Source organism: Telmatherina bonti (genome assembly GCF_933228915.1).
Source record: "Telmatherina bonti genome assembly, chromosome: 12".
In the NCBI taxonomy this organism is placed as follows: domain Eukaryota; kingdom Metazoa; phylum Chordata; class Actinopteri; order Atheriniformes; family Telmatherinidae; genus Telmatherina; species Telmatherina bonti.
This window is the reverse complement of record NC_136610.1, coordinates 29,929,361-30,073,539: the sequence shown is the minus strand read 5'-3', so window position 1 is coordinate 30,073,539 and position 144,179 is coordinate 29,929,361. Positions and strand designations below refer to the sequence as shown.

At 39.2% G+C, this 144,179-nt stretch overlaps 8 protein-coding genes across 15 annotated transcripts; 3 read left to right on the top strand and 5 right to left on the bottom strand.

The window, feature by feature from the left end:
- Positions 1 to 24,833: 24,833 nt before the first annotated feature.
- neurl1b (neuralized E3 ubiquitin protein ligase 1B) lies at positions 24,834 to 36,972 on the top strand. Its single transcript, XM_079250493.1, has 6 exons — positions 24,834 to 25,154; positions 29,594 to 29,838; positions 29,916 to 30,249; positions 32,825 to 33,559; positions 35,690 to 35,815; positions 36,109 to 36,972. The coding sequence occupies exons 1-6, from the start codon at positions 25,124 to 25,126 to the stop codon at positions 36,354 to 36,356; spliced, it is 1,719 nt and encodes a 572-aa protein (XP_079106619.1). The 5' UTR covers positions 24,834 to 25,123; the 3' UTR covers positions 36,357 to 36,972.
- Positions 36,973 to 46,560: 9,588 nt separating this feature from the next.
- mtnr1c (melatonin receptor 1C) lies at positions 46,561 to 63,095 on the top strand (the record flags this gene model as incomplete). The annotated part of the gene is made up of 2 exons (XM_079249775.1): positions 46,561 to 46,753; positions 62,230 to 63,095. 2 exons carry the CDS (start codon positions 46,561 to 46,563, stop codon positions 63,093 to 63,095), a joined length of 1,059 nt encoding a protein of 352 aa, XP_079105901.1.
- LOC306763088 (gap junction alpha-3 protein-like) lies at positions 46,578 to 97,014 on the bottom strand. Of its 6 annotated transcripts, none has more exons than XR_013771513.1 (5): positions 96,680 to 97,014; positions 95,936 to 96,193; positions 93,604 to 95,801; positions 93,480 to 93,527; positions 46,578 to 46,716 (listed from the first exon to the last, which is right to left on the bottom strand). XR_013771513.1 is itself a non-coding variant. In XM_079249774.1 (2 exons), exon 2 carries the CDS (start codon positions 95,775 to 95,777, stop codon positions 94,692 to 94,694), a length of 1,086 nt encoding a protein of 361 aa, XP_079105900.1. In that variant the 5' UTR covers positions 95,778 to 95,801; positions 96,680 to 97,014; the 3' UTR covers positions 93,540 to 94,691. The 6 variants fall into 6 exon arrangements, 1 of the variants encoding a protein (XP_079105900.1); XR_013771517.1 differs by lacking the exon at positions 95,936 to 96,193 and adding an exon at positions 59,786 to 59,816 and having other exon boundaries at positions 46,652 to 46,716; positions 93,928 to 95,801; XR_013771514.1 differs by lacking the exon at positions 95,936 to 96,193.
- vma21 (vacuolar ATPase assembly factor VMA21) lies at positions 86,047 to 90,199 on the top strand. The gene is made up of 3 exons (XM_079250220.1): positions 86,047 to 86,225; positions 86,488 to 86,597; positions 89,386 to 90,199. Exons 1-3 carry the CDS (start codon positions 86,164 to 86,166, stop codon positions 89,523 to 89,525), a joined length of 312 nt encoding a protein of 103 aa, XP_079106346.1. The 5' UTR covers positions 86,047 to 86,163; the 3' UTR covers positions 89,526 to 90,199.
- Positions 97,015 to 97,521: 507 nt separating the features above from the next.
- Positions 97,522 to 101,462, bottom strand: LOC306763145 (gap junction beta-1 protein-like). Of its 2 annotated transcripts, none has more exons than XM_079249864.1 (2): positions 101,324 to 101,462; positions 97,522 to 100,451 (listed from the first exon to the last, which is right to left on the bottom strand). In XM_079249864.1, exon 2 carries the CDS (start codon positions 100,435 to 100,437, stop codon positions 99,610 to 99,612), a length of 828 nt encoding a protein of 275 aa, XP_079105990.1. In that variant the 5' UTR covers positions 100,438 to 100,451; positions 101,324 to 101,462; the 3' UTR covers positions 97,522 to 99,609. The 2 variants fall into 2 exon arrangements, with proteins under 2 accessions (XP_079105990.1, XP_079105989.1); XM_079249863.1 differs by lacking the exon at positions 101,324 to 101,462 and adding an exon at positions 100,721 to 100,812.
- Positions 101,463 to 120,025: 18,563 nt separating this feature from the next.
- LOC306763462 (transforming growth factor beta activator LRRC32-like) lies at positions 120,026 to 122,121 on the bottom strand (the record flags this gene model as incomplete). Its single annotated transcript, XM_079250276.1, has 2 exons — positions 120,026 to 121,903; positions 122,044 to 122,121. 2 exons carry the CDS (start codon positions 122,119 to 122,121, stop codon positions 120,026 to 120,028), a joined length of 1,956 nt encoding a protein of 651 aa, XP_079106402.1.
- An 862-nt stretch (positions 122,122 to 122,983) lies between these two features.
- LOC306763053 (tumor necrosis factor ligand superfamily member 13B-like) lies at positions 122,984 to 126,174 on the bottom strand (the record flags this gene model as incomplete). Its single annotated transcript, XM_079249729.1, has 6 exons — positions 122,984 to 123,099; positions 125,160 to 125,304; positions 125,395 to 125,507; positions 125,593 to 125,649; positions 125,775 to 125,862; positions 125,989 to 126,174. The coding sequence occupies 6 exons, from the start codon at positions 126,172 to 126,174 to the stop codon at positions 122,984 to 122,986; spliced, it is 705 nt and encodes a 234-aa protein (XP_079105855.1).
- Positions 126,175 to 126,634: 460 nt separating this feature from the next.
- Positions 126,635 to 139,358, bottom strand: eda (ectodysplasin A). 2 transcript variants are annotated; one of them, XM_079250255.1, is made up of 8 exons: positions 138,946 to 139,358; positions 132,713 to 132,812; positions 130,767 to 130,805; positions 130,375 to 130,545; positions 130,024 to 130,058; positions 129,854 to 129,905; positions 129,148 to 129,278; positions 126,635 to 127,633 (listed from the first exon to the last, which is right to left on the bottom strand). In XM_079250255.1, exons 1-8 carry the CDS (start codon positions 139,285 to 139,287, stop codon positions 127,370 to 127,372), a joined length of 1,134 nt encoding a protein of 377 aa, XP_079106381.1. In that variant the 5' UTR covers positions 139,288 to 139,358; the 3' UTR covers positions 126,635 to 127,369. The 2 variants fall into 2 exon arrangements, with proteins under 2 accessions (XP_079106381.1, XP_079106382.1); XM_079250256.1 differs by having other exon boundaries at positions 129,154 to 129,278.
- Between the last annotated feature and the right edge of the window lie 4,821 nt (positions 139,359 to 144,179).

The window sequence follows — 144,179 nt, the reverse complement described above, 5'->3', positions numbered from 1 at the left end:
CATATCTCTGGCAACTAATGTTGCTCTGCCAGTTTCATGTTCCTTCCATGCCATGTCATCCTATCCTGTGAACAATGATGAGGTTTTCTTTTCCATTGAATTTCATCACACAAACCCCTTTTCCACGTCTCTGTTAAGGTGTCGGCACAGATGCTGACTGCAGAAACTCTTGGTTTTATGGTGGACTGTTGTAGATTAATACACATTTTTAGAAAATGTATTGTCAGGTGATTTTCTTTTACTGTTCAATCCACTATGTGATGGCGCATGTCCTTAGCTTTAGCCTAAACGTTTCCACTTTGCTCCACAGATGGTTTCACTTTGAATGCTAAACACACAACAGATTTTTTTCTCCAATCCTACTTCATCAAAGAAAAATGTTTCCTTGTAAAGCTGTAATGTAGCTTTAGGCAGTTCAATTACAGATGTTGCAAGTGGACTGATCATATCATGAAGATATGCAAAAAAAAAAAAAAAGTTTTACTCCACATGTAAACCTTTTATTTCTGTTTTACAAGATGTTAGTTAGTTAGTTCATTTTGTTTTGTTTTGTATAAGTCACAATCAGTTTGTCCATTTTCAAAAAAAACCCCAAAAACAATCAAACAACAAAAACAAAATAGGTGGAAGCAAAGCTTGTATGCCTAATAATGTACACTTACAAGCAGTTACCTGAAAATATACAAATACCAACAAAAACAAGCACTACATAAACAATGTGACTTTTATAAAGAAAAATAATTTATAAAGTTGTATATCTCTCAAAAATAAACTAATAAATCACAACTGTGACTTGTCACAACAGAAAGTGATGGTATTGTGTATATTGATAATAATTTTCTATGGAAAGTAGATGCATCACTAAGCCAAAGCAGTGAGTAAGACTCCACAATACTCTGAAATGATCCACTGACTTTGTCAGCGGAATATATTTTTCACTTTTCTATGTTACGATAAGCCAAAATGTAGGTTTAAAAAAAGGCCTAGAAATCTGCTGCAATGTTAATAATACTAATGCTTCCCATAACGACTATCAAACCCTTTATACACTTGTCAAAACCCCACAAACTCCTGGCTTTAGAGTGCAATGAAAAGGTGTTTAATCTGCATTCAGTTCTGAACTAAAGGGTTCTGCAGAAGTATAGCTATTTATCAGCTCCAGTATCAATCAACCAGGCACCAGACATGTTTACCTTTGAGGTCCATGGATTGCTGTGCATGACGCTGTCAAGTAAATGTATTCATTCATGCTGATGCAAATGCAACACCTTAGTGGACACACTAAATTCAACATGGTACTGAGCTCAGGATTTTCAGAGTGGATGCCTTTCAATTGTTCTTTACAGAAACATGTTTCCCGATCATAACATTTGAAACTGGCAGCAGGAATTACTACATGAACGAGACAGATTAGTTTTACCTGCTTATATGACAGCTGGCAGTTCACTTTCAACAAAACTAACAAATAAATCTAGTTATTTTAGAAAGTCATCATTGTTAAAGCTTATAAAGTTGTCCTCAGGTGGTAGTTTTGAACACTACAGCCCACATTATCCACACTAAACCACATTATCTGCTAATGTTAGGCCACACTTAAGAGTTTTGAGTTTGTACAACCTCAATGACGCTCACATTTAAACAAGCATTTCAAGTTTACTTCTGATCTTAACAGCACAAATTTTTTCCCAATGGTGCATCCTCCATTGCATCTTATTCAAGAAGAAAAAAAAGATATCCATATTTATTCATATTATGGAAACATGATTACATCCATCCAATTCACTGCAAGAGGCAGGTTGCACCCTGAACAGGTTGTCAGTATATTGCAGGGCCAACATACAGAGAAACAAACAAATACTCATGCCCACACTCACTAATGGGGAGAATTCAGTGATAAATTAACCTGCATGTCCTTGGACAGGGATACCATCATTTTATGAATATTTTTGTAAAATAAAAAGAAATAAAAAGTACATAGAAGTGATAATTAAACAAAGGAACACATGTAAATGTATGTAGAAGTAAAACAATGTGTGAATTTTAATCACTCATCCATTAAAGGCTTTAAATTTACACGAGTCATTATTGAAAGCAGAAGAAAGGCCATAACTTTAACTACACAATTTTGCCTGACTCTAGGGTTTATAGCTTAATCCAAAAGTGAATGTAGCCGACGGTCTCCTGCATGTTAGTCACTGGAGGATGCAGAGTAATTACACTACTGACACTTCATCATTACCTTGAAACTGGATTAGGTCTCACATACATACAATATCCCGAGTGAGAGGATTTAGTCCACACATTGATGTCATAGCAGAGTGCGCAGCTAGAGTAAATCTGTAAGAGGATTGTGGCTGTGACAGAGAGGTCTCTGTAACATCCTGAGGCTGAATCATTTCAATGGCTTGGTCTCATCTTTGCATTGTCACTCAGAGGTCATGTGTGTGTTGCTTCACATCTAAAGTAAGCAAAGTGCAACACACTGTCCAACTGCTTCTAAACATTCAGAAGATAAACAAACCTGAATGCTGAAAGGATCAAGACAAAGACAGAGATGGTGATTTGTTTTTAATATCACCTGTATCAACGATATTTTAGACCACCTCTTTAATAAGCCTGATACACTGCAGTTGCGTGACTGGAGCAGAGATAAGAGCAGATCTGTGGACTGATAACCAAACAGTAGCTCCAGGAATGTCAGGACATGACGTATGGCTGCAGCAGTCAAGTGGCTCTTCCTTTAGCAGGTCTCTCTTTTCCTTAACATTCGCGTCTGGAATGTCAGATGATGGTGAAGGAGATTTTGCTCCAAAGGTGAACACTTGTTTTCGATTAATCCTTCACTGTGCCTATGGTGACTCCACCTGTGCTTTTAAGGCAGATGTGCTATACTGTAGTAAAAAAAAAAAGCATTAATTGTGATTTGATCAACTAAAATTATATATATATATATATATATATATATATATATATATATATATGTATATATATATGTATGTATATATATATGGAAAAAAACAGACTTATCAAATAATTAAACTTCAGCAAGAATAAATCACGTCAGTGTTTTCAGAGCTTCATTCACTCCACAAACTCTGACCAGAGCTTGTATTTTTCCACTCGCTGGAGGTACGCGCTTGTGTTCACAAGCAGAAGCAAGATCCTGTGTGGAGTATTCAAGGAATGTCTGGCATCCGGTCTGCTATAATGACCGCACTCTCGTTAGATGATGTCACACCCAAAGAGAAAACATATGTGCAGACATATAGCACAAAGCCGCCTGCAGATATCTTTAGCTGATACAATTCAGATTCCTATTGGATCAGTATGTTTGGTTCGTCTGCACTTTTTAGTTATTAAGAAAGTTTTGAGGGTTTTACAATGGCTGGGAAGCGTCATGAGTCCTATCTGAAAAGCATGATATTGGCTGTGTGAGTGGCAGAACCAAAATGCTTAGAGACTGGCTGAAGTTAGAAGGAAAGCTAATCGTCAAGACTGAAGACTGATTATCTCTTTTGCTCTGGTTAAATACTGTGGTGATATTAAGCACATAAATCATGTATGAGAAAAGTGGTTGCTTTAGGCGAGAGCACGGGTCTTTCTTCTGAATATAAACCCTGACAGACGGGCTTACAAGCTGCAGTGGACCCTCATGATAGAAAAACAATGGTGATGTTGGGACCATCATTGCAGCTGTACATTCTATGTGGGGAAATAAATATCTCTGTTTATCATTTTACATAGTTTTAAAACCAACATCAGGCTTTGACTCAAATGGTAAAGGAGCGATAAAAATCACATGGCATGTTAAAGGTGTTTATTGTTTGAAAATGTGGATCAAATTTTCAGGTGACAAAATATTTCTGTTTTCTTAAAGTCCACTTTAATGTTTAGCAGTGATATATTTTTTAATGTCAATAATTATACTTGAAAATGTTTTGTAATTATTTTTCTTTCTTTCTTTTTTTCTCTTTTATTTTATAAATGAATTTAAATACAAATAACATTGAAACACAATACAATTTGTACAAATGAGACTCCCCAGAAAACTATAGCTTACAAACAGGGGCCCAGATGTCTAATGATTACCATACAAAAAGGAAACAATTCCTAATTTCCTACCAAAACAACCAATCTGGATTCCAACACTTTATCAGATTCCCGAGATAAACACAGAGATAAACACATCGAATACAGGCACAAAAACAAAAAGAAATACATATGGGTACATACATTGATTCAAACATATCCTGAAAGGAGAGTTAAATCACTTGAAATCCTCATCTGTAATCAATATACTGAGTACAAAATAATTTACCATTAGACATAATTTAGCAATAATTCTTGTTTTATCTTCTTTTTAAAAATGTACAGAGATGCAGACTGTTATATTGTACAATCAATACCAGGTTACACTAAAACTTGTACAAATTAGTTTCCTTTTCTTTCACTTTAAAAATGGTTTCCCTCTTGTATTGTGTTCATGAGTGGGAAAACAAATAAGGATGAAATGACTTAGCCTGTCATTGAGTCTCAATCCTACATTGTATATTAATTGTATATTAACCATGGCTGTGACAATATGCTTTTGTCCCAATTCGATTAGATTCAGATGTTTTTGGGTGCCAATTCGATTTAAACTGCGATTCTCACAATTCTTCGATATTGCTGATTTTTGTAGGTTAAAAATGAAAAAAAATGTACAAAACTTTTCTTTCCACTTCATTTTTCATCATTTCAATTAGGAAAAAACAACACAGTCCCAAGACCATCGTTCTGCTGCTATAATGCCCAAGAAGACCGGTAAAAAGATAAATAAAAACAATAAAAATCATAAAAATTTTATATTTGATTATTTTTATTTATTTGAAAAAAAAAAATTTTTTTGACAAAAAAAAAAAAAAATCCATTTTAAAATTGTAAAGGAAAAAAATCCCAATATTCAAATTTTTGATGAAATTTCCCACCCCTAATATTAATGCGAGCATTATGAAAATTGTTCAGAAATGTGTAAGTGTAAACAGAGGGAGCATTAATGTCAGTCCATGATACAACATAAAATAATTTTCTTTTGTAAGATCTGTATTTTCTCTACATACAGGATAAGGATTTTGTTTATAGTCCGAATACGTACTACACCATAAGACATCACAATAATTTAAATGAGACTCAAAAATAGTTTGTCAGAAGTTTCCACAAAATGTTAGTTTGTTGGAAAATAACTGCTAATGTATGCATGACTGTTATGAAAATGACATGAACATTGTGGTGATACCAGTTTTCCCTGCTGTTTGCTCTTATTCACAGATGATCCAACACTGAATCACTGAAGGTCACATGTTGTTAGCATGAAGTGAATCATTATGACTCATTAGCCAGATTGTGCATAGTTTTTTTTGCTTTTGTTGTTTTTGTTTAGTAATAATTATGAACATAGACAACTGTAGAAAACTCAGAGAAACTCCTTCAAATTCACCAAGCATGTATTTTACTTTTGTATAAACAAACAATCTACTCTGTCCGGAGTGGGGGGATGAAGATGTGACTGCAGGCTTTATCCAGATCAGATCCATTGGGTCCTGGATGAGAGCATTTGGATGAATCTGTTTTAAGTAGTTTGACAATATTCTTTTTTTTTATAGAGCCACAAGATTTTCAAAAAGGCAAATATTGTTGCCCACAAATGTATTCATTCCCTTTAATTAAAGAAACGGCTAAATTTACAACAGTCACTCAAATAACTGGAGAGTAAAAAAAAGAACAATAACTAAAAAATTTGCAAAACTATAATTTTGTTATAAAGACAGGGTTTTTCCTTTTGATTAAGTTGAAGAATAAAAATAAAACAAACAACAAATCGGTCCTGGACAAATTAGAGCACTTTTCTGCCAACAGGTGCAGAAGTCTGACTGAGATATAGAAAAGACCTGACTGTAGTGGGAACAGCAAAGAATTGTTCCACAAAATATTATTTTATAAGTGATGTAGCATATATTATCTTATCTCATTTGTTTGCTTTAAAAAAAAAAAAAAAAAAAAAAAAATTAACCAGATTTAGAAAATAATGTAATGATTTTTGCAATTTTTTGTTTATTATTATTTTTGTCAGTTGCAGCTTATTTCACAGGCAGCTGTGTTTTCCTTCTTTAATGGGAGGGTACAAATACATTTGAGGATGAATGTATATCTTAGAGCCAAAAAATAAATAAAAGACATTTTTCATCCAATTTCAATACAGCTGTAGGTCCCCCCTCAAGAAGTGTCATGCTCTTTTCTAGTCTATACCAAGAGGCCTAATTACCTACACATACAAAAACATCTGATTCCCTGTATCCTGTCTTGGCTCAAGTTAATTATGAGTGAGCACCATCTGCTGGAGGATACTCTATGTTTCAGGAAGGAGACGTGTGTGTAGAATAAGTAAATGTAAATTAACAAGTACTGGTGGAAGCATTATTAGCAAAAATCTATGCAAAAAAGTGTTTCATCTTGACTTAATCGCCCTGAGGTGAAAAGAGAGCCGATGTGGTCCAATTCCCCAAGACTGCTCTTGGTGGTGGAGATGCTCTGAAAGTGTGGGTGTCAAAAAATCCTCAGCCTACAGTCAAATGCTTTTCATGAGCCTGGTAAGAGGGATTTTATCATGATCAGATCCCAATGCATCAGTTTTTCATCTATCTGTTCATTTTCTATACCACTTATTCCAATTCAAGGTTGTGGGGAAGCTGGAGCCTAGCCCAGCTATTAGCTGGTGAGAAGCAGACCCAGGATAGGCCACTTGTCTGTCACTGAGCTCATCTACTTTACAGTTAATCACATTTAAACTTCAATTCAGTAAATACCCATAAGTCTGCTTGATGAAAACTGCTGAGACAAGCTGGAAATGTTCATAGATGGGCTGCTATTGGTTGGGTTAGGAGTAATTCAGATTCAAACAGTTGACTTTTGACCATTGTTGGTAATGAGTAACAGTGCTGATGAACGTGGTGGAGAGACCAGCCTCTTCCAGAGGGAAATGTGACAGCTCTGATATGAATTCGCAAAAAGAAATATTGAAGGGGATATCGTGTACCTTTGGACCCAAACATTAGCCTAATGTGAGTAAGTGATGTGAGAGGCCAAAAGTTACACAGTATCCCTTTAAGTTACAAATTAAATTAGATATGATAGTAAAAAGAAGCTTCAAATGCTCAGAAAATGTAACATTAATGCTTTTCTGGATTTACAAATTGTTTGCAGGGATTTTGTAGGAGTCCCAGCAAACAGTGTTGTTTCCTGTTGTGTCATGTATTTGGTTGGTTGGATTTTTCTTTCCATGCAATGTTTGAGACTTGCCACATTTTCATACAGAGGCATGCTGTGAAATCTTCCTACTATAATTGCCAGTTATATTGTATTGTATACATGTCTATGTATATGCATTGTATAAATTTTGTTTAAAACACTCATGTGTTAAAGATCCCTTCAGGATTTTAAAGACTGTAATGGGAAAGAAAGCTAATACATATTCTGTCCCAGACCCCAGTCACCAGGTAGGCTACAGACTGATAGTTTTAAAAGCACAGATGCTACTATAACATTAATAAACAGCTGGTCATTTAGGTTAGCCAGCAGGTAAGGTATACTTAGCAAAGCTTAGATGACTACTCACCAACTGCTAGCACTGCACTTTGCTTCATTCCTTTAACTAAACATTAAATTTAACATACCACCTTAAAGGACAGACTAAAAGACTGTAGTTACGCATTAAATGTTAATATGTTAACATTTTCCAAGTTTATAGTTTATTTTGAACATTGACCTTGAAAGAGAAGGTAACTTTCCTAACGTCCCAGATCGCGCGCTCCCTGGATGGAGCTGTTCGCTTCTCGTGCGCGCCTATTTCACTTACCCTTCCTTTAAAATGACCGCCGGCGTGGGCAGCAGCACATGTCTCGTGCTCAGCTGTCATGTGAATATCTAACGGTCCTCGGTGTTCATTAACAACGTGCACGCACAATCACGCACACACCTTTCCCACGTTCCGACGTTTTTTCCCTGTAAGGTTGGATTTGATTGGACAGCCGGACGCCTTATCTACAACCACGTGTTTATGTTTACATGTCTTCAAATTTCAGGCGGGAGTTAATCTTGTTTATAAAATAACTGCGTAAGAAGCCAGATATGCATACAGCGAACTAGAAGGGACCACACTAACAGAGAAAACATTAATCTTAGTGGGATAACCGTGTATTTTTCCCCAGGAGAAGCCATGGGAAGTTACCAGTCCTCAAACTTGGGCATTTCCACTGCAAGTTGTAGTCTTCATCTTTCCCAAAAAGACAAGAAACTTAACCACCACACAGAGGGTAAGAGTTTCACTTGTCTCACACCTTCCTTTTTTCTAAAATAAATAAATAAAAAAGATTTTGAAAATATTTAATCACAGTGGTGGATGAGATTTCCAGATTCTTTAAACGTACTACTAACATCAAAATAAGACAATAACTTAAAAGTAAATTAACAATAATAATAATTTTGACCAAGGTAAAAGGCTAAGGAAATGACAATCATGGGTTTGACCTCTATAAACAAATGTAATTTAGGTAATAACAATAGAATAGATCAAATTAAAAAAAATTGGTCAGTTTCAACTAAACATGTTTTTGCAATCTGAATGTTTTTGCTATGGCAGCTGGAGACAAAATGAAGTAATAAACTAAGTGTGAGGGCTCATGAAGTGTTTCATTAGTGGTCAAATTGGATAAACAAAGTTCTGGCACACAAATCTGAAATCTGGTCCCAAATATTCTGACTTTCTCTTTTACAGTTAAGTGTGATATTAGATCATTGCAACATTTACTGAATTGAGAAAAAAAAAAAACAACTTTTTGGTGAATCAGCAAACAATTCATTGACATCTGAAATGTGACCCCAAACACATCCTCCCTTATTAAGCCAAAAATGTTGTAACCTGCTGGTTTAATCTTTAACTATGTTACTCGAGTAAATGCACTTAGCCATTGTCCCCACTTCTAAACGTTGTTAAATATTATTCATAGATAAAAGAAAACACTTCTCTGTTCCAAGGCTGAATATTTTTTAATGTACTGTTAGACCATCACAAGAATACTTGAAACAACAAATTCCATTTTATAGTAGCAACCAAAATACTGCAAATTACATTTATGTAATAACTTAGTAACCACTTTAATTTGCTATTATAATGCAAAAAACTACAGAGCAGACTAAAAGGTTGGGACAAATGAATAAATGCAGAATAAAAGGGCCTGTGCACATTTTAGTTCTGCTGCTTTTACTGCGTGCATCTCACATATCTGACCCCGATTCAGAGTATGAGCTGTTTTACCTCGTCTCGCACGAATACAACGTTGTTTTTGCTGTTGTTTGAGGAAATGCCTGTCACTCATAGGTTGCTTTGCTGAGCGCCAGCCATGTGGCCGAGCAAGGGTCACAGAGGCCATGTCATAGCTTTCCCAGACTCTTGTAGGTTGATGAGAAAAAGACAAAACTGTTGTGAGAATAGACAAGGAAGTGACTTGTCAAGAACCAAAATAATCTCGAAGAAAATTAAACAAACAAGCAAAGTATTTTTCAAGCATTTGAAAGTTTCCTTTACTATCCATTTCTACCCCTTTCCTCTGTTTATTTATCCTGCTTTGCGTCTGCGTTGTTGTGATTGTCCATTCTGGTTGTCATTTACTGAGATAGCCAACTTGTGTGTCATAACAAGAAGTCCAGAGCACAGCAGACATTGACTTTAAAATGGTGTGAAGACTTCACTGGAAAGGTTTGTTTGTGATCTTTAATCCCTTATAAAGACCATCGGGAATTATTTTTAACACTAAACCCAGAAAAGACATTGACTGTAGTAAAGTCTCTTTTTTAGACAGTTTAAGGGCACTTGAGTCACACATATTTAGATGATCTCATTGTCACCAATTCATCTGATGCAGTGATGGCAGATATAATGTCTTCATGGGTAATATTTGTCACTAGGTGGCACCACTGTATTATGTTGGAAACATTTAGGGGGCTCGGCACTTCAAGACCTGATTTGGCAAATGTAAAGATGAGTTCACTGGATAATTGGAGCCAAGCTAAGCTGTGTCCTTCATCATTTTATTTCTGTGTATAAGGTCACTGCACAACACAGCCAACATTGTCTTTATTTAAACATCCATTGTCCAAATGTAAACTCCCATACAGTGAGGCAAGGGGATTGTGAAGACTCTGAGGTTTAGTTTACATAGTTGCTCATGTCTTGTTTCTTTCAGCAACAGGTGTGGTTGTGATATCTCTGCTAAAGTCTGTTCCAACATTCAGAGACTGGTAAATGCAAAGAAAAGTTTTAACATGTGTAACATATGAAAAGGATTAACACATGAATCTTAGGGTTACTTTTTGAGTCATTGTGTCCAGAATATCCAGTACCATCAGCCACTCTGACAATTTAATCTCTTATTATCAAGTCCCATCTACACTTGGCAAGTCTAATATTGCACAGATTATCTGTAGTGGACATCTGAATATATTAAGAGTAAATTAAGCAAGCGCCAGATGTGGGTGGGAAAGCCTTTATCATTTCTCTCACGTAAGACAAATAGAGGGAATTAAACATTTAGCTCCATCTTAATAATTTAAGGACGCAAGATGTGAGATAAAGACAAAAGAGAAGGAAAGGACATCATAACTCATCATAGCAAGCCCCGATTATTATTCTTTGTCTTCATTTAGTTACTCAAACCCTGCCCTGTAATTAATATGATGAATTCAGAGAAAACTGCATTTCATTCACCATTTGTTGCAGAAAGAATTTTCAGGGTTCACCCGCCTGATTCAACCTGATAAAATGTTCAGCTCAAAATGCTGGCGGCAAAGTCCAGACCATCCTTTATTGCAATCTCAGTTGTCGGCTATCAGCGTGAGAGCCACATTTACTGTCTTTTGACCTGCGATTCTGACGGTTAAACCTCATAAAAACACCAGAAGCAGCCCAGATGTTTGGCTAATTCTAAGAGAAGAGGAAGCTGTTGGAAGAGGATGCTGGAGTTTTGCTGCTGTATTGCTTCTTGTTGTCAATAATCCTCTGGGATATTAGATATACTTTAGGAAAGGAAGTTCTCATATTTACAAGTTCCTAAAATAGCCCCGTCACCCAGCACTCTCAGTATATCAGTGTCCTGTCTGAAGCAGGGGCCTCGCAGAAGTTTCCCACACGTGTCACAGGCCGATGTCATGACAAGAGAGCCGGGAAGGGAGGAAGAGGGCCAGGGAGTGGGAGGGAGGCAAAGATTAGTTTGAAAGTGGGGGAACAAAATAATGAGCGAAGTTATAAACTCACGATAGAAAGCAATGAGGGGTTATCAAAAAGACTTGGATGGCGTTTGAACCGATGATGACACAGGGATGTGTAGAGCAGGAAAACGAGCCCAGATGGACGGAAGCACTCCGTGATGTAGAAGTGCTAAAGGTGAAGCAAGTGTCTGTGAAAATGACCTTGATATTTCCCTGCGTGAAATCAGCAGTTATGCAATGGAAAGACAAGGCACCTCTGACTTTGTCTTTCATCCCTTTGACAAAACGAGAACTACTACCATAGCCATTATCCCTACCTGTTGCCGTGGCATGGCACTTGTTTACCTGTTTGAACGTACTGGCTGCATACTGTACATTTTGACATGTCACAGGGTTCTGAGCTCAGCTTACAGAGGACCGACTGGCTCATGTCCTTCCACGGTAGTTGCCTTTGATGCCTGATATGCAGTCTGTCTGTGCAGTGAGCGTGCAGATAGTGGATGATGTACAATCCAACACTTTCTCAGTTTGCTGGATTTTGATGATGCAACGTTTAGCAGTTATAATGTCACGTACAGGCGGTCAACCTTATCTATGGCCTTAGATTTAGACAAATAACACATAAACACACAAGTAAAAAAAATTGCTCTAAAATCAACTTAATCCGCAGTCATGAGTCATTAGGCGTTGTATATAATGACATTTGACCTTATTCTCCAAATATTTTAATTTAAAATCCAAGTTTACTTTGAATAACTCGCAATTAGACTGACACATCTGTGTTTTGGTGAACATGATTTATCATTAATCTCCTTTTTAAATCAGAAAAAAACAAGAAAAATTATTAATCTCCGAAGTTTTTTTCTTTTATTTTCTATGCTAAATTTCTATCTAAGAAAATATATTAAAACTACTTTTATTTTAGAGTTGGACTTGACATGGTTTAGCCAAAACAAACTGATCTGAATCATAAGAAAACAAAGGGCGATTGGCCCTTTGCTGCAGATGTGTGTCTGCTGCAGCTGCGCTCACACTGCTGCTGTTTTATTACTGTTTATGAGATTATCAGATGGAAAAGCCGACAATGATCTCCATTTAAAAAGTTTCTTAATAACAGCGACATTAATAACAGATTAAAAAGCCATGGCAACGAGTCTCACTGTGAACTTTTTTAGCTTTGCATTAGTCCTTTAAAATATTCAGGTTTTGCTGCATGTAATGGCTGATGTCGTCTTCTTCTTTATAGACTGTCCAGTATTCTGGTCCTATTAGAATAAGTGACATGATAATAGATGCTGCAGGGATACCTCAGGTAGCAGGGAAGAAGAAATGTGCCCAATGAAGGGCATCCACCCAGAACAGAGTGGTGGTTAGCAGAGGATCCAGTGCACACCTCAGCTTCAAGCTGCTCCATGGGAACTGGAAACAGATGACAGCTGTTTCCCTGGAGACCTGGACTAACAGGTCCTGCTCTCTAATTATCTTCGCCCACCTATCCAAGTCAGGAAGCTAGGCGGGGAGCATGCCTGTGCACAAGACCCTTTGCACAGATAAAAAAAAAAAACAAAAAAAAAACATTTGCTTTTATTACATGCTTTGGTCTGAAATAAATGGTCCATGACTGGTGCATAGGGGTAAAGGCTAACAACTAAAGACATTGAAATTGTGCTTGAAGTGACAGAAACATACAATCAGTTGCTGGCATAAAGATATGATGATATGTAACCTGTGGAAAAGCTGCTGTTTTCTTTTCTTTTTTTAGGACTGATTTTCTGTACTATTCAATAGATCTCAGATTAATAATACAGACTAGCTGGCACTAAATATGTAAGTGGTATTACATCGACTTATTAAGCCAGAGAAAGGCTCCCCTGCTCAAGATTGTCAGCATGCTACATGCAGTGAGGCATCTCTGTTCACTTTCATTAAAGCTTGAACAAAAAGAGCTACAGGCCTTTGAATCGCCCTTGACACCAAAAAGAACAGCACGTTATGACTGTACTGTCTAACCCAGCGCTGCCAGCGGCTTAAATGTCTTTTATGACAGTTGACGTGAGTGACTCATGCACCCTGAGCTCTGGAATGAGAAGTTTGTCTTATGGCCCCCAAGAGTGTCAGTTGTATGTCCTTCATGACACACAGTCCAGTGGAGAACAAAAGCTGCTTTGTGTTGTTGCAGCGCCTGCTTCAGTTTGCTCATACGTTTTTGATCTTGGGATCTTGTTTTTGGAGGCCTGCCATGGACGGAGTACACGGTCTGGGATGTTATCATGAAAATAATAAGCACCTATCATCAGCCACGAGGTGAAATCAAAGGGAGGTATTATTTTGATAATATTAAAGTCAAGTTCTAATAAGTTCAGGCGCCAAAAAGGTCAGCACTGACTGGATGAGCAATGCAACCTCCCTGACTTGTGCAGATGAGTCGTGTTTGTCCAGCCAGAATTTTCTGACTTCACAGGGAAATTTTTCTGCTGAATGACACAATTTTTCTCCTAAACCCAATAGAAGGGCAGAAGTGGGGCAACTGGAGGAAAATTATTTGACAGCTCAGCTAGAGTTACAAGCTGGTCCTCTACATACAACTCGGGCATGGCTTTCTGTCTCTAACTACAAACGCCAAAGGAATGTTAAGACATAAGAACTGGGAGGAAATTTGTTATGTAATGTGGTACCTGGAATTCTCTGCTATCCCTGAATACCCCTCCCTTTTGGACAATAGAAACACACCCCAGCAGTCAGCATACATGTGCATACACAAAATGTTGCACTTGAACTTTTACTGGAAACCCTGGAATCTCAGCCACTTTGTCCACGTCTGAAGGTGGTGTTAAATGTCTTTTTAGCTTACAGAGTGATTGCACGTAATAATAACAAAGGTATCTTGTGTCATGCGTACTTTGGATCTCACTGGGTCATAAAAAAAAGGATATATCACCACATGTTGGTTGTTTCTTGCAGCAAATAAAATTTGATTTTGGAAATTAAAAAATTTAAAAGCTTTAAACTGTCCCCTAAAATATGACATAGTTGGTCATTTTTCCATGCAGGCTAAAATAACCTGATTACACTGTAAGGATATGCAACATCTAGTGGTCGTGAAAACAAATACAACTGTTGCCCAATGCATCAACTCCTCATGCAGTTTAAACCAGTGCTGCTGCCCTTTGGTGCTCCCTAACAGGATGGCCTCATCCATCCTGACTCTTCTAAGAGTTTTTTTTCCAGCTGCCAGCTTCCAGGGAAACACCAGCTTCTAGAGTGTGCATAATGAATGTACGGTATGTGTACCATTAAAACGAGTCAGAAGCACAGAGAAAATGTCGTTGACGTATAAAAACACTGTTGGCATTAACACTTTGAGTGTACAATGAGCGTTGTTAATATCTATTAAAATATTTCAGTTCAGCACTTTTCAGTATAAATAAAACATTTCAATTCTCATGATCTAAAACCGTGTTTCTGTTTTAAGTTCAAGTTTTCAGCATCAACATGATCTGTTAGGGTTCTAGTTGCATACTAGAGCTTTTATCAAACCAAGACAAGACTGCCGTTTTTAAGCTCAGCGGGTTCTCACTTCATACAGAGTTGTTTTTCCATTTGGGGACACTATAGTAAAAATGGTTTTAAAAATATAGGGCTGCCATCCATATTGACCTACAGGAAATAGATATAATCGGATATATAAACAAAAACAAACAAAAAAAAAAAAAAAACCCAGTTATTTCAGTTAAGTTATTAGATACCAAAGGAAAAACATTTTTTAATATTATATTCTTCTGCATTAATTTTATGACTTTTTCTCACTTAAGTTTGGTTCAATGCAAAAAGACAATGACGTGTTTAAACAGAAGTGTTTTAACGGAAGAAAATCTTCCATCCATCCATTCATTTTCTGTTTCTATTTTCTATATCATTGTAATGCAGGGAATTTAAATACAAATGATTTTTTTACTTATATGTGTTAAAACTGTAGAGATCGTATGGTTTGCTAGCTTGTTTGCTCCTTTGCTTGTTAAACATCTTGGTACAATATGCAAGTTGAAATTCAATGCAATTTACAAGAGAAAAATGTAGGAGGGCATAAAGTGTAAAGCTTTTGGAAATTGTATTCTTCTCATCAACTGAATCTCAGAAAACAGAACACCGCCTCTCCTGCTTCCTAATGGGAATTTTGAGGCTTGTTAAAGGAAGCACCTGAAAATTATGTCTGCTAAGGTGCTGAAAATGCTTGTATGAGCTGTAATACTAAGCTTGTAGGAGTGTTTTTTTCAGGACAAAGTTCAAGTGTCATATTTAAGAATATTAACAAATCATTTGGCTGTTTTGACCAAGGAGGGCTTTTAATTGTATACCTCAGCCATGTGAGAAGAAACAAAATTAACTCTACAATTTCTCAAGGTGAAATCCAAGACTAAATACTCAGTTCTAATTTTCAGGAACATTAACTCTAAAAAACTGTTGCTTTAACATTAGCAAGAAATTATATTACGTAATCAACACATGAAAGGGTGGCAACGAAAAAGCAATTTGATTAAAACGGTAAGATGGTTGGAACTGAAAAGCACCAAATCAGGCTGCTCAGCATTTCCCCAAAACCACTTGTATTTCCCTAATGAGATTTTGGATTCTTTTCTCCTGAATATTTGAGAGTAAAGCAATTTAGGGGTTACAATTTGGGAGCCTGAAGGCAAATTCTGACAAGCCTTAAATTGCTTGGGAAGTAATTTCCTTTTGAACTATGTCATAAATTCTAATGATGTTAACAGGCTTAATTGGGATTTTCTTAACTATAGGTTTGTTGTTTAATATATACCACAAGAATTCACTGCTTTCCCGCAGTATGGCTCACAGCATTAATGCGAATATGGCACGAGGCTTTTTACAACTGTGGTGCAGCAGTGAAAAGCTTTGGGTCAATAACATCCATCCTGCCTTCGTCTTATCAACCCATGAAAACATATTTATACTCTTGTACACTCACAAACATCTCATCAGTTTTAATACATATCTTTATTTGGTATGATACACCTCTTGTCTTTATGAGCTTCAGTTTAAGTTTTGCAAAATATTTTAAGAGTGATTAAATATATATAGCCTGACCTTGTAAATTTCAATGCCCAACCAAAATGTCTATTTCAGGAGTGTGCTTGACAGGGTGTCTGAACTGAGTCTACTTCTGTTTATGTAAAGTCAGGTTAAACTTGACAAAGACCTTGACATGGACACCAGTAAACCTTCCTGTTCCTCTTTTGAGACTTTAGACCAGTGAAATTAAGAGTGGAAAGATGAAATTAAGACTGTGAACCATGTTTACGCTGTGAGATCACAATTTTGTTCTGCTTTACCTCGCAGAAGGAAAACTGCAAATAACTCGTGCGGTAGAAGGTATCTTCTTGTGAGTAGCATCTAAAGCTGTGACTGAATCTCAATCTAGCAAAGAAAAGGCTGGAAGAAGTTGGCTGTGTTGTTCTGAGCCAACAGCATTTCCTGCATCTCCTTTGGTGGTGCATCCGCTCCTCATCCCAGAGAACACCGAGACAATAGAACAGATGGAGGAAGAGCACCGTCCGTGCGTCTGGTTAAATACATTGAAGACATTTTTAGCATGTCTCCCACTGACAGAGAGGCCTAAAACAACATTTGAGTGGAGTCGTGCCACTTTTCATGTCCCGTTACCAGAAAGTGAGAATTTATTTCTTTATAGCAAAGTGTAATGATATGTCTCTTTTCAATTTCACCCCTTAGCTCCTCCATTGTTTGAGTAACAGGGGTCATATAGTGTGAGGATCTGGCATGTTACATAATATCATGATTTAATCTCAATGGAAAACCTATCAGGATGTTCCTCACATTACAGTATCTGTACATGAAAGTCACCATTATTTAAAAGAATGGACTAGCTTCTTGTTTACATGATATTGTATGAGGCGCTCTTTATGCTCATCCGTTATCAGTTTATTTTGCTGAAAACTGATGGTATTCAGAATGGTTTTGAGAAGCAAAAACGTTAAAATTGCACTGTTAGCAACTAGCATAACATGGGGCTTTCAGGTCAACTTGTCTAAGTTAATGGCATTAAAATGTCTTAAAACAAATATAGCTATGATAACAGTTTGTAGGCTTAACTATAAATGATTACAACAATGTTTAAACTTATGCTAAATGCTAAAATGGCATGCATTGGCACTCACAAGCTAACCGATCAGGAAAGTTAGCATATCAACAAAAGGTGTTATCTCTCAGGAAAAATAGGTTTTTGACCAAATAATGTGTTGCTTTAGGTTGTAGCTGCAAACTACAGCTGCAGTTCCCCCATCAGTAAGGGTGACTAAAAGGTAAAGTTATGAAAACATTATGAATAAAGACTACACTTAAGCTAAAAGTGATGGGACTTTGCTGCTGACTCTTATTTACAATAGAGATAAGCTTCCCTGCTGGTATTCCTGCAATTTCCCAAACTGGGCAGAGTGCTGACAGCAATCTGGTGCAGAAATTACTCTGATTATAGATAAGTGCTTCACACAAAACCACTGTAAAGAGCCAAACTGTCCCTTTAACATAATGTTGTCAACCTCTTTTCTGTTTGCTTCCAGATGTAGATATCCATCACGTTTGGCAGAAATTGACTTTTTAAACTGCAGCAATAAGAACTGTAAAAACTTATAAAAACTTGGAATTTAATTAGTTGCTTCTGACCTTTTTTTTTTTTTTTAAATAAATGGACAAAAAAGCTGAAAGCTATTGAAGCTTATTATCTAATCTGCATGTTATTTCTATCTCCTTTGTTTTTTGGCACAAGATGTTTAAATTAAGCATTTAGAAAGCAAAATAAAACTACTTATTGATGCTTTTACAAACACTAAGTTACGAAAAGACGCGAGGAAGCATACACAGATTTAGATCTGGCCGTGTTACAGTGCAGTGCTCAGCAGTGCGTTCTTTTCCCAATTTACACCACTTGCCAGTGATTCACTACCTTATGGTGTTTTCAATTTACTCAAATCTGAAATTGCAGAAGTGAAACCGAGCATGCATGCATTTTGTCTGCTTGAAACTGCCACAGCATTTTGTCTTATGATCTTAGGCTTTTGCAAATGAAAACAATCTGTGAGGGCACCAGACACATGGCAAGAACTGCCTCCTAAAATGCCTCCAATTAAACTCAAATGCTGCTGTTGCTTTGATTAAAAACTTTTTCAGCTCAGCATGTTTCATCATCTACAGGGGGTTTATTTATTTTTTCACTGTAACAATGGTTTTGGCAATGGTTGAACCTTTACTTTGTTTTTAAAAAGCAGGTGCTTGACTCCAATGGCCTGTTAAGAGTCAACCTAATGAAAAGACAGGAGCACATATTGAGAGCAGATGTGAATAAACTATAGTAAAAAAAAAAAAAAAAACTTGCATGAACAAAAAGAGGTGACCAGAAAAACATTGTTGTGTGAATGTGGTTCATTGTGCTGGGCCATGTGTGTTTGGTGGAGATGGTTGCGTTCACATTGAAGGTGGGTATGACTCACTTCATCCATTAGATCAGTGGCTGAGGTTTGGACAGCAGCCTTCCCCTGATACCACCGCCACTTACAAACCTTCCCAAACAGCCATCTGCTCAACATTTCTGCCTTTAAATCTTTCTAGAGAATTAAAATACTGCAAATGTAACACATTGCTGTCCAAGGGGCAGTCACTTCACTGCTCTGCATGGCAGCAGTGGGATTGCTGTGGGCCAACTTTCCTTTCGCAAACGAGGCATGTCTGCCCTCCTTCTCTGGAAATAGCTTTATTTGCTGTATTGTCCCTTGCGAGATCACTGCATCACAGATGCCTGATACCCTAAAGGGGGACAGGATGTTATGGGTCATTGTGAAGTGCACAATTTCTGCATTCATTTTAACAAAAAAACAACTTTCATAGAATGTAATGTCCTGGTGCAAATGGTTGGATCACATTCTGAATTATGGATTAAATCATTTTCACACCACATGCACTAAAATCTCACCAGTGTGCATGGCTCTTTACATATGATAGACTGTATATAGCAAAAATATCAGTGTAACCCCTTGCTTGAGTGGACTTTCACCTGTCACTCAATCTCACAGCAGAGGGCTTTCTGCCAACACATGCTCTTAGAAACAAATTTACCCAATTTTGGTTATATGTACATTAATTAAACAGTAATTACTAAGAATTAAGAAAAAAAAGGATATTGGTACATAATATTTTATAAAGTTATTATGGATGTTTGCCAAAAAAAGGTCTGTGTTTAAATAGTAGGGTGTAGGTCTAAATGACTGTTGTTATTGGAGGAAGAAAGTTGTTGTCTGTACAGTTTTTAATTTCAAATGCCATTTATAAATCTGTGATTTATTTTTTGTTATTTTTCAGCACCTAAACCATCTGAGGAGTTGATCCCTGAGGTTCAGGGATGAAATGTAATCAGTTAGGATAAAGAAAGCACCCTGGAATGCAGTGAATTAGAGTCTCTCACCACATCTGAAGCATTTTAGGAATCTCCTTTTACTGGTTCAGTCTTCTCAGGGTGAAATCCTGTCCAGTTTGCAGAAGACACAAATATGCTTTAACTTGTGCATAATAGCAGCTAGTAAATCAAACAATTGCTGTAATCTTTGTTTAGCACCTTTATCATGATTTGTCTTGGAACTACGTACATGAACTGTGCTATTTAATTTTAAGTAGATGTTCACATTGCAAAAAAAAAATCAGTAAATGCCCTAATTATCTCGGAATGAAGTGCAATTGTGAACCTGTGTTTGAAGGAAGAGACATAAAGGACTGGGAGGCTGTAGCGCTTAGAGCACTGATGATAAACTTGCTGCTACATGCAGCGAGAAAGGACTCAATCTTCTTGTCCAGTAGGTGTTTTTATGACTTTTGCTTCCGTTTTATTTCCGTTCCTGAGTTTCGGCTGTCTTTGAGTCTTGTGTGTCTGTTGCTTGTGTTATTTTGTAGTTCCCCCCCTTGTATGTTCTGTTGTCTTTACTTTCTGTTTAGTGCCCACCTGGTCCTACTTTGCTGATTACTCCACTCCTCGTTTAGGTCTCCTCCACTGTGTATGAATACTCATTGGTTTCTTTTGTTTGCTACCAGGTCATCATGATCATTTTTGCTGTCTTCGTAGGTTCCTCAGTCCCATTTGTTTTGTTTATTTGTTGCTTCATTTTGTGCTCCTTTAACCTGCTGTACCAGTGCCGTTTGTTGGGGACTATTAAACTTCCTCTGCCTATCTCCTGCCTGTTCTGTCCCCAAACCCATGCCCCACCATGACCTGCATTTTTTTCTGCAATTCTATAAATTAAAACATGCTATTTCTGCTGTAAAAACTTAATTAAAAGCTCTGAAGTTTGTGTAAATTTCCTTTCAAGTTCTTTTAACTACAGTTCTGAGAAGTAAATTATTCATTTGAATTGCACCACTCAGTCAGAGAAGGTGTCTTGTAATGCCTTTAATAGTATGTAAATCAGTTACTAAAGCTGTTTTCACTTCAAACTCAGGTTCAGACAATTCCCAGCTGTCTTTTTACAACAGTGCATTTTCCACCTACTGGAAATGCTCCGTACTGACACTTGAACACGATGGAATCAACGGTTTTATCCATAGAACATTAGAAATGACAGACTAAAGTTCTGTTTTATATTTGCAACTGTGACCATTTTTACATTAATATAGGGGCTATGTGTGTTTGTGTGTATTCACAATGTCATGGAAGAGTGAAAAGCAACACACAGGCAAACAGAAAAGGGAAAGTGTAAGAGGCAGCAACATGGATCTTCGCTTGGATACTTCAGTCAAGTACAGCTTTTTTTCCACTGCATGGTATGGCTGAACTGAACATCACTTCTCCTTATTTTCTCCACGATCAGCAGGTTTTTATTGCATAAAAGAGAGCAAGCCATAAATCTTACCATGTAAATTGTTTGTTGCAATATCTAAGTTTCTGACCAAGTCTGAGAACTGAGAGGTTGAACCAAGTTTCATCAGAGGACATAAAAATGGGCATAAAAGCTCAATTTTAATTAGCTATAATAAAAAAAAACAAAAAAAAAAACCATGTAAATTTGAGCTACTGGTACATACAGCGCTCTGCTTTAGTGTCAGCCCAGCTTACTTGAAATTAAAAGCAAAATAAACAACAAGAAAAAGAGTTAAATCAAGCCTAGAATACCTCAACATGGAAAAACAGCATAACCTGCTCACATCCTGCCTGAGTCATTTGGACATCTGTGTTTGAATATTCTGTCTGGAGGATGCCTGCAAAATGTTATAGCTGTAGTTCAAATACCTTAAGTAGCAAACCATCCTAACAGAGAGCATTCAGTGATGCAAACAAGAATATAAACGGACACTTTTAACAAAAGATCTACCATTGCTCTTAATTTCAGAGGCCAAGTGGTGGTACGGATCCTGGAGCTTGTTGCTTCTCAGGCTGTTCGTTGTATTTTTCTAGCAAACACAGGAAACGGGAAACAGCACTAGAATACAGCCCAGTGTCGTCAAAATGAACCCATCAGTGCATGCGCAGCTTACTAATTAAACTTTTGTATCTTGTAATCACCTTGATGATGCTAATTGCCAGTGCCATCCAAAGCAAGTATGCATCACAAGGGTTTGTATCGTCTGTTGTTGCTAAAACTGGTTCATCACCAAGATCAAGAAATGAATAGTTGATGTTTTTCAGCTGGAGCCTGATCTTACATAAATTTATAGCAATTATGAAGCCACATTGCGTAGTGGAGGTAGTGTTGATGTGCTGGACCGTGGAAAACGAGAAGCTTCTCCTCTGGTGGATGAGTCCCATCCTACTAAATAATGATGATACCACCAAAGCTTATATTTTAATTTTGTTAAAGAAGCTTAAAGGTTTTTCTTAATCTTTACTGATAAAACCTTTAATAAAAATTCATGTGGTAGTCAAGTAATGGAAATCGTGTTTTTCCTAAACCCACAGAATACTTTGATTACCTAACGCACCAGGCGACAGATCAGTCCTACGTGCCTCCAGACTACTTGTTTGTGGCTAACATAATGGTTGTGAACCAAACTGCATTCTATACTCGCACATATGTGGGCAACCTGTTTTCAATCTCAGTTTATCTCACACTTGGTTAAGCCCTCATAGTTTTAATGCACAGGATAACCACAAAGTGCCATTTTTAAAATGTGGAAGATTTTCTCAGCTGGCAACACAACAGTATCAGGACAAGTCACCTTGGCAACATGGACTATGTTGGGGTAGCATGCACGATTACATTTTATTCTGTTTTTAATGCCTAACTTTTATGTTTCTCTAATGCCTAACCATAACCAGGCACTGGTGAAACATAATGAACTACTACAGTAGTGAAGTGAAGGAGGTCAACATAAAGACAGGAAGTCCCAAAAGTAGGGGAACAAATAGGAAGTAAAAAAAAACAAAACAAACAAACTCCAACTTTCTGACATGTAGCCCATTTGTAAGCGCTGTAGAATTTTTCCGGCCAGTGTTTGTTACTGGCACAGTCAGTGCATCACTTACAGCTGCAGATGGATAACTGGTTATATGCAGCTGTAGAGCAGTTCCCGGTTTGTCAGAAATAATGGCACATGGGCACCATGTCCAATGGAAACTGACACAACGTTTTCTTGACACTGTGTCAGCATATGACAACCGGAGAAGGAAAATGTGTTGAAGTGGGTTATAGGTGTGACAGAATTCATTATTAGTGGTTTCCAGACAGGCTAGAGGTAGATGCATCTGGTCAAACCTGAGGAATAATTCCTTATCTAGCAAGACTGCCTCAAAGTACATCAGATTAAAACTAACTTGAGATTAATTTGATTTAAATTGGCGGAAGATAAAGCGGTAAAACGATATGTTGTATAATGAGGAGAAAAAAAGCTTGTTACTGTTGTGCTGTATAAAGACAAGAACCTCCACCAGTTCTCTTGACTGGTCTTGAAATGGTAATAGGCACATGGTTCGTGTACTTTTTGCAATGCTTTATTTACCTTTTGAAAATAAATGAATGTGACAACCTTTAAAAAAAAAAAAAGCTCATTCTTATTGTTAATATTTGTGTGTTTAAGTTTAAGATACCTCTGTATCTGTCCTCTTGTCAGGTTTTGTTGTTTACCACATTTGTCTGAATCCTATATTTTGATTTCAGTCCAACAAAAAGTGCAAAATAACTTCAATTGTCAGGGTTTCTGTGCTTTTATTTCAAACAAAACACAATGTAAAAGAGGATTTACTTGTTTCATGCAGCTGATATTGTCCCCAAATGTCAACGCTTCTTTAATATTCCTCTGTTGTGTTGGATTCTGCAGAGGATTAAATAATAATAGTGCTGAAAACAATCCAGAAATTACAGCTCCTGAGCTATAGAATAAAAACAGCTCTGCAATCATCACACTTTCATTAACACCCCACAACCCGCACTTAGGCCGTGCGGCGGCGTCAGGGGAAGCAGCACTTGTTACTGTACGTCTGCTGTGTTTACAGGGAAGGCTTGATTGCCGACATCATTGCAGCCTCGTATTGGCTTCCTGTGTTAATCCCCTTGCCGTTGCAGCTCTTTCTCTCGGAGGCTAGGGCGAGGGCGTGGAGGAGATTGTCATTTCTGCATCGCTTCACCCCAAACACCATTCACCCTAGGCTCATGTAAGGAGCCACCATATCCTGCTCAAACAAACAGCACTGAGCCGGCAGAAACAAACGCTTTTGTCTTTGAGTTATATTTAGTTCCAGTCTGCCTTCACCCAAATGCTTTTGCTCAGAGTGCTTGTCTGCCCTGAGTTTGAGTTAGATCATACATGACCATGCTGTTGGCTATACCCAAGCTAGGCTAGCAGCACACTTCCTCAACACAGTCAACCTGCACAGGAAGTTCAGACTTCTGCAGCTTGCCAATTACTCATGACACTGACATCGAGGGAGAACGATTTGAACGCCTACATGCTTTTTTATGCATCTAAATGCCTTCAACATCCGGCTTTGTTCTCTATTTGACACACAGCTGCTGTAACACCTCGGGCCTCCTTGGTTGTCAACTCTGGGAGATATGCCATCCCATCTCTCCTTTCACCAATGCTCTCATTTCTACAAACCCCGCAGGCCATGCGTGGCTCCTCAGAGAGCAGTGTGGTCTAGGAGACAGGAAACAGCTTGAGAGAAGCCCAGCAGTCAAGGCTGTGGGAGGGCAGAAAATAGGGTGGGGGGAGAAAAGGGGGGGGGGGGGGGGGGGGGGGGGATTTCCTCATATGGTGCTTGGACTTTTATCACAAGTGTGAAGTCCTTATCAGTTTGATGACCTCAGATCTCCTTCTTGTCCATGTGGGCAGCATTCTGTCAGGATGACCCTTATATTGCAAATTTCTCCATACTCTGCCTCCCATTAGCCCCCCCCCCTTCCATCATAGTGTCTGTTTTATAGGCTGCACACACACTCTTTTGGGTTCCATTTCAGAGTTGAGTAAATTAGCAGCTGAATTAATTATTTAACGGCCTATTGATGCTTTTTAGGGGGTGATCTTTGCTTACTGTGTCTTTAAAGTCGTGCATCGGGGAGCCTCCACTCCAGAAAGGAGGAGGAGGAGGAAGGGGGTGCTGTGCGCCAGTTGGAGGTGTCTGCATGTCGCAGCGGCTTGGGGCTGACATTAAGAAGAGCGCGTTCATGCTTCAGCTGGGAGGTACATCGCAGTTTGAAGACGCTGGAACTGCAGCCGGTCCAAGCAGAGACTCATCGGATCGAGGATTAATGGATGCGCAGAGAAACACTCCTGTCGGTGTTAAGTTGTCAGCAGATGCGCGGAATTTCTGGATGTAATGGGGAATACGACACCTAAACCTTTGATAGGTGAGACGTGAATTCGTTTCTTCATTGTGAAATGGTATCTGTGGGTCTCGTTGTAACTGCGATCGCTGCGCGTGGAAACGCGCTCCCCATCACGGGGGAGCTGAGCGTGATTCCTCACGGAGAGATTCCAGAGGAGCGCTCCCCAAGAAGCAGCTGCTGCACGTTCAGGCTACTTTTCTTATCACCCATGCGAGATTGCATGTACAGAAAAGCATTAATTGTTTACAAATGAATAACAAAACTCTGATTTCTAAGGGCAGACTACTCTCTCAGTGTGGTGATGAGGAAAATACATGTCATTCCCCCACAGTGGCACTTAATCATCCACTTGGTGCTGCTTTGCATTTCCATTTATACCAAGCAAATGGCAGTTTGCAATGTCTGCTTTCATGTGCCACTTGCCTCTAATGATTCTAGATTTATTCCAGTTTGATTTCTTGTAATCAGCCTTCCTTCATACAGAGATTCAAAATAATGAAAACAAGTAAATTAAGCAAGAACATGAATAAAAACATGACCTGGAAGCTGAACAAGCACTAAAATACTTCTCTAATATTCGACAGCAGCGTTTTCTTGTTCTGCCACTGTATTAAGTTAAATCTGAAGTGATTGCCTGGGATTTATTCCTGGATATGATTTGATTGTCACCCCCAGTTTTTGCATGATTACGAGCTCTCAGAATATAGCTCTCTAAGCCTCTTTGCTATGTCACCTAGAGCCCATTACTTGATAATCAGTTCCCCATATCACTTTGATTTAACTTCTGTCACACTCCCACGCCCCCAACTGGCTCTCCAACCAGCCAGATGATGTGGCTGCTGCCAGTGGAGTTGCAAGTTGGGCTTGGTCTGACAGTCTCACAGGAGTAGGAGATGTGTGGGATCTGCTGCTTGCCTGGATCTATTTAGACTATTTTAAAAAAAATAAAATAAAATGGATTTTAAGACCTGTTTTGTAGATGTAAAATTCCTCTAACAGTCATAGCAGCTATATTATGTTACACCAAAAGAAAGAGACATACCTTTGATGAGAAATCAATCTGTACTGTAAAGACTGATCGACAACTTTGACATATGAGCAAATAAAAAGCCAGATAATGTGGAGACCAAAGACGGTGCTGATGAATGCACATAATGTCTTTTACATTTTGAAAAGCTGTTTGCTAGCACAGCCCTTTTATCATTCCTGTTTCCCAACTGTTTTTCGCCACAAGCGATTGATCCATCACATGCAGCAGCAGATACATGTTGTATGTGATGTGTTGCATTGACAGCATTATTTGGAAATCACTGGCTGAGTTTTGCTTGACCAGCAGTTTCTCATCTGCTGTTTTCTGTTCCCCATCTGCTCTGTTTTTAGTCTGTTTGGTTTTTTTTTTTTTTATCTTGGACTTTTCTCTCCAAAAACTGAATGTGAAACTGAAATAAAATAATCGGCATTGACAAATTTGCTGTACTTTAGATGTCCATTGCTGCATTTGATCATTTTTGCGGACCATCAATTTGTCCATTTTGTGGACTTTTAATGTAGAAAGGTAGCAGTCAGAGTGGTTATTCATTGTTAATACCTTGCAAAGTCATTCAGAATCCTCACAGGTTCTTTTAACTACATGGTATTCTTGCAGTCACACAAAAAATCTCTTAATCTCATGAATGAAATGCAGCTTTTATTTTGTTTGTGAGGATGAAAAATGACATTGCTTTGTGTAGCTCAAAAGTTATAGCAATACTTTTAGACAATAATCAAGTCAGAAAGGATTATCTCTGTAGATAATTATGATTAATTACAACGTCCTTATGTTTGATGTGAAGTGTTCTTGTCAACAAAAACAAAACCTGTATTCATTTTCAGTTTTACAGCCCAGTCCCATGGCAAAATCTGAAGTAAGCACAACATCTAACTGTACTGAAACACTTTTTGGCTGTTGCATTACATTTAACAGGTGACAAAGGTATCATTTTGAAAGATGGAGCTACATACACACAATTTAAAACTTAAGATCCTCTCCCAATCCTTGGAGTTCTGGAACAGCCACGGATCCAGTTGCAGTTTCTTTGCTCTCTTTACAAACAGATTTAGGACTTTCACATTTAAAAATACTTAATAGAAGACACTAATAATTTATCATATCAAAATATATCCTTTTCTTTGTTCACTGATAGCTAAATCCCACCTTCTTGGCTGAATCCGGATCAAACAAATGTCTTAAGTGCATCTTTTTCCTCAAACGTTCAAAAATCAAAACTTTTGCACACTTCGAGGTTCAGTCTAACACTAGAGTTCCTCAGTCTGGTGTCTTTTAGACCCACTACTCTGTAAGTGTTGTTGATGATGTGACTCTGCTCCAAAACATCAGATTCAAATTAAATACTCCCTCAGCAGGTTTGTAATCAAGTTCTTAGCAAAGAGCCATTAAATTCAGCCAGGAACATCTAAAACATGCAGGGCAAAAGATCCTGAGGACTGGGGCTGAGAAAACACCGTTCGAAACCACAGTTAACATTACAGGGATGTGGTTTCATTAGAGCAGCACCTTCTAGTGGTCGCTATGATGCAAATAAAAGTGGTAACGCACTTTAACAGCCACAAAATGTGTTGATTGGAGGGGATAGATAGGCTACTGATACATTTGTTTTCACAATAAAAATCAAACAAACAAAAAAACAGACATTACATGTGAACTCAGATGCAGAAACATGAGCACTACAAGGACGTTGTTTCCTTGTTCAGTTTATTTCCTTAATCCAGATAAACGTTTATGTCTCACCTGTGTGTGCGACAGGTTAAAATGACGACAGTGTAAATGAACGTATAAATAAATGCATGTTAGAAACTGAATTAGGTGTTTGGTTTATATTTTGCAAGCAGATAAGTCATAATCAGATCCTATTGTTCTTTAGGCTCAAGAAAAATGGTTAAAAAATCCCCCACCCCTTTTTGTTGTGCTGAATTAATTAACCCACTCAGGCGCTTAAACGGACCTTTTGGGTTTCTTATGATAAAGCAACAGGATTTATGGCGTGACACTCGGATTTTTAAAGATCAGTGTCCATTTCTTTGCTTCTCTTGCACAAATGCCTGTTTAATCGGCGAGAGGAACCAACTGTTGCTACAACATGCTTAGCGCTGTCCCTCACTGCATGACCTGTTGTGCTATGCCTTTCATCTAATAATGGCAAACAAGTGTCTATATCAGGCCTCACTGTAGATGATTTAACTCCAGGTTCCCAGTATGTGACTCTGTCAGCAAGGCAGTTGAGCCCAAGGCCCATAAGCTAAGCCCCAACATGTTTTCTTTCCATTTACCCAAAGTGTGTCTTACTCCCTGAAAAACCAAATTCCCAGAGCATAAAAGGGAAGAGGCACCCACACGTCATTTGAGATGTTACAGATGTTCTTGCTTCTGCTTCAAAGTTTAGAATATAATCAGAGATAATGTCTAATTTAGGAAATGTGCTGTGGAACATTTCACTGAGTTATTGTCTTTACACCAGATCGCATTGAATTTTAAACAGAAATGTAATCACTCTGTGGCCCTGAGGAGAGTGCACACACAGCCTCGCCTCTGAATTTTCAATCTCAGCCAGTCTACACCATAAACACTCGTCCGAAGCGTTGATTTAATTTTATTGGAAACCCCGAGCAAACCAGGTCTCGTTTAAGCCGCCCGTTCAGTTTGGATCTTCATTTCTCGTCCTGAGAGTCTTTCTTTCCAAGCGGGACATTGACTTTTCAGTGAAGATAAGATCAAAGATTTAGTTTTTTATTTGGGGTATTTTAATTCTGACTAGCCACTGTATGATTCATCTTCCACTAGTGAAGATAACCGGAAAAATAAAAGCAGTCATTCAGGATTTGTTTATGCCGTAGGCCATTGCTGCATGTTGCCTAAACTTATCGTGTCTGTTGTCAACTTTATGTTGATTTTTTTTTTTTTTTCCCTGTTTTCTCTCATGCGCGACGGTACTATTAATAGCACTGACCTGAAGTCAGACACTTTTCTTGCCCTATAATGTATACACATGGGATTTTGTTTAAATTTACTATATGGATGTGGTGTGTAGACTGATTTAGGATGGTTGGCTATTTTACACTGTAAATGTGGGTTTCATGCTCAAAGAGTCTATTTAATGTGCTTGTTGAGACGGGTAGAGGGGTGGGTTCGTATTCCTTATGGGAAGGGAAGTGTGGGAGACTGTGGGCTTGCTTTCATAACTTAGTCTCTGCCTTCTAAACCAGGTCCCCTGAGCTGCTTGCAAACAAGTTGTTGTGTACTTATTGTGTTGTTTTTCCAGCAGCTGGTGTCACAATTGTTGCTGTTTTGACCTTCCCTCAGTCACATAAAAAATGGCCTGCATTTCACATATCATGTTCCTTTCCAACATAGCTGAACCATTAATGGCGTCTACTTTTCTCTCATGACTTTCCTCCACCCACAGATGCGACTCTGCAACCCCGTGCGGTGGCTAGCAGGCAGTACTACACCCTGCCTAACAATGGGGTGGGTGTAGAGAGGAGAACATCTGCTCCCCCAGTCAGCATCAATTTGGAGTCGCCCCGCTTTCACCCCCACGCCAAAGGGAAGAACATCAGGCTGGATGGGCAGCTTCGCCGTGCCACTCGCAAGAACAGCTTCTGCAACGGGATCACCTTCAGCCATCGGCCCGTTCACCTTTATGAAAAGGTTCCTTTCATCTCTTTATTACTGTATTTTTACGCAACAGACAGAGAAAGAATAAAAATGAAACGTGTTTCTTTCAGGTGCGTCTGCGCTTGACTGCCGTGCACACTGGCTGGAGTGGAGCTCTGCGCTTTGGTTTTACCAGTTTGGATCCCAGCGAACTTCTAGTCACTGACATCCCAAAGTATGCTTGTCCAGACCTGGTGACGCGGCCTGGTTACTGGGCCAAAGCTCTCCCTGAGAGACTGGCCTTAAAGGACAATGTGTTAGCATTCTGGGCGGACCGCCATGGAAGAGTTTTCTACAGCATCAATGATGGAGAGCCCATCCTCTTCCACTGTGGACTCAGCATTGGCTGTCCACTCTGGGCCATTATCGATATCTATGGCATCACTCAGGAGGTCACACTGCTTGGTGAGAGTTTTATTGTGCTGTTTACTTGCTCTGTGAAAGCGCTCTTATTAAACGCTGATGTTATTGTTCAGACTACATCCAACCAGTGCAAGCAGTGGCTTACACTAACTTATAACATGTTCAGATATCCAGCATATTAGCGCAGTTATGCACATTGGTTTCAGCTCAGGCAACTAGAGGGTCATATGTTTTTCACTATAACTGTGACAACCATGAAACCTCAGCGATATATTTTGTGTCAAAACATTCACAGCTAAATCAAGCATCTTCTTGGGAGTTCGGGAGTTCAGTAAGCAGCTGTGGAACAAAAACTCTACAGCACCACAAGCCAATTTAGAAGAAGTGGGTGGTGCAGCGTGGGATGGCTCAGGGATGAATGATCTGTCTGTCAAGACTGATCTGTGTTTGTCTACAAAAAAAAAAAAAAAAAAAAAAAGGATTGGAAAAAAACCAGAACGTTTTTCTCTCAGATTGGCTGACATGGCAGACGTCAAGCAGTCAATTCACTCCTCATCCTCAATCCATCCACTCTCTTCGTCTCCTTTAGCAGTCTCTTTACTATAACTTTCCCGCGCTTTGTCACTTTCTCCCCTTACGCTGCCTTTATTTCCATCACTCTCTCCCCCGCGGTCCCCGCTCGTACGCGCTGGTTGTGTTTATGTTCAGTCTGACAGGAGCTATGGCCTTGTTTGGTCAAGGCGCTCGATCCCCAGAGCTTTGGTGAGAGGCCAGTGCACTCAACTGCTCCAGCATCCGTAGAAATAGTGGTAAAGGAATGTCTCATAAGTCGAAGGAGGACCACCAGTTCCAGGCTTATTTATATCGGCCTCTAAAACAGAAAAGTTGAGTTGCTTTGTGAATTTTGAAGAGGCACTTGAGAGAACTTACGTTAGTGAGGAACGAAGCATCAGGAGGTAAATAATGTGGTGAAGAACAATAAACGTCTGGCTGAGAGAGATTATTTGTTTTTAACAGGGTAGTTTATTTAACTCCACCACAAACATCCCAACAAGCGTTAAATTCAAACTGTAATGACTACTCCAGCTGTTTAATCTCATATGTGATGAGTTGCAGTGGGGGGAAGTACTGAATAGCACTCGCGGTGGATGCAAAGTAATTAGTGTTAATGACAAAACTCACATTTTTACATAAAATACCCATTTTTATTTTCTCCCTTTTAGATGCTGTCTTTACAGCAGTTGCTTTATAATCATTTCCAGAAAAACACAGCCTGTGTGTATGAGAGAACCCCCCCCCCCCAAAGTTAGAAATTAGATGCTGACTGGGTGTAAAAATAGTGAGTCAAAATGTAAATCTGTTAATCAACAGAAAATGTGGTCTGTTTGCTAGTTGTGAAACTTAAATCATTAATCTCTTTTTAACTAGAAAGCCCAGATGTTTTCTGAATTATGGCTTATATTTATTCATTTACTGCGATGGACTGGTGAGCTGTCCAGGATGTACCCTGCTTTTCACCCAAAGACTGCTGGGATAGGCTCCAGCTTACCTGCGACCCTTCATCGGACTAAGTGATTAGGATAGTGAATGAATGAATTTATTAATTTATTATTTATCCTCTTGTGTTGGTAACTGGAACATTTGGCAGATAGTACAAAGAAATTGCAGCAATCACCTAAAGTGTTTGGACATAACAAACATTAATCAGTTTAATAACACCAGAAATTGCCAGACTGGTTGATAAGTCTCTCCTCTAAGAATAGAGTTGAATCTTTTTAATGTGCCCATGTAATGTTCTTTATGTGCTATAAGACACACTATGAGCACTCCAGGAACTAGTAGCTCCTGCAGCAAATGAGCATCCTGCTGGTCTGCCAAGTTCCACAGCTTTTTTATGGTCTTATTTCCTTTGTGTTCCACTAAGCGTGCTGAGCTAGCTCACAGCTCAACCTGCAACGGAACTGTTACAAGCATTCACCACCGTTACGATACGTCCATGTGCGCATGACCTTGTGTGATTCCTTAATAATCTTTCTTTCAAAAATGTATAAATGAATCCTTTTCTTTCTTTCTTTTTCTGGGCTTTATGAAACAAACATAAAACATTAAGGAGAAGAACAAGTGCAGAAACTGGAAAAGCTGGTGTTTGCTGCTTGTGGGATGTTGTGTTCGCAGGACCGGATTAGCATATTAATAGATCTCCATTTTGTGAACGAGGACGGAAATGTGGAATTATACCATAAGCAACTTTAAAGGCTTGAATTTTCCTTAAAAACACTTAAAAATGTACAGTTTTGAGGTTTACAGTGAGAGTTTAAGTGAGAAATTAAAGTTTGTGTCTATAATATGATTTTTAAGAGAAGTACACGGAGCAGTTGCATCTGCTAATGCAACACAAATAAGATCTGAGTTAATTGTTTTTCCTCTAATATCACAGTCCTGCTAAAATTAGCAACCTATGGAAAAATTAGATTCAGAGAATTGATGCTCTGCCAACATGGTTATACGTTCTAAATAAAGATACTTATTCCGTGCAGTTTTTACATTTTATCTTAAGTTTATTCTTCATACATTAAGTTAACGTTACGTGCTTGTGTGTCCATATTTTGTTTTGCAGATAGCACATTTGCTGAAAGTGTGGGGTCCAGCTGTCTGAGCGCTGCCCGTCTGAGTGCCTATCTGCCGCAGAGCAGCCACGATTCAGCCAATTACAGCAACAATCAGCTGGAAAACAACCAGGCTGCTGCCAAGATGGCAAACCTGCAGCTCAACAACTACACTCAGCTTATCCCCTGCTGCTCTTCCTCCTTTTCCTCCACATCCACACAGTCCTCTTCTGTCTCCACCGCACTGCCAAGGATGGGCCGAGGCCTTCCTTCCCTGCTGGACAATGACTTGCACTTTCACCCCGTCCGTGGCTCTGATGTGATACTTTCTGCAGACCGGTCAGCCGCTTGCATCCATTTTCTGGACAGCAGTCGGACTCTGGTATTCAGCGACCGGCCTCTGCATGTAGGTGAGACTTTGTACGTGGAGGTCGGCCATCTGGGCTTGCCTTACTTTGGGGCCCTGTCGTTTGGCTTAACATCCTGTGACCCAGCTTGTCTGCATGCTGGGGACCTGCCAGCTGACCCTGAGCTTCTCCTGGACCGGAAGGAATACTGGGTGGTGCATCGGGGCTTCCCAATGCCCTGCTCTGGAGATGTGCTCAGCTTCAGTCTGCTGTCGAGCGGAGAGGTGCACCATGGCGTGAATGGAGTGGGGCGAGGCCGGCTGCTCTGTGTGGACTCCTCCCAGGTCCTGTGGGCCTTTTTCACCCTGCATGGAGCTGTCAACAGACTCAGGATACTCGGTAAGCACTTTCGTTTAAGCAATATAAAGAACTCAAACTAAATTTATTCATTTTATTTGCAGAAAAGTCACAAGTCCAAAAATGTTATTTGTGTAAGTTTTTTGTTAATTAGATAAATCCATTTTTGTAATCGTACTGAAAACGTACAGAAAATTCTATTGACAATGCATCTTGAAGAAGTTTTAGGATGTGGAGTGTGAAACTGAACGGCTTCAGCAGCCTGATCCTTATGTCTATTTCAAGTCAGCTTCAAGTTTCTTTAAATATTTCTATTAAACAATAATTAAAGCAAATTGAAATCCAATTCAGATTAAGATCTCTTTTGCAACAGTGACCCCGCCAAGAAGCACATCATTAAAAAATAAAATACAGGGAGTTCATTCATTTTCCTGTTTAGTCCAATTAAGGGTCGCAGAAAGCTGGACGAGAGGCAGGATACACTACAGAGAGGTCACCAGTCCATTGCAGGGCCAACACAAAGAGACAAACAACCACTCATGCTCACACTCACTCCTAGGGACAAGTCAGAGTAACTAGCTAACCTAACATGCATGTCTATGGATGGTGGCAGGAAGCTGGAGTACCCAGAGAGAACCCACACATACACAGGGAGAACATGCAAACTCCACACAGAAAGTTTGAGCTGAGACTCAAACCAGCAACCTTCTTTCTGTGAGGCCTCAGTGCTAACCACTACGCCACCGTGCAGTGCAGGTCGCCTCTCCATCGTAGGAAATACAGCTGCAAAATACATTGTAATAATAGATTAAAACAAGCAATAATTTTGCAGTTTCACATCTGTAAACTGGTTTTAAAGTTGTTGTTTCCCTTTCGGCATGTTCCTCATTGAAGGGGTCGCCACGGCGAATCATCACTCTGGTGAATTGTCACATGTTTTATGCCAGATACCCTTCCTGACGCGACTCTCCACATTCACCTGGGGGACCAGCTCCACAGAGAACAAGCCTCCTTGGGGCTGCAGCGAGCAGGACTTGAACCACCGACCATCAAGCCCCATGAAAAGCGACTCTACCACCGGGTCCACTGCCCCCCCAAAATGGTTTTAAAATGCAGTAGCTAAAATTAGGAGAACAATATTTTTAAGTTGCAAATACTCGAATTTAGCAACAATTTAATAACATAGATGCTTTTAAAAGGATTCTAGGCTAATCCCACAGCTACCGCGCATCCAGACTCTTACTGAGGGCACTAAACCTCTGTCGTGTCACCTGTTGGATACCGTGCTGCTGAGACTGACGTTTGCCTTCTTCTAAATTGTTCTTTCTAGAACTAGAAGTAACAATGTGAAGCAAAGCAGATGCAGGAAAATTTGGTGAGAGAACAGCATGGCCCTGCGATGGGCTGGCCACCTGTCCAGGTGTATCCTGCCTCTCACCCAGTGATTGCTGGGATAGGCTCCAGCTATTTAGTTATGATTTTCCATCATAACTAAATGACAAACGGTGAAGCTGCATTTTCAGGTGATTCATCATGTTCTGATGAAGTAGGAGAATCCATGGAACAGTTCATCTGATGTAGACCTGCAATACTAAATTGGTGCTGTGTTTTTTAAAGATAGCTTTAAAACAGCTATCAGCTGCTGGCTGCTGCATATTTATCAAACAGAAAAAGAAGAGACATAAATCTTCATATTCAGTTCTATACCACAAAGCAAATCAGCGCATGTCCTGAATAATGAAAGCCTGATGGAGGCTTTTTTTTATTTCCCAGACTAAAGGAATGCGTCTGAGTAGTTTATGTCTGCATGAGCCTGCTCAGCTTTGAGCTGTGACCTATCTGTCCCAGTCCCACTACTCCCACATAAACTCCTATCAGCTCAGACTCCATTCTCACTGCTCCTCGTCCAACAATACTCTCCTCAAAAACCAGCAGCTATGAGGAAAATCACTCTATTAACCAAGCAGGCATATCTAATCTGACTGTTTAGGGCCAGTGTAAAGCCTCACACTCCTGCGCTGCTTTGAAACACTTTGAGGACACTGTGTGCTCAAGTTATACAAATCAGCTACGGTTAAATATACCCTCAGAGAAAATCCCACCTTTTATAGGCACCTCATGACTCTTCTTTCATCTGGAGGTGGTTGATTTGTATTTGTCTTTGTGCCCCAGGAACACTGCAATCCAGTCCTCCCCCCACATCCCCCACCACCTCCCAGAGCAGCAGCCCAGATGACAGTGACTCAGACCTGGCATTCAGCGTCAACAGATCCTCCTCTGCTTCTGAATCCTCTCTGGGTAAGTTGCCAAATGTTGACAGCATACCTAATGCTACACTGTATATAGAAAGCATCATGAGATCGTCACCACAGACACGTAACCGTCGCGTTGGACAGTTTGGTGTCGTAGGAAAGACGTTTTGTCCCACTTTAAAGGCTGCAACCAGAGTTTTTGCTTTTGTTACTTTTGACATCTGGGATGAAAGTTTCTTTTATTGGGATATAAATGAACAATATACAGTGTTTTGTCGTAGGAAGAGCAGTCTGCTCCATTTTAAGATGTTCACATATCTTTTCTTGGTTCTCCCTCAGTGACTGCGCCCAGCTCCCCACTCAGCCCCCCCACCTCTCCGTCTCTCACTGCCTCAGAGTTTCCCCCTGCTGGGAAAAATGGAGAATGCACCATCTGCTTTGACCAAGAGGTGGACACGGTTATCTACACCTGCGGACACATGTGTCTGTGCAACGACTGCGGCCTGAGGCTGAAGAGGCAAATCAATGCTTGCTGTCCGATATGCAGGAGGCCCATCAAAGATGTTATCAAAACATATCGGCCATGATGGCGTGGGTGTTTAACCGGGTGTAGCTGCTTCCGCTGCTGGATGTCACCACCTGTTGACCCTTCTCAGGCTTTGCTGGACCAACCAGAGATTTAGCCACACAATTACATTGCTGTGCCTCTTTAGATTCCCATTTTGTATGAGCAAATCCAAACCTGGAGACAAAATAGAGTTTTTATACTCCAAACCAAGATGGAGCTCATCTTCATACATAGACTGTGCACATGAGCACCTGTACTTTGGCAATGAAGGAAGTGATGAAACACGCTCAATTTTGTATTTTCTACATGAGGACTTTCATGTCTCTTGTGCTTGTTGGGCAGAAAGGCCTGCTGTGAATATTTTGTCTACGCTGTCTCTGTTTTAGATTTACGTGTGCTTCAGCAGAATATGAGGACCATCGTCTCTGACTTCCTAGTGCCTTAGATTTTTGTCACATTGTTTGTCTGAGTAATTATGCTAATAATCCTAGCCATATTTTTAATGTACTTTACTGAAGATTTATGATGAATAAGGCACACAGATATGAAATTTATGCAATAATAGTCGTAATGGTAAGTAGACAGAAGGCTGTATGTATGTATGTATGTCTACTGTTGTGCTTAAAGAAAGTGGTGGTGGGAAAATGTTTGTTAAAAGGAAGAATCTGGTTTTGCACATTGAGAAATGAATAAATGGTCTGAATAAAGTGTGTGTTGTTTTAGTAATAGCCTAGGTTTAAAAAAATGTTAGATCTGCACCTCTATCTAGGGGGAGACTGAGCTCCATTTATCTGAACGAACAAACAAACTATGTGTCTTTGCAGAGTAATATAAACTGTCTGAGATGTATAAATGTGTAAATTAGATTTTTCAATTTTTATCATTGCAAAAGCTTACTCCAGTTTCAACTATTCTATTCTATTCTATTCTATTCTATTCTATTCTATTCTATTCTGAAGTCATTTAGCAGCTTTTATCCAACTTATCCAACAAACCACATATGAGAGTGAGAACAACACAAGCAAGAAATCAAACAGTAGATGACATCATAGATAAGTGCTGGTCAGACTGCTGCGGGTCCAGTTGGATGCAGTTGTTGTAAGATAGTGGGCAGCCTTTTTTTTATGATTATTATTTTTTGTAGTTAAAATAAATCAATACATCATTTAATAATAATGGAAATAGTTGGCACAATAATAAAACATTTAATTTTTTTCTTTAAAATAAGACATCCCCCTTTTTTTCAAACATAATTTCTATATTTTATGATATTTTTAAGCTAATCAAATAACAACTTTAAATAAAGCAGAGGCTGTAATTTATATTGCTCCATATCAGTAGTTTTAAATGAATTCTGTTCAACCAGTAAAAATAACATCTAACGCCTTCAGGTGACATTTTGATATTTTCTTTTAATTTCCAAGTGAAAACTGACTTTAAAACATGACTGAGCATTTAGATGAGAATAGACTTAGCCATCTGTGACTAAAAGTAATTTTGAACTGAAGCAACAACAAAACAGATTTTCTTTTTCTTACCATAAAGTAATTTTCTGATTTAGATACAAGAATGTACAGAAGGGTGGTGCTGTCAATCTACTAAAAGAGGTTATCAATCCTATCATGTTACAACTTGATAGTTTATTGTAAAAACGTGAAACATATCATGTTATGACATATTAGGTTTTATTGTAAAAATTTTAATTTTTTCTTTTTGGTTTTGGTTTTTGTTTTCTAAATTTACCCTTTAAATAACCAGGAAATTCCCACTGAGATTAAAAACTTTTTTCACATGGCAGAGCTTGCCAAAAGGCACCAAGAAGTTACAGGCATTGACATGAAAACACACACACACACACACACACACACACACACACACACAAAGATAATGAAAACTAATTACAAGTTAATGAGTTAGACTCAAGTGTTTTTAGTTATGACATTATTTGTCATAAAACTGTGGAATAGAAACAGTATTTGTCTTTGAACAAGCAAACTGTGCATGCAGTAGATCAGAGAGATTTAATTTACCAAATGGGATCAGGCTGAACTCAGATTGTGATGGTGACGTTTGTTCATGATGATAAACCAGGCAGGACTACGTCTTTGTTTTAGTTTCCCAGCGGTGTGTGTATCCTTTATCAATTTAATCTGAGTTCTCAGAAGACTGCAAGGCCACAGGTGTAACCACTGGCACATGTTAACCAAAATCAACACACACACCTAGACACATGAATACACTGAATGCAGGAGACGTGTGTTGTTTTTAACTGTCCCCCATTCCTGCATGTACAACATTAAACTAGAAGAGAGAAATCAATACTTGACAAAAAAAAAAAAAAAAAGTACTAAATTTCTGGTTGACAAGAATATTTTGCATAAAATGTATTTTGCTCCAATATTTCTAGGTTGGAACAACATCAGGATCAGTGTTTTATGTTTTTACAATAAAACTTAAATATTACAACGTTATCTGTTTCACGTTTTGACTGTAAAACGATGACATCATAACCTGATAAGGTCGTCATTTATTTTACATTCTGGTGACAACTCTGTGCTTCCATAGCAATGTAAAAAAGCAACTATTTAGACAGTGGTAGCTTATTTTATTCATGACACCTACATAGATATATGTGGCTGTGTTAACAGAGACCATTTTAAAGCAAAACATGTTGACATTGGGAGAGAAGTGCAGGTAAAACTGATTTTACCTTTCAGGTGTAGTGACAGGGTAGTCTCCAGTGCTGTACTGACACGGAAAATGACTAGATGACATATTATGTCATAAATCTGCAGGTCTGATGCGTAAAACTGATAGAAGAGGAGTGTCCAAGTCTGATTCTCATGATCTAGTATCCTGAAACTTTTCAATGCATCGCTTCTCCAACACACCTGAATCAAATTGTTAAATTCTATCATTCAGCTCTGCAGAAGCCTGGTACTGAGCCCTTCATTTCACTCAAACGTTGGATCTAAAAGTTGCAGGAAAGTAGATCTCGACTAAGCCACCTCTGCTCTCCCAGCTTTACTCTCCAGACCTGCAGATCTGTAACACCCAGTCTGTATCACAGTTTGTACAACCCGCATTCCTTCATGTGGCCAGCAGAGGGCGCTCCTGTGATTTAGAAAGGGTTCGGCTGCAGAAGTCCATCAGAAAATCACAGCACTTCTCACTTCATCTGTTACCTAAATCATCTCCTTATGAGATTATAATCTTAATTTGTCATGATCCCTGATTAGATTTTAGTTTTTTCCTCTTCATTGATCCGTTTCTCTGTTTTTTGTCCTCCAAACATTTTTTTTTTTACATTGTCCAGAAACCAAATATAAAAAATCAGCAATAATGAGCATCAAAGTCAGGATTTCTTTTCATCAGGCGTTGTGAATTTTTTTTATTTACAAAACCGTGCTTTTTTTTTAATTTTTTAAATTCACCTACTATGTATTTCTATGTAGCTTTATGAGAATCCTCTTCAGTGTGGGCTGCTGCACCCGTTCAGTCGGAGCAAAACAAATTAATGTGGCATGCATGTTGTTGCTCCAATATATTACATACAAACTGACTTGACTTTAGCAATGGTTTTGGTAACCCAGAAGAGAACCTTGTTCGGATCTGGCACAAAATTCGACAGGATTTTCCCAAAGAGATGGTGTCATCATTAAGGGAGATGAGAAGGGGGTGGTAGATACTTTTTACTAATCTGAAATCCATAAAAATATTTAAAATACTGAACATGGTTGTGAATTCAACACAAACGAGTTGTAAAAAGGAAAAAAAAAAACTTGTTAGGCTCAACCAAATAAAATACACTCCTTCTGTTCTGCTTGCGGATGCTCCTGTACCGATTATCAGCCAATCAAGCCTCTCCAGTAAAAGGTAAATCAAAATTATATTGATTTACCTTTTACCTGTATTCCAGCTTGCTCTAAGGTGGTGTTTTCAGACCCTTTATCCTATAACAGTGTTGCCACATTCAAACTGTAGATACATTTCTGAAATCATATCTCAGTTACTAAACCTAATGAATGTAAAATAGAAAAAAAAAATTTCAATGGATTTCTAAGTATTACAACTTGTTTGCTTTAAAAAAAAAACAACAGGTCAAATAAAGGGGTCAGACTTCATGTGGGATATGTTTTTATCATTATACTATCAGATCTTGCATTAGGAAGCAACCTTCAGTTTCTCATTGCTTTTTAACCAGACCTTGATAGCAAGTGGAAATAACGAAGTAACCATGCTTATTTCAGCTAGTATAGATATCAAACATGATCTATTTCAGTATATTGTGATCTACATAGTGTCAAATTAATCATCTGTATCAGCAGAACTCTTTCTGGTTCCAAAAACTCAATCTCCCTTCCTATCTGCCTCGTTTGACTTATCACTTCATCTTCCCGCCTTCCCACCATCTGCCACTCACATGCCAAGCGTCTGTAACATACCAGCAGCAATGCAGCCATTCCCAGCTCCATCACCACCTCTTTCAATTACATGACTTTGTTTTTGTGCTGAAATAAAATATATCTGTAAGTCATCATTTTTATTTCTTATTATTAGTATTAGTATTAGCATTATTAGTATTAGCATTTATTTAAGAAGAAGATGATGATGAAGAAGAATTTCTCATAACGTGGACAGTTCATGATGGACAACAGGAAGGATCCCTTCACAGTTCCAAGGCAAGGCAGACTTGTTTCTACAGCATGTCTAATGTAAAAGACAACTCAAAGCACTTCAAACATTAAAAGCAAAGTGCAAAAGAAACAGTCAAAAGTACATTAAAATAAAAGAATTAAAACAAACAGTAAAGAATCCAATAAATTAAACAGACATAAAACAAAAAAGGGAGAATCAGACAACAGAATACACACATTAGGTTACATATGATACAAACAGACATTAATGGGAAATACACCATCTGCATCATTACTTCCAATGAGCGTATGTGATTTAAAAAAAAAGTCATTCAGAAAGAAAAAGAAAAGGAAAAAATAAGACCTGAATTGAAAGAACCAAGATTTTTAGCAGTTTAATGGTTTTCTGCTAATTTGATTCAGATGTTAGGAGCGTTAAAACTAAACACTGATTCAGTGTTCAGTTTTCACTCCTGGGATGGAAAGCAAACGTCACCCCAAAATTATAGAAGTCTCGGTGGCTCATACGGCATCAGCAGGTCTGGTCTATATTTTGGACCAGAACCATTCAGAGCCTTGTACACCAGGTCTTTTGTTTGAAAGATCTGTAAAAATACTGTTACTGCAGTGAAGACTACTAAAAACATGTTGAGTCAATGGTCTCCTGGATATACTCTTCAGTTGTAAAAGGTAGTAAAATATGGCGGTTAAAATTGAACATGGAGTCCAAAATGACATCAAGACCTCTGACTTGCCAGCTAATCTATGACGGTAATTTTTGTTTCTGAAAAAACAAAGATGTGTGTTTCATCTTAATTCAGGTCAGAAGTGGGCAACCTCTTGGGGTCAAACAACAGAAGCAGGCTCCAAAGGCAAGACGAGAAGCAGTAGTCGGGGACAGATCAGGTTGGTAACAGGCAGGCAGTTCAGGTAGGAGTGCTGGAAGGTCAGGCATGAGAGCAATGACAATCTGGCAGTGAGTGAATGGTGGAAGCTGCAAATTTGTTTGCTGAAATGAGCAAATCATAAACTTTGTATGAAACCAGAATTCCCAGATTGGGTGCTAACCTGGAGTCTCTTCAGCATCATCAAGGTAAGATATTTAGTTTGCTTCCATGAGCCAAGTTATAGTGAGAGATGCTAAACAAAAGGGGTCCCAAAATGGAACCTTGGTGAACTCCAGGTGTCATCTTTCATTTTAGAGGATATTTAGTTACGAATTGATAAAAAGTACGTTTTAGATTAAGATTAAACCAGTTCAGAACTGGACTGGGGATTGAAGCCCAGTTCTCCAAATGGTCTAATAGAATTATGGTCAATGTCAAGAACCACAACCACATTTCTGCTTTGCTGAACTTCTGTAACAATAATGTCAAGCCATCCCTGCGACAGCACCACAACCACATGCACCTCAACGCTTACAATGAATCGTATGAAGAAATGCACATCTGGCAGTGAAAGAGCCTGATGTCTTCTGTTTCCTGTCTGCCCCTTCAGTTAAAGCTATGTCTGTTGTGGAGGAAAGTATTCATTTATCTGCTTCAGCCGTATTAGACACGGAGACGCTGCACACTGCTTTCTGTGAGGAAAGTTGAGCATTTGAGTAAAACAAATCTGCTTACAGCTTATTTCTAAACGAATCAACAGGCTTTTCTTTAGCTGTGTTGTCAGAACCCAAGGGCCTCCTTTAAAAAAAAAAAAGGGTTATGATTTTAAATTAGTTTATTCCATTAGCAACAATTGCATATGAAATAATGTCACGTTTAATGTGACTCGATGATGCACCTCTGCAACATTAAGCTCTCTTGCAGTAATGTTCTCTGATAACTTGTGCTGCAGTCAATGTCTGACTCAAGTGTGAATTTGGTCAAATGAAGGACTAAATTACAAATTTCCAGGGCTTCTATGTACAAAGCAGAAATGAACAATTCAGTCTCTGAGCCATGTTTTAAGGAAGAAGGATGCGTTTCATTTTTTTTAAAAAATCAACTTATGCAATATTGTTGAACATGAATGAGTTACATGACTTGTTTTTGTGGTCTGGTTGTCGTGTTGTCTGATTTGATTTGACAAGAGGAGCTTAATGGATTTAAGGTCTGTCTTGATAATTTAGGTATTATCATTTACTTTGAAATGTCACTACTGCTGAATTTATATGTTACTGTCCGACTTGACAGGAGGGTTGGGGGGGGGTTGATGCAGCAGGAAAGAAGTGACAACTGCTTTTACTTTGGCTAGAATTAGCAGGGGGATGTCTCTTCACTGTGATGTATGACAACCTTTGAAATAAAGGAAACACTAGCTGCGTTCTTAGAATAAATGCAGTTTATTGGATTACTTTTAACTCTTCATTCACAGGAGATTACACAGAAATTGAACAGTCAAATAAAGTATTGAGCACTGTTATAAAAAAGCTTACAGAGTAGTTTCACGTTTTTTGTGTCAGTATGAGGATGGGCAGGTGTTTAAAGGTAGAGTATGTAATATTTTCAATATTTTCAAAAGAAATTAACTAAAAAAATAACTACAATCATTATTAGATAGTTTTTTAAACATGTAGGTTCCAGTCTGTCCATATTTGATGCGTTATTAAATTACAAGTTTAATTAATGACAAAGACCCTTCTTGAATGTTTTCTGACCAGTAAAAAGAAAAGTACTTTTTTCCACCAGTAGGGGGAGTATAAGCCCATTTATTGCAGAGCGGCTCTGGGCTACAGCTCACAAGCGATTCCTGCCCTCATTGGAGCTGGCAAGGAAGGAGGGGTGAGGGGTGAGTTTTGCTCATTACTGTCAATCTGTGGTCATTTGTGGAGGTAGCAGTTTTGTGGTTTTGCTCACGACCTGGTGTTTGCCACCTGGTGGTGGAAAGAATCACCTTGAAATCTTACATATTCTGCCTTTAAATGTTTATACATCACTAAAGTGATAAAGCCACTATGTAGAATTCTGTTCTGATCTCATCTGCTTTTATTGTCATACAAAAAAAGACATCTTGACCTGCAAGGCATCAGGGATCCAAGCTAGCCTATATAGCTCCAAAAAGAAACCCAACCTGAGCTGTAAAAATGGATTTTACAAGCTATAAAAGTGCACATTTATTCTTTAAATGTGCTTTTGCTGGGGCCTAAGCAAAGCAAGCACATCACGGTTCAAACGCTTGCCACTCTGTGTGTCTGTAAGTAAAAACATCATTCTTCCTTCATGCACATGATGTTCACACTGATTCAAACTGTCAGTTCAGAAGTATACTCAGTTTGTTGCTGCTTCAAGCTGACACATTCAGTTCAGTGAAAAAAGACTCCACACAAACAAGCACAAAAGGTTAACAGTTCAACACACAGCAATTTGAGCTAAGGCTGTCATAAAGTAATTATTTTGTGACTTTTGGAGTTTTATCGTGTGCTTTTGAAAGAAAAAAAAACACTTTAAATCAGACTGGATTGAAGGAAAAGCTACAGATTTCTTCAGATGTTTGTGTCAGTTTGATAAGACACCCTGTTTGATCACATTATTGTGCTTAAGATGTGTTCGTTAATGTACTAAACACCAGTGTCGCTCTTTAGTTATTATGTAGACAGAGGTCATTGGGAAATGTTTGCAAGCACATTTTACTAATTTCAGTTTTTGGCTTGAGGACAAAAGTCTAATATCCAGCCTGCATTTAAAAAAAATAAGACTTTAGCTCTCAGATGCTTGATCATGTTTGTCAACTAGTTTCTCTGAGTCATTTGTTGCTTGGTCTTAAGCACTTATTGAGTTAATTTGCATTTCATTGAAAGTAGAATCACTGCGACTACATTAACTTAAAACAATCATCTGAGATTTGAGCTGAAGAGAGACTTCGCATTTGTGTTCGGATCTGTCAAATAACAGCAGATTCCCACTGCTTGCCATACTAATGAGCACAGAAGATTATCCGCAACAGTTCACTGAAGCAACAGAGAAATGCAAAATAGTATTTTATTTATTTATTTATTTTTTGGCAAACACAAAGAGCGCTCCTCGGAGCCGGCATGTGAAGCTGAAAATACACAGTACGGTTAATTTGCACAGAGTCTCAGCTGGTCAAACCTCTTCATTCTCCTTACTGAGATCCTGTCATGCTACTCAGGCTTGCAGTTACACCCATCTGAAAAAGCTAATTTTTCTCTCTATGTGGAGGAAGGAATCATGCCCACATTTTCACCATAAAAAGAAAGATGTTTTCAAGAATGCTTTTCAGATTGGATTTGATTTGTTTGTTTGTTTAATAAAGGAATGTAACTGCAACACTAAAAAACACAGCATGGTCACATTGTGTTTTTCTACATTTACATAATTTGTCTTAATTAGCTTTCCACATTCTATCAATGCATCTGCTCAGATTACTTTTGCACATGTTAAAGATCCCAAGAAAAGGTTATTTAATTCTGAATTTAATATAAAACAAATGACAATAACTGATCAATGAATTACTAAAATGACATAAAAAGTAAATAAAACATCTCAAACCAGTAAAATCTGATGAAAGATGTTCGTGATCATGCTGATTTCAGTTATACTACAACAGCCTTCACAACACAGTCATGTTTGTATTTACAAACGTTTAAAAACAAGAAATTTAACACATTGATAAACCAATGAAACCTAAATTCAGTGATAACATTTATAATCAGAGCTCATCAACACACACCTGCAAGGCAAGCTGAGCAGCTGCAAGTTCATACCAGATCCATCATCAGTCAGACTTTAAATAGGTGCATTGATATTTACTGTGAAAGATCAATTGCACATTACCTGTAAGTGTCTCCATCAAACACATGACGGCGCCATTTCCATGCACATGCCAGATTCCTCTCTTTGAGAAATGTTGGACACAAATGGCTAAAGTTGCAAACAGTTCAATCACTCAGAAGTAACAGCATTTTCCCTTCACGATCCTCCACAGCTCGTAGTCCAGTCGGATCGTACCAGTTGGTGCCTAAAAAAGAGAGTGGAAGTGCATTATGGCGCGCAGAGTTTGGTTTTAATAGCTGAAAAATATTCATGTGACAGAATCAAACTGTGCAGAGACAGAACCGTGTAAAAAGAAGAGGAAGAAGAAGAAGAAAAAGTGACAGCATTTATATATGTAGCTATGCCTTTTCTTTTTTTTTTTTTTCTTGGTCAACACGAGCCTCTCCTTCGTCCTGGGAATGAGCCTCATAGCCTCGCATTTCCATTACGCACAGGAGAGCGCACACATGCCCCGTGGACGCGCTCTCCTGTCAGAATGGAGCGGCGCCTGGAAGCAGGCTCCATGACTGACCAGGACCTTACAGATGATCAGTTTGAATGATGAGCCTTTATTGTCCTCAACGCCTAAGAAGTGAACATTTTCCTTTATGCTACGGCGCATCAGTGTCCGGTCATGTCATGGCTCGCGTCATCCCGCTGCTCCACGGAGCGGCACGGAGGAGTGTGGATTCATGCCCCAAGAAGTTCAAGACTCCCTCCTAGTTACTCATTTTGAATCCCTGGTCTGTCCTTTCTCTTTTTCCCCCCTGTCTTTTAACTGAACATCGGTGTACCTATTGCCATGATGGCCGCTGCATCCTGAGGGGAGATGGACTTGGAGGTGAGGGATGCGAACGCCTCGAACTGTTCGCGGAATGAGAGCGGCTGCGAGCTGAGCGCTTCATCCGCCGGAGTGTCCACTGCGCTGGCCAGCGTGCTGATCTTCACCATAGTGGTGGACATCCTGGGCAATGTGCTCGTCATTCTGTCCGTGTACAGGAACAAAAAACTCAGGAATGCAGGTGAGACACAAAGATAAGAAGAGGAGTTGATTTCGACTTTAATTTGGTGTCAAGAAAATGATGGAATTGTTTTAGGGAAGGTACACCTCTTGGGGTCAAACACAAACTAGTTCTTTAATCTGATTTTAAAAAGAGATATCGAAATAATTGGCTTATTATTTCAGAAAAACATGTCCAACAGCTGACTTTACTCCTAAAAAAAATAAGGAAAAAAGAAATACGCTCTCTGTTTTTGCTCTCTGTCCCACTGTATGTGGGATCCAACCTGCTTTACTCGCTTCATTCACAACTAAATGATGTAACATGTAGCCTGTGACCCCTTTGCTTCACAGGCAGGCTGCTATCTGAATTGAGCCTCAGTCTCAGTGTGATGGAGTTTCCACAGCCTTGCATGCCTGCCTTCATAGCTCTCTATAAATAATAACACCCTCTTCGCTCAATCTGGCTTTACCCTTGGTGTCTCCATCCCAGATAAATCACACCACCTCTTTATATCATGACCTGAAGCATCCCACGAGCAGCCAAGGTGAGGGGTGCTCTGATATAGCTCCCATGTGTCTTTGTACAGGTTTTATATCAATCACAACCTCGCATTTTCCTTCATCATACTGGCAATAATGTGGCAAAAGTTAGGAGATCTTATCTAGTCAAACTTATTCTCTTTTCATTTTTTTTGCCCAATTTAAAAAATTTGTTTCTGCTTTTTCTTGCTGTGAATGGATCCATAAATAGCTACACTGAAATAGACGGTAGCTCTTATGTGTCATGGTTTATCAAGGTGATTCTTACTTTATCTAGAGAACAACAGCTCTGCTTCAGTCTGGATCCTTTTTTTCCACCCAGTATAATCAGTTTTCAGCCCACTCTGAGAACATACAGTCATGTATATACATATATGTATGTTTATATAAATATGTGTGTGTATAAATACAAACATATATACACACATACATATGTTCGACTTTATGTTCCCTTTTGATATATATATATATATATATATATATATATATATATATATATATATATATATATATATATATATATATATATATATACATATATAACTAATTTAAAGCTGAAACATTTTATATTTGTTGTTAACAACTGTTTATCATTTTTACAACAACAAAAGAGCTATAAAGCTATTAAACATCACAGTTAAAAATGAATATTGGTATGCTGCATCAGTCTTGAACTGCAGATGCATGAAATTGTGAATCTGATCCCTCATGTCCTCCTGGACACATTTTTTCTCAACCTTTTTGTGCACTTGGTGATCATTTTGGCTGTGTTGCAGCTAGCAGCATTGATTCAACTTTCTTTTTGGACATATTTCTGACATCCTGCATCTTTTCCTATCATGTTACATTTGATCATTATAATTGCCTTCTGGTAACCTTCATAGCCAAAAGAGAGCATGATGGAAGTTGTTTATTAAATAATTAATGGAAAAAAAACCCTTTCTCATGCTTTTATAGCATTTTTTGTGCAGGGGCTCTTTTAGCCATGAAGGTCACCAGAAGGTACTAAATTTGAGCAGGGCACAATGGTTATTGGGTTTAAAGGTGTAAACCAGGCTTCGACCGCCATGTGTGGCCAGAACAGCATCAATTCCACCTTTTTTATGGTTGCATAAATTCTTTAGAGCTCCGCTGGAGGGGACTGAACAATATTCTTTTTGGAGATATATTTTTGGTACTAGAAAGCTGTCTTCAACACTTAGTTCAAAAACTTCAATTTATGTTGCAATCTAAGAACTAAAGATGCTTTAGTGCATACTTAACATGATTTTAGGATTCATAAAGCCTTTGTGTGACCTTCTCTCATCCTATTGATGGGAACATTCTGGTAAAGACTCCCCTCCCATCAGGGCAGAAGTGGTCAACATGCTATAGAATAGAAATGATCACAGAGGACAGCTTTGTATTGCTTTGCAGTGACCCTTCACTCTGAGCGGATAAATGGATCCAGACCATGCCAGTGTGGTGTCACCAGTATCTGTACAGCCACCAGATCTTGTCACTGCTGGGTTCATGGATTCAGGTTTGTCCTTTGCCCCCTCTGCTAAACAATTATACGTGTTTATCTCTGTGCATAAAAGTAGAGATAAAAAGAGATGCATTGTCTTTACAGTGTTTCCATCTAGAGGAAAACATATGCAAAACCAGTTAATGTACAGTCACAAAATAGTCTGTTTTTGTTTTCTGTTTTGCATAAGAAGTCTTTGTAAACCACGCACATCCTGTTCTTTAATTACAACAGATTTACGAGCGTGTTTCACATTAATTCTACCAAATCTTGTGATTGAATTTAAAAAAAAAAAAAAAAAAAAAAGAACAGAGCACAGAGATATGTTTACAGAAATGTCTCACAGGCAGATCTGAGAGCGACAACAACTATGTATTTGATGTTGTACAGCTTTGAACTTGAAGGTCCTGCAGGACGAGCTGCATGCACTGTGGCCATTAGAGCCTGTAAAGTCAGGGAAGCCATCTGCTCAGACGATAGCCTAAAACTCAGTGATCACAACATAATGCATTGCTAATGAGAACATGTGAATGAGGCTGTTGGATTAGGTCAACGAGTGCTTGGAATAACGAGCTTTTAATTACAATTTCAAATACCTTACATAACGCATTTAATGTGCTCAACCAGGGACATTTTGGCAAAAGGTTTAGGCTCTCCGAAGAATACTTTGATTTTATGCTTTGCAGAAGAGACACAGTTGGCTTGTCGCAAACAATAGGGCAAGAGTCAGCGGCCTCATGATGGCGGATTGTGGGCCCTGTGGTTGATGCAGATCTCCCTTTTCTCTGGGTCTAAATGAACTGACTGACAGGTCCAGTCACACAGGAATCCTCCCCAGTGTGGTGGTGGTCCATTGCTTAGCTTGTATACAGTAACCTGAAACTCCAGCAGAGGCTTAGAGACTATCCTGCCATCTTTTTTTTTTCTTTTTTTTACAAGTGTGTCCTTAAGTGACTGAAATTTTACTGCTGTTGGCTGATCAACAATCTCCTCTCTGTTCTTAACAAGTTATTTATAGCTTTGGCTCACTTTGTATGAATGTTTAATTGTACAGAGTTTCCAAACGGAAAGTGAGAAACCAGTGGAAGAGCTCTGAACAGCCATCTACCGCAAAAAATCCATTTATATGATAGATGACTGCTTTGTGAGGTGCATTATAATGCAACAAGATTCCATTTTTGCAGCATATAAAAAGTACAAATTATGATTCACAGCATGTTAAAACCTTACTCGTCGTATTTTATTTTATCTTTTTTTTTTTTTTTTTTTTACTTTATTTTGGAGAGTAGAAATGCTTAAAACATCATATCTCCTCTGTCTATTCCATATTTTTCAGACTGCTGGTTTTTCTTCACACAACAGCAGGACCTTTCCGCTCAGCTTCACCTCAATACACACGCTTTACACGCTGCTGCTTCTGCGCATCCCTGCACTATCCACAACAAACACATGTGTGCACATGCGTGCTTTTGGTAGGTGCTGGTACCTCGTTTTATCTAAATGATGTCAGTGCTCACAGAAAATACTGGTACCTCACTGTGCATTGTCCCAGCTGTTAAATATCTTTCAAGTGTGCGAATTTTACAGAAGCTACAGTCCTCACTTCAGTGTGCAGAGCATGACACTGCAGGACTGCCAATAGGATGTTAATACTGGAGTTTCCCACTGGGGTTAACCATACTAAAAATACACTCACAAAATGAAAAAAAAAAAAGAGAAAAGGATGAAGGGAGCAGATGGAAAAGAAAAACAGAAGCATGAGCCAGCATGCCTATGTGTGTGTGTGTGTGTAGCACTGTGTTCAGAGCTGTAGGTCATGTATATCATTAAAGAAAGATTTCAGTTTTGCTAATCATGCATTACACCCTTCCTGGCCCCTTCACAGTTATGAATACATCCCCTCTGACCCCTTCTGAAAAAAACACAAAACACAAAAACAAAAAGAAAGGAAAAAAAATCCAAAGGGAGGGTTAATTGAGTGAGTGGACTTTGTGAGTCAGACCAGCAGACGATTTAAATTGACAGCGCAGATCCATGGGGAATATCACTTAGCACACTACATTAAACATGTCTCTCTTTTTTTTCCTGAAAACAAAATTATAGATGTCATTTTTTGATGTGCTGCGATGGACTGGCGAGCTGTCCAGGGTGTACCCTGCCTGTCGCCCAAAGCCAGCTGGGATAGGCTCCAGCTTCCCCGCGACCCTGAATTGGATTAAGCGGTTCAGAAAATGAATGAATGAATTTTTTGATGTGGTAACAAGGAGCATTACGTGGATATTACTATATTAGGAATATCTGACTCGATCACACTTGGAGAGCTAGTCTCATTTTTTTTTTTACGTTGCAGCTAATCTCTGAAATGTGGAAGAGGTTCCTCACTTGAAACGAGCATGCTTCACATTCATCCTCTTCCATCTCTGCGGTTTTCCTCAACAGTGTCCTGATGTTCAGATTCCTCTCAGGGGCCAGTGAGTCTTACTTTCTCAGACACATGGACCTGATTGGTGGACAGCTTGTGATGATGACGATGATGTTTTTTGGCCGAGCTCATAGTGGGCTGTATGACCAAAAGGCAGCTCACGTCAGTTTAATGTTAAACTTCGCTAAATTCTCTGGCCCCTTGCACACAAGTTCATGCAGTCATCACTACAAATTCATCAGCGTTAATGCCCTTGCTGAAAGGTTATTCTTGCTTATTTATCATAACTTGACCAACAGGAATGTAATCTTATTTGAAATATCCTCATGTAGCAATAAACAGAGCGCGTGCTACAGACATTCAGCCGGATTTAAGCGATGACAGAACTCCCACACTTTTTTTAGAAAAAAAAAAAAAATCCCCATTTCCTTCAAAAGTGCTTAAATATAGACGAGTGAATGAAAGCGTAGTACAGTGTGTCACGGTTCCAGTAAGGAGCGGTGAGAGTGATGGGACACAGACGGTGGGTGGGATACAGGAACAGAAACCCCTGAGGTGCATGTGTGCATGCAGTCATGGAAACTGCGATATTTAAAAGCGACAGGATTTTGTTTTGGTTTTAGTTTGCATTCAGTGTCAGTGTGTTTTAATCTTCTATGTTGCTCCTTTTTTTTTTTTTTGCTGTTCTGCTGGTCATGACTGCACATAAGCTGTGTACACATCCTGCTTAAAAAGACATATTCAGCTTTGTGTTACGGAAGTGAGGCTGTGGGACAGTTTTTGTCACATATGTGCTGCAGTCTGGTGCGCAGGAGTGTCCCTGTGTGTGTGTGTGTGTGTGTGTGTGGGGGGGGGGGGGGGGGGGGGGGGGGCGGGGGGCGGGGGGCGGGGGGCACAGTGTTTCATTCACCAAAAAGGGAAAATACACAAGGGAGGGGGTGATCGCTGGGTGGCTGCTGGGCTCTCAGGAGACACGTAAAACAGGGATTCGTTGAACAACATTTCACTCAGCTGACAGTTTTGTGCGGGTGCAGCTTGCTGTAAAATCAAATAATTACAGAGCAGTGCCAGAGAAGTTAAAGGCTCCATGTCAGCTGTGCCCGCTGGCCTGTAACGGATCAGCGTTCAGGTTTAGCCGCGTTCAACTCAAACTCGATAATTATAGCTCCATAAGAGGTCAGGTGGCACAACTCTTTGTTTGTGTGCAGGTGATGGAACATCTTTCTATTTTATGCTTGAAAAACAATGTTTTTTTCAGCACTTGGCATGATGATGAGACCGTTTTGGCCAAGTTGGTTAATTACACACAGGGAGGTAATGGTTTGTCCACTGTTTTAATAATGGATGCCAACAAAACAAAGGCTGTCCTCTGGCTGCATCGCAGCAATCCTCTCAGCGGTGTTTTAGCACTTACCTCATCCTCTGGACCCAATGTGTGACAGAGGGTTCAGTCAGATAGAACTTGCAAAGCCGGAGCATGCCCCGTCCGGCCAGCGCAAATGATAGCACTGAGCCGCATGATGTCAACCAGGAATCAAACCTCTGCACAATGACAAATGCACACAGTGAGTGCTGGGAGCGTCACAAATGCAATCTGACAGATTTGCCCACTGAGCTGACTCGGGGATGAAGAACAAATGCTGTTTATTTTTATCTCAGCAGGCTTGAGAGATGCCTCGTGCTGTTTTAGAGAGTTGTAAATTGACTGTCGCTGACTGCACAGGTTGGTGGGAAAATCTGAAATCCATAATAAATATAATAATAAAAAGCAACAACAACTTAAAACCTCTGTCAGTTTGAAGGGTAAGAATAAAACAGTATTTACAAGGCTGGATTTTTTTTTTAAAAGAAATAGGTTAGCTGTTAAATAAATAGCAAAACAAGTAAGGAAATTTCTGTTTGGTTGTTTTTTTTCTCCCCCTTAAAAACACTGATTGGTGTTTTCTTATACATATGGAAAGACTGCTTAGCTATCTTTGAAACAAGGAAACTTGTAAAGATCGTGTTTCTGTGCAATGAGCAACACAGAATATGTGTCCAAAAAAATGTACTGAAATCCCCTGCAATGTTACCCTGGTGATTCAGGGCGAAGTGTGTATAGTCATAGAAGAGTGACTGGCACCTGATTGGCTGAATGATAGACAGACATATTGGAATGAGCTTATGGAGCCAGTGTTGAAACACCATTTCCACCCTCCAGTGTGACAGTGCTCTCCTTCACTAACCCAGGATCATCACAGAGTACCTCCAGAATTTGGGAGTGAAGAGGATTGACTGTTCAGCTCTGAGTCCAGACCTTAACCCAACAGATCACCTGTGGGACCTGCTTGGGGATGCTGGTTTTTCAAGAGCTGTGATACCTTATCAGGGGTCCATATACGACACAATGGGCCCTTAAGGCTTTCTACAGAGCACGTGTTATTGTTAAAATTGAAGCCATGTTCAGACACAGGGTTTCTATTCTATTCTATTCTATTCTATTCTATTCTATTCAAGTTGAGATGAACGAGATCTCGTATGCAGTTGGCTGAAATGAGTTTCCTCTGCAGGGTGGCCGAGCTCTCCCTTAGAGATAGGGTGAGGAGCTCGGTCATACAGGAGGGGCTCAGAGTAGAGCCACTGCTCCTTCGCATCGAGAGGAACCAGTGGAGGTGGCTCGGGCATCTGGTTAGGATGCCTCCTGGACGCCTCCCTGGTGAGGTGTTTGGAGCACGTCTCTACAGGAGGAGACCCCGGGGAAGACCCAGGACACGCTGGCCTGGGAACGCCTCGGGATCCTCCCCGCAGAGTTGACAAATGTGGCTGGGGAGAGGGAAGTCTGGGTTTCCCTGCTTAGGATGCTGCTCCCGCGACCCAAACCCGGATAGGTGGCGGAGAATGGATGGATGGATAGTTGAGATGAGTTGAAGTGCATTCGCCTGAGAAACGCTGCAGCATAGATGATTCATCACTATGCTGCAGCATAAATAAAATGAATAATTGTTATCCTTTAAAAAGTATGGCTATAATTAACTTCTGTTTAATTGAAGCAAATGGCGGGACATGACAAGACCAAGGGCATAAAACCAACCTTGGTTTTGGCATGGAGTGAGGCAGGGGGTCCACGGCTTTTTGGTAGTATCTTGTTTTATCATACTGCTTGGGAAAGTGCAGTCATTTATCCCACCAAACAACTCAAAGTGACTGAATATCAACAGGAGAATACTGCAGGATTTTGGCTCGGCTTAACAAGCTGTAGGCTGCTTAGTTGTAAAGGTGACTAATTCCTAACAAAATGCAAATACAACACCAGTATAATACAACACTATTATACCACCAAACTGATTTACAAGCCAAATGGAAAAAAACTAGCAATGATAACCACCAGCTGGTGTTGTCACAGAAGAGAAATAATTCTTTCTTTAAGTTTTGCAGAAGTGTTTTCCCTACTTGCAGGATCTGGATCGATTGTTAACTGTTTCCCAGTGGAACCAGAGCTTTTCTGCTGATAAAATTCCAGCTTTGGACATGACTGATTTGGAGTCATGGTTTAAGTCATATCAGATCAGTATGAAGGGGAGTCAACCCAGAATCTGAAAAAGATTAATTAAAAAAAAACATTTAAAGTTGCAGAAAAGTAAAAAAAAAAAACCCCAAAACAAACCATAAGAATGTTAAACACTTTATCTTTATGGACAACATTTTAATTTTATGGTGAGTCTTACTTTGAATGAAATTAGTTACAGTTTGTAGCCTCTGTTTCCTGGTCTTACTTGACTCAAGTCAGATCAACTCCTCTTCATTTATGGAACACTTTAAAACAATCCAGATTGGCCAAAGTGTTGCACATAACCACATAAAATAATTAAAACACAGGATAATTTAAAATACGTGGAATAAGTTCATTAAAAAACAAAATATAAAACAGAAAACAATCAAATAAGCGGCCTCTCAAACTGATTTACAAGCCAAATGGAAAAAAACTAGCAATGATAACCACCAGCTGGTGTTGTCACAGAAGAGAAATAATTCTTTCTTTAAGTTTTGCAGAAGTGTTTTCCCTACTTGCAGGATCTGGATCGATTGTTAACTGTTTCCCAGTGGAACCAGAGCTTTTCTGCTGATAAAATTCCAGCTTTGGACATGACTGATTTGGAGTCATGGTTTAAGTCATATCAGATCAGTATGAAGGGGAGTCAACCCAGAATCTGAAAAAGATTAATTAAAAAAAAACATTTAAAGTTGCAGAAAAGTTAAAAAAAAAAAAACCAAAACAAACCATAAGAATGTTAAACACTTTATCTTTATGGACAACATTTTAATTTTATGGTGAGTCTTACTTTGAATGAAATTAGTTACAGAAAATTAAGCCTGTATTTCACAACATGTACTCAAAGTTATCAGAAGTTCATTGTTATTTCGGAGAAAACCAAACCAGCATTGCTTTAAGTTTATGTTCTGTATCTCGTAGTTTGATGCAACATTAAGATTTGATTTATTGTTTTATTCCTTCCCTGCAGGAACAGCTGCTCTGTAACAATGTTAGATGTCATTTTCTATGATTCATGTCTTCTGAGGAGCTCCAGTGTCACACCAGCCTCAGCTCTGATCTCAAGAGGACAGGAACTTGGTTGGAAGTAATTTGACACTAAATTCACTCATGTCCTCCTTTTTATGGACTTAAGTTGTTTTCAATGTGTGTGACCAGCTGATCCCGGGGGGCAAAAGAAGCTCTGAAATGGGAACAGGCTGATTTCTATTGTGAGGAACCTTTTATAAGGAAAAAGAAAAGCTATCTTTACTTGTAATCGCCTTGACTAAATGTGCTTCTGAGTTTTACGAGCGGAAACAAGCATTTGCCATATAGTACTAAGCTTTCAGAAGCCTTTGTTCACCATTTTATGACCCGTCTTCTGGTGACTTCTTCCAGCACGATAAAGATCTTTTCTAAGATTTCATTAAAATAGTTTCCATTGCAAATAAAAACTAGCCTTTTAAGTAGTTTGTTACAGCTATACTGTCTATTTTCAATCTATATAAACAGATGGACCTCTTTATCAGGTATAATTTGTTTGTACCAAGTTGGAATAGATTCGACTAGGTATTGGAAACAGTCCTCTGAGACTTTGGTTCATATAGATATTTTGCATTATTCTAAAAAGAGATCACTGATGTTGTAATGACATCAACATGGTCGGCAACAACACTCAGGTGGACTTTGCCATTCAGGGATGCTCAGTTGATTCTAAGAGACACAAAGTGTGGTCTGAACAAATTTCCCACACCATTACAACACCAGCGGCAGTCTGAACTATTGACGCAAGGCAGGATGTTTTCATCCTGTTGTTTACTCCAAGTTCTGACCCTAAATGTGGCAGCTGAAACTGAGACTCATCAGAGCAATGTTTTGTCGGTCCTATATTGGCAGTTTTGATAAGTCTGTAACTTGTAGCCTCTGTTTCCTGGTCTTACTTGACTCAAGTCAGATCAACTCCTCTTCATTTATGGAACACTTTAAAACAATCCAGATTGGCCAAAGTGTTGCACATAACCACATAAAATAATTAAAACACAGGATAATTTAAAATACGTGGAATAAGTTCATTAAAAAACAAAATATAAAACAGAAAACAATCAAATAAGCGGCCTCTCAAACTGATTTACAAGCCAAATGGAAAAAAATGTATTTTAAGAGACGATTTAAAAGCTGGAAATGAGTTTGTCTGCCTGTTGTGCAAAGGCAGCTCATTAAGATCAACAACTGAAAAGCGTGATCGCCTCTCGACTTCTTTGTCTTTCTGACAGTAAACAACAGTTGAAGAGAACAGGCAGGAACGTAGGGATGGAGCAAGTCAGACTGATAGGGGGGTGCAAGGCCATGAAGACATTAAAAAACATAAAGAAGAATTTTAAAATCAACTCCAAAACAAACCGGAAGCCAATGAAATGAAGATAAAACTGGAGTGATGTGTTCTCGTTTTTTAGTACCGGTGAAGAGTCAAGCAGCAGCGTTTTGAACCGGCTGAAGTCGAGTGAGTAACAACTGGCTGAGACCAACATAAAGTGCATCACAGTAGTCTACATGAGTTGTAATAACAGCATAAATTAAAATCTCAAAGTGATGCAAAGAAAGAAGAGGTTTAACTTTCGCTAATTGTCTCAGATGAAAGAAGACGGATCTCGCGACTGAAGTGACCTGTGCATCAAAATTAGGGTCACTGTCAATTCTCACACCCAGTGTCAGTTAGCCGTCAGTCATATGATTAATATGAAGAGGCATGAGACTGCTTTATAATCCAACAATGAGTATGACTCTTTATTTCGATGTACTTTCCAACCAATTTCACATTCCACACAGATACAGCAGGCTTTTATACTCTCTTGCTGTCAATCTTAAGAGATCAGCCCATTAAAGTGGGGCTACAATTACCAACCACAAAATACTAACACCTATTTAAAAGCATTAAACACAACAAAGCATAAATATTTACATATAAACATCTCTTTTTATATATACCCATCAGTCAGTGACGATCAAACCTTGTTACATACATAAAATTAATTAATCTTTAAACTACATCCCCCCCCTCTTTTAGCTCCTGCGCTCATCCAAGACCACAAGAGGTAAGTAGTAACTTTAGTTGTTAAGAAAATAAAACAAATGTATAGGAAGTTTTCTAATCAAGCAATGGTACCTAAAACTTTCTTCACAGAGGAAGGATGGCCAGTCCCCCTCCACAAATACCTATCAATATTTGATTTTAAACATTTTCAATAAACAATTGATCAGTGTGCTTACTCAGTGTCATCACATACCTTTTGCATCAACTATAAAGCAGTACTTGGTGATGGAGTCACACATCTCCATCACACCCAGGTTTGTTGCTGTCTGCATCAGATATGGGCTTAAAGGAGTCGGATCAATAAGGGCTTCAGCGACATCTCTAGGTCAGAAAAACGTAATCTCTGTCTTTTTGTCATTTATATGCAAAAAAATGGATTGACATCCAAGTCATGATTTCAGCTATGCAGTGTAGTAGCTGGTTTGCAGAGTAAGCATTACCCATCTTCTTTATTGGCATGTAAATTTGGATGTTGACGGCATAAAAATGCAACGAGAGGCCATGTTTTCATAGAATAGAGCCAAGAGGAAGTAGATACAAAGAGAAAAGAAAAGGACCAAGCACAGAACCTTGCAGGTAATCCACATGTGAGAGGTGCTGCATGAGACTCAGAAACACTGAAACTTGACAAGAGTGGCACCCATGGTGCTGTCTTTGGCTGGCTTAGAACACCTGCTAACACCTGCACGTGTTATTCTTTCAGAGGTGGCTTCCACTCAGTCTGCCCCTTCTCCTCTGCAACTGATGCTCACAGTATTTTTCTTTTTTTAGACCCTTCTCTATAAACTCTCCCAGTGGATCAGCAGTTTCTGAACTACCAGCCTGTCTGTCTTTATGGCCACCAACAACTGTGTCACATCCAAGTTACACAAGTCCCCATCCTTCCTCATTCCGATGCTCGCTTTATAATTCAAATTCACCATGTCTACATGGCTAAATGCACTGAGTCACTGCCATGTCTGGCTGATTAGCTATCTGTGATAATAAGTGACTGAACCGGTGCACGATGACAAGTGTATACATCATGGTCCAAATCAGGGATCACCAGCTCCAGACCTTGCACCAGTGTCTTATAGGCTTTAGAGTTTTCCCTTTTGCAACACATCTGATTAAAATAAGAGGGTTTTCCAACATCTTGCTGACAAGTTCTGCACTCTTAAGTTTCTTACACCTTGCACTGGGTTTGTAGTGGTTCAGCTTTACGCCTTCAGTGTATAGAATAAAAACATAGAAGTATTGAATTTTAATTTATAATGGTGCTCACTGGAAAATTAAAACTCCATAATGGGTATGACAATTTAGACATCACAGCCAATGTTTAAGATGTTTCACGAGAAACAAATGTTAACCACCTGAAGGAGTTTAAAACAGACATCACTGTTATGTTTTCTATTGTCTGAAACTGATATTAAAACTTGGAGGTGAACTCTAAACACAAGAGCTTTCACTGGAAAAAATGCATACAATGCCTCACTGGTAATGTGTTTCACTCTGCAGAAAATAACTTTACTTCAGACTTGTATAAGCATCTGCAGGCTGAGTTTAGCTTCACTACACAGCAACAGGTAGCTTTCAACTCTCCTGAGGCCGCCGATCCGAGAGAAACTGATAAATTTGTTCAAAGATTCAACCAGCAACCTTATAGTTGCTGTCTTCCTGTAAGATCAGTAATGAAATCCTAAATATTAGTTCATCTACTAACAATGAGCCCAAAATAAAGTAATGTAAAAGCAGGATTACATGTCTTTGCTGTTTTTTCATTATGAAATACATTAAAATTGAGGTGAAACCAGCAAAGGCAATTGCTGTTTGAATTTATAATTAAACTTCCTCTTATTTTAGGGTCTGCAGTGACCAGAGTTTTAAAGTTTTAAATGCATAAAAGAACCATATATATTTTATTGCATCAAGTCGTTTTTTAAACTTTGTCAGGAAACTGTCTTCAAAATAAAGAAAAAAACTTTTTCTGTAAATTCTTACCTTTGTACTGTTAATGTTAGCTTTGTCCCAGCTGTAAAAATGAGATTATGAAGCAATAATTAGAGTGAAAACTGAAAGCAGAAATGTTTCATCCAAAATTTTGACACCCTGCTCCTCTCCCAATCATATGAGCGTTACAGGATTCACATTTTGCATTGTTTTCCGGTATACCTGCACAAATATAAATGCACATCTCCAATTTGTAGCATGCAAAAATGAGAAGAACCATTTCAACAAGCCAAGTTCAGGATAATATTTTTGATTAAAATAAGCAACGTAGCCAGATGAGCAGGAGACAATGTGGAGAATCATCCAGAAGACACATCTGATGAGTTCGATGAGGAAGTCACTAGTAGTGAAGCTGCTACTGCTGAAAGATCCAAGTTCAAAGATGGTAAAATCTGTTGGAGGTCAGTACCTCCTGATGCAGATTGCAAGGCAGCTGCAACAAATACCATCAAAATGACTCCTGGAATCACAAGGGTTGCCTTGACAAGTGTCAGTGGCATCAAGAAATCTTCTGATTTTATGTTTTATGCCAAAGTACTAAAAAGCTTCATCACTGCTGTGACAAAGTTTAATGAAATTAAAGTGCTGAAAAATAAGTTTTTTTTTTTCTTGTATGTGAGTTAAAACTGGCCCATTAAGGCAAGGCAAGTTTATTTTTATTGCCCCTGTCATGTACAGATAATTCAAAGTGCTTTACAGGAAACATTAAAAGCATTACAGATGGTTTAAAAAAAAAAAAGCATAAAAAACAACACGAAGAGCAAAATCACAATAAAACCATAAATTATATTAAAATAATTCTAGATGAAATAAAAGTTACTGTACAGATGTCATACATAGACACATGAGAAAAGAACATTTTTAAACCTGGATTTAAAAGTGTCTACATTTGGTGCAAGTTAAATCTCCACTGGTAATTTGTTCCACTTGTTTGTAGCATAACAGCTAAATGCTGCTTCTCCATGTTTAGTCTGGACTCTGGTCTGGACTAGCTGAACTGAGTCTTTGGATCGAAGAGCTCTGCTTTGTTTATATTGTCTGAACATACCTCAGATGTATTCTGGGCCTAAACCGTTCTAGGATTTGTAAACACTCAGCAGGGTTTTAAAATCTAATAAACACCATTGATGTTACTAGATAATAATCCATCCTCCTATGTTTTTAACCTATTAGTTCAACTAAGGGTCACAGGAAGCTGGAATTTATGCAGCAATCATTAGACAGGAGGCAGGAGACACCCTAGACAGGCTGCCAGTCCATCGCAGGGCCTTTAGATAAACAATTTTTTTTAAAAAAGAAGAAAGAAAGAAAGCAAGAAAACAAGAGGTTTACTTAAGAAATGTGATCTAATACCCCTCAGTAAAAGTCTTTTAACACAGCAACCTTTTATTTATGTTTTTATATATTTATTTTATGATTCTCTTAAGGCTCATTTTATCATTATTTATTGAAAGGAAGTGATACACTAATGAAAATCTGTCCCAGAGGCCACAACAAAAACATTCAAACTGATATTTTTATGGATGATGAAGCCTAACAAGCCAACCAAGAGATAGGAGAAACATAGATGATAGTTGTTTTCAGTGTATTTTACAGCTGATTTAAGACATTTTTAATAGTTTATAAGTGTCTTAATGGTTTTGGGCCTTCTTATCTTTTGAATCCGCTTTACTTTATAAATGCTCATGGATCCTTTCGGAAGTTAAGACACATACCAATGGGAAGGCATCCTTTCAGTGTTGTCGTCCCTGCCTCTGGAACAGCCTGCCAGGGCTGCATAGAAAATTCATATTTATAAGAGCAGGTTCAAAACTTACCCTGTAAATTAGGCTTTCACTTAGTATTAATTGTCTAAGTTTATATAAGTCATTTATTTATTTTTAACCCAATTCCTTTTAGGGACATTTTAGTCTATTTTAATCTGAGTTATATTTAATAACTGATATTATTGGTTTTCTTCATTTCTCTTACGCAGCACTCTTGTTCCAAACACACCAGCAAATCTACAATGAAATGTCTGAAATAGAACAAAGTAAAAGTCCTACAACTCCCTGAATCCAGTCCTGAACCTGACTCAGCTATGTGGCCTTAAAAGACAATTTTCCGCTACCCTTAATGAACAAAAGCAAAGCTGTGGAGAAGAGTGGGACAAAGTTCCACAATAAATATGGTGAAAGCTTGATAACCTTAGCAAATGATTCAAGTCATTATTCAGTTAGTGACTCTACATGCTACTGAATGATGGGTTTAACTTTAATGTATGGTTTCTGCATTATGCATTACGTTTTATATAATGAATCAAGCTTGCAGTTATGCCATGTGTTGTTTGTCACTTCCATCAAGAACCAAATTATTTCTCCTTTTCTGGTCATTTCCTATGACTATATACCAGTTTTATGCCTTATCTGTGACCTTAACCTCTCATGTTGTTTTAGGAAACATCTTTGTGGTGAGCTTGTCTGTAGCAGACCTGGTGGTGGCGCTGTACCCCTACCCTCTGGTCCTCACAGCCATTTTCCACAATGACTGGACCATGGGTGATCTGCACTGTCAGGCCAGCGGCTTCATCATGGGCCTCAGCGTCATTGGCTCGATTTTCAACATCACGGCGATTGCCATCAACCGATACTGCTACATCTGCCACAGCCTCCACTACGATCGTCTGTACAGCCTAAGGAACACCTGCTGCTACCTGGGCCTCACTTGGCTGCTCACAGCTATTGCCACTGTACCCAACTTCTTCATTGGCTCTTTACAGTACGACCCCCGCATCTACTCCTGCACCTTCGCTCAGACAGTCAGCTCATACTACACCATCTCAGTGGTGATCATCCACTTTCTCATCCCCTTACTGGTCGTGTCCTACTGCTACATGAGGATATGGGTGTTAGTGATTCAAGTGAAACATCGGGTTAAACCCGAGCAAAGGACGAGACTGAAACCTAGCGACGTGAGGAACTTCCTGACTATGTTCATGGTGTTTGTGCTGTTTGCTGTGTGCTGGGCTCCACTGAACCTCATCGGCCTCGCTGTTGCTATAAACCCAGTGAAAGTTGCGCCCAACATACCTGAGTGGCTCTTTGTCACAAGCTACTTCATGGCATACTTCAACAGCTGCCTCAATGCCATCATATATGGACTACTAAACCAAAACTTCCGCAAGGAGTACAAAACAATCCTCCTCGCTGTTTGTGTTCCACGTTTGCTCCTTATGGAAACCTCCAGGTGCGCTACGGAGGGACTGAAGAGTAAGCCTTCACCGGCGATCACTAACAACAACATAGCAGAGATTAATGTATAAATCAAGGTTTAACTGGGCGAGTGGATGTGCCATGGTTCACCCAGTGCCTTCTCAACATGTGCATCATTTTCCTGTTTTGTTTGTTGTTGTGTTTTCTTTTTGTTTTTTTTTTTTGTTTTTTTATTGTGAGAAGGTGTGAATGTACAAGTCAGCAAAAATGAACACAGGGGGAGGAGGAGACTGGAGGTGTTATACTGACATACAAACAGAAAGCAGAGCAGGTAAGCAGATGATTGAGAAGAACTAAAAGAAAATGATGCAAATAATAAACGTCATACACAAATACAGTTGTTATGGTGGCAAACATAAAAAAAAGATATATAAATACATTTATCTTTAAAAAAAAATCAGAATTTTCCTGTTGTAAGGATAAAAAAATCACAAGGAGAGGACGGCCATCATATTCTTATTTTTAGCAAGTCTGACGTAGCTATTCAGATTTACATGGCACATAATGAGAGATTGACAAAGACTCCTTTGTTTCCCAGTAGGATGTACTGCATATGCAGTATCGTCTTCCCTCAGCTAAACCTTGGAATTTAGGACCTTGGGGACCCTTGCAAGATGCGCTGCCTCCAAATGGAACCCATGAGCTCATGATTGGGACATGTGAGGTCATGTGCATGAATTGCCGAGTCAAAGCTTACAGAAATACACTAATTATTAAGCCATAAATATGATGAGTGGAGGGGGGGAGTGTTCAAAGGCACAGTTAACACAACCCTATTTGAAGACACTGTTTCCTCACCAGTACTTAATGTTCCACTTGGACTGCCTCATCGCACTGCATTTATGAACAGGCCAGCTAAGTGTTTAACAATCAGGACAAAACAGGTCCAAAGATAACAAGCAACATTTGCATGAAGGATGGCAGACATCTGTGAAAAAAGGACTTTCTTTATGTATTTATTTCAGATACATGCACCCTGTATAGCCTACTTCTTTGGGTACATCCCTGCATGTGTGCATCATGTGCACGAGAATGACTCACTACCTATTTGCACAGATCGATTATGAGTATGTGAGCAGCATAGAGTGAAAATAAATGTATTTTCTATTGCAGCTGTGTGTGCTTGTAAATGTAGCATTTAATGAAGGAAAAGCCACAAGTTTTTCTTGGTTTTTATTCCGTGAATATAATCCTTTTAGATTCATGGTGAATCAGTTATCAATTGCTTAATGTTTCTTATCTGGATTAAGTTGCTTAGAGGATTCAATGTGCCAGTTCTGAAACAGATTTTAGTTTTTAGTCCAAGCTGTAGTGAAGTTTCAAAGTTGCATTTCATCCTCAGCATGTGTGAAAATCTCTGGCTCATGTTCATGGAGGATGCAGAGTCATTAATTCCAACGAAACCGTTTCACCCTCAGGCTTGTCTTCTAAGCAATTATGCACATACAAAACACACCAGAAATATTTTGGGACCTTTTGCTCTGGTTTTAAATCAATGGGAAAAAAAATCTCAACCAGCTTAATGTGTACATAGAAATTGCCTCGTTGTTTGTAAAATTTAGTGTTCCTCCTAGCTTCTAATCATTTCTTTTAGATCTTCAGACTATCTCAAATGTATGCCTAATGGACCAAAAAGTTTAAAGCCCTGAGCTTCCAACTTTTAGAATAATTTGAGTGATTTAAGAACTGCACAAACTGTGAAAAGAGGAAAAGTGGATGATAAACAAAGCTAGCTCTCTTGTTTATTAAATGCCTGGAAGACATGATATGCATCAGAGGCCAGAGAGATGTAATTTTGTGATAGCGCAAGTGTGTCTGAGTGCATGTCACCCTACCCAAGATGAGCTTTGACAGCCTCCCCCCCCCCCTGCAAACAAACTATGAACAGTTCACCTCACAGGGAGGCTCCAAGATGTCAACGTGACACATTCTTGATATGATGCACTGTTGCTGAAATATTAAAAAGATTACACATTCCAACCATCTAACTTGAAATTTGGAACATTTCTAAGCATATTTCATATTCACTTATATTTACTGATGGAGCCACGGGCTGACTTTTGCATTCTGCTGTGCTCTGCAGCAGCTACTGCTGGAATAGTTGTCCAGTGGCAGACTATTAAAGCATTAAGCGGAACAGGAATCTCAGGCTATCAGAGGGTCTTTGCTCAGTACTCACGCTGACAGCAGGTGCTGTCAAGTTGCAGAACAGCAAAAAAAAAACAAAAACCAGCACAAAAACCATGCACTTCTGCTTCTTACAAATCGGTGTGTGATGTGGAAGAAGGAAGAAGCCGGTGCGAGGTCAGCCACAGGTGAGCGGCTAAACAGCTCCAGGCAAAGTGACAGCATCAATTCCACCAGTCACACACAAATGGATCATCCATCTACCCTTTCATCTTAACATCTATCTTTCTCTTTCATTACTTGCTGCTTCAAATTTATATTTCTCTCCTAAGGCACCTTAGTTTCTTCCAAAGAATTTGACATGAGGACTGCGTGATCATTTAAAATATGAAGATATTGTCAGATGAGTTCAGAAGTAGGAGGAAGCCAAGAAAGTTAATTAGATACTTATTGTTTTGAGACGAACAACAAAGCATACAAACATAAAGAGCAATCTGGGGACACATCAGAAATCATCAAATAACTTGGCAAACCATGATCAGCGCAGATTCAGTTGTCAGGTTGGTTGTAAAACTGAGGTGATCTAGAAACTGATGCAACCAGCTCGGTGAAGGCACGTGGATGTAAACCTGCTGGTGCTTCTCTGCCTCATGACCATTTCATTGTGCCACATGCAGTCAGGGACAATGCTGGTAAAAAAATGGAGATTATGATATTCTTGCTATTTATTCAAAACAAAAGAGCAAACAAACCTAAAGAAAATGACAAATAAAAACAGGAAGGAGTTGCAAACTATTTTAGTCAAGTATTTCAAAAGAACTTTGAGGTCATCAGATAATTCAAAGGAATGAAACTTTCTCTGGTTTTCCAGTTAAATTCATGAGTATGGAGCATCCAAGATGATGTTACACAACATCTGTAAGATCACCATGTACCTCTTGACAAATGCAACTTTTGAAATCTTTATTTGACCCTTAAATAAGTTTTAAGCAAAGGTTTTACCATAAACTGATGCAGTTGGTTTCAGAATATTATATAACTAGTATGTTTAACACTTTGGACATGCAAGCTGTCCAGGGTGTACCCTGCCTCTTGTCCACAGACTGCTAGGATCAGCTCCAGCTCCCCCGCGACCCTTAATCAGACCAAGCGGTACGGATAATGAACGAATTAATATTTAACACATATAATATATACATAAACACCTTTTTTTGCAGTAAATAATAGAGACTGATTTAATTCATTTATTCATTATCCTAACCGCTTAATCCAATGAAGGGTCGTGGGGAGCTGGAGCCTATCCCAGCCGTCTTTGGGCGAAAGGCAGGGTACACCCTGGACAGCTTGCCAGTTCATCGCAGGGCTAGTGACTGATTTATTAAATGTATTCCTTTCCTGAATTTTGTGCTTTGAGAGGGAAACTCTCATACCCACATGTAACACTGAATACACCATTCAGGCACTAACTCGCCACTGCACCCAAACATCATCAATAATAAATTTTTATATCCAAAATGGAGTTTTTCCCAGAAACAGTCATGGTTAATGTAACCCTTTATGTTGAGTGAAAGAAGTCAATGTTTTTAAATCTTGTGGCACAAAACTTGCTATTCCATAAAAATATATAAATAGCATTTAGACTATTGTCTTTCTAAAAAAATTGGAAAAAGAAGCTACGTTGACAGAAGATGATAGCTAATAGCATTATACCTCTTTTGCTCTTCACAGAAAGCCCGCGCAAGACGATAAAAAGACTACAAACAAAAGCAAATAAGCTTCTGAAAACACAAAACTTAGAAAAAATCCTATGAATAACATAGAAATGTTATCTCATACTTTCAGATTCAAATGTCTGCATGCAAATATTTATTTTTAAGACTATGTTGAGGGCTGATGATCATCCATTATTTATATTCAGCTACAAATCTAATGTATTTGTAAAGCAGTTCCTCTTTTTTCCCTTATTAATCCATAATTAAAATACAGGAGTACAATCCAGATTTCAGGACGAAAAAATGCATTGACGCAGCTGCGCTGTCATTTTGCTGTGATTTAATATGAAAGCCAATAGCTTGTGAAGACATTTTTCCTACAGTTATGTTCAAGGACAGCAAGATGTATCCATGCTGCCCTATCCTATAACATGCTTAATAACTCATGACTTTATTTCGTCTGTTTCATTTGTACAAGTGAGTCTGTCTCTTTGTGACGTCTCAGAGGTTTTCCAGGGCTCTTGGTTTATCTCTAACAGTGGCTCTCTAACTCGGTTTTCCTTTGGCTGCTACAGTACGTGTCTCATAGTCACAAGGTCAAGACATCCCATAAAGTCCAGACACGAGTCAATACATGATATGAAAAATGTTGGTTTTATTTATGTAAAGTAACGGGTGAGTATTATGTAAATGTCTCAGGGAGCCTCTGTGCTTTGTTCTGTTGATCTCACTCAATATTTCTGCCCTGTCTGTAAACCTAGGGTTGTCTAAGGTCTTCATGCTCGCCTCTGTATTTTCCATCTTCCTTTATACGAGTAAGTGGTTTATTTACATGAGAGGTCTCAAAGAAACAAATCACTCGAGGGGAAAAAGATTGCTTCCACAGCAGGACAACTTCGCCACAAATGTGGTTTACACAAAATAGATGAGCAATGGGGCATTATATAGCCCGACGCTAGCACGGCATGATGGTTTTTTTTTTCGCCTGCTGAATGAAGCTAGACTTAACTCTTCTCATTGCACAGAGGAATTTCTACAGCTCTTGCACATCATTGCGTTTTACAGCAGTGGGCTGGCAGCTACAATAGCAAGCCTCCTAATGGATTTGTGCATCGGGTTAAGCAATGCTTGTGTTCTCATGCATATGATGTGTTCCTACATAACCCGCTGGGCAGCGGGTTGCAACACTACCAGGAGGGTTTAGGTGTAGTGAGTCCAAGGAAGCCAAAGAGGGGCCAGAAAAAGGAATTGGTGGTGATTATTTGACTTGACTTTATTTGTAGACTGGATGATATACAGCAAAAGGGATTATAGATTAATCTCTCTTCTACATGACAAAATGTTCCCACGCTCCCTGGTTGCTGACAGTATTCCCAATGCCTCACGGTATGAAAGATTTACTCAAATCATTAGTCAATGAATCAGTGCAGCAAAAACACCAAGTTTTGTGGGATAATAAGCATAAAATACCAAAAGAATTTAAATGGAGTCTTTTTTTTTTTTTTTACAGCCAGTTTGTGACGATAGCATTATGAAGAAACACTATATTTACATTTATGCAATCTGCTGGATTACTGTACTGAACTTATTTTCAGAGCACACAATCCCCTCTGTTATAAACATTTTCAGTTACACACTAACTACTATGTTTCTCTGTGATGAAGACGCCTTTGGTTCATTCTATGACACATACAAATATTTTCCCAGCCTGTGGGGATTTTGCAACTGGCCACCGTGATGTTAAAGAAAAAATATTGGAATAACATTAACAATATTCAACATTCAATATGATTTTCATCCATTTTCCACTGTAATGACGTTCGATGTTTGGCCTTTGGATGATAAATCTGATTGCAGTTTTTAGTTTATCTTTAGTGAGACTGGACACTTTTGTAAAGTCATGCTGACATATGTCTTTCTACTTTTCTGCTTTGGTATATTAAACATAATTCATCCACAAGAAATTTGACAAAATACAAACAAAAACCACAGTGAAAATTTAACATTATTGTAAAAATGTTTTACTATGATAATTGCTGAATGAAAATCCAAGATCACACCGGACCTGCTTCCAGTAAATATCAGTAACAATAATTGTTGTAACTGCTGTGAAGTAAATAATAAGTCTGACTCTCAATTATAGCAAAGAAATGTCAGTGAAAAACCTGAGGGTATTGGACACCATCTCATTCAGTCCCCCATCTTTTATGTAACTCTTATTAAAAAAAAAATAAATAAAAAAAAAATAGGAATGAGCAAAAATCTTAAAATGCTCGTTGAAATATATTTTTAGGGATTTATTTTGACCACACTGAGCTTGACTCAGTTCTAAATCTGTAATTCCTTCATCTGTCCCCCCTTCCAAAGGAAAAAAAAAAGAGTAAAAGAAAAAGGCTGAGACTCACTTCATTAGATTATGCTAAAAATGTTTGTGGTACTAAAAAAAAAAAACAAAACAAAAAACAACAACATCCTTTCAGATATTTTTACTCTAAATTTGCCCACAAGGGAGTTGTTTTTTTTTTTCCTTTCTTGGAAACCATTTAATGGGAAGCGTTTGATCTAATGCAGGCATATACACAGCTAAGAGATGACGTTTTGTGACTAAATTAATTCTTTAAAAACAACTTCTTTTTGGTATTTTTGGAGCATTTCATTTAGCATTTAGTAGTTCAATTTCACATTCCAGATATGTTTTTGTACCACAATGACTCTGAGCATTTCAGTCTCTGGGAGTTTTTAATTGGGTTCATATAATTAACAAATTATATCTTTTAATGGCTTGCTTTGTTTTGTTTTGTTTTGTTGTTTTTTGCTAAATGATGTCATCTGGTCCCGTGTGTTCGTGGACCAAACACTAACCCGAGCTAATCAGCTGAGAATATATATTTAATTTTAAACTTAATTAGATCATTTCTGACATCATGTGCTTTCTTGTCAATAACATAAATGAAAAGGTTTTTAGAGAGTTATTACGGAGCAAACTTCAGGTACAATAACTCTAACTTGGTTAGATATATTTATTTATTTTCCACTGCTGCGTATAGCCAAGAGGAAAGTACATGCTGACATGAATGGATGCTTTTAACAATCCTCACCCCTGGAGGTTGTTGTGCATGCAGCAAATGATAAAGCTATGAATAGTATGGACTCTTCTTCAAGCATTTTAATTCTTTCTCTTGTTTCATATGGAAACTCCATTTACACCAACGGATCCTGGTTACAGCACTCGACATATTTTCTGAAGGACACGGTGTCGCTTGGCCTAAACAACAGGTGTGGAGAGTAGAGTGCCTCATGCCTCACATAGACTGCAGGCGACAATGAAAAAGGCAACTTGGGGGAGTCCAGAGAGTCATGGGAAATTCTCAGAGAGGGGCTAATGTCAAGATCCAAAAGGGGAGGACAACTTTGCTCTGTCCTTGTTATAAAAGACTCCTTGACAAAATCTTTTCAATTAAGAATACGTGTTTTGTCAACTTTAAGGACTGTTTTTTTTTTTAAAATTATCATTATTATTTTTATCATTATTATTATTATTAAAATGCATCCCATCATACCGTGGTGAACACTTGCATCCATCTGTGGCTCCATCTTTTGTGGTTCATCGTCTTTTCCCAAACCTCTCTGAAATAAGCCTAATTTATTTTCACTTTCGCTGCCTATGTTTACAAAGAAAATATAATTCCAGTGCATTGAATGATGGGATCTTTATTTGGAATAATTGCAGATGACATGTTTACAAAAAAGAGGTCACTGTTTATTTTATAATTAATCCTAGCTATAATGATTGGCATCACATCTCTTCTCATGGGCCTGGTATGTTTCAGATGTCTAAGTTGTTTGCAGATGCTATGAACAAAGAGAAATTTCCCACCTAAACTCACAAAAGATAAAATGTATAATTAGATTTGAAAAATTTTAGACAGACATTAAAGATGGAAAACAAAGTAAAAAAAAAATAAATAAATAAATAAAAAATGCAACAAAACTGATCCATGAAAACTTTCCCATGAAAGATCACAGAGTGTAAACAGCCTCTGAGATGTTTGGAAACTGCTAGTTTGAAGTCCTAAGTTTTGGATTTGGAGCCATTGTGGAGTAATATGTGAGTGTACTTGGTTCAGGACTTAAAACTTAGATATTCAGAAGCTTTTTAAGTACAATGTAAATAACAACCTTTACTTACAGTACCAGCCAAAATTAAGACACTTTTCTTAGAACTTTTGAACGGTACTGTATATAGCATTTTTTTAAGCACGAGATTCACCAACAGTGCTTTCCAGGGCAAAAGCAAAATGAAAAGAATGCAACAAATAAACAAGTAATACTCAAAAGCTCTTTCAGATAGGTTTCTTTTAGGCTTAGCTGAGAAGAAAAAGCCAAGAGGGCTCCAGATGCCAAAATGGCAGCTGGTTCCACAAGTAGGGTGTCTATAAATCAAAACCACAAACAAGCCAGCATTCTGAGGACAAAAACAGTTCTTGTGACGTAATAAGGAACAATATGATCTTTCAGATAAGATGAAGCTTGGCTGTTAATGACTTTGTATTTCTTATGAAGAATTTTAAATTCTGCTCTAAATATTACTGGGAGTCAGTTCAGGAGATCTCTTTTAGTGGTACTCATCTGTCCTTCGGCTGCAATGGGTTTTTTTAAAAAACATTTTAGATTTCATCGGGAATGTTTGGACATTTGGTTAACATAGCATTGCAACAGTCAAGCCTTGACATAATCAATGAATGGACCAATACTGACCATGGTTGCATGATGGTTTTTAATTTGGAATTAATTATTTGGAATTAAATTATTCCAATTCCAAAGTTTTCTCCTTTGCGTTTACATGGAGATAGTAGTTAGTCAGAGTTTGTTTGCTTCAACTTAATTCCACTTTCAATCTGGGAATTGGGAAGTTCCGATTGGACAGGGGATGGAAGTGGTCTGCTTACATCTACTGGAAAAAAAAATCCACTTCTTGCTTTTTTCTTTTCATCTAAAACTGTTGTGGTTCCTGCTCTGACCTGTGCTGCAGTGGGTGTGCCTGTTTCCTTGGCAACCAAGTCCACACCAGGTCCTCTTCAGGAAATCAGCAGCACCAAGATAAAAGGCCAGCTCAGTTCACCAGTCGTCGCCTGATTGTTGTTTCATCAGTGGTAACAGCTCTCGGCCATTGCAGCATTTCTGCCTAAGGACTCAAACAGCTTGTCTAACAATTGTTTGTTCTGTCACCAGTGCGTGATTCTTGCCTGCCTGCCTGTCAACCTGCCTGCGTGCCCGTCAACCTGCCTGCCTGGCCACCTACCATTCTGCCCAGGAAAACAATAAACCCTTCCTAGTATCCACATGCAATCTGAACTTGGGTCCTTGTTTGTCCTACACTACAACAGAACAATCAGGCCTTCAGGTATGGATCCAGCAGATTCTAACCCAGAAGGCGCTGCCGGACAACTTCAGCAAGCCCTATCTGGTCAGAATGCTCACTTAGCTCGACATGAGCAGATGCTTCTAACTTTGGACCCGAATTACCACACCATCCTTACGCAGTTGTCTCAACTCACCACTCATGTGGCTGGTCTAGTCCAACCTGCTTCCGATCAGCAACAGGTTCCTGACTTATCCATGCATCCTACCGCTTCTGCCACCCCGGTAAGAGACACACATCCCGGACCCCAAACCTTATGCCGGGGATCTGGGTAAATGTAGAGGGTTCTTACTTCAATGCTCACTTGTGTTCGACCAGAAGCCCATCACTTATGCCAGTGACAAATCCAAGATCTCCTACGTCATCGGACTTCTGGAGGGCAAGGCTTTGTCATGGGCAGAAGCAGCGTTTGAACGGCAGGGTTTCAGGCACATGTCTTACACAGCTTTTATGGATGAGATGAAGAAGGTGTTTGACCATCCAGTGAGAGGGGGCGATGCTGTTAAGCGGCTAATCTCCGACAAGGAAAAATGAGTGTTGCTGAGTTTGCTGTGGATTTCAGGACTGCGGATTCGGGCTGGAATGATCAGGCTCTTTGTGGAATCTTCGCAAATGGTTTAAGCAGTCGAGCTTGCCACCCGCGATGCACCAGATTCCCTGGACGACCTGGTTTCCCTCTCAATAAGGCTGGACAACCGCTTACGGGAGAGAGACAGAGAGCGGCAGACTCGTCCTGAGCTGTCTTTTCCTGGCTCCACCGTCGGAACGGTCCGCCCTTCCCTTCCTAGCACAAGGCAGTCCGAGGAGCCCATGCAGCTGGGCCGAGCTCATCTGTCCACAGAGGAACGACAGAGGAGGAGGGACACAGGAGTTTGTTTTTATTGTGGAAGACCGGGACACTAGAGAGCTGTCTGCACAGAACGGCCAAAAGATCTGGGTCGTCAGTAGCTGTGGGAGTACTGACGACCGCTACTGCAAAGGTAATTCCCCACACAAAGACACTCATTCCAGCGGTGCTATATGTCAAGGGTTTCTCTCATTCAGTACAGGCTTTAGTGGATTCTGGAGCAGAAGCAAACTTTATTGACAAGGAATGGGCTGCAAGGATTAATCTAAACCTAGAAACTCTCTTCCCTCCTGTTTCTGCCTGGGCTCTGGATGGTAGCATTCTTTATTCCATCACCCAAGAGTCTGTTCCGGTTAAACAAATTGTTTCAGGAAATCACCAGGAGTTTATCAGTTTCTTTGTTAACTCACCGAATTCACCCCTGGTTTTAGGACACCCCTGGTTATCGTTACACAATCCCCATCTGGATTGGACTACTGGGAGGATTATTAACTGGAGTTCTTATTGTCATGCAACTTGTCTTCACTCTGCCGTCCCATCTGGTATAACCACTACCAGTCATTGTCCCATTTCTCAGGATTTGTCAGACATTCCTCTAGCCTACCATGACCTCGCTGAGGTGTTTAGTAAAGAGAGGGCCCTTTCTCTTCCTCCTCACCAACCATATGACTGCACCATAGACTTGTTACCTGGGGCTCCGTTGCCGGCCAGTCGTCTGTACAATCTTTCTAAGCCAGAGACTGAGGCCATGGAGAAATATATTTCGGATTCGCTGGCCGCTGGTTTAATTAGACCTTCTTCTTCCCCTGTTGGCGCAGGTTTTTTCTTTGTATCCAAAAAGGACGGTTCTCTCCGGCCTTGTATTGATTACCGGAGATTAAATGCTATAACCATAAAGAATAAGTATCCTCTGCCACTTCTTGAGTCTGCCTTCAACGCTTTCCATGGCTCAACAATCTTCACAAAGCTAGATCTCCGCAACGCTTATCATCTGGTCAGGATAAAAAAGGGAGATGAGTGGAAAACAGCCTTCAAGACCCCACTCGGCCATTTTGAGTATCGAGTCATGCCTTTTGGACTTTGTAATGCCCTTGCTGTTTTCTAAGCCTTAGTTAATGATGTGCTGAGAGACTTCCTGAACCGTTTTGTTTTCATCTATTTAGACGATATCCTCATCTTTTCTCACAACCTCGCCGAACATATACAACATGTCCGACAAGTCCTGCAGAGACTTCTGGAGAATCGCCTATTCGTTAAGGCCGAGAAGTGTGATTTTCATAAGAACACTGTTTCTCGGATACATTTTTTGAGTGGACAGGTCCAAGCAGATCCTGAAAAGGTCAAAGCTGTTACCGAATGGCCGGTTCCAATTTCTGTCAAGCAGCTGCAATGTTTCTTGAGTTTTGCTAATTTTTATCGCAGATTCATTTGCAATTATAGCCACATCGCAGCTCCCCTGACAAAACTTACATCGTCTACAGTCCCATTTGTCTGGTCTGAGGCGGTGGCTCAGGCTTTTCCCAAATTAAAGGATCTATTCACCACTGCTCCTGTCCTCCTCCACCCTGATCTCAACCATCAATTTGTGGTGGAGGTTGATGCTTCAGATGTTGGCGCTGTGTTGTCCCAACGATCCCCAGAGTCTCAGAAGTTACATCCTTGTGCCTTTTTCTCTCGACGTCTAACACCGGCTGAGCAGAACTACCATGTCGGTGATGGGGAACTCTTAGCCATAAAACTCGCCCTGGAGCAGTGGCGCCATTGGTTGGAGGGATCCAAAGTGCCATTCCTCATCTGGACGGACCATAAGAACCTGGAATACCTACAGTCTGCAAGACAAATGAATCCCCGACAGGCCCGTTGGTCTCTTTTCTTCAATCGATTCCACTTCACGCTGTCATACAGACCTGGTCCAAAAACCAGAAACCTGACTCTCTCTCGCCAATTTCCACCCAAGACTGCAGTTTCTCCTGATACCATCTTACCTGCAACCTGTGTCATAGCCACTGTTTCCTGGGAGGTGGAGGACAGGGTTAGAGAAGCCCAACAGCCTGACCCTGGCGCAGGTCCCCGTGACCGCCTTTATGTCCCCGATTCAGTACGTTCCCAAGTCCTCCAGTGGGGACATTCCTCCTGCCTAGCATGCCACCCTGGTTCTGTGCGAACACTTTCTTTTTTGAAACGCAGATTCTGGTGGCCCACAATGGATAAAGATGTCCGGGAGTTTGTTGCAGCCTGTACGACGTGTGTAGTCATCGCATCAGCCACCTGCGGGATTTCTTCGTCCACTACCTGTTCCAAGCAGACCCTGGTCGCACATTGCTCTGGACTTCGTCACTGGTCTTCCAGCCTCAAGAGGTAACACCACCATCCTCACAGTTGATCACTTTTCCAAATCTGTTCACTTTATTGCCCTTCCCAAGCTTCCTACTGCCAAGGAGACAGCCAACCTACTTGTTCATGTCTTTCGGCTCCATGGTCTGCCCACAGACATAGTATCAGACAGAGGACCCCAATTTACATCCCAGGTATGGAAGTCGTTTTGTCACTCACTCGGGGCCACTGTGAGCCTGTCATCTGGTTTCCATCCTCAGACCAATGGCCAGGCCGAAAGGTCTAATCAGGATCTGGAAACTTCCCTGAGATGTGTGGCTGAGTCCAACCCCTCCTCCTGGAGTGACCATCTGGACTGGGTAGAATACGCTCACAACTCCCTTACCTCTTCTGCTTCAGGCTTATCACCTTTCGAATGCTCCCTAGGATATCAGCCGCCCCTGTTTCCAGCACAGGAGGTTTTTGTGCCATCGGTCCAGCTACACATCCGCCGCTGCCGACGGATTTGGAGGAAGGCTCGGACTGTGCTCCTTCGTGCTTCCGAACGTACCCGCCGCATGGCGGATCGTCATCGGACTCCTGGACCGCATTACGCACCTGGCCAAAAGGTTTGGTTATCAGCAAGGAACATTCCATTCCGTACTGATGCCAAGAAGTTGGCCCCCCGCTTTTTTGGTCCCTTTGAGGTTGAGCGGATCATTAATCCCACCGTGATCAAACTGAAACTCCCCAGTTCCATGAGAGTCCACCCTTCTTTCCATGTCTCCCAACTCAATCCTGTTTCCTCTAGTCCTCTCGTCCCTCCTGCCCGGCTTGTGGCGGGTCGTCCTGCCTATTCTGTCCGGTGTCTCCTGGATGTGCGGCGTCGGGGTCGTGGCTTCCAATTTCTGGTGGACTGGGACGGGTATGGTCCTGAGGAGCGTGCCTGGGTTCCGCACTCGTTTATTCTGGATGCTTCCCTGGTCCGGGATTTTCGTCATGCTCATCCGGAGAAATTTCGGTCGCCCAGTGGCTCCCGTGGAGGGGGGGGTACTGTTGTGGGTCCTGCTCTGACCTGTGCTGCAGTGGGTGTGCCTGTTTCCCTGGCAACCAAGTCCACACCAGGTCCTCTTCAGGAAATCAGCAGCAGCAAGATAAAAGGCCAGCTCAGTTCACCAGTCATCGCCTGATTGTTGTTTCATCAGTGGTAACAGCTCTCGGCCATTGCAGCATTTCTGCCTAAGGACTCAAACAGCTTGTCTAACAATTGTCTGTTCTGTCACCAGTGCATAATTCTTGCCTGCCTGCCCGTCAACCTGCCTGCCTGGCCACCTACCATTCTGTCCAGGAAAACAATAAACCCTTCCTAGTATCCACATCCAATCTGCACTTGGGTCCTTGTTTGTCCTACACTACAACAAAAACATAGAAGACCACAGAATAAGTCAGAGTACTGGAGATGGGAGGCAGAAGACCAAGAGGAATATGTGCTTCAGCATGATAGTAGAGGAGGACTAGCATGAACAGAATCACTGGAATTAACTTAAAGTGGAATAAACTGAATTGTAGAGGAATTAGTCAATTTGAATCAAAGTGGAAATATATCAGCAACTTACTTCAAAATTAAGTTTAATTCATAACTGTAATTTTCATTTATATTTAAGTGTTTACATGATCATTTTTCAGGGCTGCATGGTGGCATAGTGGTTAGCGCAATGGCCTCACAGCAAGGTCGCTAGTTTGATCCCTGGTTGTGGGGGAGGCACGAACAGTGGCCTTTCTGTGTGGAGTTTGCCCGTTCCCCTGTGTATGCGTGGGTTCTCTCCGTGTACTCCGGCGTCCTCCCACTGTCCAAAGACATGCGCTTGGTTAATTGGTGACCTGTCCAAGGTGTGCCCTGCCTCTCACCCAGAGACCGCTAGAATAGGCTCCAGCTTCCCCGCAACCCTTAATCACGTGGCACGGATAATAATTTTTCATCTCTTTAAAGTGAATTTAAATTTTATTCTGAATTAAAGAGGAATTAAATCTCTCAAGTGTAGCCATGTTGTCAATGAAGCAATTCTGAAATCGCTTTAGGGAAGGTATTTCCTTCCACTACAGATTTGTTTAATATGTGAATAACAGGACAAACAGAAGGACTCTAATGGAATGTAATCCAAAGTGACTTGGAGTAATGAGTCTCTGAGGTGACACAAAGCATTGAGCTTGGATATGCTAAGTACATTATACATAATACAGTTCATATTACAGGTTGGTGTCATCTCCAAAAATGTATGTCATGTTTCCTGGTTTTACAATGCAAAGAGGGAGCATGGGTAGAAAAAAACAAAGTAAATGCGTCTTATTGTACCCAAGTAGTATACATTTAAGTCACATTATGGACAAACTAACAGGTCTTATCAGATAAATATAACTGAAACCAGTCAAGTCATTTCAAATCGGTGTCATAACTCATTTAGATAAGATGGTAGATGTAGCAATGCCATTTGTAGTAGAGATGCTTGTCCAGTAACTGGAAAATTTAAATCTCTCTTCACGATCTGATATTGTGTCCTGGGGCAAGACGCTTCATCCACCCTCCTACCAGGTAATGCACTCTATACTCTGTGTCTTAACAAAAAGCTCGAGAAAGACCAGTCAGTGATCAGCTGAAAGTATTTTTGGATGCCAATAATATTCTATCAACTTATGGGTCTTGTATTATTACAGCTAAAAAAGTAATAAATGACATAACAGCTCACCATAAACTCCTGCTGAATATTATGCAAGATTTTCAAAATATACAAACTGAATGAGTCGTTTCCCTTTTTTGTGACGTCTCTAATGGTGTTCCCCAAGGTTGACCCTGGAACCTATTTATTTCCCGTTTAAATTAACAGTGTAAAGTTTGTTCAAAATGTATCACTTTGATACAAACAACGCTATCATAGGCCAAATCTGTTAAACAGGCTGTTCATCAAATGCGGTCTTCATTTAGCATGCATTATTGTGAAATTTAGTTTTCAAAACCTTAAACTGGTGCTAAATGCAGAAAAATCCACATTTATATTATTTCCTACTTTGATAGAATCATTGAGCAACATCAGAAGGTACGTCTTAGAGTGGCAAGTTAGGAGTAAATATCTAGGTTTTTGTATCGTGAGATGTTAACAATTAATGAACACATTGAAAAACTGGCACCTAACCTGAAACTGAAACTAGGTCTCTTTTTTAAAAAAAATCAAAACTTGTTTTTCTCTAACAATAAGAAAGCGACTGGTTTCCACAGCTTTTATGCCACTCCTTGACGATGGTGATGTATTGTGTATGAGGGCTGCCAACACAATCCTTCAATAATTAAACTCTCTAAACCACTGTGCATTTGCATTTATAAGTAGTTGTAACTTTCCAACTCACCACTGTGATCTGTACAACAAACATCCAAGAGAAACATAGTGGCTGATCTTGGCATGCAAACCTAGTATTGGTTTGATCCCTTCAGGTTTGGGAATATATTTACAAAGGATTGAATGCAGGTATGCACTTTTGCTCTTTTGTGACTTTTACAAACTGTCTGTCCCTCATGTGTGGACTGAGCTCAGGAAAAGAGGTTTTAGGTTTTCTGCTCCATCAGACTGGAACAAACTACTAAATGACCTGGAGCTGTCGGATCTTGTTACATTTGATACTTTTAACTGCCTCTTGCACGAAAAACAATGTGAGAGCATTGGAAATGCTCACGTTTCTATCAGGTTATTCTTATATGCTGATTACATGTGTTTGAGTATTGTATTAAAATTTGATGGTTTTAATAATGAAATGTACTAAAGGCCTCTTGAGAAAGACATTATGATTTTATGGTTTCTTAACATTTTGTGTTCGGGTTAGGGTTGGTAAGAACGTTGTGATTTTTATCAACAAAAGTCCTATATAAATTAATATTTTTTAACAGGTTAAATAAGGTTATAACAACAACAACAACAATAATAATAATAATAATAATAATAATAATAATAATAATAATAATAATAATAATAACAATAATGTTAACAATAGTAATGAATGAATGTTTGGTGATGCTCGGAGAGGCTGTTCACACAAACCAGCTGCTGTATTTACAACAAGGCAGTTGTACTTATAACATGTAGAAATCGGATTCCACCGTTATTAAAATCTGTTTGAGTAGAATTGGTTCATTAGGACCACCAGGATGCTGCTCACAAAGACTAATCCTGGTCTTAAAAAATTAAATGACATATTGGTCATGATGCTACTTTATACGTCACGAAAGAGGACATTGCTTTTTGAATGTCAACCCACAGAAGCAGGCAAGGTTTTAATCAATATTATGACGCTTGCATGCTGACATGCATTATTGAGTGCATAGAATCCAGAAGTATAAAGTAAGTCGGCCCACTTTCCCCCACAGGCACTTTGAAGTACTTATTTCCTTGGCTTTATTTCTGAAGTCCTTTGGTTATGTTATGTCCTTGTTGTATACAGTTTATGTTAAAGGTTGGACAAGTTATTTTTAAGAGACTTTATTGATGAACAGGTTCAAAACATTCACACCACTTTCATAAGCAATCTTACAGAAGTCCATCTCTATTTCATGGAAAAGCATTTTTAATGTGACAATACAAAAGAATCGAACTTCGTTACCAAGCTAACAAGCTGATTAAACTGAAGAGTTCTGTCGTTATAAATAATTTTACTTTAAAAGTAATTGCATATTTTGATAAAGTTTCCAAACATTGTATGAAAAAACTGTATCCAAGCCAGTGCTTCTTTCTTGATGGTAATGCAAAGTTAGCTAGCTTAACTGGTTAGCTAGTTACCAGCAAATATCCCTATATTTTCTGCTGCAAAGCTTACCCTGTGAGTTCAAAGATTGTACACAGCTTGTTGTTGGTCAAACTTAAGGCATTCACACACGGGGACAGGCGCGATGACCGATGTTACAACTTAATAACACCATGTTCACAGTGAAGCGAAGCATGGTGGAAGCAGCACTTTGTGAATTTTTGCAAAAGAAGCTGGAGCACTTTTGTAAAAAGTCATGGCAGGTCAAGCTCATACAGACATATTCTAACAGACTTGCTGCTGTAGCTGCTGCAAAGAATTGTTATAATAATAATGCATTTTATTTAATAGCGCCTTTCAAGTCACTCAAGGACACTGCACAATAAAAAACAGATGAACAAATGTGTTTTGAGGATGGATTTGATTGTAGGTACTTTGGGAATGGGAACAATGATGTGCATACTATTTTTCCTGTTTTTTGTTTTTTACATTTTGTTTCTTTTAACTCCAGTATCTATCTTAAGAAAATCATAAGAAAAATAATAAAGAAAGTTAAATTACAAGTTTAAATGAAAATAAATCAACACTGACGATTAGCAATGGACTGATACATTAAAGTTATGTTGCTGCTATCAATAAAGGGAAAAAAAACTGAAGTCCTGACTAACTTTTGGCGTTTTCTTCTTCAATTCATGCACAAACTTTTTACTTTCCAGCCCAAGACAAAAAAATTACATGAAAATTAACATCTGTACAAACCATAAGCTGTCTGCAGTGAAGAAAAGCAACACCCTAGGTCTATTTCTTGTGATTTTATATTTTATTCAGTGAATGCGGATAGTGGGAGGGGTGGTACTTATGTTGCCCACAAGTTTCTGCCAGTGTTGTAGTTACAGTGCTTTCATTTTACTCTGATCATTTCTACTAATCCCCATCTTCTGTGAGCTGGTGATTTGTTTGATTACTATTGGCAACATAAGCTATGGGTTCTTCCTCTGTTGGCTCCAAAGGAGACTAGACATTATGGAGACGCACCCCTCATTTAGTGGTACGAAATTTCAATAAATTTACCCTGCCTCCTAAGGCCATATTTTCAGCAGCATAATACAAAAGATAAGATAAGATAAGATAAGATAAGACTTTATTTCTACAACACTATGAAAATTTAAATGTCTTTTTTTTTCTTTTTCTTTCTTTTAATCTACTCAAAATACCTTAAAGCATCTTTAAAGCATAGGCATCAGGGTCTCTGGCCCCATTTAATGAATACCCCCAGATCTCAAGACAGAAGAAATATTAAAAAACAGATCAAATCCAGACTACTAGAAATAATCCAATATGAAATGTTTGCCGAAACACACAAGTAAACTGCCTTTTAGGTTTTTCCTAGGTAGCATCTGCTTCACTTTACCTGGTACCAGGCTGAGTGCGTGGCAATGCTGCAGCAGATGGAGAGAAAGCTCACACAAAACATCCAGAAGCAATTCAGTTGTGCTACAGATATTACAATGCTTTGTTAGTTTTAATTTTATTTTCTGTTAAAAAGACTCAAGTGAGGCCAAGTGCTGGAGAAAGTTGTGTTCTGTTGATGCAGAGACTAAATGATGGGGACTATTTTATCTGCATCCTTCTTTCTAAGCAGTAGTGGACGGATGAAGAAAAAGAGAATATTATAAGAACTAAAAAAAAAGGAGCAGAAAATTGGAGGTTTGAGTTGGTAAATTGTGACTTTATTTTCATTTTTGATCAATTTATGGAATGAGATGCGTTAGGTTAGTTTTGTGCATTAAAGTCACACTGTGTAACTTGTCAAACATAAAGTTTGCATTCCTGACTTGTTTATGGCAAAGTGACATTAAATCTTTACATATCTGGAGTGGTCGTTAGACAGCAACGTCCTGAGGCTGAGAAACTGCCTTGCCTTACACACAGCATTACACACTAGTAATACAACTAGTAGATATCAACCTGCCATTTTGAATCTGCACTGTAGCTGATTCAGCAAAGAAAGCCAAAAAGATGTTATCAAAGGATGAGAGGAAAAGAAAGAGAGAAAATGGACAGAGCAAGAGATAAGACAAGAGTTAAGATAAGTATGTCTTTTACTGTCTGGAAAGAGCGCACAGTGCAGGTAGGATGCAAGATGGACGCCACATTAGACGTCATTAGAGGGTGCAACACTGAAATATCTGCCAAAGTTCCATCGTGCCTCTTATAGATATAATCCTGAAGGTTTATACCCTGGGTACTAATTCATCTCTGTGTTTGCAGTACATTCATAATATTTTTGGTTTAATTCAGTTTTACATAATGCCAGCTTAGTTAACAATGCATTAATGTTAATTTCAGAATTAATATTTGTCTTCAAGCTGAGTTGAAGAGCCACTGTTATGAAACTTCAGTGTCTAACCCCTAAGGTACTGTGCAGTGTTGCTATGCTGGGCTGTGCTGTCTTATGTGCAATACTGTCTACTTGGTGACAGAAGTCCAGGAGCTTGGCCTGTGGAAAAGAATTTCCCCTTTGGGGACAATAAAGTAAGTAAGTTGTAGATGATAAAATGTGGTTGGCATGAAGATGTAATTTCAACATGTCTAAGAATTCATAAAAGTATTAAAATTATGTGACTGACTGTATGCCGTCATACCACAATATTGATTAATGAAAATTTATAGCCTATTGTGCTGCAATCTATATCAAGTTCTGGGGGTTTATAGTTTTGTTCTCTGCTAAGGCACAACATTTTTACTCCTTGAGGATGCGAAGATTTTACATTCCCAAGCTCTGATGTGTTATACATACATACATACATACACACATATATGTATATCTATCTATCTATCTCTCTCTCTCTCTCTCTCTCTCTCTCTCTCTCTCTCTCTCTATCTATATATATATATATATATATATATATATATATATATATATATATATATATATATATATATATGTATATATATATGTATATATATATATATATATATGTATATATATATGTATATATATATGTATATTTATATACATTTATAGTCTATTCATCTCTGTGTGAGTACATATACACACATTTATATTTGCAATGTTACAGTATGTTATGTGTATTAAAGTCACACTATGTAACATTCCGGATGGATGCAAATGATTACTTTTAGGATCCAGTGTCCGTATGGTACTTGGGTAAAATGTATTCATCGGTCTGCCGGTGCAGGTCTGAATATTCCTACAGCACATCGTTGAGGGCAGCAATGAGAGCAAATGGTTACTGTGAACTGTCAGAGATGATGCATTTGGCCTTATGCTGTCAATATGTGGTGGAGATGTTTGACAGAGAGGTCAATTGTCTCCCTATGATGCTCTGGGCTGACTTCCTGTTTCTCTTCATGGCCTTTTTGTTAACCTTTTAACAGCTGGAGTATCATACCAAAATGTCAGAGGTGAGGACACTTTCCATAAAACATCTGCAGAAGGACAAAAGCAGTTCCTAAATTCAGTGTGTGTGTGTGTGTGTGTGTGTGTGTGTGTGTGTGTGTGTGTGTGTGTTGGGGGGTTGTTTTAATTGGTTGGTTGTTTTAATAAAAGTTAATTAATGCAACTGGAATTTAATCGCTTGGCTCAATACTGAAGATGAAGAGGCTGGTATTAAATTAAGGCACATCAGTCACAACTCAATCAAAATAATAACAAATTTCTCATTAATAAACCGATTAAAGCAATGCAAGGTTAGATTTTAATTACAGTGGCAATCAAGCCAAATAAGCAAGCTGATCTAAAATTGAAAAAAAAGAACACATTATCAAGAACACTATCAGTTCTACACCATGAGCAGCAGCTGTCAACTATAAAGCTTAGTGTTACACTGCTGCAGGTCAGGGGGGAAAAAAATAGCCAACATCTCTAAATCATCTCCTTTTATAAGCTTTTCATCAAACCTTTAACTCCTCCTCCTTGCTTTGCCTGCAAGGTTAAAGTTAACCCTTTCCTCATCACTGGTTCTCACAACAGATGCTGATAGATGAAAAGCACGAGGCATTACATGACAACATGTTGAAAACACCACAGAGTATTCGGGGCACTGTGTTGAAATCCCTCTTACCTGCTTCCTGTCTGTCTCCATAATGCATCACCATAACAAAGAAAAAGGGCAGAAAAAGATTTTTGAAATCACTCTTCTTTGTTCATCCAGCAGCAGATTTAAGAATAACATGATTCAGTGCGACAGTTCTCTGTGCATTCAGAGTCAATGAGTCAGTGACGTTTTGGGCTTTTTTCTGGATAACTACTTGGGAGTGAAATCGCCTCAGAAAGCAAAATGATTATTTTGAACACACATCACTGGATTGTACCTAGCGCTTCTGACTGGTTCCTTTTGCAAGTCTTTTTATATTAAATGTGTTTTGGGCAACCTGCTGAGCATTGGATCATGGAGTACAAAGCCAATTGGAGCAGAAAAGGCCACTCCACCAGGGAGACTTCAACCAGGAACACAGCCAGCACACTGACACTAAATGTATACTTTGCATGAAATGGATTAAATGATCCGTATGTTTAATTCAAGTAGAAATATTTGAAGGTACTACAGTACTCGTGGACATGATTAAACACGTGTAAAAACCAGGTTATGTCATGTCAGCATCCTTCTTCTACATTTATTTTTAATTTGGAAAAACAATGAAATGTATTCAAATGAAGACATTTATTTTTAGGCTTTTCATATTAAAACAGAGGAAAAGGGACAATGATGTTGGCCCATGGGCACAGTTTATGTTTTCCTTTGAGGACAAAACACATTTTCAGCCGTCAAAATGCATCTCATGTTAGGACTATGAGTCATTTCACAGCATTTTGCTCCTCTTGATTTAACTTCTCGGGCTAAATTCAGTAAAGCATTTCTAAAAATGGTAAAAGTTACTTAATTTATAATTATTTTGCTGACATTATTTCCAGCTAAGTTCCTTGAAAAAAACTTGTAATTCAGGAAAATGAAGAATGCTTTTGATGAAACTATATATATATATATATATATATATATATATATATATATATATATATATATATATATATATATATATATATATATATATGTATATGTATATGTATATATATATATATATATATATATATATATATATATATATATATATATATATATATATATGTATATATAATTGTGAAAAGAAGTTCAAGAGCATATATATATATATATATATATATATATATATATATATATATATATATTATATATATATATATATATATATATATATATATATATATATATATATATATATATATATATATATATATACGCATATATATGTATGTGTGTGTGTGTGTGTGTGTGTGTGTGTGTAAGCAGATATAGGAGAGATGACAGATTCTGAACAATACAAAAGGCTGCTGTTATAGTGTACTGAGCATTTGCCATGTGAAATACATATTAATAAATTGCAATTATGTTACTTATCAGCTAAATATGCTACCTAATTTTATTAAAATTATTTTGGGCATTTTATGTTAATATGATTTCTGAGGAGGATGATTGGATGATTGGTCTGCTCATCTTACTTATGAAATGAAAATTACAGGAAATGCTTCCAGTTAACATGAAAATACCCAGATTTGTTTCACATTGTTCTTTTTCCGAGAACTGTCCCATATTGTAGTTCACGGTCATAAATATCATTGCCCATATGAAAGAAAAACCATGACGTCTTCAGGATATGAACCACACTCCTGACAGCTGACATAACGCATTGCCTCGCGAGACTAACTAAAGGCAAACCTCGTCGTGTGACCGTCTCGTGACTGTAGCGGAAGAGCTGTTTTCCGAGCGACAACAACATACAGAGAAAACAGACGTTTAAAGCTTCTCAAACCTATCATTTCATTTATTATCCCACCTTTTACCGGCACATTAATGGACCGACCTGTGCGAGCATCTTTAGACGCCTCCACTGAGCCTCCTCCGTATTTCAGAGGGTGAGAACAACTGGTTAACTGGTTAGGTAGCAACCTTTTAGCGAGCTAGACGGTTGTTGTCATAACCAGAGTCCTGATAAATGTAGAACATGCGCATCAAATACTTTTAATAGACTATTTAATATGGCATAATCCTGCACAACAACAGTAATCATGGCCTAGGGACCTACTTTATTTGGACCAGAATACGCCTTTTACTCAGTAAACAGTAGCATCACTGTCTTGGTGTGTTTCTGTTGATGAATGAACTTTTACTCCACAGCAACGAAGGCTCCTTGGTTTCAGCCCTGAAGACACTGCTGTTCTTCACTATACTGATGGTCACGCTACCCATTGGACTCTACTTCCTATCAAAGGCATACATCTTTGAGGGTAGAGTCTGTTTTTTCCCTTTTAAAAAAATGAAACAAAACAAAAAAAACTTTTTTTTTTTTTTTTTTTTTTTTTTTGTGTGTGTGTGTTAACTGAATTAAAGCCCTCCAGTGTTATTGTTGTTTCACACATTTAGATGAATTGGATATTTCCACAATTTGCTCTCTCTTCCTTTTTTTCAAACAGATTTTTCTTTATTTTTTGGTGGGTTCAAAAGACATACCTTAATAATATACAGTAATAATCATACCCCTAGCAATATGGTAGACCAAACACATTTACTCTTGATAGCAGCAGCCTTGGCCCAGGGCTTTAATTCAGCCTCTAAATGTAATTAATAAAATAGTTTAAGATTTTGTTTTCATTCAAATGGTTCAAATTCTTATATGACTGAACATTAAGGTCTGGCAGAACTGATGGGACATCCTGAGAGGTCCTGTGTGTTGGCCTGACTTAGTGGAAGTAATTTAACTGCATTGGCACAAGAACTTATTTTATCACATGTTAGGGCTGTGACCATATGCTTTTGTCTTGATTCGATTCCGATTTTTTTGGATGTCCTTTTCAATTTAATTTGCGATTCTTACAATTCTTTGATGTAGACTAAAAACCAAAAAAATGTATCAACATTTTTTTTTTTTTTTGCTCGTCATTTTTCTTGATTTCAATTTGGAAAAAACAACACAGTAGTCTGACCATCATTTTGCTGCTATAATGCCCAAGACGACAAGTAAAAAAAAGATCAATAAAAATAAAAATAAAAAGACAAAAATTTTATAATAGATTTTTTTTTATTTATTTGAAAAAAAGAAATAAATTTTTTTTAACAAAAAAATCTGTTTTAAAATTGTGAAGCAAAAAAAAATCCAGATTTTCAATTTTTCGATTAGATTTTCCCACCCTTATCACATTTAATGATACATTTTTTTTTAGAAGTTTGTTTTGTTTTTAACATGGGACTTTCATTTATTCAACATATTTTTATTATAATTTAGAGGAATAGATAATGATAAATAGATAAATAATGGCAACATAATATGATAGCTAACATCGATGTCAGAGAAGTTGTGTGGGAATATTATAGCATAATAAATAATGAATACCCTCAGAAAAGCTCTAGACTATGGAGGAAGTTTCTGTTGGAATATTAACTAAATGTCTAAAAAAAAAAGATTTTCACTGAATAAAACAGATCAGAAGCTGCAAAACCATCAACATCTGCAAAGCAAATACTGATGTGTGGTCTGAACTCTTGCTTATACTCATCTTGGCTTAAATATAGGTATATTTTTGTTAATTTATTCTTAAGTATGCATGTTATATTTACATTACCAAATGAAAAGGCCCAGCTGCTTTTAAACCCTGGACAACATCTTGAAACCATCTCTTCTCAGGCCATAACTGTGTTTTAAGACCCATTTATGCTCCTTTATGTACATAATAGATACGTCTGTTTCAAGCGTTGTCATATGTGATCGCCCTTCATATTTCCACGTTTCTTTTACTTTGCCTTTGTTGTTAAGTCAGTTTATCTACTGAGGATTGGGGAGTGCTGAGTTCAGAGTTCACGTCTGCATTCTGACGTGAGTTTCAGGCACCGTTGGTGGTGGTAATTCTCCGTTGTTTGCAACCACCCAACACACTCACACAGCCGTTCATCAAACGCTCCCACCATCTTTACAGGGCTGTGATGATTAGAATACAGTCCAGCAGATGGACAAAATATAGTCCAGAGATAGTATGCTGATTATTTATATATTTTCTCTGTTGCATCTAAGGAAGTACAAAACTTAATTAGGTATATAAAATGTCACATTGAATTTCAGAATTAAAATAAACATTTAGTGACTGTTTTATCTACGTTGCCTGTGTGCGCTGAAGCACATATTCACTCCATCTGCGGTGCATTTGAACAAAACACAGTTATATCAAGAGTATCCCCAGTCAGTCAGAAATGTAGATGCTCAGCAATTCCACTGACAAGGTTACGTGCACTTTACATGCATCTGAATTCACTTTGCATTTACTGTCCTGTAATAATCAGTTGATGATTGAATTTAAAAAATAATTTATTAAATTAATAACTTCAATGTTGACACAAATAAGTAGGGAAATATAAGTCCTTGTTTTAAATACCAAAGCAATCAGTCTTAAGTCATCAGTCTGGGGGGGGGGACTTTGTCTGTCAGTGTACCGAAAGAGGGGGGGGGGGGGGAATACTGTAGAATTGTGAAATTACACAGATAAAGAATTGTTCTCCTCCTCATGCACTTTACTTGCAGAACACAACAATTTTTTGTTGAAGTTGCAGAATAAATTTGTAAAATAATGTAAATGTAAATAAATGTATGTGAAAAGTACAGAGGCAATCCAAAAGGATTGTACTGAAAACACGCAAGCTAAAGATGTCTGGCTTAGTAGTTCACATCAGTTTCGTACAGTTATTCCCAAATGATAGGAAGCAATCGAAATGATCAATTTCAAGAATGAACAAACAAAAAAAAAAACCAACTCCCACTTATTTCCCAAATTCTCACTGCTATTCTGAGAATCCATGGTTTTCCAGCAGCTTCAGACTTCCTGGTTCTTCCCATGTGAGACACACAAGCTTCTTACACGCAGAATTCTGATTAATCCTGAAATAGTCTTCCTTCCCCCTCGTGCATCTTAGGTTTTATGTTCTGAAAGATGCGTGAAATTTCACTCGACAACAATGACACTTTACAATTTTTGACGCTAATTTCGCCTCATGTCATCATCGTCAACCCTCCTCTCCTCCTCTTCCCAGGTTCGATGAAGATGTCGAGCTCTGACAGCTACTTCTATGCAGCCATTGTTGCAGTGCTCGCAGTGCATGTGGTTTTGGCGTTGTTTGTTTATGTGGCCTGGAACGAAGGCACGCCTAAAGGCAAGGGCAAACATGATTAAGGCATGCCCTTATCAGCTACTGAGACCAGCGGAGATGGACAGATGCGGGCAGGGATCCACGGGCCCCCTCTCATGGGCATCAACACTCAACACGGCACCATCTTCAAACCAGACAGTCGGGGTATCTGGTTTGGGCTCAGGCTTTAGCCCAAAGCCATAGCAGGAAGTTAATATATTTTCATTAGCGGGGATGGATGGTTGTGTTTTCTTGCCAGCCCCAGCAGGCCCACTTTTTCATCCTTTTATTTTCCTTCTTTTCTGAAATGTTACTTTTGTTGACTAGACGGCTTCTTTTTTTTCTTTAAGAAGCTTTGTCTTGAGCTGCCAAGTGCTGTAAGTCCCTTCACATTTGTCATGTTGGAAAACATCTTGGGTTCTGACTGATGTGTGCACACACTGTATAATGTATAATGTGTCCATGTTGTAAGTTAGAATCCAGAATGCAGAGCTGTCCTCAATCTTTCATTCAGTATTTTGGAACAAAATGTCTTCCCTTTAAAACAAACTCATTGCTCTATCAGTCAAAGTGTGTTTCACCTCTCATTGATGTGTTTGTGTGCTGTAGTATAGTGACATTGTGAAACTTTGATTTATAAATGGTTTTTATTTAAATTATCCTTTTGTACTGAAGGTGTTTGGCGATTTGAGAATGTAGATGACGATAACGGTGTAATGCAAATAAAACTGCTGAATGATTCAAGTAAACTGGTAAAAAATTTTGTCATTTAACAAATTTCAACATCTTTTTTCATTCTGTCATTAAAGCACATTTTTCTAACATTGTGATCATGCACAAAAAAAAGCTGCATCAATTATTTCTGTTTATTCTAAACCATTTTTTTAAAAATGAATTGGGGAACAAAATATGTTTTATTTCTAATCCTTTCTTAGGGAACAACCGGAGTGGAACGATTGGCCCACAGCATACGTGTGAATGTTTAGTGTTGGGAAAGTCGGTGGATTAAAATCTTATCTTCGAGAAGACCCTATGATTAAAATCTTGGATGAACTTTATTTGGGTCTGCGCGTGATGAACAAACTGTATCACACACGAGGTCCTGACTTCCCCCACCGTCTGTTGTGTAAGCCACGCTCAACCAAAATGTGTGCACACAAATCAAACATTAAGTATAGCCTTTGCTTGTGTTTATCCCACAAGCACATTTACATGTCACAACAATAACACTCCTGATAGTTGTTCATCCAACACTGATGTCTTTTTTTTTTTTTTTTTAAAGAGTGATTTAAGACTTTTCATTCTCTTATAAACTGGAAGGAGGCAGAAAACGTTTAAATAGTTTATATAATAATATAAATTTACTACCACACATGATCAACTGAATTTCTCCATGCCGCCTGAAAGACTGCAGTGAAAAGAATTGATTAAATCACCATAACAGCACAAGCTTTCTTTGGAGGTTCTGCGAGATACTGTTTTGACTTTTGCAGGGAGTTGGAGCTGTCACATGGTGGCAGCAAACAGCCAGCCTGTTCCCACAACACAATAAAGAGGCTAAGATAAGAACTGACAGATGCAAGGCCGTAATGACGTTTTCTGCCTCAGAAAGCATGTCAGCAGCTGACTTTTGTTCATTTCCCTGCCATGCTGCCTGAGTCTCCTCTTACCACGCTCTATTCTGCCGACTCTGTGAGTTGGAGCCGTGCAGCCTGCATTGATTTTAACAAGCATGGTGTTAGTGATGAGGTGACAGGCCTGGAAGCAGGCTGACTGATTCAGTCAGCAGACATCAGAAGCCCCCCCACCCCCCACCCTTTCCCTTTGGCTGATAGTTCATACGCTAAAGTCTTGCAGCAGCATGGTCTTGGTGCAAGGGCAGGCTTGGCTTCTGGCTCTTTGTCATTTATCAGACATTCACAGGTTGGGTGCATAGTGTCAGCGTGATGGAAAACATTCCCAAGAGTGCAGATACTTGAGTCAGAGACTCAGAAAGAGACAACCGCTGAAGTTTATTCTGTTTATCCTGTACTGCAGTCCTCATCTGGTGCTGAGTCTTTCTGTTCAAATTCAAGCAATGTTCTGCAAAGCATTAAATGACTCATGATCATGTAATATCCAGCAGTCAGTTAAAGATTTACTAGGAACGACTACTGAAAAGTTGTCTGTCACTCATGAATCCTTTGCCCAGCAGATGGAGCTCCAAGAGGAGGTACTTTGAGCTGTGTGACAGTGTGAAGATAGAAGCAAAGGAAGATGGCAGTAGAGTACTGTGTAAACTGGTGGAGAAGCATCTGCACCACAAAGATCCAGAATACAGCAATACTGAGGTGTTACTTATCATATATGCATACTTCTATGAAAATCAGAGATCATTCTAGTTATAAATGTTTTGTTTAGGGTGTTGCTGCACAATCTCTACCTTCTGAATTTTCATTGAAGTGTGGATTATGACAAAAGAAATCTGTAGGCCTTAAAAAAGGTATCACTTGTGATTCCAACATGTGGTTTGGAGATCAACAAGTTCACTCATATTAAATCCATAATTGTACAACGTTGCGTAGCTTTCACACTGTTCACCTCAGCACATTCAGTCCAAGAAGACAAAGAGTGTAAAAAAAAAAGAAAAAAAAAAAAAAGAATCTTAAATAACCTTAAAATGTCACATTAAACTGCTTGTGCTGATGTTAAAGTGCTACTTCTACAGGCAGATTTTATCTGTATGTCAGTCAGGCCAGAAAATTCTTTTGCCGTAACTTTCACGCAAAATAACAGCTGGCAAACAAACATGCAGACAAAGATGAGAGGTATTTCAGAATTATGAGCCCTGGACAGATTAATCAGGGAGGCCACGCTGCAGTAACAGCAGACATATCAAGAGCAGTTTCAAGATATCTTTCAGGGGAGAGAAATCACTGGGGATGCTTTGATGCCTCGGGAACTGAGAAGCTTCCTGTCACTCATTCAACCAAGAATTAGGTGTGATAACAGAGAATTTCGCAAAGATAACGTAGAACCGTTTGCTTGTGACATGTTGATATGATGAACTGTTGATATAAGAATGCTCAAAATTCACCAAGGAGAGGCTCAGAGTGGTGAGAGAGAGATGTGTCATTTTACAGTCAATCACATCAGAAGGGTGTATGCAAGAGAAAACTCATTTTACCTGAAGGAAACCTGCAAGAAAAACACTAAATGTACTTTATATGTATAATTCTGACATGCTGATTTGTTTTTGTTTTTACCTGTTATTACACGATTGTGATAAGTTACCTTACATCACTCTGTGAGAAGTGTGTTTATGTTGAGCATCAAAAGACACATAAAAATTTTCAGAGCTTTGATTTGCAGTATCATCAATTCTAATTGTGAAACCCCAAAATGGATCATAATGAGCCATACTTGATGCCCATCAGACACTTGGGCTCATGTCACAGATTATGAATCATAGTTCATTGATATAAGCCGCATATCTAAAAAAAAAAAAAAAAAAAAGTGCAAATCAACAAAAGCTTCTGATTAAACTTAAAAGAGTTCATTTTAAAGCTCTCGATTAAAGCATAAATCATATCTCTTAATCTGTCATCATTTCAAAAACACATTGAACTTTCTTCTCAAAGATGACCACTTTATTGTACTGAAAAAAAAGAAAGTTTCATTTGTGGCCTTTCTTTTAAACTGATTTATGATGCTATATATTAGAAATAACACTTTTGGCTGTTCAGTCAGGTTGAAATGGTATTTGTTTTTCTTGATGACACATGCAGGATGTGCAGAATAATATGTCTGGCTCGACAACACACAAAAGTCCAGTCTATATGCCCAGACTATAGTCAATTAAAGACAGAGTCTGAAAATAAAAAGCTTTTACATAGCAAGACAATCCATTTCACTTTTCCCTTGACACAGCAAGCATTGACAGGAAGTTTCAAGCATGCCATTCCAAAGACATGAGGGTGCTCCCTCATCCTAAACAAGCTATTTCAAGGTTTTCATACCAGAGGTGTCTGTGTGCTTTGCTTTCCTGGAAGAGATGAGTGCAACACCTGCATATGTGAGACACATATGGTTAAACAGAGCAAAATGCAAATGACTCAAACTCCATCTGACAGGTTTCTATACCAGACATTAGGTGATAATGTCGGATTAAATACAGGAGCTGAAGGCATCACTGCACATTTGAGCTACAGTATCTTCACTATTCCTGAGCTGACCTTGAGTTATCTGTTTCAGGAATATTAAATAACAGCTGCAACATGTCTACCTTTTAAAATGGTTCTCCTTCTCCCCTTAAAGAGTCGAGGGGGGTTTAAACAAATTGCTCGTTGTGCAAACTTAAGACAGGTTTATTTCAAGCAGTTCAACAAACATGGCCGTCACCAAGTGCCTTACAGGAAACAAACACAAATACACAAATGAACAAGGATAAACCAAAAATGTGCTTACAATTATGCTCTTGATGGCTGTCAGAAAAATAAAAACAAAAAAAAAAAAAAGACAGCACAAATGCTGGAACTTCTGACACCAGTGCAATTTCTTTGGAGGCACGATCTGGATTTAGTAACAGTTATTCCAGTGTCCAACTTGTTGTCACGTATTGCACAACTCATCACTTCAAGTCTAAGCAAGTGAACTATGCTTGATGATGACCTCAACACAGTTAAAGGAAGATAAATTTAACTATTCACCCTATCTCATTTCTTTAACTGAGCTCAGGTCAGTACTGAACATGTCCCTGCATTGGATTTCCAGAAAATTTCACACATTTAAAGAATAGAAGACAAGCTCAATGTAAACCTGAGCAGACCTTTTACTGAGCAGTGGAAAGATTCATACCATACACAAGCCATGATTCAGAAACTACCAATACGAATCAACCTTTAATGATAAATATTATGTTTCACAATTTTTGTACTGTAAAGAAATATGCTGGAGTTCTGAAGTGAAAGCCAAAAAGTTCCAAGTAAAGGAAAATAGGTCAGGATAAAAGGAAAGTTCTTCAGATTTATTTTTTGTACCCATCTCTCTTTTCATGTTACAGTACACTTGCATCTTCTTTGAAATGTTACTCCCCTCTTCATTGGAATGAGTCAAACCTGAGCCATCTAATAGAGGGGGGTCAGTTCAGAATGTTTGATGACTTCCAAACAACATGTGATCCCCTCACAATTTAAGAGACCTCCAAGAAACATAAAACTCCCCCACCACCCTTATATGTTCAGATCATCTATTCTTGTCTTGTTGCCGCTGTGCTTGGCACCGTGACCGGGCCTTGCCTGTGTGGGCGACCCAGGAGCTGATCCCGTTCCCTTCTTTCCTTTCAGATCAAATTCCTCCGGCTTGCTGCTGCTCCTTTCCACCGCCAAGTTGTCCTTATTCTGTTTGTAAGCTGCCTTGCTATGGTAGGGATGGAAGGAGGAGTCTGTCCCCTCAGACAGAGGGGTGAGGTTGTAGCTGGGTACAGGTGGATAGGCAGGCTGGACCTGGCGGTGCCCTTGGAAGAAGTCATCATAGCTTGGCACCAGTGGCACTGCAACCACGCTGGGCTCTTTGGAGATATTCTCAGGGGCCAGCTGATTCCTCCTGAAGGTGATACCCTGGCGGCACTTGGTAAAGCCCAAGTGATAGACCTCGATGAGGTTGAGGAGCAAAGACACACTGGCCACTCCGAGCATGAAGATGATGAAAATAGTTTTCTCTGTGGGGCGGGATATGTAGCAGTTCACCACATTGGTACATGGTGGTCTGTCACATGTATACATGGGCTTCAGCTCAAAACCATACAACAGGTACTGAGCCACAATAAAGCCCACCTCAAAGAGTGTCTTAAAGATCACATTGAAGACATATGTGCGCAAGAGCTCCCCCTGCAGACGCACCCGTCCTTTATCGTCCCTTATGAGAGCTTTCTTCTGCTTAGCATTCATAATGAGGGCCTGCTTGTCTGAGTGATGTTCCTTGTCTTTCGCTCTCTCTTTCTGCTTTTCCTCCATACGTACCAGATGGAGGATGTGTCCCAGGTAGATTAAGGTGGGTGTTGACACAAAGATAATCTGCAGCACCCAGAAGCGGACGTGGGAGATGGGGAAGGTAATGTCGTAGCATACATTCTCACAACCAGGCTGTTTGGTGTCGCAGATGAAGCCCGACTGCTCGTCGCCCCACACCTTCTCTGTTGCAGCGCTCAGGATCAGGATGCGAAAGATGAACAAGACAGTGAGCCACACCTTCCCCACTACGGTGGAGTGCTCCTGAGCTTTTTCTAGGAGCTTTCCCAGCAGGTTCCAGTCCCCCATTGCTGTGTGACGTCAGATCTTTGACTGAGGACACATTGAAAAAGAGTTTTAAAAAAAAACTATCTTTGGAGTTTAATAAACAGAGAATTTATAAAATTAAAATGAAAGGCTAAAATAAGCTTCATTGTCCCTGATGACTACAATATAGAAAGTCTTACCAAGTCAAATGGAGCCCAGAACCAATGAGTCTTTTAGGAGCCAAGCAGCTAACCGAGTGTTCAACTGAGGGAGTCAGAGGCAGCTGAGCAGGTAGTGGTCTTATCCACATGGATGCAGACAGGATTATATTTACTTTAGGAGGGTATATATTTGGCAAGTGTGGACAGGGACAAGGCAGGTTCTAGTATGATTCTACTGCTCCTGGCCTTCACGACCCAAACCATGGCAACATGAGCCACACGGGGTGAAATTAAACACTAGGAGGATGTGGCAAAAGAACAAATCAGTAACAGTTGAGTAATGCAGCTACTGTTCACTCCTGTCACAGATGATGTTATAAATATATTCCGCCTCTGATGGATTTACTGTATAGCAGCAGGGCTGGAAATTCAAGGTACGCTTCTGTGTGGGAGAACAAATTGTAACCACAGATCTGATGTCTTTGGAGCCAAATACAACAAATCATTCAAATGTTTTAACAACTATGGGTTGGGTGGTTGTTTTAAACAAGGGGGGCTTTCAGTGTGGAAACCCCTCACATTTTGTGATTGTATATAAGTAGAGAAAATAATATTCCCCACAAAATTAAGAAGAGATTATCCAAAGATTATGAAGACAGATGCAGCTTGTGTTCCTTCCTAACAGATGTAAACACTACAGCTACTGGCTACATCAGCCTGACTGAAACTTCTCAAATAAGTTCCATTGTCCACAAAGTTTTCAAATAAAAATGAAACACTCACATTTTCTTGAGGGATCCACTTTGTCAACTTATACATCCTCTGTGGTGTAGTTCTGTACCTCTCGGAGGGTCCATGAGGCCGTCCCGCTCAGCAGACAGGCCTCAGTGCAACGCTAATCTCAGGGCCCAAAGCAATGCCCTTGAATGGACAGGAAAAGTGGACTCCTGCTAGCAACAAACTCAGTTCCACACCGACTAACCCACAAATTCAGTCTTCAAGGTTCAACTCAGGCAGAAATCTGGATCCTGGATAAGGGCCCTCGGTTCTTCCACAGACCACAACACACAAACACAGACACACACACACGCACAAAAAAAAAAAACCCTTGGACACACTCAACCATGTCAAACCTGCCTTCCGTCAACCCCCTTCCCCTCCTCCCTTCCTTCCTACCCCCCATGGTTAAATTTGGCACAGCTGAGACTCTCTAATGTAAACTACAGAAGCTCATCTCCTCGGCTGCTACAATGAGCGACAGGGCAGCCAGCCAATGATGTTGTCTGTTAAGCCTGTCTGGCCACAAGTGCCTCTGGGGTCTAAATATAGCATAAGGGCCCATCTCCTATCATTAAAAGGAAGGAAAATGGGAGGGGGTTGGTATGATTTGGTGACATGCAGCCAATGGCGTCCTCAAATTGGGGACAAATTTTATTGACGGAAACTCGAGATTATATAGAAACTACCAAATTGTGTCCTTTAGGATAACTGGGAATACTAATGATGATGATGATGATAAATACCTTCAAATAAAATCAAATTATCCAGTACTTTATTTATTTACATTATATAATGTACACAGTATTTAGTTTGAACCCATATTATATCTGGATTGTATACCTGAATGTAAACTGATTTATTTGCATTTATGCACATGGTTTTTGTTTGTTTTATAACACGCAGAAGAAGGCCGCCAACTTCATGATCAAGCAGCAAACATCTACCAGTGTTACTGGAGATTAAATTTTCAGAACCAAAGAAATGTGGAATAGCACTACACAGGCTCATTTTAAAGCATGCAAGTGCAGATTTATGGACAATGGTAAATCTCTGATAAAAAGTGGTCGACCTCAAAGGTTTATCTGAACCCATTCAAAGTTTTTTTTTTCTTCAAGAAAAGAAGCAGCAGCTGCGATGATGTAAGTAATGTTCACAAAGAAAAGACATAAGATGTATGAACAGTACTTGGAACTGAAAAATGAAGACGACCCTGTAAACAAGCAAATGTTTTTGTCATTTTTTTGTCATTGGTTTACGATTCATCATTCAGAGCACAAAAACAAACTTAAAATAACATATTGTTACAGTTCAGTAAATTGTAACATTTTGTTTAGAGAAAACATCCATCTTCATGCACTGCAGTTTAGCACAATATGAGCCTCGCAGCTGGGACAGTATTTTAAACATTGGTTTTCTAACATAAATCATTTTATTTTGTTTCTCCAAGCACTGTCCTATCAGACATAACCATTGTGAGTGCATAAAACTTTAGCTTCATAAATAAATGTACAACAAAATCTGACCACAATGCTTTTTCTTTTGTTTTAAAAACCAACAGGAAGTGGGGTGGGGAGATTTTCTCACCTCAATAACAAAGAATGTGTTACTTAATACTGATTACTAGATCTGAAAATAAGGAAGTGATCCAGCCAAGGGGATGGGAGGAGAAGGACAGTGGTACATAATGAAATTCTGTTGTTGAGTAACCAGAGAAAGACTCAGAGCTCCTTGAGTCCCCGATTCCTGTAATGCAAAGAGGGAAAAAAAAATGTAGGAAAAAGGAGGCTGAGGACAGGGATGGTTTTGAGAACTCAAAAACAGGGGAATTTGACATGCACATATAGATAAGTATGCACTATTTGTTGTTTGGGTGATCTTTGTTCTTTAATTTTATTTGCAATTACTATAATTAAATGCTTTTCCCTTCTGCAGTTGTACTACCTTTCATTTAAATAAATATGAAATGTGGTAGAAATTTTGTGGTAGAAAAGAAACACCAAACTAAAGTAACGAGCAGTTCTTCTTAACCAGCATTTCAACTACCTCTATAATCTTTTTCTAAAGGACTATAACTGATGTTTATGTACATGTATGTTTATATGTATGTATACATGTTCTCCATTTTTCCGTTTTAGCTTTTTGTGCCTTGCCAATTTCAATCATTTAGACAGACAAAACTATGCATAAATATTAACTACAAATCACCATCATTATTATGAATATTTTTCTGTTTTCATTTGTTTGTTTTAAAATGTAATATAATTCTACATGAACCCCTACATGATTCATGTGCAAACAGATATAAAAAAAACAGAGCTGGTTTCCAAGCAAGCTCTACAATGCAAACTTTTTGCAACACCTATTGTAGATTTATGTGTCCTGGACTTCATTTCCCCTTTTCACAGCTCGTAGATAAAACTATGTTGGCAGTAATTTGGAACTTTGAAGCACACAAATCTACCACACCTGCAAGATTTCAACAACTGCACTCTTTGAAAGTACGTTGTCATGCTGAAAATATGCAACCTTTACAAAAACAAAAGCTTTGTTTAGCCAAAACAGTTTTTTCTGCATGTTGTCAACTAACTTCTCATATTGTGCAGAACTGAATATAGTATGGCAAAAGCTTTAAAAAAAACCCAACTAAATAGTCAAATCAAGGCAAGCTTGGTCACACCACCATTAGCTATTTGGCATTTACAGTGAATGAGCTGAAGCATGTAAAATATGGAGGTTTTCAAACCTTTGCCAAAAGCTCTATAGACTAAAAATAGATAGATAAAAATAGCTATAATTGATAAGAAATTGACTTTATGATATATAAATAAAAAGACAAAACACAGTCACCAATCCAAAATACAGTGTAAGCATCATTAATGCAGAATGTACACCATGGATGGGTGTGATTAAAGTTCATTAGTCTAGAGGACGTCTTAGCAAGCAGAACACCTTTCACCCTTCTCAGTCGGGCTCTTTTTGGTCACAGCAAACTTTGACTTGAGAGAATGATCTGCTATCAGCTGATTGATTTCATTTTGCCTATAAGATGACAACCTTTGACTTATCCAGGCTGCTTTAGACTCATCGTCTGAGCCACCAACGCACCGTTTGCAAGCCCTGCCTATGAGGTACACCACCTCGGCCAGGTTGAGCAGCACACACACCCCAGATACAGCCAGCATGAACACAGTAAATATGGTCTTTTCTGTTGGCCTGGAGACAAAACAATCCACTGTGTTGGGGCATGGATATGAGTCACATTTCACCAAACGCACCATCTTAAAGTCAGGATAGATCAAGTAGAAGATGTAAAGAAATGCCACCTCAAAGATGATTCTGAAGATGATACTAATCATGTATGTCCACCACAGAGCTCCTGTGATCTGAAATTTCTGGTTTTTAATGTGTTCCAGCTCTTTAGGACTGCCGCGGCCTGTCCTCTTCATGATCTTCTTGTCGATGTGTCGTCGGTGGGCCACGTGCATAGCCACCAGTAGTGCGGGGGTGGAGACCAGGATGAGCTGGAGCGCCCATAACCTGATGTGCGAGATGGGGAAGAACTGGTCGTAGCAAACACTGTTGCAGCCGGGCTGCTGGGTATTGCAGGTGAAGCCAGACTTCTCATCCCCCCAAACGCTTTCTGCAGCAACCACCAAGACCAGGATACGGAAGATGAAGATTACAGAGAGCCAAATGCGTCCTATACCAGTTGAGTGCCTGTTTACGCCGCTGATCACGGCATAAAAGGACCCCCAGTTCATCTTCGACTCCAGGTCTGAAAAAAGGACAAAACCAAAAAGCAAGCATAAACATCAAATTAAAATACATCTCAGACGTATTACTCCATCATTTTAATCAAATTTGTCAACCCTAACCTTTGGAAGCCGAAAAAAAAAAAAATCTTTCAATATTGTTTTCCTACTTAAAGTTTCATATGTGAAAATGACTTACCAAGTTAAACAATCTACAACCTGTGAACATCATAAACTCTCCCTGTTAATTTTAATAAAAATCTGTCTGATTTAACAGTTTTTAGAGCTTTACCAGGCTCAGCCGGCGGTGCAAGCGGCGAAAGCAGCGCCAGGTCCAAAGATGACCATCTTGAGGTGTGGCCTGAGCATCAAGCTGGATTTGTAAGGAACAAACAAGAAATGCCAAGTAGGCTGCTGGCTGTATAAAAGCATGGGCGATGGCCTACCGCCATGCTCCGTCACAAGACGCAAGAAATCGAAGCCAATTGCGAAACATTCGCAGAACCACGTGATTTGCTTACTCTGTATTAATACTGTACTCCCAAGACTGAACTACAGCCAAGCAGCAGACAGACAGACAGGCAACATCTGGAAAAGTTCTCCTGGAAAACATAAAACCTTGAATCCTAGTTTTTCTTTTTAAAATTCTTACCACTGAAAAATCTCTATAGTTTAAGAAAATTCAGTTTAAATATCTTTCCCCCCCTCTTTGTTTTATATTAAATAATACATGTCATCTATAAAAGGTGATGGTTATGTGACCCAGCAGCATGTCAAATATTTGTACAGTCAAGGCATAGGGGCACATCCTCCACCACACACATCAAATCTAACCCCTATTCACACTAAATGTTAGTATAAAAAAAGAATGAAGAGGATAGAGCATGTATTTTACCTTCAGCTGTGGTGGTACACAAAAATGTGTACAAAATTGGAAGAAAATGAATAAAATATTGTGCTTTTTAGCAAGCCAAAGGGCTGGATTGAGAACACCACGCGTTAGGAAAATGCAAATCATTCCTCCGCCACTAGCCACTGCCCTGCACCGTAGCAGTCATATGCTCTTATATAAACTATTTACATACAATGGCGCCCTTTATTGGGCTGCAACAAGACTCTTTAGAATTCAGATCAAATGCCTCGATTTCCGCCTACCCCGGGCAAAAGAAGGAATCTGTGTGGACACAAAAGGCCTCAGCCTGCCACATTATTTATTGTGCTTGGCAGGACAGGGAAGTGAAGGAAGCTTTTGACCTGAACCACTGCCATTGAGTCACTAACAGGTTGGCAAATGCATCTTAAGAAATACACAGCTGTTCAAATATTGTAAGGTTTATTTAAATGTTACTCTGCTCAAATGTTAGAGTTTTTCTGTAAACACATAAATTTGAATGCTGCTTTTCTATAGAGTATGCCACTAAATGCAAATACTCACTTTGACACAGCATGTAAACAGTTTTTTATGTACATTACCTTCTTTATTGCTCAAATTGTCATCAATAGATTAACAAGCTGGGGAAATTGATGAAGCATATTGGCAAATAGGTTAAAAGTAATTTAATTTTAGGATTGTCTACAATCTCCCAGCCATTTCAGGACGTGAACTGGATGTGAACGATGGATCAACTTGCCCTCAGTCATTCAAATACACAGTCCAATGATGTCATTATCTTAATAATGCTATCCAGTGATGTTTCACAGCTGGTTTTGATAGAAATCCAAGAGCAGAAACAAATCATTTACAGTAACAAACTGAATCCAAGTGGATAAACAAAGCGTCCGTTTGTCACGCATGTTCAAATGACCTACAAGCACTTTAATGTATAATGAGTACTTCTGCGTCACTTCTGACAAATGTTGTGGGAGGGTTTGCGTGGCTTTGCAATTCTTTGAATGAACTAAACCTCATTTACATCAAATCCACGGGAGGAACAGATGAGAAGCATATAGCATGTATTGTGCACAAGAGAACATTTTTATTTGGAAAACAAACATGCATATGTGAAAATAAATCTTCCATTGTTCAAGAACTCAGTATCAACCAAAGTAATGTGATGCATAAATGGAGGAAGAAAAAAAAAGATAAAACAAGAAAAAAGAAAGACCTAATATTTATAGAAAATAAAAGAAGCTAAGGATCACTTAATGAAGAGGATGTCATGAATAAACTGATGCAGTCCATTAGCTGGAATAATTAGCATTTAAACATTTCCCAGGGTGCTTTTCATTTAGCTTAATTATACATCATCACTTCTCCCATGATCCAGATATTGCACCCCTGCTGCCATCAGGGAGGACTTTTACAGTAGTTTCTTAAATGCACCTCAGGCAGATGAGGAGTGTAGAGGCATCTGTCAGGGCGTATCAACAAGAATTTCAAATGTATAATGTAGAAAAAAAAAACCACCATCTATGAGGAGCACCTCACAACTTCCCATCTTTGTCAAAAGGAGCTCAAATACAATGAAAAGCTGTAAAGTTATTGTTGAATTGTAAAACAAAGTTACATCACAGATCTGATTACTTAAGGTCTAGTCAATACGGTACATTACAATACAGTGGACTTACTTTTCAATTATATCCTGTCCAACATATTGTAAATATTTCTATTCTAGTCACTGTTTTGTGTGTAGCTATATATATGAGCAGAAAACAGGGTCCATAAAATATGTGTTGCCTTATGTTTTGATAGCTGTGGCAAAGATTATTAACATTACAGTCTATCCATCTGAAAAGGACCCACTAGTCAGCTTAGTTTCCTTTGGCACATGTCAGTTGTTAGACAAACTAATCAACACTCGTCTGCATTCTGGATTACTTCTTAATTTGAGTGTAGCATGAGATGAGGTATTTCTCCCAGTCAGATTCCTGTTTTCGTGCTAAAAGTTGAACAGTGCCTGCCAAGAAAAAAAAAAAAAAAAGGTGTAAAACAATGATGAGTTAACTTCACACAGGCTAAAACACCATGTCTGGTCAAGCTGCACTTCAAGATAAGTTTTCCAAAGTGCAACAAAACTAACTTGTGCATCTCAGTCATTTATTTGAACCTTTAATTCAAACTAAATGATTTTCAGCTTTTTACAGCCCAAATTTGTTCCAATAAAAATAAATAAATAAAATAAGCAAATATATAATTTGATGACAGCACCACACTTTACAAATTTAACACAGGTATAACTAAGTATACTTCTTTTTGCAGTTATGCAGGTAAATTTGTGTCTGGTCGTTTAATACATGATTTCAGCTGCTTATCAATCTCTATTCAATGTCTTCTGAGTCCATGCTTCATGGTGTGATGTACATTTTCCAAAAGACACAAAAGGTCAATCACATATGTTTGTGTTTATGAAGCTATGCTGTTGCATGTAGAGCACAATCAGGTAATACACATATACTTCCCTATTTAGTACTATGTTCCAAAAATTTCAAAGCATCTTGGCATCAATCTTCCTTCACAGTTTTGCAGCTAATTATAACTGAAGCACCTCATCAACACCACATTCTGACTTTAGCAGCTTCTTTTGACAACTGCTCAGGTGGTTGCATTTATCTTTTGGTATAAAGACATACATGTCTTTCAACAATCACACAACACTTGTCCACCATCTTTCTGTCTATCTGACAACTCAGCAGGATTTCTGACACATGGTATCCTCTTGTGCAATTCAGTTTCAGGTTACATTTCTAGATGCAGTGGTGGACTGTGTTGAGTGGTAATACTTTTCTAGGGTATTCCTGTCTTGAGACTGTGGGGCTATTTTTTAATCAGTGTTTTTTTTTAAATGATTTCTCTTGTGGTACGGTCTGTGCGCTTGGAGGTCAAATACACATCCTATCAATAGTGGTTTCAGGCCTTGTTCTTCAAGCTGAGCAGATGAGGACCAAGACCATTGCAATCTGGCAAAGCATAATTATCACCATTTACTTGGTACATATTTGTTTTTAACTAAACTGGCAGCGTTTTAGCACAGAGTGGCAAGCCACAACCCAAACTTTATTAATTATGAAGCTTTTGGCGTATGCTTCTTTTATACCCACCTTCATCTGCTACCGAGTAATCTGTTTATTATAGTCTTCCAGAATGTTGTTTGTTCTCATATGTGCAATAAAATCATCTTTATTTGCCTCTGACAACTTTTTTCTGGTGTTCTTGTGACATTTTTTTTTCTAGTAATCTAAGTGGTTAAATAAGGAGTTTAAACTCAGATGCTTTGTTTGTTAAATAGGTTGAACCCTGAACAAACGATAGATGTAAGATTTTGTTGCTTTTTAGAAAATGTCCTAACTACTTTGCATAAGGATTCAGTCAATTCACAACACAGGAAGGACAATAACATCGCTTACTTTTTTTCATGAGACCAACACTCTTCAGTTTGTTATGTTTCGCGTGTCCATTTTGAGCTAGTCTCAAAGATACTGATGCCCCCCTCCTGAAAAAAAGGACAGAACTAGTTACAGGTCTCACTGTGCTCTCACTGTACAATCCACTTAAGCATTTGGAGTCACTGGGTTAAGGTAAACCATTCAGAATACGTTGATATATGTGACTTCATGTGTCTTGTTAACCATTAATTTTGGCATTTATGAAGACACATTTGTGTACCTCATCGCTCCTAGTTTTCCCTTTTCCAGGAATAGTTCAACTGAAACTATGGGACCCTGTGGGTATAGTCTTGCATAGAGCGTCCTGTTGTGCACCATAGCTTTGAACCAACCGACTGCCTGCTCAGACCAATCTTTCCCATTAACAGGCGTCACCTGGGGGAGAGGAAACACACAAAATGCCATGAACTGAGATAATAAATTTCCGTCACAAAGTGTAAGATAAAGCCGTGACTAATCAAGTGGGCAAATGTGAGTAATTAAGTCTATATTAACAACAGAGATTATCAAGGATTTCCATGTATGCAAACTGTGAATGCAGATCACAGAAAGTCTCACAGATATTGATCTGCTAGTAACACACGATATACAAATTTGCATGCATGCGGAAGACTAAAACTAAACATCATCATTAGGGTTACAGCAGTGAACAACTCACATTTGCCAGGGAAACCTGTAAAGCCTGAAGTGGTAGAACAGTCATTTCTGGAGGGAGATTCTTTATATTACATAGTGACAGACAAGCAGAGTCGCCATAGTCCAGCCTTTTAACCTCCACCTTGATGGATGTCTCACTCCTGGCACCATTCCTGTCATTGTTACCTTGCATCAAACAAGACAAAACAAGTAAGTCTGCAACTCCCAAGTGGCCACAGTCAGGCAAAGTGACACTGCTACCATCTAGAGGTTTGACTTTGCAATATCATTCTATGCTAAACTAAACCCACCTCTGCTTACTCCACATATTCTCATGACCTGGGCTCTGCACCACTGATCTTTCTGAGGGAACCAACCGATGACTTGTGTTCCAATGTCTGGGATACAGTTCTGCTCTGCGTATGAACGACTGGTTTTGCAGCTGATCGGGGGGGGAAAAAAAAACATGCAGAAGAACGAAGACAAAGAGAAAAAATATAACAAGCTAAATAAAAAGACTGAAAAACATGGAAAAGTGAAAAAAATATATATGCTGAATGACTTACTATGTCACAAGCACCTGCAGCTTCTCAAGAGAGTCGGCATGCTGAATGTAGAAGCTGCCTGGGCTGATGATATGAGACACCACTATTTCACTCTCTTCAAACCTTTGGAACCTGAACTCAGGGATGTTTACATGGTCAGGTGTTACTATTTCTGGATCAGAGCTGTTCACTGGTTCAGATCGTGTGAACTGCAGCATCTGGGTTTTCTGATCTGTGTTTACGCTGGAGTCCTCCACCTGAGAGAGATTGTCTCTGTTGTCCTCAGGTCCCAATGCTTTGAGCGAACAGTCCTCCTGTAATGCCTCTGTGAAGATGTCTCCAATATCCCACAATTCGGTTTCTGACGCAATCACACACCTGTAGATCAAGGACCTATTTGACTCCACTCTTTTCACTCTGAAAACTGGGGCTTGGTTTTCCATGTTTGCATGCAGTGTTTTAGGAGCCAGAGCATCCATCAGGTCATTTGCAGCCACATGTCTGAACTGGTAGCTTTGTGTTTTAAAGGTAGGTGACAGTCGTTGTGGTGAATCTGGATTGTTTGCTTCATAAATACTTTTTGTCCAATCCAAAACTGTGACCTCCAGTGCACCTTTGGTTGTAGCTTTTGCTCTGAGGAAGCGCAGCAGTTGGGAGGATGTTTGTTTTTGGTGTTGCACCTGGTTGTCACGGTCACATCCCCAGATCATTATTGGGTTAGTTTTTCTGACCACTGGAAATACAGCTTGTAAGGGAGGTAGGAGTATTTGTGGCTTGTCTTCACTGATCTTGTGACTTTGAGTAGTTTCAGGAACACACACAATGCTTGGTTGGCTTTTTTCCTCAGAGACACCCTGTTCTGGATTTAAATGACAGGAAGTGTTTGACATGTCGCCCTGCTGCACTACAGAAAGCTGGGGCTTGAAGAATAGTTTGGGCTGCTCATGGGACCGGGCTGTTCCAAGGACTTGGACTGCTCTTGCAATCGAGCTTGCCATTAGTGAGTTCTGCAACATTGGGCCAAACTTCAGGACATCCGTCATCATGACACCTTTGACTTTCTGCAGCTTAAGGTTTTTTGTTTTCACTCCATTGACAGCAGACCGTACACTCACTTGTGATTCTGTAGAAACCAGGAAGGTGAGAAAAGAAAGTTAACTCAAGCTGCATTTCAAGTATTCCTCTTAATAAAATTTTATTTTGCTAGAGAAGTTAAAAAAAAAAAAAAAAACACTGTCGGGAAATGAGTGTTAAGAGTGTAACTGGCATGAGTTTTAGACAAGTTTGTGGCTTTTTTTTAATTTTTGGAATGAGGTAGTAATTCCACACAGGTGAACAGAATCAAAATATCACAACAATAAATATTTAACAGAGAAATTTCCAGAATAGCTGAAAATACCAATTTAGAAAATGAAAAAGTAGGTAAAAATACTATAAAAACAGTCAAGGTTTTGAAAATCAAACTGCACCATAGTAAATTTATTCCTAAAAATAATCATATAAAAGTGCATAAAAATTGCTAATTAATCATTAAAGTGACAAGTAAAAATAGGTCACCATTGGCAACATCTATTACTATGAAATTAATACATTCTATACAGATACACAGATGCAAGTGTCAAAAGATGCAACTGCGAAGTTTGCCTAGTAACTGTACTGCAGCCTTCACTATGAAAAGGCCAGCTATGCATTTGCACTATGTTCACTCAACATGTTCATCTGATGACAATATGTCTCACGGCTTCAAAGGAGATTTACTGGCACAGAGAGAGAGACCTAAATCTCAGACTGCAAGTTTACTTGTGGTTCCCAGAGTCTTGAAGAGTACTATGGGAGGAAGACCCTTAAGCTATCAGGCTCCTCTCTTATGGAACCAGCTCCCACTGTGGGTTCGGGAGGCAGACTCCCTCCACATCTTTAAGATCAAGCTGAAAACCTTCCTTTTTCATGATTCTTATAGTTAGGATATGAGCATCTCCTGAGTTGGAGTCTGCATGTACGGGACCCAACTGTCCAGTGGGGCTGCACAATTAATTGTTAAAAAAAAATTTACAATCTCAATTCATACTTGTATACGATCTAATTTTCAAATGACGACGATTAAAACAAAACACGAATGAACCGCATTTTGAACTGGGACACCACCTGCATAAAAACAAGTGCTCCCTCTTTCTCCCTCAACAAATGACAACGGCGGATCCTTATACCATGTGATGCAGATGCCAGCTCGTAGGAAAAAACTTGGCTACTTTCTCTCTAAATCTGGCGGCTTTCCAACCCCCCTTGGTGACTTTTTTAGTTAAAAGCGACTAGTGACAAATATAGCAACTTTTACTGTAGTTATTGGAGACGTTTCTGGTGTTCTGGCAACTGATTTGGAAGCCCATATTGTTCTGCAGTTACTGTCACGAACAAGCAGTGGGAGTCTCTCCCCATCATAAAGCACCCACAGCCGGTCAGAGGAGCAGAGAGGACACCTGCACAAGTCTGTGTGCACAGTCAAAATGAATAGTGCATGTGCAAATCCGCCGCTGATCCCAGCCAGGCTTACAGAGTGGTGTGTAAACCAACATCATTTCTATTTTCTCTGTTTGGTCTATTTTTTAGATTGTTAATGTCCAGTTTAAACTGTCCAGCAAGTAGTTTAAAAAGTTATGTTTTTGCCAAAATATGTTCATGTTTTACTTTGGCTAAAAACAAACCAAAAGTAAGAAAACTACAAAAAACAAACAAACAACAAAAGAAGTAACTCTGCCAAAGTGTCTCTTTTGGGTCTCTTTGCTGGTCCAAAGTAAAGAAAGTAGCAATTAGCTGTTCTAAAAGTTGCTAAATGACATCATGGCCTAATTTGCATAATTTGCCATATGCGTGTAATGTGATGAACATTGTAGGAGAGAGGAATAACCTTCTGAGAAACAAAAGGTGAGTCAAAACCACCATAAATATGTTTAGTACTATGAATAAACTCTTTTCTGTTGTTTTTGTTTTTTTTTACCATTGAAATAGGCTATTACTTTAAAAAAGTAGATTTTGAATACCTTTAGACCCACATTGCATAAGTCACTTTTGTCCTCCATTGTTAAATGTCAGAATATCAAAATTAACCAAAGGACTGCGGTGTGAAATTTCTAGCTTCATGTTCAACCCTCCTATTGTTTCTATTTTAAAAAATATTGTTCAAAAATGTTACTATTAAAATTATTCAAAGGTTTTGTGTGAAAGAGAAGACAAGAAAGACATCTATTGTTTTTATGTTCAGTGTCAGGTTTTGCAACGTTGATGTGCCGGTAATACGTGCAATAAATATTTAAATTGGAAAAAAATTATGACAGAATCATGATCTCAATTCTAGGCAAAAAAATCATGATTCTCTTACTACTTATGTAGCAATGGGGACGTCACCTGATGCAAGTACCTTTTCTCCATTTCTCTAATGTAATAATGTATAAATAATGTGACAGTATTGCCATCTCCAAATTATTTCTCCTTTTTTCCGCAGGTCTTCCTGAATAAGTGCAGTTGTACATGTTGTTCTGTCTGTCCCGTCCTCTCCAGCCCAACCAGTCGAGGCAGATGACTGCCCTCCCTGAGCTGGGTTCTGCCGGAGGTTTTCTTCCTGTTAAAAGAGATTTTTTTCCTTCCCACTGCCGCCTCGTGCACACTCAGGATGGGGGATTGGATTGAAGTCATGATTTGATGCAATCAGTTGGTTTCTATTATAGGCTATGTATGAATAGGCTTGAAATTATGTGTATGTAGAGTGTCCTGTGACAACATTGATGTATTGGCGCTATACAAATAAAGCTGAAGTGAACTGAATTAAATGAACTGGAGACAAGCAAGTATTACAATGAGACCAGAGAGGTATAAAGAGTGTGGAAAACGTATAAAACCAGGTATCTCATTGGATTCCCTGATTAAATTTACTTTGTTCTCCAAAGTGTATAACTACTTACAACTTCTACAGTAAACACACACAAAAGGGAAAAAAACCCAACAAAAACAGAATCATTATTAATACTTGCCTTAGAGGTGTAGTTGCAGCCTGCTGGTTTGTAGACTCAGTTTTGCACCCATCCATTTGTAAAATAATTATGCAAGTCATGATTTGTGGTTTTTACATTTTTAACAGGAGTATGAACTTACGTCAAACACTACGTCATACTGATGTACGAGATTTAAAGTGATCATTGTTGGGAAGCTTGTAAATATCAAAGTTGTAAACCAGTATCATCTTGAAGTCAGAACGACACTGTGCTTCTCATGTGGGCTTATCCCAATAAAGACTTTTCTCTCTTGTATGTTTGTTTTATAACATGTTTAATGGAACAATTGCTATGTTTACAAGGGAGTTTTAATTTGTGATTAATTCTGAATAAAAGTTAACTCCGATTTAAACTGATGAAAAATGATCATGTAAAGACTTAATTCCTAATGCAATTTTCTATTCGGAATTAAACTTAGTTCCGATGTAAGTCCCTGGTTTATTCGCATTTTAATTCCGAACTATTTAATTCCTCTGTCATGTAAACCTTGATTCCGTTCTAAGTTAATTCCGGTCGTTCCGTGCATGCTCGTTACCTTGTCCTGTCCTGATGTTGCGTGTTGTTTTACTTCCCGTGCTTGGTGGTCTATCTTTCTTCTCCTTCTCAGTTGCTGCAAAAAGTGAAGCAGTATGCTTGTGTTGAGCTGGTACTTCAAAATTACAATAAAAAATAGTGGGGAAACTGGTACTGATTATGCAGTTTTTTATGCAAGTTACAACTGAAAGGACGAGAAGCAGTGCGCGAACTTTGGTTTATTTCCGATATACGTTATGTCACATGCACCCTCTGTCCAATCAGAACCCTTCCCAACCCGCCGCTCTAAAGAGGAATTAAGTAAGGACGCGTTTCATGTAAACCTCCATTCGGAATTATTTTTATGATAAGTTGTAGGAGAATACGTTAATTCGAACCTTTTTCATTCAGTTTTGATACAGTGTCGCTCATTATCATAGGCTGCATAACTGTATGGCAGTTCCCATAGGTTCACAGCCTTAAGAGGATGGTTAATGGGGAAGGGTTGAGACAAGGTATCCTGCGTAAAACAATAACTCCATACATTAATAACCACAGTGTTAATATCAATAACTTGCTAAATTATTTATTCATGAATTCGAACTGGCAACCTGCTTGTTACAGCATCACAGTCTTAATATGACACGGATCATTATAATAGGATTGCTTGCTGGGTAATCATGTTGCAGTTCCACACTTCATTGCAGAATAATTTTCCATTAATTACTAAAATGCCATGAAAAACCACACTGGACAGAAAAAAAAAAACTTTTTAAATGTCCTGATGAAAAGTTTTTATCCAGTCACCACCTTTATTCCTAAAGTTCAGATCGCATATAACTTGTTAAACTTATAAAGAGCAGTGGATCAATTTTAGGTTGTAATGCAACTTAGAAATAATGCAATGACAGTAGATTCAGCCTGTTCAGTTATGTGCGTTCCCGTGAATTACTCGGTGTTGCTAACGTAACACTACAGTAAAAAAAAACAAAAAAAAACAAACTGTTTGCTCCTTGGTGGAGAGCGAGTGTTTCATCTCCTGGTAAAGTTTTTTAAAAAAAACTTATATTTGTATCAAATTTCTTTAGACAGTAGATAATGTTTTCTGCGCACGATCTGTTTGTGGTCCTGCGGAAGCTCACTCACCTGTGTGGTATCATTTTCTTTTGTACAGAAGTGTATTTTTATGTGGATTCAGTGGCTTTCACTGCTGGCGGTAAACACTTTTAGTCACAGTAAATGCAGCTTATATAGCCTTTTTACCTGGTTTTTGTCCAGCTTTACTCCCACTGAAAGCCAATGTTTAAGGCAACAATGAAAGCTGCGAAAAGTTACACCAAACGAGTGTATGTTTAGTGTCTGTGCTGTGCAGGCTACTTATTGGACAGCAGAGGTTGGAATTATGTTTTGCAAATCATCTCCATGCCATGAACTTTTTAAACTAGGCAATTCCTGCCAGCACAGTACATTAACCTGTTTCAGTGGCTGAGCAGAACAAATACACAGCACGGAGACAACTTTTTGATACACTATGGCGACCGTTGTTGTAAAAGGCATTCAAAATGGTGTGGAACTAGAATGCCTCATTCATTTCAAAGAACATTAGATGGGAGTAATTCTTACACAGCGCCCCTTTAACAAAGCCTACCAGTGAGAAATCTTAAGAGCTGATGTAAACAATAAAAGTACTCCCCCAACATGGACAAAGCCCCATGATAAGCAGCTGTACACATGTGCAGTCTGGTATAAGTCTAGGTTAGACTAGATTTGGTTCTCACAATGAAATGTTTTCCAAACCCAAATCAACTTCTGATTGGTTAGTAATGTGTCCGGATTTGAGTGAAAGCTATGTTCTCTCAAATTGGCAACGAAAGCAACATGATTTAGTTGTGACTTACCGACAGTGCTGTCCTTCAATAAAGCTGAAAGCTTCAAAATTTGTTGATGTTTCTCATCTAAAGCCTTTGCAATATTACTGCACAAGCTGGCAGAAAGAGGCGAATTTAAGATGCTGTGGACTTCTTTGTAGGCCTGGTGGACAAGCAGAAAAAAGCTTCAGTGAAATGCATTTTATTTCTTTGATAAATGTCAGTAAAAAGTACAAATAACCTCAGACTGAAAACTAATCACAAAATTTATTCATTCTTTAAAAAAAAAAAAAAAACAATTATCTGACTGCTGCTGCAGATAAACCACATGGCTCACTTTAAAGAGAAAAAAATATTGCATTAACTCAAACTAAAATTGTACTAACACTTAAATATGCAGTTGGTAGTTGAATCACTGCAAATGCTCTACTAGACATGTGTTATGGCGTGCTGCACAAGCTCTAAAAGTTCCATGTTTTGCATCTTTTGTTTAAGCAGTAAAGTGTTAAGTGCATAAAATACAGCCAAACTCCCATTTAAGTGGCTCTCATTAACACAATTGTGTTACTTTTGTCAAATGGTTTAACACATCAAAGATTGTGACATAAACCAGTCAATGTGAACTGTCACTTGTGTGAACCATTTCTAGATTGTTGTGCTTCGGCAAGTTTATTTGTATAGCGCCTTTCATGTACAAGACAATTCAAAGTGCTTACATAAAACATTGGAAGCATTACAGATGGTGTTAAAAAGCATAAAAGACTACACAAATGGCAAAATCACAATAAAATCATAAATCATATGAAAATAATTCAAAGCAAAAAAGTTGATACTAATAAAAAAAAAAAAAAACTTCAATCAACTAAAGACAATAGACCTAGCATTAAACACACTTAGTTAACTGCTAAGTCTATGCTAAAGAAATAACGCACACCACTGAAAAAAAAACAAAAACAAGGACAACAAAGCATTAGAGCCATAGTTCTCAAACTGTTCATGAACCCTCTAGTGATACACAGAAGAATTTTCCAGTAAACCTAATTGCTAATTATACTCTTATCTGTAAATTAGGAAAATTTGACAATGGTGTCATTACATATAACGCATCATACCTCTTGCTTTTCACAGTACATCACCAACAAAATTGTGAGAGTTTCAGATCTGCACTTTCAAATGAAGCTGACTCCAAGCGGAAGCAGCACTCCAGGTTACAGAGTTTCTTTTCTTTTTACAGCCCTGTGAACACTACATGATCTGATCCTGCCAGTGAGATCACAGAGCCAAGGATAATGTCTCTGCCTATACATTCTGCATAATGTGTAAACTGAGACTTTGCACCAAAGGTTCTTAGCGTGCTGCCATGACAACAGAACAGATCCAAGACTGAAGCTATCATCTATTGATCCAAGTATTATAACAGTCTGTTCACAGAATTAGGAGTACATTGGTAACAGTCTCTCCACTTGCTTAATTCCCATTCAATTTTAAACATGATTATTTTAGTAACCAAATATTTTTCAAATAAATTCATTTGTGTACATAATGTAAGTTCCAATGTTGTGTGCGTGTGAGGGTTGAGACAGCAGATCAGATTGCTGCTGTCAAAGTGCAGACTAATTCTCCCCCAGTTTTTGTTTGATAGACAATATTTCATTGATCGACCATAAAACTGCATAATGGTTGGAATTTAATAAAACATTTCTCCCAACATATAAGTGGGAGATGGTGGATAGACATTGATTTCTTTCCATACATCTGAATTTTTTGTCATCTTACTAAACAGTAAAGAGTGTTTGCTGGTTTTATTGCAATAAAGTTTTTTAAAAATTGTTTCTGAGGATTTGTGTATTTTTTAAGCCAATATGTTAAAATGAACAAATCACTAAGTAATAATTTAGGTAAAAAATGTATTATGTGGTCTACAAAGGCAAAATTAAGTATTCTAACAACCAAAATGTTTTAAGACACACGTAAGTTACCTCGTGCCAACACACGTGGCCTATGTGCCAAAGCTATGCAAAGAACATGTGGGCGCCATGGTGCAGAAGTGCTACCAGCAGCATGTATATCCCAGGCCTTAGAAAGCAGCATACTTTTAAAAAATTCTGGTAGTATGGCTAGCATGCTTTTCTTTGTGAGAAAATGCTATAAATCTACCCCATACTTCAATCATGTGGAAAATGTTGGACATTGTTACCACATGTAATGCACAACCAGTAAATTACCAATATTCATGCAGCCCCTTCAGTGTTGCAGTAGGTCAGCACTAAATATAGCACTCTGAATAGCCTTTTACATGACATCTGTAATACAAATAAACTTGCCTTGCATCTTGGCAGCTCTCTTGATCCATTTTCCTCCAGTTTTTCCATTAATTTTGGGATAGTTCTTGAAAATGTCACTGTTCTTGCATGGATTCTCCACTTTTTAACGACTGTCTTCACCATATTCTCACAATTTATTTTTTGGTACCCATCTCCTGACAGATACCTTTCAACAATGAGATCCATTTAATGCTTTACAAGCTGACCACTAACCATTGTTTTTGTTGAAGGATACAAATAAATAAATTCCACTTGGCCTAATACATATGTATTAGGGGTGTCACGATTTCGATGTTTAATTGCAATCGATCGAAATTACGTCATGATTTCGAACATTTAAATGAAAGACAGGATCGACGATTTACACCCCCCCACCACCCTCGCTGGTTTTTGTGTATTTGTCTGTGTGTGTGTGTATTTCCTCATTCCCTCCCCCGTCTACAACAGAATCGAATCGCGCCCCTAAAATGGAAAACCAAATCAAATCAAGGATTTGGAGAATAGTGACATATGATCTATATATATATATATATATATATATATATATATATATATATATATATATATACATATATATATATATACATACATCATAGACTGTATATCAAGATGGACGTACCCTCTGTGACGTCACCCATAGGTTTGTGAAGAGCTGAATTGAAGCTCGGTGGGCGGTTCCTACCATTGCAATCTTGGCAGAGGCATGCACGTCGTCTCGTCCGGAAATTACATATATGGGCAAACAGGTAGAGCTGAGAGGGAGGCTGTCAGCATCATGGTGGATGATTGACATCGAGCAAGCTCTGAGCTTTCTGTAGCTAAAAGCTAACCGAACTAACTCGGAGATAACAGGAGCTAACCAGCTAACGGAGATAAGCAGGCTAAAGCTAAGTCACGTTGTTAACTGGCTAAAAAGCCGCGGTTGTTCTACGTTCTTCTTATTTGAAGCAGGAGATTGGTACCTGTCAATCAAAAGGACACACCCCTAAATATGCCAAACTTCGAGATAAAATTACTTTTAAACGTGGGAGTAAGAAAAAAAATCCCATCCTCCCACAGTTGTCATGAAGGTCAACCTGACCTATAAACCAAAAATTGATTTTTGTACCAGGCTGTAAACATGTTTATTTCTGCCGTGAAGTTGGTCTTTTTAACATCGGAGTAGATGGAGATTTGCTTTGATTTGCAGCCAGCCCCTCAGGGATGAAGAGGAAACTGCAGTTTTCTACACTTCCGCAAAGGCTTCACTTTTTACCACTGGCGGCTCTGTCCATCTTTCTTATACGGTCTATGGTGTGTGTGTGTGTGTGTATATATGTATGTATGTGTATATATATAATTATATTTATATGCATGTTCATGCTCTCTTCACATATATGAGGGTTTTAATGTCAATATTATAATTCAAACGTGAAGATTTTTCACAAATGTTAACTTGAGGGCTTCAGTCTATCTTGTTTAAAAAGAAAAAAAAATATGACACAAGAAACAGGAACTGTTGGTAATATTGTGAATTTCCAGAGGGAGTTTTCAAATAGACATAATTTGTTTACATTAATGTCTTAGCAGGCTGTTTAACATGGCAATTTTACTGTTTCGGAACGGACATGGTTTTAGCATGTGAACAAACCGCTTGCTGGGAAAAAGAATCGCTTAGCTTACACAATGCAGTGTGAGGCAAACCCAATGCTAACATTACCTGGTTAGTGAAGTTTCGAAGGTCTTGCTCAAGTGTGTTTCGGGCACTTTCTAGCAGAAATAATTTGTAAATGAGTTGCACTTTCTGGGTGTTGTTGGAAAGGTGAAGTTGGCGGACAGCGGGCATCAGTAGAGGAGTCATGGTGTGTTTGCAGCACGGCGTCGCTTTTCTGCGTGTCTGCTGTGTTGCTGTTTCAGGTTAGCTAGCTAGCTAAGTAGCCGGTTAGCATGTCTACAAATTTCGACGTGCCTTCATAACGATAGCTTTACTTCAATGGGATGTTGCAATAACGAAGCAGTAGTTCTTTTCTCTTATTCTTCGCCTTGCTTGTTTCTTCTTATAAAACGCTTCTTATTTAACCTGTCAGGGGTTTGACCTGTAGACGGTTTATATTTTAAAACCACAGAGGGTTGGTAGATAACATTCAATATCCGTCAAGTTGAAATGACTTTACAAGACAGTTTGAATGCCCCCTTCTGTTTCTTTCTTTTTTTTTTTTTTTTTTTTAAACAACACCTTGCACACACGCGCACAAAAAAAAAAGCTCCTTTACATTTAAGATGTGATACTTTTTCTTCGACACGTCATCTCGACTGCGCAGTGAATCAGTCAGTCATTTTCTCTGTTCACATGACTATTGAAGGTCCTTTGCTGAAGTTTAACAAAGCCCACCTTCAAATAAATACATAGAATAATTTTAAAATAGTTTAAGGGTTACAGCAGACTTATGTTGATATATTTAAAACTGCAATACATGCTTTAAATATATCCATTTCTTACATATTGATAAAATGTGAATTATTCAAAGCACACCCACTCATGTTTCAGTGGTTCTATAAATATGCCAACTAAAGTTTTTGTGATTTTTTTAAATATAAGAAACAGAACAAATTCCACCTATTATAAATATCACATTATTGTTATAAAATACTCTATTTTTGCACATGCAACTATAGCTTTAACAATCAAGGGTACATTTTCAGACTGAATTCATGAAACATCGTACTGGTTTCTATAATCTGGTGTCAGGAAATGCCCAGTCTTATAAATCTGCCAGTTTGCATGCCACATTTGAGGATAAATTGCTGATAGACACTCATTTTTACATGGTTTGTGCTGCTTTTCAGTTTGTTGGACAGTATTTTACATGTTTTTCTTTAAGATCCTTGTATTGGCTATAATGCTGTGTATTGTAGCCATTGGTCACTTTTTCATCCAGCATTATGGAGTATTTACTGATGCCATATCTTTTTTACATTAGTTTAGCAAGATGTGATACGTTTTATGTCGTAAAACAATAAGGTACTTCATGAATAACTGGTGACTTTTTCGATTTAATGTTTGCTGGAATAGGCTCAGGCTATCTGTGACTCTCAGGATAAAGTGGATAGGTAAAACAGATCCATGTGGAACTGGGCCACACTTAAATTTGCTCACTGGATTGGTTTGTCTATAGACAGCACTGTGCATATCAGTGAGGACCTCATGTGAGCCACCCACATCACTGCAGCTGTCAAAGCTGCCCACAAATGTCTGTTTTGCCAGAGGTGACTCAAGAAATATGAGTTGTCCTCCACCCCCACTCAGCACCTTCTACAGGAGCACCACTGGGAGTACCCTGACTGGCTCCATCCCCTCCTGGCTCAGCAGCTGCTCATCTGCTGAAAGGATGTCCCTCCAGATGGTGGTGAAGACTGCAGAGCACATCACTGGCTTTAAGCTGCTGTCTCTGCAGAACCTCTTTAAGTCCAGCTTCTGCAGAAAAGCAGAGAAACTTCTGAGACTCATTCCACCCCACTCGTGGACTCATTTAACTCCTGCCATCTGGCACCATCCATGCACATATTACCAGATAGAAAAACAGTTTTTGTCTCTCTAGTCTGTCTGCTTAACAAGAAGACACCATGCAACGCCTCCTGTCATTTGCATTTGCACCATCTTGCGTATGCATATGTATTCAAGCACATTTTTTGTGCAGACTTGTACTGATTTGTACATGTCGTCTTGTCTTTTGTTTTATTGCTTGGAGCTTAGTTTTAGTTTTCTCTGAATGCCTGCATTGTTATAAGATCTTTGCTTGCTCAGTACTCTTTGTTGCTGTCTTCATGACAATAAACATCTTGAACTTAAACAGCTTCCCTGTGCACTGGATTGCTATAAAATAAGTAAGCAGTATAGTCAGTACAAGAATCTATTGTTCATTTAATTTGAAATCATGCTGATCCAAGTTTTCAGTAATGTGCTGTTAAACAAGCTGCTACTGCTGTCCAAATGCCAAATACCATCAACCATTATGTTGAAGAATGAATATAATTTGCCACTTGCATTCCTTTGGTTTCACACCTAACATCCGCTGTGCTGTATTCTTTGAGTGCTCTGTGCTTGAACTTGCCAAGCTGCTACTTGATCTAGTACCTAAAACTTGTGAGGTGGGGCAACAAAGACATTTCCTACTGTTATATTGCTCAAGAGCAGAAGTGATAAGTCCTCTGGTTCCAGAGGATGTATCAGTAAGAGGACCGTTAAAGCATTGCTTAACCGGATGTTTTGCAGCAGATGTTTCTCTTCAGTTCTGATGTCTTTTTATTTCAGAAGTCATTTCACACAGAAAACTGTCACTCTGACTGATCAGTTCACTGCGCGTGAGAGAAAATCCTTTATGTATTAGTCTTACCTGATTGTAATGGCCTTGGGCTGTAAACCAAGGTTGTATTATCATTATTGGATTTCAGTTCAGTCAGATTTATTTTTTATGATGAATGGTAACAACCTCTTTATGTGTGTTTTATGATTCAGCGACTGTCTGGCTACTTAACAACAACAAAAAAATTTATAGAAGCAGAAAAAGTCCCACTTTCAGCTTTGGTGATTTATTGGGAACTAAAATTCTCAAATGAAAGTATCTAACATCGTATAGTAAGCTACAGCAAGTTTATGAAATAATACAACATGACTGGTGCAAGAACTCTTCTCCATCTATATAACAAAAATCCACATTTATCATCTATTTCTATTCAGAAATACAGAAAACAAATGAGTTTAGATAGAAACTGTGGGCATATATTTGATTGCTTGTTCTGTCCTGATTCTGGGAATGTTGTGTGAGGCTTTGCAGGCATCATGAGAATTTAAACCAAGGTTAGATGTTTAGTTGCAAACAAACATTTCACTAAAGGATGACAGGCAGGAGTTCTCCATCTGACCATTGATTTGGCGCTCAGTGAAACCAAGCAGCTTTGGAGGCAATAATGCCAATTTCAATCATAACACTTAAACTGCTCCGGTCACGCGAAGTGAGGCCCCGCTAACAGATGTGTGGTGGAGTCATTAAAGAAAGCTCGAGCAGAGTGAAAGCCCAATTATGAGGCAAATTGCACATGATGTCTTGACTGCGTTTAATAAATTGGAAATTACCTTTTGAAGCCATGAAGCCACATTTCGGTTTAAAACAAGAAGGGGTCATTCAAAGTGAAACTCCCTGGAGTTTTACTTCAGGAACCATGGCGTACTCTTCTGTTTCTCACTGAGCTTGAATAGTTTATTCTCTGTTTAAACTCTGTATCCTATTTGCATGTTTTAGATATCAGACCACAAAAGATTTTTGTCCGCAGCACAGCTTCCTGCTGAACATGACAAACACTGTTAGTAACACGGCTAGAAATATAACAATTACAACCATTTGTCCAAAGTTGACTTTCCCTTCCTCCTCATGAAGCAAACAATATGATAAAGGTTTTTTCAGGTACTCTGTGATCATCACGTTGCAAACACGTGTAAAACATTGAGTTCTACTGATGTCAGGCAGTCTAATCTTCATCTCAGTTAAAGCTTTCAGCCATCCGCTGTCGCAGCAGTCAAAATTATTCCCACTAATAAACATCACAGTGAGGTTTCTGGATAAAGCCTCAATCACAGAATAGTCTAAAGTCATAAAAGTATTATTTCTGATGTCAATTTCTTTCAAAGGAGAGCAGTCTAAGCTCTTATGCATCTTGTCGAGGCCGTTGTTTGATATGTTCAGTTGTGTTAACGCTGGCATGCAAGGTAAAGACAGATGGGAGCTGCTCATGTTCATCTCACTGATAATCAAGGACTGAAGAGTTGCTTGCACATCATTTAGCGCCCCCTCACGCATTTCCATGTGTTGATTTTTTGCAAGGTTAAGGGAAACCAAAGGGGTTCTCAGAAATGTGTTTGGCTGAAGTATCTTTATGCCATTTTCTCTGAGATTGAGGTGTTTAAGAGTCCTCAGCTGCTCAAAAGCAGTGCAGGGTGTGCCGAGATGAATTTGAGGCGTTGAAGGCGAGCTGCTGGAATTGCCAGCAGAAGAACAAGGCTGCATAAAATTTTCTTGCAGATTTAAAGTTTCTATTTGTGTGAGCCCCTTGAGAAAGAATGGGGAAATGTGCCCAAGAGCATTACTTTGCAGGTTTAGGTGCTTTAAGGAGTGAAAAACAAGCTGACGAATGAGCCCTGAATCACTATAATTTCTTATATTCCAGCTGATGCTTTGCAGACAGTTGTAGCTGAAATTCAGGGTTTCTAAAGATGAAAGGAGGCTCAAAGTCTCGAGAGGAAAAGAGGTGAAGTGGTTATAGCTCAGGTCAATGTAAAACAGTGGCATTTGCCTCCAGATAGCATGTAGAATATTTTTCATAACCATTTTTTCTCCTACAATCTCATTATAAAGAGAGTTTGCCTCAGACACCATAGCAGCCTCTGAACTCAAGGCCCCAAGCATATTATTCTGTAAGTAAAGATACCTCAGATGATTCTTTTTTGGAACAACTGGAAAGTAAAGAAGTTTGTTGTAGCTCAGATCAAGAATTTCAAGGCTGTAAGAGTATTCATTCTCATGTGTAACAAAGAACTCCACAGAATTTCTGCTGAGATTTAGATATTTAACTTGATACAGTTTAAAATCACAAATGTGTGCAAGATTATTTCTTGCCAAGTTAAGCGTCTCTAACTGGCTCAGTGGTTCAAACGTCCTCGGTTCTATTTCTGATATCAGATTGTCATCAATAGTAATGGTCCTTAAACGTGTATTCTCTCTGAACAAGCTGCGTGAAAGTCTTGTTAAAGCGTTTCCAGTGATCTTTAGTTGATCAAGCGAAGACTTGCGTCCCAGGTACAGCTCCACTGCGTCATTACTCAGACCATTCCTTGATATGTCTAAAGTTCTCAGCCTACTGAGGGATTGGAGGGCTTTGCTGTTGCTGCCAGTATTGATGTTCAGCCCGTTTCTGGATAAATTCAAGTGTTCAAGTCGAGCCAGGTTTTCAAAAGCCCCGTCGGAGATGAGATCCAGCTGGTTGTTGCTCAGGTCCAGCTGCTCCAAGTATGGCAAAGTGAGTGTGTGCAACTGTCGGATGAAGTTGTTGGACAGGTCGAGTCTTCTGAGCCTTACGTCCAAGTCCAGAGGGACAGAGGAGAGATTCTGCTTGTTCCAGGACTGCCGCTTGAAATGCAAAGGACATTAATCTTAATTAAGAAAAGAAAAGAAAAAGACTTGGATGTCATTAAAATATCAAAACCAAGTTAACTGAAAAAAGAAAAAAAACTTGATGAAGTATTTTGTACTGGGAAACATGAACTTACCTTTGGAGCAAAAAATGTTCCACCAGTTCTAAAAAGGTCTTGGCTCAGTGACCAGAGTAGCAGGAGATTAGAAAACATTATCCCTCTGCTGCTGCTGTTGCCTCCACACTGTACCAAAGCTGCTGTCAGAGCTCATGTACACACACTACCTCTTATAGCATCTCTTCAATGAAGGAAAAAAAAAAAAAAGAGGAGAGAGCAAACAGCTGTGGGGACCAGATAGGAAACCATGGATACTATATTTAGATCATAAAGACTTGATAGTGCATATCACTTTTTTTCAGAGGCAGAACATCCTGTTTTGGATGAGAAACTTGGACTACTTTAGATGAGAATACAAGAGTTCTTAATAAAAATAATTTTATTTTCATTTTAAAATTGAGCAAGTCAAATCAGTCACAGTATTGAAATTGAAATAAATACAAAGATTAAAGGCAAATTTAGTTGGAATGAGGCATTTTATCCAGATAACTTATGATGCATTGTCATACTTACAGTGATGCATAGTTTGGTATCAACCAGGAAAACTCTTTCAAAGTGATACAAATATATACATTTGTTTGTTCCTGACATAGCGATTGGAAAACGGAAACGATTCCAAAATAGACAAGAGGAACAAATAAACAGTGTGTAGGTGGAGCAGGAGGGAAGCCCCCAATGAGGTATAAAGAGATGCAGGAGATACTAAAATAGACTGATGAAAGGACACACAAAAGGAAAAAGCATGGGACAGGACAGAAGAAATACCTCAAATATAAAGATGAAAAGCAGAAGACAGTAAAAAAAAAAAAAAAAAAAAAAGACTTTTATGAACAGGAAAAGTCTTTTTGAACAGGATTCACGCCGGTCCTTTATCAGCATCCTCTCACACAGCTCTGTGTTAACTACCATTTCCTACAACAATGTGCTGGACGTCTATCATCCTGCTGCTGCTCCGTCTTTAGTTGAGCTGGATGACACCGAAAAAGGTTGAATCTGCCTCCATAGAGATCAGGGCTGTTGGCCGACAAGGAATCACAAGTTCAAGCTCGTCACCAGGGAGCAAGTGCACGGTGCCTGCAACAGAAAATACACAAACCAATCTGCATTACTTCAGCTTAACATCTCCATTTCACTTGGTTTTTTTGGGGGGAAAAAATATTCTTTTATATAGAGGAGAAATCCTAATTATTAGCCCGGATTACAGTAATTTACACAGACAGCAGCACACCAGTTCTAAATATTAACAGTTTATTGGTCAGATTTGTTTTTTCCCCCCTAAACTGTTAATTAAAAAGGCTCCATTGAGAAAAAAAAAAACTTGTTTTAATTGAACCTTAAAACACTACAAAAAGATGTAAACTACCCTCACACCACACATACCCTTCACTTACAAAGTTTAAATGATATCTACATAATATTTGTGCTCTTAAGATGGACTTTTGTGTATAAAGATGCCTACAATAAATATCAAATATAGCAATATTTTTTATGATGGGAAAAAAAAGGTTCCAAACACAAAGTGAGCATAAATCAGGATGTAAACATATAAAAGAAAAAGTCTAAATTATTTCATGGCTAAAGTAATATGCGTACTGCTGTTTAGATTCCGCATAAATCAGTCCTAATAGTGGCCTTTCTCTCTAGATTGAAACTTTTAAATATATAAAAGTAATTAGTTTAACGTATAAAAATATATATATTTAAGTCAAAGAACAAAATGGAGTGACATATTTCTGACATTGGACATTTTCCATTCCTTTGGTGGAAATTTTCTGTCCCATTAAACCAAATGGGATTTTTAAAACAACTGCACAGGCATTTTTATTAGAAGTAAGAACAACTATTATTGGAGCCCTTTTGAGTTTCGTCAAAAAATATTTGTTAAATATTTAAGAAAAATCCCACATTTTCCTTGGTGCTTTGCTGTGTGCACATTAATTTATCTTTATCTGACCTTGTCATGAGCTTTGGATAAAGAAGAGTAAAGAATGGCCTGAATGTATGCCTGCAAGGCAGGAGGCTGGTGGAAGGGTTAGGCAATAAGCAAAAAAAGCAAGGAGCATTTGCAGAGGAAACTCATTTCTAAGAAAGGAGTAGGTGCAGTAAGTAGCTACTGAGAACCAGGTGATACAAAGCAGCATGAAGCAAACATAGAACCAGTAAGGAGCTCTACTAGCTCTACTAATAAGCTCTACTAATAAAACAGAAAGTAAAACCCACAGATCCTGAAATAACACAAAATTAATTCACTAAACTTCTAAAACCATGTTGATTGTAAGTAGACTAAGCCTTCTTTGAACCCCCAACTACAAAACCCGTCAAGACCTACATCTCAGACTGAAGAGATTGTGCTTATTCTCTAAGAAAAAAAAAAGGTGGCAGGAAAGCCTAAATATGGAAACATTGCATCTAAACAAATCTCAAGAATTTTGGAACATATATTTTTTGGACAGTTGAAACCAGTGTAAAGATGTTTGGCCGTAAAACGCAAAGCGTCATGTTTGGTGGAAACCAAACAAACAGCTCATATCAGCTGCCAAATTCAGAGTGCAGGGATGATTTGGATCTGCTTTGCAGCCACAGAATCTGGACCCAAACACCTGCCAATCACTGAGTCAACCATGAACCCTGCTAAAAATGGCTCTCTTCAAATATGTAATCATCTGCATTATAGCTTTCTGTTAGTGAAATAGGTGGTGTAATAATTGACATGTTGTTCATTTGAGGTTGTATTTCTTTTCAACCTGGAGGAAATAAGTTGGGTTTTTTTTTGTTTTTTTAAAGTCCTGATGCATAAACCCTTAGAAGTACAGATTGTATTTTATGTAAGGACACATCAAGCCATGTTTTGACCCATTCTGGCCAAATTAGAGCATTATTTGTGTTTCTTACATGCTTTTATGTCTACTTTTCCACTATGTGGTAAAATCCTTGCAGGTCATTGCTAAAAGGGAGCTAATACACAATGACAGGAAAAGCTGCTCAGGTTAAAAGCCCATCTCTGCTGTTAAAGGATTGATACCACTATTATGCCTTTACAGCAGCTATGGGGGGCACAACCTTGCTGAGTGAAAACAGGCATTCTGGCTCCATTTAAAGGCAACCAAATCCAGCAGCAGCCGTGTCGCACTGACCTGCTGTGTAGCATGAGTTGGCAGGAGTTTCATCAGGCATCTCCTGCAGGCAACGCAAGAGCTCTCTTGATGTCTTCCCGGCTTTACTGGAGCTCCAACTTTGGATGACATGACCCAGAACTGCGCTTGGACTTTCAAACAAAACCTGTGAATTCAGCAGAACATTAGGTGAACAGTTGGAACAAATAATATGTAATATCAACTTAGTTATGCTTGATTTAGAGTGACACAATACTTGTCCAAACACCAAGTAATAACCATCTTCTTGGACAACAATCCTGTTTTCCTTTTGTGAAATTGTGTTTCCTTGCTGCACAGAAACAGTCCAGGGGATCACAATTATATTTCCTTCGGGAAAAAGGCAAGACACACTTTCTCAAAATAATGGCAGACGACGCAAAAGCTTAAGCCAAAGATCCGAATTTAGTTTTACCTCTCCTGTCTGGCTGTTTGTTAGTATTAGCTCTTAACTGCAGGAATGATGTTGGAGCTGGCAAGAGAGGGAAATAAACATCATTCTTTAATTTTATTAACTAAGCATATACTGTTTACGGTCTCACTACCAGAGCTGACCGTAACTAATGAACACATTTTCAGTTCTCAGCTCCAACCCACGTCTGCAGCTGCTCTGTTCCCTTTTTACTCTCCGAGAAGAGATCTTCGGAGAACTCTGAGCTCTTTGGAAAACACTTGGCTTTATGTCCTGAGAGAAAACAAAGCATTAAGATAAAAATTTATTATTGCAGCGCTATCTGAATACTCACTAATGGCATAAATCTCAGTAGTACAATGTCCAAGATGACTCCATCCTGCGTAATCATCGACATACCTCCCTTGTTTTAGACATCTTGGCTATTTTCCCATTAACTCCCTCAGAACGTTGCTGATTTAATTGTAGAATTATGTCCCCTTGGAGTTTGTGAAAATCACATTGTAAAACACAAGCTCTGTGCACCAGGAAAAGGCTGAGACAAAACATAAATGCCGTTAGCGATAATAAAGCACTATAAAGCATATCGAGACTGATAAAACTCCCCAAGTTACTCAAACGGGTGAGGTCACACATCAGTAAAAGCCGGAAACCTACACTTTCACATTTACTTTCTAAATGAGGAACTATCCTCTTGCTGTCTTTCAAGATGGAACTCATTTAAACGGCATATGAAAAAAAAACCAAAAAAAAAAACAAAACACGCACAGCCAACACTGCAGTGTGTTGTGAAACTTGCAGCGAATGTAAAAGCCACATTTTAATAAAGACAAAAAGCCTCACTCACACAGTATCATCTGTTCCTGTCAGCGCTCGTGCCAGCTTTGTCCGAATATGAAAGAGAGGCTGGAAGCTTGTAAATGAATACCACCGGCTGCACGAACACAAAAGACAGACAAATGCACTTAGGCAGAAAATGAAAACATTTTAATCCATCAATCAACTCCATTTACAAAAGTATATCCCTTTTTATATACAGTATGTACAGGCGTGTATTAACAACTGTTGCGTTTCTACATGGATTCAGTCATAAAGGAACTAAAAAGCACTGTAAATAAAATTAAAAAAAAATTGGTACTTTGCAGGGATGCTGTAGTGCAAATGTGCGCAATATATAGTGCTGTTACTCTGAATGCCTTCTAACGCCAGTTTGAATGGATTTTCTCCAATTTTCATCTTGCACCTTAAGAGTTTTAAACTCCTTGTTTAAACCATTTATGTAAAACCGATAAATAAAAGAACATGTAAAATAGCTGGTGTTTGAGATATAAGAGTATCATTCAACAGCGCTGGGAAGCGTGTAATTACTGGGTATCTGTCAGCGCAGTGTCCTTCCTTTTAATACAGAAAGATGCTGCGTGTGTTGACACAAAAGGGTGACTATAAATAGAAAGTTGTGTTTGACGAGGACACGTCCTTCATCATCAGGGCTTTCTCTCTGCATAGAACCATAGTGAAAGGTGGCATTAAAAAAAAAAAAAAAAAAAGTCTTTATTGTCCCTTTTAATACAGACATGTGAAAGTGAACAAAAGTCCCCCAGGGGCTTCCTCAACTTCGGTAGCCCAGAGTGTCCTCTAGACAAGTGCGAAACGTGGGCTACCGGTTGCTTCAAAGTTTTGATTCCACATCAGGCAGGATGAAAATACAGGGCGACTGTGGACAAAAGCGACGTCTTGGAGCAACTTTCTCTTTCATGCAGAGGGGCTGGTGGATGTGTAGTTATCCGTTCTGTCCAGCAGATGGCGCCTCTCCAAGTCTGACACTGCCCAGGAAGGTGGTGTGGTTGGTCATGTTGATGAGTGTGTACTCGTGCGCTATGCGTATGGAGATCCTCTGGCCGGCACGGAGCGGGCTCACCCCAGCCGTGTAGCAGGTGTTAAATTTGCGCTGGCCCGTCTCGATGCTGCACGTGCAGCGAAGGAACGGGTTGGAGTCCACCATCACGTCATAGCTGGCGATGTCAGTGAAGTTGAGGTAGTACACCTGGTGGAGAGGGGGACATTTAAAAAGAAGACAAAAAAATATTACAAGACTGAGAGAGGCAGTCAAAACAAGTTCACATAATCATTAAAAGCCTTGTTTTAAACTTAAACAGCTGCAGTCTGAGACTGGCCAGTATGAGCTGCAAAGCTCCACATTTAGCCACAGTCAGAGGGAAATTAAATCTTTGTGTTCCAACACTTTGCAAAAGTCTCGAGCCAACCCTTATTTTTTTATTTATCGCCAGAAAAATGTGAAATGGGTTCAGAGATTTACTGAAAGACATGCAAACATAGATGGGAAGAGAGTGGATGAGGCAAAAACGAGAGGTTGTGCAGTTTTTAGCAAGCTTTATATTCAATATTTGGCAAGACCCCCTTCCCTACCTCCTTTATTCTTCAACACAGTCATTCTGAACCCTCTCAGACAAGCTTTCTTGTCAATTTGTTTAAGCAATCTTCAAAAATAATTCTCCAAGCTTCTTGAAGGACATTTCAAAGCTCTTCTTTGGATGTTGGCTCCCTTTAGTTCTGTTCTCTGTCAAGATGATCCGGCACTGCTTCAGTAATGCTGAGATCTGGGCTCTGGGGAGGATTCATCGCTCCATAAGAGCCGCTGCCAGTAATGTTCAGTTCAGTTCTTATGTCATTTGGCAAACCTCAGGCTTTTCCCCCTACTTCCTTTTCTTAAGAACGGCATCTTGACAAACCACCCCTTTCCATGGAGATTTCAGATGAGGCTTTGGAAAACAGCAAACGGATCAACCAGATGCATCTAACAGGTCTTGTGTCAGGTTTTCGCTGGATTACTTGCAAAAAATCACCTTCAGATACAGTTAAATACGTAAATATACTTTTTAGTCATCACATTTTCTGTCTCATGTTCAATTTCATTCACTTTTTTTTTTTTTTTGCCAAATCACACTGCACACTATGCTTAGATATGACAAATTTTCGGCCCAAATCTTTGGGAATTACGTTGTTGGTGTAAAAATGCAGCCAAACTCTCTCAAATGATGCCATCTATGGTATTTTTCTAAACACACCTAAAGACATAGGAACAAGTTACTCCTCTTTGCATCGGGCTGCTGGTTAAAAGTTCCCAAAGGATACAGTCTTACAATGTCAAGCAATGGTTTATTTCTCGAGTAAGGTTATTTATTTCATGCTTGAATTGTTCATAGCTCAGCGTTAAGTGGTTTAACAAACAGAAAACATGCGTCTGAATGTGATCAGGCAGAATTACTGGCTGAAAGCGAGTGGAAAAGAAATTGAAAGGACTTCAGAAAGTTTGAAAGACTATTACTCAAGACCGCTTTAGAAGTCAGGCTTCTTGGAAGCAAAGTATAAAGAAACGAGGGGTGGCTCGGGATTTTTTTTGCATGGTGCTGCAGAATTCAAACAGTAACACAATCAGGGTTTTTTAATTTTTAAAAAAAAATTTTTTTTTAAGCTCAACTGCCAGTTCTTTTAAACGCCACTGTAAATTTAAAGAGTTACGTCAAGAACCGTACTCACTTCTACCTGACTATATATGAAGTAGACACCGTCCAACAGCACCTCAAGCTGTCCGGTGCGAGAGTGCATTTTGAACACGCGGTGATGGATGGACACCATCTTCCAGTTCCTAAGGACCCCTTGAGACAGATCTAAACATGTCACAACAAACACACAAGAGGCAAACGGTCAACATAAACAGCCTTCAGCAGTGTTTAACTCAAACCAGAGCTCAGCGCTGACAAAATATAAACCCGCTAATGATGCTTACACTCCTTCTAGACCGAAGCAGTGATGCAGCATCCTCTGCTGGCATGCAAAGGCTCTTTGCTCCTGAGCTGAAGTGACACGACTTTTCCTCCACGGTTTGGTGACCAAACAGCTATAGGATTACCGTAAAGCAAAACTATATTCTTACACAACGTTACAGTAAATATTAGGGAATGAAAAAATATTTAATCTGCCGAAAAACATTTGCGGTAATTTTTCATAAAGGCACCGAAGAAAGAGCAGCGTGTTTTAAAACATGGAATCTCTGGTGTAAACCATCGCTGGCATATAAACAATCTAAAGTGATTTCATTTTCTATTTTCATGTAAGCATGTCCTCTGGTATTACTCCAGATGTGGAGTGTTTGATGTATGACACTGACAGGGATAATTCGGGCTTATTGGCCTGTGTCAAACACGGTAGTATATCTCCAGCTGAGCGTGAACAGAGAACCCACCTTCTCGCACTTGGATTGTTGTTTCCTGTCCTTGTAAATGAACCACTGCAGGCTGAAAAACAAAGACCTCTGGTGACTAATCTAATTCTCATAAAAGCGGAGCGAACGCCGCTTTCATCAGGAACCCCGTGTGGGATTAAATCAAATTTTATGAGCTGACATACTCTTACCTGGAATTCCTTTGTTTTGGTCTTATCAGGAACCCCTGGAAGAAGAAGGAAAATGCCAGATATAAAAGTTCTGCTCAGAGGAGGGACGGTGATTAGACAAAACAAACACTGACATAGTTTGAAAATAAATCACTGCTTTTCGGCACAATGTTTGACATTCTGAATAAGACGCTCTCACTGTGCAGGCAATGAGTTAATCAATTTTGACAACTTGAACCTTCTTCTACTGTGGGAAAGTTGCTGCATGCAGAGAAACGCTGTAATCTAAGAAAGAAAATAAAACTTCTCATCTTGTTTCCATGCGTGTGACTCGGGTCATCTTCCTTTTTTTTTTTATTTCAAGTTTTGTACCTGCTGGACCTTGAGCGCCTGGTGGTCCTTGTGGCCCAGGGGGTCCGGGGGGTCCAGCAGGCCCCACGACATTATTTCCTGGAATACCAGGGATTCCAGGGATGCCCGGTGGCCCCTGAGGGCCTGGGGGACCCGGGGGACCGGGAGGTCCTGGAACAGACTTTTTCTTTCCTGCAGAAAATGACAATAAATGAGGTCAGCTCTGATGCTGCAGAACCAGAAATCCCCTCCCCAGGCCTTTAAAATATCCACTGATAGAAGATAAAGAACTGTGGTTGTGCTGGACTAAGATAAAGCCAACCTCCTTACTGGATATGAAACTTATATCAATGATGCTTCCAGTGAATGGGCAGCACACTTATCAATGACCAGCACAGAAGAATAACAGCTACCTTTCTTCTTGTCTTTCCTTTTCTCCTTTCCAGTCGATTCTGAAAAGAACAAAAAAAAAACACAACGTGATTAAACCTGAAATGATCTCCTGAGCAACCGTCATCTCAGATAACGTCTCAAAAGATCCGGCTCATTCCGTGCAGGTACCCTAAACAGGCTGAAATAACAGATTCAGACGTTGTGTGCCGAGCGGCGGAGTGGAGGTATGTCAGTCTGTGGTATCTTGTAGTGTAGTAATTTGTAAGTGTGGTTTCACCTCCTCTGTATGAACAAGTGCCTTAAGCACTCACAGGCAGTGGAACTGGAGAAGATCATTAGAGAGATACTTTATCCTGCCAAAATCCTTTTCTTTGAATTAAGCCCAGATGGAGAATGCAGATGAAAGTGCGTGTACATGTGTGCATGTGCGTCTCCCTCCTTTATTGCGATGCGTGTGGGTGTGCATGCGTGGATGCTGGTGGGGCATCGATGTCACTGCTTGAAAGACAAAATCCACTCGGTGTGCGTTTGTGTACATGTCGAGCGAGCAGCTGATGAATCCTTTGCAAAAAAGGAAGGGGGAAAAAAAAAAAAAAAAAAAGCAGTCTTGCTTATGTTTACCATTTCATTATAACTACAAAGGCCATTTAACCTTAAAACCTCACAGTTTGAGTCCCCCTCAAACATATGGCCAGTGTTTCTCCTCTGGCTAAATGACTGGATGCATCCGCATAGATTTCTCTTAACGAGCAGCCCTATCTGGAATCTGGTGCCCGTTAGGAGTGCTGAGAACGCACACGTGCAAACACAGGACACACACACACACACACACACACATATATGTATACACACACGCAAGAGCACACATCTAAGGCTGAGATTACAAAAGCCTTTGTCTGTGTGCTGAGAGCAGAGGAGAGAGCTGGGAATGATTAGTGTTTAGAGGCTCGGGACTTTACTGATTTATGTAGAAAGTCTCAAAGGTGAGTTTTTTCTTCTAATTTAAACACAATCATTGAACCCCCTTCACCCTCCCTCCACACACACCCCACCCCAAGTATTCAGTGTCACGCCACAGACGCTGGAATGCCTTGTGATCATGGTGCACTTGTTGCACTCAGACATGAAACTTCAAAGGCTTCTTCTTCTTTTTTTATTTTTATTTTTTTATTTGCATAGCTCAGATTCTAAACAAAAACTACAAAAGCTTATTCAGACATATTGGCCATATGGCTTTCTGCAGTGCTATTGATTAACATAAATCAATTTGGTGGGAAATTAATGAAAGTCATTGCAGTCAGAGATATAAAAAAAAAATGCTTTGAGAAATGGTTACAGAGTTTCTTAAAAAAAAAATTGCAGCAAGTGTCACAACAGATCATCATAGCATTTTTTTTGTTGGACCTGATCAATGCAGCTGGATTCCGAGTTGTTTCGCTGATGGGTACACGAAGATGTTTCGAGGGACCAGAAATTATTCTGAAACTCAAAATCAACAGGGATCCACTGGCTGTTTTAAATTGGTGCAACCCTCCCGAACCCATTGTTGTCCTTGCTCACTGTCCAAGTAATAATCAATCCCATTCCATCTGATCTCTTGCTCTGTAAACCAGCCGAAATTAGGTTTCTGGAGCTGCTTTGTTAAGCACAAAGCTGTGAAAATCACTGCCGCATAGAAGTGAGAAACCATTAAGAAACAGTTTGGCAAATTTAAGCGCTTTAAAGTCCAACATAAGCCTTTTATCAACACTGTAACCAATTCCAACCAGATCAAACGAGCCAACCGGGCTGTCACGAGGCCCAGCTAATACACTGATGAAGGTGTACCGTTCACGTTTTGCGATTAAATAGTTGAATTTGCAGTTTTAAATAGTGATGGGCAAACTGTGCATCGGCTCAAAGCCTTGTTAAAACCGTAGAAGACGAGACAACAGAAGCCAGTGATGACAAATCGAGAAGTCCGCACCTGTTTCGGGCTCCTTGCCGGGACTCCTTTTTGCTCGCTGAGTTATGCCCCTGCTGTCCTCTGTGCCGTGGAAGTCGCCGTTTCTGTACAGTGATCTCTCCTGGCAGGACACAAACAAAGTAAAAGTGTGAGAAAATCTTTAAACATCTTTAAAACACAGGCGCTCTGAGCCGAAGACCTGTGAGCATCAAGACCACTGAAGCCACCTGACAGGGACTCCATGAATGGAGCTAAAAGGAGTGAGTGATACAAGTTTTTTTTTTCTTGGAGGGAAACCCATGCTACAAGAGGCCATTCTACTCTTTGTGTGTAATGTTTGCACAAAGACAACTTGGGGCATTCTAAAAGATGTCAGCCAGCATATTTATTTGTGGCCAAGTCATTGTCTGTCCCATTGGGGCTGTAAGTTATCCTGTAACACAAGAGGTTTTCGTCTGTGTTTGAGACAGTCACCTGGCCACGACTGCTCTAAAATTCACCTTCTTAAACAAAAGGGGGACATGAACTGCGGTTAATGTGAGAGCAATACCCATTCATGTGGCACCTGGTCCCAGCCCTATTCACAGGTGGCATGAATAAGCCCTAAAAAAAAAAAAAAAAGTCGAAGAAAAAGGATCTGATGCAACTGATTTAAGCTCATCTCTAAACACAGGGAAAAGCTATGCTACAGCTGGTGGGTGTTCCCATGGGCAAGTGAGTGGCGGGACAAACCACAAGCGTCTGTTCTTATGTGACCTACATTCACATGAACCCTGTGGTGGGACGCGCTGACCCGACTGTAACACTGTCAAGACGTGACCGCTGAGACGGCAAAATGTTTCGTGCTAAGGATTCGGAGCTGCAAAAAGAAAAAAAAAAAAAAAAAAAAAAAAAACACAGATTGTTCTGAGTCGTTTTCTGCTAGAACAGCCAGTTTGTGATCACATCTTTGGAGGATTCCCAGAATCTGATAGACAAAGAAACCTGGCATAAGAAACACAACAAGACCACCCAAAGCCGTCCTTGTGTCGAGCCTCGCAATAAAATAAGAGTGTTTTTCGGTCACGCTCCCGGGTGTCGTCGTAAATAACGGTAAGAGCGTGAGGCATAAAGGCTCTTTAGTGGCAGCAAATCAGACGACTTGCATCACGCTGGGCTGTTGCTTGGGGTTTTAGATAACTGACACATGCAGCATCTCAAAACGGAGTCAAGCTAAAACGCTTACCGACACACTTCGTCCCCCTCACTCCCAACCCATTCCAGTTGGGTGCATATTCCCCGTTTCCATCTGTGACCCTCAAGTGAACACATTTACAAAAAGCCGAAGACAAACCGATTCCGTCTCTCGATAGCGGCGTGAACTCCCAGTGCCTTTTTATGCGGCTTTACAGCAGAACCCCTGACAGACCATAAGAAGACAGACACGATAACTTGTGTTTCCAGTTTCCTCTATACCTCATCTCAGATGTGGGAACCCCCCCCCCCTCCTCCTCCTCCAGCCTCCCCTCTCCTCCTCCACCCTAACCCATTCCCTAAAGCGCTAGAGATGAGCCGAATCATGTCAAACACCCCCCCCCCCCCCCCCCAGCTGGCTGCTTTCTGTGTTGGGCAAGCTCACAGTAGTTAACGTCTACATCCCTGACCAGCTGCCAGCCACGTCTGACCTCACGAGCACGGGAATTTCAGTCTGACGTTGGAATATGTGTTGGAATGGTTAATCGACGCACAGCCTTCCAGATGTTCCTGCGAGCAGAGATGGTTGCTGCTCATTTGGTGTGCAGGTGCTTCCACATCTCCTCTCCAGCTGTTGGCATAAAGTGGATGAGGGGGGTGGGGGGTTTTAACCACTCAAAAGGATTCCTGGTGTATGTTCAGCCATATGGCTTTACACTTTCGTCTGTTCTGACAGCCAAACATGATTCCACAGCCCATTTCTGGCCCAAGATTAAGCCCGAGCAGAACGACAAAAGACAAACAAGCAGGCTGCTCGGGCTACTACCAAACCGGAGCAGCTGGAGTGATAGTTAAAAAGTTAAAAAGCAACAAAGCGAACTTTCTTTTCATAAAGCTTCCATTATATGATGATGAGAAATTTGCTTTTACACCCTTGTTTGCTTCATTTCACTTCATTACAACATTTACAGCCTTCATACCCTTCAAAGGCACGCAGGGTTACAGTAAATCAGGATGACAACGTGTTGGTATGTATGCCAAGTGCCAACTATTGAGTAAACCATTCATTTTCAGCACAAAGGGAAATGCTATTAATTAGAGGGCTTTCAAATCTTCAAAGCGTCTTGGAGGGGTGGGGGAGGGGTGCTCCGTCGCAGCGGCGTGGATGCGATTCCCCGTTGCTTCGTGAGGATATGACTAAAATTCAATCGCCCCAGGGATATGTCATTTTTGCCATCATTTACTTTTTATTTAGCCTTATTAACGCTTATGAGCTTGTATTCATACAAATCTTAGAACTTAGACAAACCAACTCTCCCTCATGTTAATGACGTCTCACGATGATTATTAAAAGATATAACAACCAAAAAAAGAACCAAACGTCCAGCCCTGCAGCAATATAGCCGTTCTAGTTCTAGTTGCGATGTTGTCTCTTTAAGTTTTGGTCTCTTGCTGAAAAGTTGCAACCCAATCGTTGCTGGAGAATGTGAGGTTACAAAAGTTGGAAAGGTGAAACTGAGGGCTGGTGGCTGTGGTTGCACGTCAGGTGCCCATCACCGCTGCACAGGCATTACTAACCACAGTGGCATGCATACTCCTGAGAGCCGATGGCTCATAACACTCCTGTGATTCACACTCCTGGATTTGACGATGACAGTGTGTTTTCTTTTCAAATATCATACAAAAAGGAGCGGCTTTCCTTCAGCCAATACCAGATGCTCCTCTCTGAAAGGCCATGTGTTTTAAACCATAACTTGGGTAATCTAATAACAGTACGCATAGATTGTCATCTGAAAAGGCCGTGGAGCTCAACCTAAGGGAAATGTAGCCTGTCAGCAGCCAATCAAACTTCGGATTGTTGCAACACTTGCTGGCAGAGTGATTCTTCGCTGAATGCCGTGAATGCCTTGAGAATTTATTATTTTGGTAGATGTTTGTGACTTTGGACTTCATCTGCACTGGGCGTCTACACCATCTGCCTGTCAAGACGATTCAGGCTTATACGGAGGGGTTTTGCAGTTTTATATTGTTGATGTTTCGACCTCCTATGCCTTGTGCTTTTATGACACGTGTGTCCAGACTGATTAATCCCTCATAAAATACTGCTGTAATAACCAGTCGTGCACTAGCCACAATTAAAGTGGGTGACAGCCCACACGGCCGCTCCGGCGCTGGTACGCTGTTGAGCACTTTGTGTCCCATCAAACTGACTTTTTTTTTTTTTTTTCTCTTAATAGCTGTAAACTAGACTCCAGATGTTTCAGCATGTGCTCTTTGTGAGACTTTGAAGGCGCACATCAGAGAGGAGAATTATTTCATATAATGGAAATGTTAGGCCACAGAATAAAACACTATCTAAGCAAGCAATCAAATATTCCCCCACAGCCTGACATTTAACACATTTTCACTCACTTGCGTCAGGTAAATGAGGGTCAGGCCTGAATGAGGGCGACGCTTGCTCTCGCTCCCTTTAATTCCCAACATTACTCTGGTATCAACTTTTTTTTTTTTTTTTTTTTAAAAGGGTTACACACACACCTGGCAGGGGAGTTTTACTGTTGGGAACTGTGCAGATCTGCCGGACAGCTGGGGTTTACTGCCTTGCTCAAGGGCTTAGTGAGTGTGGCCTGTTGAGGTGCACGCTGTTTCGCTCGCTTCCCAGGATCCAAATCATAAATGACCAGATCATCTGTTTTCATTAAGAAGCAACAAGAGGGATTTGGAAAGTGTGAGGTCTTCGCAGCCTTTCCAGAAATGAATGGATTTCTCTCTCAGAACTCTTCCTGCGATGTTTGTTGGATTTCTCACTCGCATGTTTTGAAATGATCCAATTGTCTCAGCTTGTATTTTTCCATCTGAAAATATTTACCACCATCCAGAAGGCAAAAACAAACGGATTTAGCTTGTTTCAAAGCTGGGATGGTGTGTCTCGTGTTCTCCCTTTTCCCCTCACAAACCAAGGTAACGCTCAGTTCCTCCTCTGCTCAAGGACAGATTCACGAAACTGATAACAGGGTTGTAGTATTACTGCTTATAAAGCCAAGATTTTTATCTGGTAGTTTTAGCCCCAGCGGCCTCCTTTTATATCAGGTGTATCTGCAAATGGAGGCTGCATGTTTCCCAGGCTAAAAGAAAAGCTTCAACCGTGAGAGAAGATGACAGGTGGTTGCTAAGCATGAACAAATAAGCAGAAAAAAAAAAAAAAACACTTCCAAAGTCCAAACATCTTTCCATTCAGTTTGACGAATGAAGCAGCTAAAGAGAATTATTACTCTTTCTTATAATTTGCTGTGGACGCGCTTGTTTAAAGTACCAAGATTGATTTTTTTGGAAGCGGCCCCTGCTCAAAGCAAATCAGACACGCACTAAACAGCACATACTGTTGGGAGAAATCACAACACCTGCCTTTTTCAAAACATAACTCCACCAAACTGCAAAAAAAAAAGAAAAAAAAGAAGAATCCATCTGAGCAGGGTATACACAGACGCAATCGTATTATGAAAAATCTCATTTGTTGCATGTTTGTTATGTCAGGTGCTTGCTGACGCGGTACGAAGCTTCCTCTTTTGTGGTCGGCTTCTCATGTCACGTTACACTTGTCAGCGTACCTGCGAATCGCATCGCATCACCGAGGTGCCTTTGATGAGAACTTGTGCGAAAAATCTACAAAACAACCTTTAGCTGCACAAGAGAGAGATTCTTCAAAGGGAATGTCTGAACAGCCAACAAGTGCGGCCGCTGTGTCCAAATGCCACATGCTCCTGTTTCTCCAACTATGTAAACTGTGGGATGTGTAATCAGAGTTGTTTAATGCAGACATCTGGCAAAGACAGCATCACAGCGCTGTTAAATATTTACAGCTGGGCCACAGTCTTTCACCTCATGGAGCGTCACCATCTGGGTTGAATACCAGGATCACTTTGGGCGGCTACAGCCAGGGGAGTCACTGCTATCTAAAATAAGCTCGGCAGAGGACACACAGGCAGCTAAATAAGCAGGATGAGCTCGAGAGAGGAAAATGTTACGGAAAACTCCCAATACAAGCAAATAGATCTCACTAATGTTTCCTGCAGAGAAATAAATGCATCCACACTGGATAACATGAATTCCTCTGAGCGACTATCAGGTTGACTGTTCTGCACGACTAAATGTTCGGCCAATGCCCCACACGGAGGATCGTTTTCTTAGTGAAAGAGGGGTTACACAACCACTGACACATGAGCAAATTGAGAAAGCAATGCAAAGTTGAGAGGTGCACATGGTCCTTTTGTCCTGATCGAATTAGGGGAGTGTGTGTTGTGGTGCGGGGGGGGGGGGGGGGGGGGGGGGGGGGGGGTGCTGTTGCTAAAGCCACAGACAACACAATGAGTGTTCAATCAGAAGAGAAAACACATGTGAGACGATGCTGGCTCTGCTCCAGGTACCAACTGCCCCTTCTAAGTCCTGATGAATTTACATCAGCCCCTGGGCTTTGCACCTGCTGGTGATCCAGTTCATTTGCTGTCCACCTGCTCCAGCACACTGACTGACCCTTCTCTGTGGTTCCAGCTGGGCAGCCTGCCTAACTTCTACCCCTTTTCTGTTGGAAACAGGAACAAATTGGGTTAAATGCATCTAAAATAACATGTAAACTTAAAAAAAAGAAAAATCCCCTTAAGGTCAATGATATCCCCTAGAAGCTATTTAATGTTTTATAAAACAGAAACAAAACAAAAGAAACCTTAAAAGTTGGATCTGAACTCCAAAAACTTCATTCAAATATGCAGGAGCAGGAGTGTTTGGCCAGGTGACAGACTAGAAGAGGAGTGCATGTGTGTCCAACAGAGTGAATCACGCAGAGGAAAAAGCAAAGTGTCAATCATGTTTGCCTTGAAACTGAGCTGACACAACTTCGTGACAGGCTACTGTAAAATAACTTGCCAGCCACATGCCATGACGGAGCACAGACACAGAACCTGACACCGGAACAGAAGCACTGAATAGAGGTGAATGGACACCAACAGCCTCCGACTGAGAAAATGGAAAAACAGCCTTACGTGTTCTCATTAACAGGAGAAGTTTTCTGTTTATTCTTTTCTCACCTCATGACCGTCTCCGCCGCGGCTGCTGCCGGGGTCCACTCGCGGCTGGCCAGGCGGGAGCACCGCCGCCGGTTCAGCCGGGTCACTCCCGCTGAGTGTCATCATAGAGTCCCGCTTCTGGTGGATAATTTCCCTTTTCACTTCGGACCGCAGGTCCAAATAGCAGACGAGGGTGACTGCATGCAGAGACAGCGACAACAGGAATAATCCCAAGAAGACAACAGTGCTGCTCCGACTCCTGCACTTCTTGCTGCACGTGCAGGGAGCCGCTCTGGGCATCACTTTGTCCGGGAAGTCCTCTGCGGATGAACCATAGCACGCCATTATCGGACGGACGGTCATATGCTCCTTATCTCGGCATAATCTGCTCGTCTGTCTCGCGCGGACCGACGCTATTCATTTACATGGAGACTCATAGGTGCAGCAGCAGGTCGCTGCAAATTTCTTCGAGTATCTGTAGTAACAATGAAGACACGCCCACCTCTTCTATGATTGGTCCGACACAATTACGAGCCTAAACAGTCCGGAGCAGAGGTTGGGGGGGTGGGGGGGGGGGGGGGGGTGGATGCAGTGGTTGAGCGACACCTAATGTACAAAGGTAGCTACTGCAACGCCCCGTTAGACTGATGCTGTGAGTTTCCTCTTATTTATACATGTTTGTTGTTTACTCTGTGGTTCTTACACAGCACCTTGAGGCAGAAAAAACCCATTAGGTGACGTTCTCACAGTGATTTATTTCCTTTTACGTGTGCAGAAATTCAGACGGGTGGTCACTGGTGTAATGTATATTGTTTATACACGTGTTTTATGGTTTGGATATGCTATTTTTCACTGGTGGACTTTGTTTGGCACTATGTGGGTGGCACATGGGCGACCACTCAAGAAACTGCGGTCTTGTGTGAAGAGCTGATTTAAAACCATGGTAAATATAGCCTGGTGTTCTTGTTGGGGGGATACGTTCCATGCTTTTAATATATATATATATATATATATATATATATATATATATATATATATATATATATATATATATATACACACACACACATATATATATATATATATATATATATATATATATATATATATATATATATATATATATATATATATATATATATACATACATATATATATATATATATATATAAACAGAAAAAGCATGCAAATGACAATTATAGTCAGTCACATTTCAGTCTGTCAGGCTGTCAGCAGTCGGTGTCAACATAAGGTCACCATGAAATATTAACATATGTCACCTTGCTGGACATGAGTAATAGTTTGTCATTTATGTTATAAGAATGCAAGCTGAAGATAATGCTTCTACAAGATCAAAACAAGGCTCTGTGGCGTCTACATTTCCACAATCTAAGGCTGAACAGTACTTTCTGCATGCAGGCACTTTGATCTCTTAGAACAAGGAACCAGAGGAGGACACAACAGGCTGTCCTTGAGCTTCCAGATGATAAAACCAGTGCACTAAGTGGAGCTGAAACTCGGAGGGGTTGATTGATCACCACATTTGATTAGTTTTCAGGCATGTGCCACTAAGCATTTTTCATTATTTCATGGGGACAAAACTTGACATTTATGTGCACTTGGCCCACATGGAGGTTTTCTGCTTCATGGTAAGAGCTCAAATTGACAGATGCTGAAAACTGGCCAGTTTTATTTGATATTGTAAAGGGAAAATAAGAAGAATGACTTTCTGGTATCAGAATAAGGATATTTTATAACTGCAAAATATTTTTACTAAATGAAGCAGACGGCAGTCTCAAGATGAAATTATATTATTACATTTGTTTTGGGTATTTTCAACTTACTGCCACTGTATCACATTTTATGTTACCCCTGCACACTTGTGCCTTTTCCAACTCGGCAAAAAAAAAAGAAGTTATTCTAGTCAGCTGCCACTGAAGGGCAGCATTGCCAAGCCATAAATCAAAGCCTGCATTCCACTGTCCTAATGAACTTGGTCTTAAAAGAAACATAAAGCAGCTTCGTATTTAGTCGCTTAATTAAATTTATATACAAGATTTCGTATTTTATTTGTACGGCTTTATATTCCTTTTCTGTGGACTATTAATCTAAAATTAAACCCACTCCACGTTTTTTCAGGAAAGTCATTCCTTCATTGTTAGCTTCTCAGATAGAGAAATCGAAGAGAGAAAGACATTCAAAGTAACCCTCATAGGATATGTGGCTAAGCCTAAGCATGTTCGCCACGCTTCTCATTCAAGCAGCAGGGAGTACGACTTTGAGAAGCAGATGATTCAGGTCTGCAAAAATTAAACAAATGCATTTTCTATCATTTCTCTCCATTTTCTTATAATTAAGATCTTACATGCAGATGTATGGCGATTTGCTGTACTGCATTTATCCTGTCAGATTTGTGTTCAATTTTATTGGTTTGTTTTGGGGCAAAGATGAGGTCAGACGGTGCCGCGCTGAAGGTCAGAGTCGACACAGTGCCATTATGTCTGCTGCTTTGTTTCAGACAACACAACTCAACGATAAAGCCTGTGACAAATTAGACCTGTTTTGTTTTGTTTGGATGTTTTTCTCTCGTTTTTTTCCCCGCCTTTTGGCATTGAGAAGAGCTGGAATAATTCTCAAAACGCACCCCAGGCTTCGATGCAGCGTTCATAAATGGTGTGCCACTCTATCCCCTCCGAGCTTATAACAAGATTTAGAGGCTTTCTATGCCAGATGATGGAGTTTTGCAGGACGAATAGGCACTCTTATATTTTACCAGAAGGACTGGAGTGTTGGGCTGTGGGGGGGGGATGATAGTTGCTTGGTCTGTGCAAAAGAGTTGCTATCTGTAATTTCTCCCTCCTCCTACACCAACTGATAAAAAAAATAAAAAATCGACTCTCAATTGCTATTGTCAGGTTTAACATGGAAGCTAGAGTGATTCATACATTCTAGGATAATACCATGACATATTACAGCAAATTGTTCCAGACCTCTCCACCTCATATTACCTTCTCAGGAAGAAGTCTGCGCCCTGAACTGCAGAGGTTTAACCTTGGCTAATTGATATGCTGTGGCATTCGATTTTCTACCAATAAATCTCCTAGAAATTGGACCATGTCTGCCATTTCCTAGAATGATTAATTCACACCTATTCAGGGTGTCCATCTTAAACGTGCCTATCAAGATCAGGCAGCTCTCCCTCTATCTGCACGTCTATCTGTCCTCTGCTGCCTTTGTTTCCCTTATTGTTTTGCAATGTGACTTCATTGGGAAAATATCAAAACAATGACGGGAAACTTAAATGGTTTGTTAAAAATCATCATGATGTTAGTATAATTTAGCTCAGCATTAAGCTTTTTTTTTTTTTTAAGTAGGAGCAGAGTGAATAAAAGCAGGAACCATAGATAATGGTGGGATATTCGACTTAGGGAACAGGTCAGATAGTGGAGCTAAATAAAAAGGCAGCTCATAGCTTGTTGAGAGAGAGCTCAGATATTTTATTTGAAATGAAAAGAATGATATGAAAAAATATAGACCATAGAGGGTATTAAAATAAAAGAGTTCATGCGCTGTCAGCCAGTAACAGAGGTGTGATCAGGTGTGCCATCTCGACGGCCTTACACACCCAATCAGCTCTGTGGCAGAAGGTCAAAAGTCAAAGTCATACCTGACCCCCAATACTTCCTTTGTACCTTATAAATGGGATGATAAAATCCACACATCCTGAAACAGACAGTGTCAAAAGAGTGTTCTGTATTTTTTAGGACATAGATTTAATCTCATAGATTTCCTCTCATACCTGCAACTTAGCAACTACTTTCTGAAGGCAATGTAATTTTCCTTTAGACCATGCGGTTCCTACAATGCATGGAAAGTCCAGTATTGTATAAAATTTTAGAAGAAAATACATCAACATAAATCATCTAATAATGTATCATGTAAAAGACGTATTATGTAAATTTCTGATCTGCATTCCAGGCTTGTTCGATGACACAGTGAAGTCTATCATGTGTATTTCTGGAGCTGCTGCTGAGGCTGAGAAAGCACACAGTGCAACTTTAAAACTATGTACCTAATAAATAATAACCTGTACTTGACTAAAATGTATTGATTGCTGTTTAAAAAAAGAAAACTAAAACTAAACAAGAAACCACCTTTTATATATAAAAAAAGGTTTAAAATGATCACAATAAAAAGTTATTGGATTTCTTCTTATTGACAAGTGAGATAAATGGGAATTGTATAGCATCAATGAAAAGGTGTGAATGGGTATTCATTATTTATTTATTTCAGGCAGTGGTATTTACAGTGAAAACAGAAGAGACATGCAAGTCTGTCATTTAAAAAAAAAAAAAGAACCATGCAATAAAAAACAGGGAAGCAGCTTTGCCTGAAAGAGTGGGAAGAAGAAAACTTTAATCCCACCTGATTTCTACATCCAAATGATTTGCAATAACTTCACTGATACATACAACAACAGTTTTTTTTTTTTTTTTTTTTACTGCATCTGTGGATTGAATTTATACTGATCAGACAAGATCCATGATAATATCTATTATAAAAATTATATGAATTTAAAGGTAAAATCAATTTTATGCCAACAATAGTAAAGGGAACAAACAATACCAGCAATGAAATACTTGACAGCATACCAACAATGGTACTGAAATAGGTTTTTGGAAATTATAAGACTATACATCCTGAACAGACACAGTTAGCAACATCTTTCCTTTTTGTTCTGTTCTGTGGTTTTGGTTTGTTTCATTTGTTTGATTTTCTGGTTTGTTTGTTTTTTTTCCTATTTTTGTTGTTATATCACCTTGAGTTCATAATAATAAACTTAAATAACAAATAGTGTAAAGAAAGAAAAAAAAGAAAGAAAGGTTGTCTGACATCCAACCTCGGTTTTCACACTAAATCTTTCTCAGCTCCTCAGACTTTAGTTTAACAGAACATTTTTGGTGAAAAATTTCTTTGCTGTAAGGGATTTTTTTTATTACAATAGAGCAGAGACACAAAGAAACCAAACTTCATCCAACCAAAGCGACGTGCTCAATGACACTGAGAGATCTACAGATATGCACGTGCAGGTTGTTGCATCTGCCGTGAGAATAAACAACTTTATTAATAAGTAAATACTTGCTTACAATGGCATCTTATTTAATCTTAACAGGAGAAGCATAAAATGTACACATACTGTCATGAAGGTTTCTGTGCCTGAAAGTAATTTATTCTTTGGCAAGTCTGTTTGATGG

What these genes read in the sequence shown, in the direction of transcription:
- neurl1b (XM_079250493.1), top strand. Translation starts at nt 25,124, where the DNA reads ATGGGGAATACGACACCTAAACCTTTGATAG. An exon ending in GACACCTAAACCTTTGATAG is followed by an intron (nt 25,155 to 29,593) that starts GTGAGACGTGAA and finishes CTCCACCCACAG; the next exon opens with ATGCGACTCTGCAACCCCGT. An exon ending in TGCTTCTGAATCCTCTCTGG is followed by an intron (nt 35,816 to 36,108) that starts GTAAGTTGCCAA and finishes GTTCTCCCTCAG; the next exon opens with TGACTGCGCCCAGCTCCCCA.
- vma21 (XM_079250220.1), top strand. Translation starts at nt 86,164, where the DNA reads ATGGACCGACCTGTGCGAGCATCTTTAGACGCCTCCACTGAGCCTCCT. An exon ending in CCTCCTCCGTATTTCAGAGG is followed by an intron (nt 86,226 to 86,487) that starts GTGAGAACAACT and finishes TTTACTCCACAG; the next exon opens with CAACGAAGGCTCCTTGGTTT. An exon ending in AAAGGCATACATCTTTGAGG is followed by an intron (nt 86,598 to 89,385) that starts GTAGAGTCTGTT and finishes TCCTCTTCCCAG; the next exon opens with GTTCGATGAAGATGTCGAGC.
- LOC306763088 (XM_079249774.1), bottom strand. Translation starts at nt 95,777, where the DNA reads ATGGGGGACTGGAACCTGCTGGGAAAGCTCCTAGAAAAAGCTCAGGAG.
- LOC306763145 (XM_079249864.1), bottom strand. Translation starts at nt 100,437, where the DNA reads ATGAACTGGGGGTCCTTTTATGCCGTGATCAGCGGCGTAAACAGGCAC.
- eda (XM_079250255.1), bottom strand. Translation starts at nt 139,287, where the DNA reads ATGACCGTCCGTCCGATAATGGCGTGCTATGGTTCATCCGCAGAGGAC. An exon ending in AGGCGCTCAAGGTCCAGCAG is followed by an intron (nt 130,059 to 130,374) that starts GTACAAAACTTG and finishes TTCTTCTTCCAG; the next exon opens with GGGTTCCTGATAAGACCAAA. An exon ending in CCAAAACAAAGGAATTCCAG is followed by an intron (nt 129,906 to 130,023) that starts GTAAGAGTATGT and finishes TTTGTTTTTCAG; the next exon opens with CCTGCAGTGGTTCATTTACA.